Source organism: Humulus lupulus, chromosome 6 (assembly GCF_963169125.1).
Source record: "Humulus lupulus chromosome 6, drHumLupu1.1, whole genome shotgun sequence".
Lineage (NCBI taxonomy): Eukaryota > Viridiplantae > Streptophyta > Magnoliopsida > Rosales > Cannabaceae > Humulus > Humulus lupulus.
Genome location: NC_084798.1, coordinates 35,893,985 through 36,038,163, shown reverse-complemented (window position 1 = coordinate 36,038,163; position 144,179 = coordinate 35,893,985). Strand labels below are relative to the sequence as shown.

Sequence of the window (144,179 nt, the reverse complement as noted above, 5' to 3'; positions counted from 1 at the left end):
TATGTTGGTGAGCTATTACTTTTTACCTTCTTACATATTAAAAGATTTAACCATAACTCTAAATGCTAAATTATTGTCTAAAATAATTTTAGAATTTTTTTATCTCATCATAAACTATAAGGTAACAAATCATTGTGAATTTCTTTCTTAATTTGACACTAAAAATAATTATAATTTATTACTACGAAGAGTTCTTTCATATTTAAAATTCATCAAAATTAAGATTAGATATTTTTTTATGATTTTATAAGAATTAGACTATTTCCTTTCCAACATTACTATCTTCACAATATATTATTGGAGGATTTTTTTGTACACCCTTATAGATGGGCACACCAAAACACTTCCAAAAAGGGGCACGCTGAAGCACCCATTTGATATTTTTGGTTCGGGAAGTATTTTCGACGAAATTTTTTTATGATCGTATATATTATAGATATTTAGAGCACTCTGTAAATTTTTGGGAAATTACAAATAATTTATATTATAAAAAATTTTCAATACGATAAATTATTCGGAATTTTCTGAAAATTTGCACAGTCTAAATAACCACCATACACATGACTATATAAAAATTTGTGCAAAAAATACTTCCTATGCCAAGCACCAATTTGCCCCCTTTTTGAACTGCACAGAAAAACTACCCTATTTTATCACCCAAATATTTCATAGAGAAATTGGCTTTTTTTTTTAGGCATAGAAAAATGGGGCAGTAAGGTGGGGCGGGGCGGGGCCCTGACCCAACGGGGTGTCTTTGTCCCGGTAAAAACAGGGTGCAAGCGGGGCGGGGTTGCCTCGCCCCAAATTTTTTTTATTATTTTTTTATACTCTTACTCAATTCTCTCATGCTACTTATATACATGCATTGTACGTAAAATGGACATTTTATATGTGGTTTATAATATTCTTAATTCTAAATAAACTAGAAATAATTATAAATATTGAAAAATATGTTTTATATAATTCATCATTATTCTTGTGTTTATTTTTGTAAATTTTAAAATGAAAAACAAAATATAATATTTGAGGGTGTAGGTTATACGAAGTGTAAAAAATAAATATTACAATAAAAAATAATATTTAAGTTTAGGAGAAATTTTAAAATTATAACTTAATGTTTTTAAAAAAAAAAAAATTAAATAAGATGAATGGGACCGGACAAACCCGCCCTACTCCAGGAAACTAATCGAAGCGGGGTGGGGGCATATCCACCCCATTTACATACCTCCTACTTTTTTTTATTATTATTAGTAGTAGACTTATTGTCAAAGATAAACATGTCACCAAACAGACCATTTATGTTGCTATTACTGTATTAAAAAGGCTAAGATAAGCTTTACCAGTTTATTTGAGCATTTTTTTTATAAACAATAATATTATATAGTATTAATGGTGAAACACGTGCGACACGCATTAGCACGTGCGAGCGTTCGTCTTTGACCCGGTCCATTGCGAAAAGCCCGCATCTCCTCTCTTTTTTATATGTTTCTTTTTTATTCTGTTTCAGAAAAGAAACTACAGTGGCACTTCTAACGAAATAACTATCTATGCACGCATCTTATTTTCTAAAAAAAAATATATTTATTGATAATATCCATATGTAATAATTGCACTATACACTTAATTATTTCATACTTTAACGTTGTACCCTCATAATTTAATCTTATGTAATTATTATTTTTTCATAGAATTTATATAATTTTTATATTAATACAAACTTTACAAAGACTGTTTGACGAGATTGGTCTATAATTATTATTATCATATTTTATTGAATACATCGTTATGAAATAAATCATTATCATTATTTAATTTGATAGTAAAAACTAAAAGTTAAAGTTGCCATATTTGAGTTTCAACCCTTTAAATTTGACAAAATAAGACAAAACAACTTTTTTAGTTTTGTCAAAAATACAAAAAATAAAGAAAAAAAGAGAGAAGAAAATTCTAACAAAGAAGGGCTGAAACTTTGACTAAATTCTCAGACAACGCAGAGAGAGAGCGACGACTTCTTCCTCGTCTTCCTTCTCCTCGAGCAACTTTACGAAAGTTCTTCGAAGCTCAAACTTCTCTCTCTCTCTCTCTCTCTCTATGTGATTTTGATTAATCGGCATTTTCGGTTTGGAATTTCGTATCTGTGGCTCGAAACGGAAGTAGTAGTTGAAGAATTGAATTGAATCGAGGAAGGGAGATTTGTTTTTTCGGTTTACGGAATTCGATTCGGTCAACGAATTTTTGTGCCTGTAGGTGATCGGTCAACGGGATTGGTTATACGAAGGAGATGTTTATGGAAGTTTGAAGGAATGGAGATGACGGAACGAAGGCGACGACTCATCTCGGTTGTTTCGGGTTCTGCTTTTATGTGGTTGATTTTGTTATTTGGCTTGTTCAGAAAAGTATATGCTAATTCAGAAGGTATGTTTCATTATTTATTAGTTGAATTTGTTTTTTTGTGCTGAATTTTAAATAACAACTTACGAGGGGTGCTGTTTGGCTTCCTGGAAAATGAAAGAGCGCGAGTTCTTTTTTTCTTTTTTCTTTTTTAATGATTTGGTTGTAGTATGTTTTGTGTTAATGTGTTCAAAATTGGGTAATTGTGATCAAATTAGGTGATGCCCTGAATGCGTTGAAGACCAACTTACTTGATCCCAACAATGTTCTTCAGAGTTGGGATGCCACACTTGTTAATCCCTGCACATGGTTTCACGTTTCCTGCAATAACGACAACAGTGTTACTCGAGTGTAAGCTTTGTTTACTTTGTGACATGGTTTTTGTAGAATTGGTTTTGCTCGTATATTCATTACATATTGAGATGGTGATTCTATATGATTTTGTTTTTGAACTCGCCCAGTGACCTTGGAAATGCAAATTTAACTGGTACACTGGTTCCTCAGCTTGGTCAGCTAACGAATCTACAGTACTTGTAAGTCATATTTTTAGTTCAGCTAAGTTAAGGTCGGTTTAATTTTTGCATTTTTTTTTGGGGGGGGGGGGGGGGGGGTGTTAAATATAAAGGCCCAAAAACTTATTAAACACTTCAACATGAGGATTACCAAGTTTTAATGAATTTTCACACTCTGTCAGTGAATTTGCTACTTGAGGCCTGTTCAATTGACTGGTTAGGTGTGTGAATATGTATGTATGAATGATCTGGGTTCGAATCTCTGTAAATATTTATTGTTGAAAGTAAAAATGAACACTTAGTCTTGTCTGTTCATGTTGTATCATGAACCTGTTCATTGCAATAGATACAAGGAATTCATTAAAATTCTGATCCTATTTAGGGTAAACGAATTCTCATATCACATGTTTCATTAATGAACTTCTATGTCAGGAACATTAGTGTTCCTGTGGGAGGAAGCTTGAGAGGAGCTTATGTTGTATTCTTGAAGATAGGAAGATTTGATTGGGAGATAAATCAGAACATGCTGTGGGTTGTGTGCCACAACATTGTTCTCCATCTTCAGTTTAGACTAGTACCAAATACCACAACATCATGATTTATGTGTTATAGTTGGGATATTCTTTTAATATATTCTTGGTGCTTGTCAAATTTTATTGACAGGGAACTTTATAGCAATAATATAAGTGGAAAAATCCCGGAAGAGCTTGGAAATTTGACAAACTTGGTGAGCTTGGATCTTTACGTGAACAAATTAAATGGTCCGATTCCAACCACATTGGGGAAGCTTGCAAAACTACGTTTCCTGTATGAATACACATCCTTCAACTACATCTTTTGGTAGTGGTAATCTAAATAGTTTTTATTAGTCTTAGAATGATATGACAATGTGTTTTGTTTTGCGATTTATATAATGCCATATATCAACCTGAGAAAGGTAGCTTTATTGTAATCATGGATGAAAATGCCAATAATATTGTCATGATGTTGTCAAAATTGTCAATCTCTAACATAGATGAACTTGGTAATGAAAGTTTTTCCCTAGTTATCTACATTATTGCTGGAGAATACCAACAATATGGAAGGTATATAGATATCAGTGGAGATATATGAGTATTGATGGAATATTTTGTGCATATTTGAACATGTGTCTGTTGGATTTCTCTATCTTTTTATAATTTTTGCTCAATTTTCATAAGAGTCCATGATTTCTGGACCTATTTGGTGGAATAGTCAGCATTATGTCAAACCAATTTTATTTTGCTTAAATGGGCTGTGTAACTTTCCGATTGGTAAGACCTGCAAGGGTGCATCTGAGTTGTAAGAGCCTTTCTGTGCGTGGCAATACATGAATATGTATGCACTCCTTACATTCACAATAAAAGATATGTAAACAATATAAAATCTCTTTTGAACTCACTTCTCTTGTCTCAACCATACAGACACTCTCTTTTGCTATATCTTCTTTCATCCTTTTATCCTTGTATTCTTATCACTCTTTCTCATTAATTGCTAAGGTAACAATGCTATTTTGTAGTTACATTGTTGTTTGTTGTGTTTTTTTTTCCTCGAATGAATTAATTGCTATGATAATATAAGTAATGATATAATTCAACTCAGCTATTACTTTATGATTAAATGTAAGAAATAACCTATTGAAAATGATGTTAATATGTTCATGATACTATTGCTATATAATATTCTTGTTTAAATTTTGTTTCTTTCATATAAATTGTGATTAGGATGAATAAACTGTGATTGTAAAAAATAATGTTTTCTGCTCTGTTGAACAGACGTCTCAACAACAACAGTTTGTCAGGGACTATTCCTATGACTTTAACAGGTGTTGACTCACTGCAAGTCTTGTAAGTTTATTTGAAATAACATTAAAATAATCTAAAGATTTTTTTTTTCAAACACCTAATGCCGGGTATATAACAATTTTATTTGATCTTGTGAGATGCAGGGATCTTTCAAACAACAAGCTGTCAGGAGATATTCCAGTTAATGGTTCTTTTACATTATTTACTCCCATCAGGTTCATTGGAAACAATTTCTTTTGAAACAACCTTCTGTTAGTTGGTCCTTTGACATAACAAAATTCAGTTCTGACTGCTAAGTTGCTCTTTTGCAGTTTTCAAAATAATCCGCTAAAGCCGCTCCCAGTTTCACCACCTCCTCCTTTAACTCCACCAGCTGGTTCCCCAGGTGCAGCGATATGTTATTAATAGTTTCCAAGTAGTTTTTATTGTAAATGTTGCTTCCTTATTTATTTTTCATGCCTCGTGAATTTCCATGGAAATTTTCAATTTACCATAATGAATATACCCCATTTTTAGACTCATTAATACCTAGAGGTTATTCATCTTTCTTTCTATCTGATCATCTAGTTACCTACTAGAAAGAAGGGAGGGAGAGAAGAGAGTGCATTGTAACTCAAGTATTGGACTAGTGGCCTATGCACTGCATTAGCGATCAAGACTTTGAGTTTCTTTACCTTTGGGATATGGCTTCTTGAGAGAGGTTTAGTAATGCAGGATGAACTCAATGAAGGGAAAATTATATGAGAATTAAGTTATAAAAGAAGAATAGAGAGGAGCACTAGAATTTGTTAAAAAGAACAAGGATTGATAAATAATTAGAGAGAAAAGAGAACAAAGAGAGAAAAATCTCAATGATTTATAATCATCTAAGTAGTCTGACTAGCAATGAAAACAATATTATGGATGGGCAAACAACAAAATCTTAATTCAACTAGGAAACAAACTGTAGGATTTAAGGTGTACTAAAACTCTTATAAACTCAATTAGATAAAGCATATAAATTACGAAAATAATTTTCTAAGAATATCTAATCGTCCTAATAATATTAATTCTAATTATCTAATATGTATTTTGCGTCATTTAGTTTCTCAACACTTAATCTGGTGAATATTTTAGGTAGTAGTACAACTGGACCTATTGCTGGAGGAGTTGCTGCTGGTGCCGCTCTTCTTTTTGCTGTCCCTGCAATTGCTCTGGCTTGGTATCGGAGAAGGAAACCACAGGATCATTTCTTTGATGTACCTGGTTAGTGAATTACTAAAAGTTTCATTTTAATTAGTAAGAGTTTTCTGTAAATGATGCATGCCTCTCACTTACCTATAATTTTCACAGCTGAGGAGGATCCAGAGGTCCATCTGGGACAGCTTAAAAGGTTTTCTCTAAGGGAGCTTCAAGTTGCTACTGATAATTTTAGCAATAAACATATTCTAGGCCGAGGTGGATTTGGCAAGGTTTATAAAGGGCGCTTAACGGATGGCTCCCTAGTTGCAGTAAAAAGGCTTAAAGAAGAGCGTACCCAAGGTGGGGAGCTACAGTTCCAAACAGAAGTAGAAATGATCAGCATGGCTGTACACCGTAACCTACTCCGCCTCCGTGGATTTTGCATGACACCAACCGAACGGTTGCTTGTGTACCCATATATGGCTAATGGAAGTGTTGCATCTTGTTTAAGAGGTACCTTCTTAGCTATGTATATGGTGTGGATTAATTTCTGTTTTACTTGTTGAGAAAGCTTTTAGTTTCTTTCAAGCTGTTCTTAGCTATCAAGTGTTGCAAGCTGTTCTAGTTTCATGTTGCCATATGGTTTGTTTAATGATTTTATGTCGGAAATCTGTGTAAATGGTGGTCACAAAACATTCAGAAGTGCAGCATGGTCTGAGGAAATTCGTGGCATGGATGAATTGCTTCTGATTATGCCAGCATGTGTCTGATTGATGACACATATCCGTGTTAAGTGTTTCCTATTACTCAAATGCTGCAGCAAGGCTGCTCTAGGTGTTAGGGACTGCTTGGTTTAGGCAGCTGACAGAAATTTAATTTGTAGGCAACAAAATTAGGTTGTTTGAACACTATCAAAACAGAATTCATTTTACTTGAAGCTTATAGATTCTAATACCAAATTCAGTCAGGAACAGCAAAGAAAAAGAATATAGAGAAAGAGAATGAAGGCAGGAGTTATTAATTATCTGATAATTCATTAGATCCTAAAATATTTAACATTGTCAATTATACTTGTGGATAGACAATTTCATTTAGGAAACTGAAGGAGGTTAACAAGAAGTATAAGGCTATAATAACCCTAATTGATAAAATTATATCATATCCCTAATTATTTGTAGTTATATGATGTACCATGGAAACTGAAAAACGATATTTGGAATTGCTTTATTCATATGCTAGCAGAAGGTACAACTTACATGTACTGTACACTGAACTATGGTATATCATTTTTAAATAAGCTACTTTCTCTGATTGTATTTTTTGTGGATGACTGTAGATCGTCCTGATTCACAGTCCCCACTTGATTGGGAAATACGAAAACGCATTTCATTGGGATCTGCAAGGGGCCTTGCTTATTTGCACGATCATTGTGATCCTAAGATTATTCACCGTGATGTCAAAGCTGCAAACATATTGTTAGATGAGGAATTCGAGGCAGTCGTTGGAGACTTTGGGTTGGCTAAACTCATGGATTATAAAGATACTCATGTTACCACTGCTGTGCGTGGCACCATTGGGCATATAGCACCAGAGTACCTCTCAACTGGAAAGTCTTCAGAGAAAACAGATGTTTTTGGATATGGAGTTATGCTTCTTGAACTCATAACTGGACAGAGAGCTTTTGATCTAGCTCGTCTTGCAAATGATGATGATGTCATGTTGCTTGATTGGGTATGCACTCGTCATCTTTTTGAAAGCTTTAGCACACTTTTTTTATGTTTTGTTTTCATTATTTTATTACCTACAATAGGAATATTGTTCTATTTATCAGCATGTCTTGTAAATTTCATACAATATTTATAAAAGGTTTACTACAGGAAATAGTTTGAAGCTGTAGCTTTGTCTTGCTTGCCAAAGTTCCATTGATGTCATTGAAATTCACAAAATATTTATATCTCAATTTTGTGAATCGTAGGTGCCATTTTAGATAAATAGATTACTTGTTTCTTTTTTTAAAAAAACCTAATAGTGGCATAGTGGCATAGTACACCACCTTGAATGCCCGCATAAACCACCTTTATTGTATTTTTGCTTTTATTTTCTAAAAGTAATATATATATATATATATATAGTCAATGTTATAAAAATTGTGTATATTTCTTTAACTGCAGATGTATTGATAGAAAAATCTTTTTTTTTTTTCCGACGGGGAGGAATTTATACAAAAACCCCAATTTTAGCATTAAATTTATTGGCTGTTATGGGAAGGTGAATTTGGTGTTTGTGGTAGATCTCCCCCTTCTATTTTTCTCTGGTATATGAAAGTTTGTCTTCTATGAACCTTTCACATCTTTAAGATGTTCTGATCTCATGTGAAACTTTATCTTGATGCAGCATTATGTTTTCATACCACAAGTGAAAACATGTCTAAGACCAGATCATCCCAGTTTAATTTTAGCATAATGACCACTTGAATCTAAGTAGTTCATACCAATGCCTGTTTGTCTATCCTGGTTGTTAAACAACCCTTTTGTGTATCTACTTTATTGCTGTCATTTACCTTTAGTTCTGCAGTGAACTTAATGTGGCTCCTGTCTACCACATGGGGTTATGCACAGAGTTCATAATTAACTTCTCTTATACTTAAAGAAGCTGTTTTATTTATGTTTGAGTGAGCTTTATCTAATTTTCCCAAATCATCCGTGGGATTACAGGTCAAAGGACTCTTGAAAGATCGCAAGTTAGAAACATTGGTGGATGCCGATCTACAAGGAAATTATGTCGATGAGGAGGTGGAGCAGCTGATCCAAGTGGCTCTTCTCTGCACACAAGGCACAGCCGGTGAACGGCCGAAGATGTCTGAGGTGGTGAGAATGCTTGAAGGGGATGGATTAGCAGAAAGATGGGAGGAATGGCAAAAAGAGGAGATGTTCCGCCAAGACTTCCACCCGACACACCATCCAAATACTCATTGGATTGTTGACTCTACTTCACACATCCCTCCAGATGAATTGTCTGGTCCCAGATGATACCCCTTTGATGGTTGTCTATGTATACACGAGAGACCAATTCAAGGTCTGTTTTGTATTTTTGTTAATGTTGCTGTTGTTGTTGTAATAATATCATATAGGTTGTGTAAATGTTTCACTTTTTGTTATTTGATAGTTCTCATTTAATATTGTTCGATGTCCAATATGTATCACACATTGGGGTCGGTGCTCTGTTGTAATTTTCACATAGGCTTTTTTTAAGTGATAGTAAGAAATTATTGAAGTGCTACCGAACAAGGCAGGAATGGCCACCGAAGCACCCCAAAAATGTCAATTTTATGTATCTCATTATTAGAAAAAGTTGGCCTCTTAAATATTATTGTGTATCGCTGCAATAAAATCTTTTTTTATGTTGTTTTCACTGCTAATTAGATCCCATTACAATTAAAAGTAAAAAGCTCATTAGTCAAGTTTTCTAATTTGGGAACTATCCAAAGTAACTTTAAAAATTATCAAAGACCCTTAATAATTACTAGCTTTTTATATTTGGTTTAGTGTAACTTGGAATATTTCTTATTAAAAACTCATAATTTCAGTCTTATATAGTATTGTAGTACAATATTTCACTTAATTAAATCTCATTGCTGCCAAAAGTAAAAGGTTTAGTACTCTTTTCTAATTTGGGAGCTATGTAACCAAAGTAGCTTTTAATAAAGAAATTACTAGCCTATTTATTGTTGTAACTTGTATTTTCTTACTCAAAACTCTTCAATTTTCTTAAATGATATTGTAGCATAATATATCACTTATTTACAGTAGTAAAGTAATTACACGAGTAACACAGAAAAACATAAGTACATTATTGATGCAAAAATACCCCAAAACTGAAATTAAACCTTCCATTTATAATCAACCTCAATCAATTTTGTAACTTTTCATAATTATAAAAGGGATATTTGCTGCGAAAGTTTCTGAATAATTGTGTTTGTAGCACTTAAGTTCTTAATTTATTCTTTTACGGTGAAAATACATTATGTCCATGTTTTGGTATAGTTTAGTGCAACTGTCTATTTCGTCGTTAAATTCGTCTTCTTGGTGTGAAGTTTGCTTATAACTTGGGCACTTTCACTGCAAATATTTCTTAAATTTAGTACTTTCGCCGTAAACATTTTTTAAATTCGGTACTTTTATTGTAAATATTATTTATATTGGGTACTTTTGCTTACATTTTATAGACGAATTTATTGGTAAAAATAGACAGTTATACCAAATTATATCAAAACATGAACATAATGTATTCTCGTCGCCAAAAAATAATTTAGGTACTTAATAGTTACAAACGTAAGAAGTTACGTAAGAAGTTAGGTACTTCCCCTCGAATAACCTATTTTAAAATAACTAATTGATTATATTAATCAAATCCTGACATTTAATTGCCAAAAAAAAAAACTAAACATTAATTGGTATAAAACCAAACCGTTTAGCTGCCTATTCCATTTATTGACTTTTTTTTTTCTTTTAGAAAAAGACGCTGCTAGAATCTAGACAGTCATTGAAGCTAGTGACGTGATTTGTTTAAGCTCTTATATTTTTTTAATAAATTAAAATGTATATTGTAGAAAAATCTTTTTTTAATAAGTTAAATATAAACTCAAGAGTTTATGATGACAACAGTAGACAAACTACGTAAATTACACCTAGTGGTGGTAGGCACCACATAACAATATTTTTATAAAATTTATTGGTAGCATATATGAACAATGAATACAAAATTTGAATTAATAAATAGAGATTTTTTTATTAAAATATATATAAAGTTATAATTCGTTTATAAGGTACTTTAAAATGTAAATTTTTTAATACAAAAATATGATCTCCTTCTGAAAGACTTATTGAGCGAAAAATCAATTACGTTCATGTGAATTCACTGTTGATGAATACAAATCTATCTACATAAAAATCAAATAAATAAAGAAAAAACCCAAAAATTATTGGATTATATATTTAGCATAAAAAGCATATGCATTATTTAATTTTACAAGACAAAAATTATCAATGTTGTAGCAGTAAAACCACTTTTTATCTTTGAATGGTCAAAAACAATATATAATTCTTAAAAGCTATAAATGTTTCAATGCTTCTTTATTAAGATATAGACTATGTAAAATGTTATTCAATATGTGCCTAGAGTACTTGATCAAAGTATCTCATTTAAAACATCTATTATGTCAAGAGAGTCATTTTATCATTCTAAGTTATTTTTAAATGAGAGAAAACAAACATTAACTTATTAAATTTATAGGCATAGGTGCTTGTGTTAACATTTCTTCAACAAATTTTATTCAATAAATTACCATAAATAAATATCCTTCCAAAGAAATACAGTGTTATGTCGTTAAAATTATAGATTAAATGGTTTATATATATATTTTGAGTTTATACTCTCTATTTCAAATAATTACAATAGATCCCGTAAAAATGAATTAAACAAAATATATAAATTGTATATTTAAAAAAAAAACTTTTATAAAAATGAAATAGAAAAAAAAACATAAAAAATAACTGTAGATGATACAATTTCCCTAATAAATATTTCTAATGTATTTCAATGATATAGAGATTGAATTAGAATCATTATATTATATAGTCTCATAATATTCTAATATGACATGAAAAAATAAAATCCAAATACTAGAAAAATATAGAGGGTTTTTGATTCCTTAATTAAAATATTGTTTGTAAAAATAATTTTAAAAACAAACTTAGGAAAAACATAAAATTCTAAGGACAACAATAAAAATCTTTTTTTATTGTTCTCAAATTTTTTGTCCATTTTTTTCTTATTATTTTTTTAATTATTATAATCTTACATAATTTTATCTCTCATCACTTTCTATCACATCAGTTGTTCTCTTTTTTTATTTTTTTTCTCACATCACTTTTATCTTCACTTTTTTTGTCATAACTTTTACTCTCATTTTTTCTCGTATCAATTTTTATTTTCTCAATTTCTATTTCATCACTTTCTCTTTCCTCAATTTTTTTTCTTTTTTTTTATCACATTTTCTTTCATATTATTTTACCTCATTATTTATTATAAACTTTAAAAATATATATTTTTTAAATATATTTATTAATTTTTTAAATATATATATAAAAAAACTAAAAAATTGTATTTGTAAAATATTAACCAATCGCTTTTTTTTTTTTTTAAAATCAATAAAAACTATTTTCTGTTGTTATTTGTGAAAACATAATTAACTTTGAAAATAAAAAACTGAAAACAATGGATACAAACAATAATATTTTCACATATAACATTAGATTAATTTATGGACAAATTTTCAAATTTGCAATCTATACGAGAAAACTAACCATATTAAATGAGTCCCCATAAAAATGGCAGGTCCATATGTATACAATTAAATATTAATGGATGAGAGGTACGTGAGAGGGAAGGAGACATAAGAATTCTGTTTCAAATTAATTTAATTTGTTACTGTTCGAGCTGATCTGAACTGGCAGTATTTTCAGCAAAAGAACTGGACTGAAAATTAGTTGTAAAATTAATAAGTACAAGTCTGAAATTATGTAAGAGTTACCAGCTTTGTGATGGTAGAAGAAACTGACTCCTTCTACTCATTTATTGCACTTTTGGCTCTATTCTTTTCGTTTTTATTATGAATCCTGTTCAGTCTTCCAATTTTGACCATTCTTCCCTTTCTTCCCACGTGCCCTAGCTTCTTACTTTTACACTATTTTACATGTGTATAGAGGAAGGGACTATACCATAAATGTATATTATGTTTTTCTTAATTTTCCACATAAAGGGGTTATAAAGTAAACACAATATATCTCAATGTAACTACAGTTTGAATGTGGACTATTGTATTAAAAAAAAAAGCATAGAAGTTTTATGACAAACCTATCAGCTTATGCAACACTATTTTATAAGATTATCTCTAAAATTCTTGCTTACCACCTCAAAAATAATTTTACTCAAACTAGTATATATCTCCGTTCAATTAATCGGCTTTTGTGCTTGGCTGGTGGTTTGCGAAGAATTCAGTGTCGGCCTAATAGATTATGTACAGTATGAAGAAGATGCAAATGAAGAACTTAGGTTTTGTGGGGATGAAGATCGACATGTCTAAAGCCTAGCTATGACAGGATCGACTGGAGCTTCTTGAACCAAATGCTTCAATTGATGGGTTTCAACCATTATTTTGGGACGTTGAGTATGTGGGTGGGTATGTGTCTACTGTTTCCTAAAAGAGGGTTGTGACATGGAGATCTCCTTTCCCCTTATCTCTTTACATTGGGGACACGTTTAATAATCGTGTTCGTGTTTGAGTTTTTGACACATTTAATAATCGTGTCGTGTTCATGTTTACCTTAATCGTGTTGTGTCATAATTGTATTGACTCGTTTAATAATCGTGTCGTGTCATAATTGTGTCAACACGAATAATTATTACAAGTTTTATGATTTTTTCATATAGTTATGATTAATTATGTCAATTTTATGTTGTGTCATGCACATTAATCGTGTTATCATGTCATGTTCGTGTCGTGTTGACCTATTTAATAATTGTGTTGTGTTCGTTTTAGTGTTTTTGACACATTGTGTTTACCTTAATTGTGTCGTGTCGACACGAATCTGACACGTTTACACGAATTGCCAGCCCTAGTTAAAAGCCATTTCCATTCCAATAACAATAATAGTATACCCAAATTATCATTCTCTACTTTGTTTCATTAAGCTTGTAAAGCTACGTACATACTTTACCAAAAATAAACCTTCCATTACTCCTCCAAACATAACATACCTCTCAACCGTACCAAAAAAATACATACATATTTCTTCGAGATCCTACACTATTTGTATTATAATGAGCTTTTTTTTTTCAAAGATATTTTGTCCTATTTTTTTTCTTCTTCTGTATTTGTTTTTTTTTTAAAATCTTATTTTGATTTGAATAACTAAATATAATAAGATAATGTTGACTGCCTTTTTCGCTATCAACCTTAATAAGAGAAATTAAAGAAATCAACTATAAGAACACAAGTGTTGGCGTGGTTCTTCGCCAACAGGTAATTATACGAATAAATAGGATGGATTAGAGCAAATTGGTGAACCGTAATACGAAAATAATTATATTATGGATTTGAGAAACTAATAGCATGGGAAGATGGTCACTCCTTTCTTTTTAGGTGGTTCGAAGGTTAAAACCCCTCTAGTCCACCAGTCGATATTATTGATATCTCTTGACTATTTCTTACAAAGTGTTTCTTTACAAAAATATGCCAACCCCTTGCACTACCCAGGGTCTTGGTATTTATAGGAAGAAAATATCTGGGTTGGCAATGGGGTCATCCCGTGATCTCTTTATCCTTCACGTCATCTCTGTGACACTGGTTATTAATTCCTAAACCTTACAGGGAAGTGGGGTCTAATCAACAAGTAAGGATGGGTAATGGGCCGCATGGCCCAAATCAGATACGGGATGTCCGAATGTGCACGTTTATACTGCGCATCCGAGAAATCAGGAATAAAATAGACATGTGATGTCTGATATATGCACGCTTATATTGCGTAGATGACTTTACAAGGATTCGGGTGTCAGATCTGTACTGCATTACGAGCTTAATGTGGCGCCAGCTCATGATACTCATACTGCTGACACGATGCCTCCGAGTAGCAGTTAACTCTCTAATCAGCTCGGGCTGGACAGATAGAGCCCGTAACAAAACAGCTCAGAGTGGACGATTTACACGTGGCAAATCGAATTAGGCACTTTTCTAGCACGCCAATAGTGCGCGGATATTTAGGGCGTACATTTGCCCCCCAAGCCCCTGCTCGTGACCCGTGACATCATCTGTGATCTTCACAGCGAGGGCTTTTAAGTTTCCCTTTCGACTCTTCATGTTCCGCCCACTGCGTGGGTATCGGACACGTGGAGCGCCTTGGTTGGCGACTGTTTGGTTTCTGAGAATTGCATTAAATGGCCTAGCCTGCCTTCGGCCGTCGTTTCACCTCTCGAGTTATGACCCTCGTATCTCGCATTAATTTGATCGAACGGTCCTCGTTCCTTTGTCTCTACTATTTGACCCGTTTTCCTAACTCTCCTGCAGTCATCGAGCTGCCCAGCCACCCCAACGACTTCAAGGACCAGTTTTTCATGTCGACGGGGTTTCGCAACTGCGAGTACCACTACTTCAACCGTCCTCATAAGTTCTCTCTATTCTCAGCTCGCGAAATCACCATATTTTTTCATTTCTTTTCACGCGTACTGACTTGAACATCATCGTATAGCCATTTTTGCGAGGACGGCCAAATCGGTGACCTTGGGGGTCAATAAGATACCTTGGCGGGGCTCCCACCAAGTGAAAAAAACTACCGCCAGCTCGTATCTGATGAGAAGATGCTGGCGTGTAAGTTAATTTCTCCGGGCCAGACTCTGGCCTTGAGGAGGTCGCGGGCTATCCTAGTAGCTCGCGAGTTGGTGCCTATCCTCGAGGGGGATGCCGCGGACAGTGACGAGCAGGACAAGGAAGATGAGGTGCCGCTCGTGCGACAAAAGCGAGCTCTCGAGGCTGCTCAGGGCCTCGACGTGGATCGAATTCAGTTGGGGCAACAGCCGGCCCCTCTAGCCAAGGTAACCCATACCTATTTAGGGACTTAGACAGGGCTGCTGCAGACCTAAGGCTTGCTAGGTTTAACCCAAGCCAACTCGTACATCGTCATCAAGATGACCCAGAGCTTAACATAACCCTACTCTAGTATGTAGATCAACTAGTTTTGCGCCATGATATGGGCCGTCCTAGGGGCACCGTAGTAGTAGACAACACCCTGGCCTTTAGGTCGGCCTTTTTTTTAGGAGTACGGGACCAACCTTAGGTCGTGGCCCTCCCTTCTGGAGGGTGTAGTCGCTCCAGGGCTTAGGCAATATGTAGAGGAGTCCAATTCTGAGGCGGATCCGGATCTAGAGCCCCCTCTCATCCGTGAAGTAATAAATTTAGACTCCCCTATAGAAGCTCTGAGGCCGGAAGTCGTGGCAATAGATTCCTCCTCTAGCTCGGAGGGTAGGACCTTTTCAATACACCTTTAGATTTTTCTTGTAATAAAGTAACCTTACATGTATACTAATGTTCCCTTCTTTTTGTTTCAGGCGAAGAGATGGCATAGCCCGGAGAAAACGTCCTGCGATCCATCTTCCAGGGGGAGAATCCTCCCTCCGGATTGTCCGAGCCACTAGTCAAGAAACCCCGGCTGACCAAGAAGACTCCTCCTTCCGGGACCACCTCCAAGTCTCCCGCCAAGGGGAGGGGCCAGGTCCTTACAGCCACAGAGAACATGCCCCCACCTCCGCCGCGACCTCCAGCCCCTACTTGGGAACAGGAGGCACCAGCTGGAACCCCGCCAGTTCCCACTCCCACCGTGCGCATCTCGGTTAACACCCAGGCCCTGGAGAAAATCCCCGAGGCCTTCCGAGGGACGGTCTATGAGACCGCGAGCTATACGTTGGAGCATTATTACAATGCCACCCCGAGGGACTTGAGGGAGATCGAGACGAGGAGCCCCGAGAATGTCATGGAGTCTTCGCCGGGGATGACCCTCACGGTAAGTTTACTTAGTTAAATTTCTTTGCTTTCTCCCCAGCACGTGCCTTACTATCTATGTCTTTGTAGGCGGCTTTGGCTTTACACCACAGCATAGCTCGGTCCAGGGCCAGGATTGACGAGATCAGGGGCGAGTTCCAGACTGCTCAGGCCGCTCTCGCGTTTGCCCAACAGCAAGAGCAAAGTGCCAAGGCTGCTCTGACAGTTGCCAAAGAAAGCGAAAAGGCCACATAGGTCGCCTTGGCCGCTGCGAAGACCGAGCTCGAGGAGGCCAAGGCTAAGCAGTTGGAGGCCGAGGCCGCCATCGTGGCAAAGAGGGCGTCTTCCAGCTCCTCCATGGAGGCCATGCTCTACCATTGCTGGGCCTTCAACCAGGATGACGACTTCTCCTTTTTGGCGCCCGAGGTATGGGAGCCATTCCTTGAGAAGTTCAAAACCCATCTTCAACAGGAGTCGCCTTCTGAGACTGGGGAGACTTCCGCTGCTGGTGAGCAAGAGACCGAGGGGGTGACCTCGTCGGAGCGGCCTGGGGGAGCCTAGCACTTTTTGTATTTTTTTTATTTATCTGTAATAATTTATCACGAGGTTTTTCCTCCTCGAGACAATTGATTTCAGTTACCCTGAATTTCATCATTTATTTTTCTTTTTAATATGATTTGATTGATAAAAACCTAGTTCGTGTTAGTTTATTGACTTTTTCTTCGAAACTAAAAAGCATTGCCAGTCAATTTTAACCAACTTCTAAGTTTTAGGACCTGCTCGTATCCAGGATATTAAAAACTTAGTTCGCGTTAGTTTTATCGACACCTCGTGTTCTTTAGGAAAAACACTGAATCAATTTAACTAACTTCTAAGTTTAGGGACCTGGTCGTACCTAGGACATTAATTTGTTAAAAACTTAGTTCGCGTTAGTTTTATCGACACCTCGTGTTCTTTAGGAAAAACACTGGATCAATTTAACTAACTTCTAAGTTTTAGGACCTAGTTGTATCCAGGACATTTATTTAAAAACATAGTTCGTGTTAGTTTTATCGACACCTCGTGCTCTTTAGGAAAAACACTGGTTAGTCAATTTAACTAACTTCTAAGTTTTAGGACCTAGTTGTATCTAGGACATTTATTTAAAAACTTAGTTTGTGTAGTTTTATCGACACCTCGTGCTCTTTAGTAAAAACACTGGTTAGTCAATTTAACTAACTTCTAAGTTTTAGAACCTGGTTGTATCTAGGACATTTATTTAAAAACTTAGTTCGCGTTAGTTTTATCGACACCTCGTGCTCTTTAGGAAAATCACTGGTTAGTCAATTTAACTAACTTCTAAGTTTTAGGACCTAGTTGTATCCAAGACATTTATTTAAAAACTTAGTTTGTGTTAGTATTATCAAGACCTCGTGCTCTTTAGGAAAAACATTGGTTAGTCAATTTAACTAACTTCTAAGTTTTAGGACCTGGTTGTATCCAGGACATTTATTTAAAAACTTAGTTCGCGTTAATTTTATCGACACCTCGTGCTCTTTAGGAAAAACAATGGTTAGTCAATTTAACTAACTTCTAAGTTTTGGGACCTGGTTATATCCATGACATTTATTTAAAAACTTAGTTTGTGTTAGTTTTATCGACACCTCGTGCTCTTTAGGAAAAACACTGGTTAGTTAATTTAACTAACTTCTAAGTTTTAGGACCTGGTTGCATCCAGGATATATGCCCCCCAAGTAAACAGAAAGGGATCTTTCTTGGTTACTTGGAACACGCTCTTCTAACACTACCCGCACACAGGAACATACATCGATATACAAAAGTACTTCTCATTTTTTAATAAAACAAGGTGGCTTTCATAATTAAGCCTTACAAAAGTATGACTATTGATAATATTTCTTTAGGTGTATAGCGTTCCATGTCCGTGGGACTGCTTCTCCTTAGGCCGAGCTAGTTTAAAGGTTCCTTCCTTCACAACCTCTATTATCTGATTGGGTCCTTCCCAGTTTGGTCCCAAGACTCCATCCTTGGGATCCTTACCGGCTAAGAAGACTCTTCGGAGCACCAAGTCGCCTAAGTTAAAGATGCGTCTCTTGACCTCTGAGTTGAAACAACTAGTGATCTTTTGTTGATAATGCGCGAGCTGCAGCTGCGAAGCTTCTCATTTTTCGTCAATTAGGTCGAGGGACGCACTGAGCAATTTGTCATTCTGGTCTTGGTCAAACGCCCGGACTCTAAGCGAGGCTATCTTTGTTTCGACAGGATGGACGGCCTCACTCCCAAAAGTCAGGGAGAAAGGAGTGTGACCCGTCGAAGTTTGGTGCGAGGTCTGGTACGCCCACAACACCTGGGGGAGCTGTTCAGGCCAAACTCCCTTGGCTTCATCCAACCTCTTCTTAAGGCTCGCTTTCAGGGTCTTGTTCACAGCCTCGACCTGTCCATTAGCCTAGGGGTAGGCCATGGAGGAAATTTTTTTAATTATGCCATGCCTCTCGCAGAATTCGGTGAAGAGGTTGCTATCGAACTGGGTTCCGTTATCCGACACGATCTTCTTTGGCAGCCAGAATCGGCAGACAATATTCTTAACCACAAAGTCGAGGACCCTCTTTGATGTAATCTTCGCCAAGGGCTCCGCTTCTGCCCATTTCGTGAAGTAGTCAATAGCCACCACCGCATATCGAACTCCTCCTTTTCCCATGGGCAGGGCACCAACTAAATTGATTCCCCAGACCGCAAACGGCCACGAGGACGAGATCATCTTCAGCTCGACTGGAGGGGCTCGAGAGACCGTGGCAAACCGCTGGCACTTGTCGCATTTTTGGACATAAGAAATCGAGTCCTTCGATAGAGTGGGTCAATAATATCCTTGCCTTAATATCTTCAAGGCCAGGTTTTGCCCCCTAGCGTGATCTCCACAAAATCCCTCATGCATCTCCTGCAGAATAGTTTTTGCTTCGCCTGGCAGAACACACTGCGGAAGAGGTAAAGAAAGACCACGCTAGTACAACGTCCCGTCTACCATTGTATACCTCGGAGCTTGGTAACATATCCTCCTTGCGTCGTTTCGCTCTTCAAGTAACTTTCCTGTTGTGAGGTACTCGACTATGGGAGTCATCTAGGTCGGCCTGGCGTCGATCATCTCAACCTCCCTCCCGGTTTCCTCTATGCTTGGCCTTTCCAAGAATTCCACCGGTACCAAGCCCAAGGTTTCGGCCTCTCTGGACGTGGCGAGCTTTGCTAAGGTGTCAGCATTGGCATTCTGCTCTCGAGGTATCTGTTCAACTAGGCTGTGCTCAAATGCGGACAGCCCCTTTTTTACCTTGGCCAGGTAGGCCGCCATCTTGGTTCCCCGCGCTTGGTATTCTCCTGATACCTGATTTACCACGAGCTGGGAATCGCTATAGCACTGGACGGAGCTGGCCTTCAGCTCCTGGGCCACCCTTAGCCTAGCCAATAAAGCTTCGTACTCGACCTCGTTGTTTGATGCTTCGAATCCGACCCGCAACGTGGAGTGGAAACGATGTCCCTCCGGGGATATCAAAATGACTCTAGCTCTAGATCCGTTCTCGTTAGACGAGCCATCCACAAAGATTTTCCACGAGGCTCGTACCGGTTCTTCCACTGGTTCCTCTTGGAATCCCGTGCACTATGCTACAAAATCAGCCAGAGCTTGGCTTTTGATCGCAGTTCGCGGCACGTACAGTATCTTGAATTGGCTGAGCTCGATAGCCCACTTCAAAAGACGCCCTGATGCCTCAGGTTTCTGCAAAACTTGCCTTAAAGGTTGATCGGTTATGATGTGGATTGAATGGGACTGGAAGTACGACCTGAGCTTTCTAGAGGCCGTGATAAGGCAGAACGCCATCTTTTCCATCATCAGATATCTAGACTTGGCTCCGAGAAGCCTCTTGCTAATGTAGTAGACCAGCTTCTGAGACCGGTCCTCCTCATGAACCAGCACGGCGCTGGTTGCATCTTCCGTTACAGCTAGGTAAAGAAAAAGAGGCTCTCCTGCTGTTGGCTTAGATAACACGGGCAACTCAGCTAAATGTGCATTTAGGTCGAGGAAAGCACACTCACACTCATCGGTCCACTCAAATTTTTTATTTCCCCGGAGCAGGTTATAGAATGGCAAACACTTGTCAGTTGATTATGAAATTAACCGATTAAGGGCTGCCACCCTTCCTGTTAGACTTTGGACGTCTTTTCGCGACCAGGGTGATGGCATCTCGAGTAGCGACCTAATTTTATTAGGGTTCGCCTCTATTCCTCTGGTGTTGACTATGAAACCCATAAATTTTCCTAACGCAACCCTGAAGGTACACTTTTGAGGATTCAGCCTCATACCGTATTGTCTTAAAATCTTAAAACATTCCTTCAGATCGGGGACATGGTTATCGGCAGTTTTTGACTTGACCAACATGTCGTCAACATACATTTCCATGTTTCTCCCGATTTGATTAGCAAACATCCTGTTGACCAAGCTCTGATATGTAGCTCCTGCATTCTTCATCCCGAAGGGCATGACCTTGTAACAATAAACGTTAGTTGGGGTCATGAAGCTAGTGTGTTCCTGGTCCGCAGGATTCATGGCAATCTGGTTATAGCCCGAGTATGCATCCATAAAGGACATGAGTCCGTGCCCCGCAGTGGCATCTACCAGTTGGTCAATTCTCGGCAAGGGGAAGCAATCTTTGGGGCAGGCTTTATTCAGGTCGGAAAAGTCGATGCAGGTCCGCCACTTCCCGTTGGGCTTCCGGACCAAAACAAGATTGACAACCCAGATCAGGTATTTTGCCTCGCGAATAAAGGCGCACTTTAAAATTCGAGCTACTTCCTCTTCTAAGGCCTCAGCTCGGGTCATGCCCAGGCGCCTTTGTTTCTGGGACTTCACAAGCACGTTTTTATCCAAGTTGAGGGTGTGCATGATGAAGCTTGGCCTGATCCCTATCATGTCTTCATGAGACCAGGCAAAAACATCTAGATTCTCTTGCATAAATCTTAGCAGCTTCGCCTTTCTCTCATTACACAGGTTTTTCCCGAGCTTCAACACCTTCGAGGGGTCTTTCGGATCGATGTTCACTTCTTCGAGTTCTTCGATGGCCTGGAGCTCGAATCTATCTTCGCCTATCCTGGGGTCGATATCATCATTCAAGGTGATACCTTCCCCATTGGCTTCCTGAGGTTTTTCTATCTCAGGAATAGGTCCTACTTCCTGAGATTCCTCATGTCTGCTTTGAATGGTCATCGTCTGCTGCCCGGGTCGTGATTTTCCCTTCATGGAAATGCTATAGCATTCCCTGGCAGCGAGCTGATCACCTCGGACCGTACATATCCTCGTAGAGGAGGGGAATTTGACTGCGAGGTGGCAAATAGAAGTTATGGCCTCAAATGGCATCAACGTAGGTTGGCCCAGAATAGCATTGTAGGCGGTGGGACAATTGATAACCACGAACTCGAGGAGCTTAGAGACAGTTCGAAGCCCCTCTCCCAAGGTTATTACTAGCTCTATTGTTCCTATCGCTGCCGACCCTTCTCCAGAGAATCCATACAGCATCATGGAGGTGGCCTTCAGCTCGGTGACAGACAATTCCATTTTCTCCAGCGTAGACCTGAACAGCAGGTTCACCGAACTCCCATTATCGACTAGTATCCTCCTAGCTCTCCGGTTGGCGAGCTGGGTAGTTATGACTAGAGGATCGTTATGGGGGAACTGGACGTGACCAGCGTCCTCCTCAGTAAAAATGATTGGTTACCTTTCCAATTGTTGCTGTTTGGGTAGGCGCTGCTCCGGGACGAATTCCACTCCGTTATGAGCCTTCAACTCATTGACATATCTCTTCTGGGCACCTCTGCTTGTGCCGGCCAAATGGGGGCCTCCAGAGATTGTGGATATCTCTCCTCCTATTACAGGAGGAGGGGTATCCTAACTTATCCGGGGCCCGGGCTGATTTATCGGAGCTTCCGGGGCTGGTTGACTAGTAGGAACCCGGTTCCGCACATACTGAGCCAAAGGTCCGGCTCTGATGAGTGTCTTGACCTCATCCTTCAAATGCCTACAATCGTCAGTGTTGTGGCCAATTTCGTTGTGGAATCAATAGAACTTGGAAGGGTCCCTCTTAGCCTTCTGGTGCTTCAAAGGCTCCGGCTTTTTCTAGGGGAGGCGGGCAGAGTTTGCTAGGAAAATGTGCTCCCTAGTGTTTATGAGCTCGGTATAAGCCGCGTAGACTGGCTTAAACTTTTCCACGGGCTTGTTCTTCTTCGAACCGTGCTGGCCTCCCTCGCTGCTCCCTTTCCTCTTGCCTCCACCCCCTTGGTTATTCTGGGTAACGGTTTGAGTCGTTTTTACGACATCCGTTTCCACTCCAACGGGCTGATCAAGGGTTTGGCTGATTCCTGCGACTGATGCTCGCACCTCTTCCAGGTTTATCCATTCCTGGGCCTTGTTCAGGAATTCGTCCATGGTGCTGACACCTCTTCTCTGTATCTCTTTCGATAGCTCGCCTCCAACGATGATTCTTGTCCTCAAGGCCATAAGCTTGGAACTATCGTCTGCGTCCTTGGCTCGAGCTGCGACATTTGTGAACTGCTCAGGTAAGCTTTCAAAGGTTCCCCGGGCTATTGCTTCACGTTCGCGCAGGGTGTCAGCTTTGATGCGGGCAGCTTGAGAAGCTTAGAATGCCCTCTTGAAGTCGGCAGAAAAATTCTTCCACGAGCTAATGGAATGCTTTTTACACTGCTTGAACCACTGCCTAGCTGGCCCGGTCAAGGTGGAAGGGAATATTAAACACCTCAGCTCGGGGCTGATATTATGGGCCATCATCAGGGTATTGAACATACCCAAATGATTCGACGGGTCTCAGTCTCCATTCGTATCACACAGATTAGGATTTGGTTACTACTCTCCTAGCGCGTGTTGTCCTCAGGAGGTAACCTAAATTCTTAGTATGTGCTACACGACGTTTTCTAGATATGGGATATAGTGACATTGGGGGCACCTCGCTCATCAACTAGCCAAGCTTCCCTTGTCACAGATATCCTGAGGCCAAGTACAGGGTACTCGACCTTCCGTTTGCACCTCGAGACCAAGAGACTTAGCCAGAGCTCCTCAGGCCCGGTGTCCACGGGAGGTGACAATAGTCTATTCTCGTGCTACTTGGGTTATCTATCTCCTAGGTGCTAAGCTTAGTTCTATCTTGAACAAGCTGCCTTCTAAGCTAGACTTTACTAGTTTCCTAGGATTTTCTACTCTCAGGATGGCGATGCTAGGAATACTCTTGACAAATGACAAGTTTAGTTTCCTAGGTCGTTCCTTATGAGGTGTAGTGCTTCCCTAACTCTATGCCCCCCAATTGATCGAAGACTAGTTTGCGATCACTTGTCCAGGAAAGCAGGTGCTCTTACACAACATTAATGGAAAGTAAAGGAAAACAAAGAATATAAGCAGACGATAAATTTCTTACCATGTTTTACATACATGGTTTCCATTATATATGTCTGAAGGCTACAGGGGGTATTACAAAAATAGACAATATTTGCTACTCATACTATTGGTAATACCGGTGAAGATGCTTGACATTCTAGGCATGAGGAATCATCTCCCCACTTAGTCAGGCTAACTTGTATTTTCCCAGACACACAACGCTCTTGACTTGATATGGACCCTCCCAGTTGGGTCCCACCACTCCCGCACCGGGGTCCCGAGTGGCTAATAAGACTATTCGCAACACCACGTCTCTGACCCCAAATTTTATATCTTTTACTTTGGAGTTAAAATATATGGCTACCTTCTGCTGGTAGGACGCTACTCGAAGCTGAGAAGCTTCGCGTAGCTCCTCCACGAGGTCTAGGGACTCCTGAAGTAAAGCATGCTTCGTGGTCGGATCATACGTATCCCATTAGTGTATGGATATTGCTGCTTTAACTGGGAGCGTAGCCTCATACCCATAGCCCATCGAGAAGGGAGAATGGCCGATGGAGGTCTGGGCAATGGTGCAGTAGCTCCACAATGCCCTAGGCAGCTCCTTAGGCCAAACTCCTTTTACTTGTTCCAACCTTTTTTTCAAAGTGGACTTGAGTGTCTTGTTAACTGCTTCCACTTGGCCATTGCCCTGCAGATGAGCCACGGAAGAGAAGCTCTCAATGAAAGCACCAAAATGTAGACTGCATTTTTCGCTATCAACCTTAATAAGAGAGATTAAAGAAATCAACTATAAGAACACAAATATTTTTACGTGGTTCAGGTTATAAAAGAACCCTAGTCTACGAGACTCTGGTATTAAGAGGATTGTAAGCTCCAATGGTGTATTCTCAGCCATCGTTTAGATTGCTTTGAGTACAATGTCTTTTCTCTCTAAGAAACTGAATCCTTTACAATGAGACTCCCAGCCCTATTTATAGAGGTTGGGGTCATTAATACTATTCATAATTAATTAATACACATTCTTCCTATTACTGGGGGATTAATACCAATTCAACGTGTTGGGCTGCATTGAATAGAGACCATGACCCAAACGAGTTTGCAGGGCCCACTACTGAAAAACACCTACTTTATAGGGAACATGCCCCAGGCACTGTTAGGGCGTGCTGTAAGTACCTCCATGTCAAGCGGCGTAGTGGGTGTGCGAATTGTCGAGTCTTACACTCAAAAACATTGTTGATGGATCACCCATAAAGGTTGTTAGACGATCTTGTGGCTCTGCGAACCCGCATTTACTGACACATTGCACCTTATCTTAGGTCCGAGAACCAGAACCTCGGACCTGGGAGACGAGACCCATCGCCTTAATTGGCCAAGCAGGAGAACCTCCAGCTCTGAGAACGAACATCGGGGAGTAATCTACTAAGGCACCCACGACCCACTGTCAAAGGCAAGGTCTCACCTAAGAGGATCCTTGCTCCAACTAAAGACCTCGGGCAGTAACATGCCCCGAGGATGCCTATGAACGTCCAAGCCAGTCACTGGGGGTTGCCACATGTCGGAGGTGAAAATACGGACAACAGATATAAATTATAAGATGAATATATAATTATTTGATGACTTCTTGCATTTAATTAAATAAAATTTTTAAACTATGTGTGATGGTATAATATTATATTTCTCTCAACAAAATACTACTTCATAAAAAAAATTATTTATCTATTTTATAATATATAGGTAATTTGATCAAAAAATTTAGTTTAGAATAAAAACTAGTAATTTGGTATAAATTTTTTTTTTTTGCAGTATTAGTATAAAAGAAATTAATATACAAGGATAATGGTAATTAGTTAAAAAAAATACTTATTTATAAGAATAAGAGAAATTTAGTAAAAATAATATAGATTCTATTCTATTCCATAATAAACCAAACATAATAATCCTTATTCATTTATTGATTCCAATGAATCTACCAAACAAATAATGGAGAACTTATTCTATTCAATTCCATTACTATTACTATTACTATTGTAGGCCTCTATAATTGACTTTTGAGAAGAATACATAAATATGAGAAACAGTAGATGAGTTTCTATATTTACGGATAAAAAAATGCCACAAAATATGGTGAATTTTTCACAAAAAAATATATATATTAAAATATGGCGTATAAAAATAAATTACCATATTTTTACACAAAACTCTCTCATCCTCTCCTCTCTCCCTCACGATATCTCCCTTTATTTTCTCATTTCTCCTTCTCTCCTCCCCCACTTGGTTCATTCTTCTCAGCTCTCCGTCGGAGACACCAACTCCGCCCTCTGCCGGCAATGCAACCCTTACCCCCCAACGATGATGCAACTCCACCCCCTTTGGTTCTTCTTCTTCTTCTTCTTGTTTTAATGTTATTCTCTTTGTTGTTCTTGTTGTACTTCTTCTTCTTTTTTACATTTGATTTTGCACTTTAGATCTTTTTTTTTTCTTCCAGCCCTAATTTGTAATTGGTTACCATCACTATTTGTTTATATTTTTACGTTCAAATCTGATTTTTTTTTCCAGACCTATTTAAGCAACCATGTACCATGACAATTGATTCTTTTTATTCATATTTGATTTTTTTTTCCAGACCTAGCTATAACTAGTCACGATAATGATCTATTTAGATTTTTTTTAGATCTAATTTTCTTTTCACACTTAACTAAGTAACCAGGTACCATGACGACTGATTCTTTTTTTTTCTTTCAAACATAGCTGTAACCAATTACGATTATGATCAGTTTAGATTTTTTGTTAGGATTTGATTTTTTTTCAGGTCTAGATAAGTAACCGGTTACCATCGCAAATAGTTCCTTTTTGTTCAGATTTTTTTTCTTTCAAATCTAGCTGTAACCAGTTACCTTCACGATCAATTTTTTTTTTCTTCAGATTTGACCAAATAACCAGTTACAATTCAGTTGGTATTTTTATATTGTTACATTACTAAAAAAATCAAAATTAGTTTTATTGTTGTAACGAGCTACCACCACATCACTTAAAAAATAAAAAAGTATTTTGATAGTGGTAGCCGGTTACCACACATCATTAAAAAAAATTGACAATGACATACCATTAAAAAAAATCCAAAATTGTTTTGATAGTGGTAACAAGTTACTATGGAGAAAATGTTGAAGAAGATAAAAAATGGAAGCAAATAAGAAGAAGAAATGAGAATAAAAATCATGGTGAATAAGGTCTTAGTTTTTGTTGTTAAAATAATAATGTAAAAAAATTATTTTATAAAATATGAATGATAAAAAATATTACAAATAGATTAAAATTATAAAATAACATCAAAACTTCTTGAAGCTAGCTACCAAAACTATATAAAATTAGAATATGGTATACAAATAAAATATTACGAACATATGGGAAAAAACTCCCATAAATATGTAAATAAAAAAATATGCCATAAGAAACTTAAGAAAAAAAACTGCCATATTTTTTAAAGTATTAAAAAAATATCATATTTAGTGTAATTTCTTCTTGAATTTTTTGGGTCTAAGTATTTAAACATCCTCTAAAGTTTGGAGTCATTATTTGGCGGTGTTTAAGGTTGCTTTATGTTTTTAACTTAATTTAATTTTGATTTAAAAATTTTATGCTTTTTAATTTAATAAATTTTTATTTGGGATTTATAGTTATTTAATTTTTTTTTCAAAATACCTGAAATAAAAAAATGAAAATAAAGAGGGTGTTTTTGTCTTATTTCAAATTAGTGTGACCAAAATCGTGTATAAGAGAACATTTTTTACCAATTAAATAATTAGAGGGGCCTTTCATAATTTTATAAACATGGGTCCAAAGTAAAATTTATGCAAAAAAGAGGGGGCCTATTTTGTATTATCCCTTGTTAGAAAGAAGGGAATAAGATGGAGAAGTTGACGTTTTATTATTTTTATTTTTTATGCTGGTAATTTTTAATCCAATAGATAAATATATTTGAAGTTTTAAAATATTCATTGAGGTGACAAAATCGTAGTTGTGTAACATGGGGAGGGATAGAGGGTTGTGAACCAAGGATTCTTATCCGTTTAATATATATATTTATATATATATATATATATATATATATATATATTAGGCAAAAGCAAACGTGTATATTTAATTTTAAAATTCTAAATAATATCTATAATAACAATTTTTTTTAAATATATATATAATAGAATGCATTATAGTTCTATAATATACATAAATATTTATATCAATAATCTCCATATATATGACATCTAAATACAACGTTGACATAAATATATATATATTTACATGGCTACATGATATATATATATAAAAAAAATACAATAATATTTAAAAAGAAATTAATAATAGAAATAAAATAATAATAGAAAAAGTCAGAGTGTAGACAGTAGTATACATGCATAAATTATTTTTACTTTCTAATATCTCGCAATGTCCTTTAGTGAATTTAAAGAAGAAAAAAAATTTCAATCACTTGATAAAAAACAAACTATCACACAAATTTATAAGATAAAAAAAATAATATGTATGCCTTTATTATTTTTAAATAAATATGATTTAATTATTTAAATTATCATAAAATATCATATTTTAATCAATTAATTAATTAATTTTTGTTTAAGATTATGTTTGTTCTAGTTTTTGAATTTGACAGTGACAACAAAATATCATATATTATATGTCTAATATAATATTAATTTAAGTTTAATTAAGTTTTTATTTAAGTTATAAAATATATGTTTTTATTATTTTTAAATAATTATCGTTGTAAAATATCTCAAAAATATCTTATTTTAATTTGTTTAATTATTTATTTATTTAAGTTTAAGTCATATTTACAATACCTTTAAATATAAAAATATTATGTTAAAATTAACGGAAAAAAATAAAAAACCGTTAAAACAAATTTATTTTGTTATCCAATTTATATAAATTCAATGGGAATCAAAACCCTTCTCCTCCCACACAGTTACCTAATATTTAAGATAGCCACACAAGTGACACAGTATGACTCTTATCTGCTTAGAAATAACCATCTCAAATAATTGAGGGATCAACTATCTATTTGACCCTGAATTAATTGTGATATTAAAATTAGGATCAACTTTCTAATAAAGAATCAATAAATGACCAATGTATAATTGATGGTATTATGAAACCGGTTACCAATAAAGACATTTTTTATAAATTATATCATACCCTTAAACCAGTACCTATAAATATACATATATATTATGATATCAATTCAAAACAATTTTGTCGTTATAACCCTTTATTTACCCATTGGCATGATTACTTTACGTATATAGAAGATAAGTTATGTCTATACTAATCCTTGAAAGGAATATCTGAATGGAAATCTTTGTACGTTTCATGGAATTATATATACAATATATATATATATATATATGACATGCCACAAAATGACAATACTAGTTAATTGTGAACAATAAGAGAAAAAGACAGGAAGGTGAAGGCATTGAAAATGGCACGGTACAACAAATAAAAGTGGGAGTATTGCCAGCCAATTCCCTGTTAGCTGAGTCATAAAGACTGCATGTTTCTCTTATATCTACATCATATCCTCACTACTAATACTACTTCTACTACTACTACTACACTACTTCTCTATACCACATCCCCACTCATTCTATCCTCATCAACTCCCTCTTCTCTTCTCCTAACCATTTTGCCTAAATTACAAAAATCTCATCACTTTTTCTTCTTCTTCAAAAAAAAAAAATAGTGCTGTATTGTTATATCTACCCTCTCTTTCAAAACCCTACCAAATAATCATGAACATGAAAGGCATGACCAAGAAGAAAATGGGGGGTTTCATGTGCCACTCTCCCGCGGCAACCGCCGTTTGCATTACGCCTGATTCGCGCTCGGCCATCGTGCCAGGCCGAAGACTCGTACCGGCAGATCGTTATGTTACCGCCACTACTACTAGTGGTGATCGTCACATTAATGGGAGATTATTCACCACTGCCAAGTACTCGAAACTTGTTCATCATCATCATCAACACGATCATCATTCTCAAAGAAAGTTGATCAATAATACAAGTACCACAAGTACTAATTCGGCTCATAACAAATCAGTCGTTTTGCCTGCTTCCTTGATCAAGGGCCCACAAAAAGCTTCAAGGATTAATGGTGATCATGATCATTATCGTCAGCAAAGACCTCCCAAACCACCACAACTCATGATCAATTCAGTGCCTGATAATGTATTCCAGGTAATGCCATTATTATACCCTCTTCTTTTCTTTTTCATCACACAATGTATGTAAAGAGAAAACCAAAAATCTTATGTTGTTCACACACATGACACACTTGGGTTTTTTTTATTATTATATTATATATATTTATACATATAATAATTCCGATATCCGTTAAAAACATTGATGATAATATCGAATCTTCAAACTTTGTACATTTTAACTTATAAGGGTACAATTTGGTTTTGCTTTTTCACTTTATTTTGTCAAACCAATTAAATTTTCGCTATGGGCGTTACTGTATAGTTATTAATCAGCAACCTTTTATTTATTTTTAATAAATAATAATCAGCTACTTTGGCTGCATATTTTTATTGACTGTACCAATATTATTAAATAAGTTTTAAATTTAAGTAATGATCAGTTCTAATTCTCCACGTCTCTTCCCAAAACTGATGATAGTGCGCATAATAATAATAATTTGTCTACTCGATCTCTTAGCATTTTAAAAAATAGTATGTACTTATTTAATTATAGGCTAATGATTAGTCATATTAATTCGTATTATGTAAGTCTTACATTTGTAAGAGCACATTATATATATTTGGTACCATGCTAATTAATAGTATACAATAATACATACTAATATTCATAATGCATTTTTATATATATTTATATTACTATATGTTCAATAATGTGGGACCAAATGAACGTGACATGAGTACTATATATATTATATGTGACAACATGAAATAATTACTAGAAATGTGATATCTCTTTCTCTAGTCCCTTGATGCTGTTTAGGATCTTCCTTTTTTAAAATTATTTATAATCTTTTTTGTTTCACTGTGATATTTATGACACCTACAATATTAACTATAATGTATATATATACATAAAATACTTAATTAGTATCGTTTATAAATACAGAGACGACAATATGGTTCGTATAATAACAATGAAAAAGTATATATGTATGGACACACTAATATATACATTAAACGTCTACGTTTGCTCATATTAATTAATTATGAGTTAATAGTATGCCTCGATTTATTATTATTATTTTTTTGGGATAATGGCGGCAACAATTTAAGGGAAAGCAATAGGAACATAGTCATTAAATACTTATTGTTTACAGTTGAGAATGAGAAGTCTTTTTCATCGATTTAATGCTAAATTTTTTACATTATTTTTGCTGTGGAATTAATGGGTGTATCTAATTTTTAATTTTTAATAACATTGCATTTAAAAAATTGCTATTTGGTATGAGCAGTAAACATATTTATTACTGTTTATTCTTTTCTTTTATATATATTAGTATGAAGAAAAAAAATGTTGATTTGAGTTGAAAAGTATCATAACTGTATTGATGACTTCTTGCTTCCATAATATAAAACATATATGTTGTGTTTGTAGGTGGTTGTAATGAGGGTTTCTCTTCATTGTCAAGGATGCGCTGGTAAACTCAAGAAACATCTTTCTAAAATGGAAGGTATAAATTTATGTTCACTATACTAATTATGTTTATAAATATATAAATACAAACAAAGAAAATAATATTTTCCAATAATATTAATCAATTTGTTTACTTTTAAATTATTCTCAGAAAATTAAATCCAAATGAAGGTTAATATAACCTATAAAAATTTTGCTTGGATTAATTAGGTTATATAGGAATGCATCGATCTTGAAATGTAACTTACCCTCTAATTAATATCACATTCGAGATTTATTCACCTTTTTTTTCATATATTAAATCAATTATAAAATTTTAAATCAAAACATGCACCGATATATGTGCATGACTATAAAACTTAATAAAACAATCTTGTGTATCATAATGGCAACAAGGTCAATAGTAAATTTTCAATGATATATAAGGAAAAAAGAGAAAGGGCATGCAGCAGAGTAGTAAAACTTATAAGTAATTTAACGTAAAATTATCAATTGAAAAGGATAAAAGGAAAGAAAGTACAGACTATATATAGCAAACTTTTCATCCCCAAAACTGTCATGAATTCTAGCTGTGACGTATAATAAGGCAACGCACAAAACAACACTATAACGGAAACCCTAGACTTTGACCTAAACCTAATGCATGATTTTGGCACATATATAAATTATTATTATTATTATTAATATTTGGTTGGGTGGAATTTTCAGGAGTGACGTCGTTTAGCATAGAGCTGGAAACGAAAAGGGTAACTGTGATGGGACACGTGTCGCCCGTTGGAGTTTTGGAGAGCATCTCCAAGGTTAGAAGAGCAGAGTTCTGGCCCTCTGCATGTTCTGCTACCGAATAGCTATTTTAACCCTAGCTATTTATTAATTAAGGTTTTTCAACTTTACCCAAAAAATATGGAACCTATATATATATATATAATATTATCCCTATTTATTTATAGGAGAGAGAACTCGAACTTATGTTATACATATCTCATATCTCTGATTATCAGCTGACTCAGAAGGAATTTTATATGTAGTATATTTTGAAGCTTTGCATGCATGCCCCTCTCCTTTGTTTGTAGGGCAACTGTCCCATTGAGTTCAATGTTAGGCCAAATGGTCCTATCACAAAATAAAAGCTAGGTAGAAAAAATTCAAATGGGTAGGTGTGAGAGACTTTGATAATGTGATGACCAACTTGAAGTTAATTGAAGCTGTATTGATAGTGATATATATCATGGGTGAAAATGCTTGAATTTTATCTATTTTTTCACCTATATATATGGTAATGTTTAAGACATATATGTCTATTAACTTTTATTTACCAAATCATGTGATGATCAATTATATGTGATGGTTGTGTGCTATCATTATATGTATATAGCACTAAAGTGATTTTTTTTTTTATATTTTGTATACAATATGCAAATTAAAATTTGTTTTGTATTGTATGGTCCTAGGTATTATTGTCCGATTCCAATAAGTTGTTAATGTCACTATCTAATGAAATGGTATATATTGGTTAATCAATGAAGACAGAGTGATGTAAAAAAAAAGTCTATATGTTGTGAAAAAATATTGCATTGGCTCAAATATGAGAAAGTGGCTCCTCATACAGGCAGAGGTAGAGTACAAAGGAGACATGTGTCCTAATACAATTGAATGAAAAATTAACGAACCAACACATTAATTAACTATATAAAAAGAAGATTAATACACATGTATATGTGTTTTGCAAAAATTACCGACCGGATCCTGTGTTTTATTAAATGACAATTTGAACCCTACATTTTGCAAAATAAAACAAAATAATACTCTGGACCTGATTTTGGTCAATTTTTTTAAAATATAACTAAAATACCCTTGACTTTATAAATTAGTTAATTTAATAATGTTAATAAAATGTTATTGAATTAAAGTAATAAAAAAATTAAATAAAGAATAAAACTAATTTAAATATCAAATTAATAAAAATCATTATTCAGATTTAAAATAAAACATATGTTTTTAAGAAAACCCTAATCCTAAACTACTCCCCTACTCTTTCTTCTTCTTCTTCTTCTTCCATGAACAAACCCTAACCCTAAAATTTTCACACTATTCATCTTCTTCCTTTACCGATGCTTCCTCATTCTTAGATCTAGGCTTTCTATTTTTGTGGATTTGGGCTTCCTCCTTCTTGGATCTACTTCGAGCGGAGGTGGAGTTGGGTCACTGTGAATCTAGGCTATAGACGGAGGTGGAGGTATTCGTCGTTGAACGAAGGTGGAGGTGGTCATTGTGGGATTAGGCTTCAAACAGGCTGGGTCTTCGTGAGTTCGGGCTGGGTCACCGTGAGTTTGAGCTAGGTTGCTAACACTACAAGAAAAAACTCTTTCAGCGCCGATGGCCCTTTGCCGCTAACAATGGGGCTATCAGCGGCGACGAAGCTTAGTCGCCGTTGATAACTGTCACTTTTAAAATCTTGTTTTGGGAATTATCAGCGGCAACACACTACAAGAAATTCGACCTTTACCTACCAATATTAATAGTGGGTAAAGATAGCGTACTGGTAGGTAAATCCCTTTACCTACATATTTTGACCAATTTTATATTGGTAGGTAATAATTAGTCGAGAAAGGTACCATTACCTATGATTGACATATTGGTAGGTAAAACTCAGGTGGACCCACAGAACTGGCTTGGAGTTGTTTGACATGACATCTAATGTTGCAATTGACGTGGCAAGCCTTGTGGAAAACTTTTAGTGAAACACGTGGCACCCATTTATTGGACCAGTTGGAAGTAAGTGATTGGGTTACATGTCACGTTTTATTGGTTATATGGCAGTAAATGATTGGTCCACGTGCCATGTTCTTGTATACCTATTTTTACCTATACTTATTTATTTGTGAGTATATATAATATTTCTATGTAGACAATTTAATTATATATTTAAATTTAATTTAATTTAATATAAATAATAAATAAAAACAATTAATTTTAAAAATATGTAACATTGTTTCTTAAATAAAACATTAATAACAGAATAAAATATTCATTGCTAAATAAAGATGAGTGTTAAACTAATAACATTCCCTAAACATAATATCAACAAGTGTACATAATTCTCTTTTCAAGTCATTGCAAACTCAATAATGTAATTTTTTTGATATTCTTTTGTTGACCCCGATTTTGGCCAACTGACACGGAGTTAAATATGCTTGATGTGGACAAACACGTTGAAATGAATGTGATGACAAAAAATAATAAAGAACACAAGAGTTTATAGTGGTTCGGCCCTAGAATCTGGTAACAACCTACGTCCACTTGAATTGTTATTGATATAGAATTCAAATGAGTGATCAAAGAACTAGGGTTCAATGAGTTTCACCAACCTCTGAAGAACAAGACAATATATCAAATAGAATCACTCTAGTCTCAAATAATTCGAAAACCAAAAGTCCCTTCCTTGAGCTATCTTTATCTATTTATAGGCTCAAGGGGGATTACATTAATTTGTTACAGATATTCTTTCCTAAATAGTCGGATACTCAGGAAATTATGGGAGTCAATCTCGGGATTGACTAAGATCTTTATAAAATTATCATGAGACACGCGGAACTTGCGACCATACTGGTCGCAAGTAAACTTCGACCATACTGGTCGCAAGTAAACTTCGACTGCCTTTTGCTTGCAATATCTTTACTGGTTGATACCCTAGCAGAACTCCGTCAGGTGTCAGCCACGTGTCCAGAAATCACTTGCCACGACATCCATGCCTGTTTTTTGGATAACATCTTTCTATTCTTTACTCTGGGATCATTGTGCGAGAGCCTCCTTTTCTCTAACTGAACTTGTGAATGCCGATGATGTCTTTGGAAGGTGGACACCAACGATGGCTAGAGGGTGGGGTTCAAGTTGGCTGAAGGATTATATAATTAATTTCAACACAATAAATATCCTCAATTTAATCATCATAAGGATTTCAGAAAATATATGACTTATTATTATGGACATTTATGACACTTGGTATAACAACATATATTAAAAATCAATATATGAACACAACAAGTCCCATAATCACCAACATAAAATAAGTATACTTATTCTTGAACACGACTTATTATGTGACTTGATATACCAGCATACATATAAAAAAATATGAGCACAAGAAGTCATATAATCACCAACATAATAAGCATACTCTTTTTTAACATCATAGGCCAAATGAAAAATAATTTAAAGTAGGATAGAGGAAAAAGAAAAATCTTTAACAAGATAGATGAAATTCATTTCCTTGTTAAAATGACAACAAACAAGACACCAGAAACAAAAAAGGACTTGTTAAAAAAGAAAAAAGACCAGCATAAAACCAAAAATACACAAATTAAAATGAACCTAAAACAAAGTATTCAACTTGCAAACTAATGTGATAAACTTTAAATTGTGAACTTGCAGAAACCACATTAAACTTGCATCAAACTTGAAACAATAAAGCCTCAAAACAATGAAACACATCTCGAAGCCTCAAAACAATGAAACACATCTCGAAGCCTCAGAACAATGAACTAAAACTCTAGAACAATGAAACACGAATTAATACATCAGACCAATAAAGAAAATAAATCGCCAAAACAACAATGCATCAAAGCTATTAGTCTGAATCCTATAATAAATGCAGCAAACATAACAAAACAAAATACCTCAGAGCTATTAATCATCACGAACCCTTCAGATTAGTGGGGAATTAATCAACATTAATCATAAAAATATACCTCAAAGCCAACAAACCACCAAGCCAAACATATTGAAACTCTCAAAGTTGTCAAACCACAAAGCTAGTCAATCTGAAACTCTAAAACCCACGAAGCCAAGTCAATTTTTCAACTTAAACCCACCTAGCCAAGAAAATAAAAAATGACAGATCCTTCAAGCCTTGGAAAAGTTAAAAAAAATGGAATTCAAAATATGGCTGCTTTATTCATAAACCTCATTAAAAGATTATGTTGCATACTAATATATTTCAAACTTTATTTTTAAAAGAAATTTTTTTTTTCATTAATAACAAAGCCAACAACAATACAAGTAAACCAAGCTAAGAAGCCATAAAAATAATTTTTCTATTTCAATTATAACTTGAATCATCCAAATATAGCAACAAGCCAAGAAAGATTAATCATAGATTAACATAAATGAGCTGCCAAATCAAAGATTAACATAAATGAGCTGCCAAAAATTAATATATATTTTTAACAATTAAACTCAACATACCAACTAATAACATTATTTAAAATAAATCATAAATCAATTTCCAAACAGAACAAGAACTTGATTCAAATACAAATATACACAAATTAATAACGAAATGGGCTCCTAAATAATCCTAAACAAATAAAAGAACCAAAAGAATAGCTCAAGATACAAACTGCATATATCAATGGGTAGATTCAAAACATACTCAACAACTATCTATAATTAAAATCCAAATTCACAAAGCAATTTATAAAAGTTAAAAAACCTCAAAACCTCAAACATAAGAATCATAATCATTTTTTAAACATCATAGGCCAAAAAAAATCTAAAACAAGACATATTAAATATAAAACAAGAGACACGATTCATTTAAAATGCAACAGAGACAATAAAACCAAAGTCATATATAGCAAAGTTCAAAAATTCATAAAAGATAGCTTCAGAAACTTGGAATACAAAACAGGACAGATGCAGATTTTGAACGTAGCAAACAAGGCAGATAGATTTCTCATTTAATTTCTAATTTTTTTTATAAGAATGGAAAAACAAGCAAAATAAATAACAAGTACCTACAATATTGGTTACTCTATAGACAAAGATACATATCCTAAGCTTCCCATTAAAATTCAAAATTGCATTCAGAAACAATAAATCGGATTTATATACACAAAGTAATGTAAAACTAATTTCTCATTAAAACAAGAAAGCATAGGGGAAACAATATCAGATATGACAAATTCTCTGAGCATAAAAAAAACCCCAAAACAATAAATCACAATTCAAAGCCTAAGGACAATTAAACAAATGAACCAGAATATAACAATGAAAAACATAAACTAGATTACAACAATGAAACATAACTGAATAACTCTAAACAAAATCACAACTCAATAACAGTGAAACAACTCAGAGCTGAAATACAGTAATCATCAAAACAAAATTTTCTCAAAGCATAAATCTAAACCATATACTAAATATACATAGCAGATAACAATCACAAGGCCTCAGAACAATGGATCATCATTAATCATTTAGATTAGTGGGGATTTAATAAAAAAATCATAAATTTATACCTCAAAGCCACCAAGCCAATCTGTCCGAAACTCAAAGCCACCAAACCAAACTTCCAAAAGTCTTACAACCACCAATCCAAAGTATTTGAAATATCAAAGCCACCAGAAAAATCTCAAAGCCAGGCCAATCCACCCAATTTGAAATAATCAAAGCCTCTAAAGAAACCAAAATCAAACCTTAAACAAAAAATCAGAGACATTACCAATAGTAATCACAAAGGAATTACACAAATCTGAAAATGAAAAATTACCCAAACAGAACTGACCAACAATGGTGGCGGCATAGAGAACTCAACAACGATGGAGGCGGCTCAGACAACTCAACAAAGATGGAGGCAGCTCAAATAACTCAAAAACAATGGCAGCGGCTCAGGAAATTGAACAACGATGGTGGCGGCTTAGGGGTTCGAAGGACGTTGGTGGCGGCTCGGAGATTCGAAGAAAAATGGCAGTGGCTCAGGGATTGAAGCAAGCATCAATGACCATGGACATAGGTCCTGAAATGCCAGTCGACCACAGAGAGATGTCTGAAAATGAGAGAGAGTTGTTGAGAGGGAGTCCGAAAATGGGAGAGATCTGGTGAGTGTGAGTCGAAAATGGGGAAGAGGTCGTGAATAAGGGAGGCAGCAGATGAGAGATTGAGAGTTAGACAAATGTTAGGGTTAGATAGATTTTAGGTTTATATAAAAGATATATTAAATTAAAATTAATATTAATTAAATTTTAATTTATATAATTTTATAATTTATTTTTTAAAATATATTATTAGTACCACATGTCACGTAGTAATACGTCCACTTGTATTCCTCACTTGACATGTCACCATATTCATCACATGTCAGCAGCCACATCACCTTTTTTTTTAATTATGTAAAAATCGGAGGGAAAAATAAGCGAGAATCGTTAAAAAATTTCCCTCCAAACATAATCATAGGTAAATCTAATACCTACCAATACTAATGGCGGGTAATAATAAATTTTATAACCCCACACATTTTCTTAAGAAATCCCATGCCTATAGTCACTACGAAAATATAATTGTAGGTAAAAGAATTCTTTAGCTACCAATAAATATATGTAGGTAAAAAATTGGTAGGTAAATGCCGAATATCTTGTAGTGACAGCTGATAATTGTCGCTTTTAAAATCTAGTTTTGAGAATTTATCAGCGATGATAACAGCGACGACATTGTTGCCGTTGATTGAGTATAGGTGTGTCGTTGATAGTTGTGGGAAATAACATTCTTCTATTAGCGATGATTTGTCACCACTATTCCCATGCATTTTTTTTTAGGGAAAATGGGCGGTTAAGTTTTTCGATACCACCATTAGCGGCGACCCTAGTAGTCATTAATAGTCCTCTGAGTATTAATTTTCTTGGTAAAAACGATGTCGTTTTCTATTTGCGACTAATAGCAACCTTGATATATGAGACGAACAGTCGTCTTTCTCCTCATTATCTGCGAACCAGACCCAGAGCCCCCCAAAACCAAACCCCAAACAACCCAAACCCCCGGACCACCACACCCACCCCATCCACATCGTAGCCATCAGCTCCTCTCCCCAACCACCATCGTACCCCGACCACCTCCCCTCCCTAAGGCCACTGTACCCCTACCACCACCGTACCCCCACCATCGCCTAAATTCCTAAAAAATCCTCGATCGATGCCCCCTTTTGCATTTCCTCTATCCACCACCACCTCTGCCACCACCACCTCCACCATACCCCACCATCACCTAAATCCCTAAAAAAGTCCCAATCTGACGCCACCTCTCCTATCCACCATCACCTCTGCCACCACAACAACCACAACACCACCGTACTCAGGTTTATTTATTTATTTAATTTTTCAATTTTTTATTTTAGATTTATATATGTGTATTAATTTAAGATTTTTTGATTTACTAACTTTGATTTTTGTTTTTGATTTTGTTTGTGAAAGGAGAAAATAAAAGTTCTCTATTGGCAAGGTTTTCAAGTCTTTAGCTCTAATATATACCAATGTTTGTTTTTATGTCAAGTTTTTATCTTTGTGGTACATTTAAGTATGATATATGTGTGTGTGTGTGTGTGTGTGTGTGTGTGTGTGTGTGTGTGTTTGTTTGTATTTTTATGTGTATATGTATTTGTTTTTATTAGAAATTTTTAGTTTTGTACTAATTTGGGTGTAGTATTTGAATTTGATATTGGGGAATTTTAAAATATTACTTGTAGGTAGATTTAATATATATGTGCACTTGAAATATAAGTATGACTTTGGTTAGTAATATGCGTTTGATTTTAGTTAATAATAAGTGAACTTGAAATATTAGTTTTTTATTTGGTTAATGATATGTGTTTATTGTGTATGGTGAAAAGTTTAGTCTTATTAATATGTATATTGTGATATGTTCTGGGAATTTCTGAGTGTTATTTGTTGGGTTTAATATTTTGGGATATGTTAGAATACAGTGGTTATGATGCCCAAATTTTGGTAGAGTTAGGATAAATCATTATTATAGTAATTGATAAAAAAAATTATTTTAAAAAATGATACAAAAACATTGAGGGTTCAGGGGTCAGGGGTCGCGGTCAGAGGTCAATAGGGTGGGTGGTTGGAGTTGGGGTTACGGGGTCGGGGGTTGGGGTTAGGAGGTCAGGATCGGGGTCGGGGGGTCGGAATGGGGTGGGTGGTTGGGGTTGGGGTTAGGAGGTCATGATCGGGGTCGGGGATCGTGGGTCGGAGTTGGGATCAGGGTTGCGGGTCGGGATCGGGTTAGTTTCATTACAATATATAGGATAAGATAATTAAATAATAAAGTATTAATTTAATAATTAATAAGATAAGTAAATAATAAGATTATTAATTTAATAATTAAATAATAATAATCACAATATGAATTGAATAAAACTAAACTCGACCAAGTTGCACTTCATAAATACATAGGTAATTATATATTAACATTTAATATTAAAATTTTTACAATAATTTAAAAATGTGTGACATCAAAATTTGAGCTAATCATAAGACTTCATAAGACATCATAAAATGTTTTGACAAAATATTTTATTTTTGTTATTTTTTCTCTTTGGTCATAAAATTTTATTACCAAAGATGGGATAGAAGGGGTATAAATTATCACTTAGTGATAATGTTTTCTTTATTATTTTTAATCACGAAAAGCCTTAGACTCATTCGAAGAAGTCTTAAATACGCTTCTCCGAATTATCCAAGATGGTATGTGTCCGCATGGATAGTTTGGGTTTGTTGTATACCTATAATTTGATTTATTACTCATTTTATGGTTTCGTTAGTAGAGATTTTGGTATATATCTCCTTATTTGTTCTCGTAAATGGGCATACTTAATATTAGTCTGCCCACTTATGAGAACCATAAGGAGGTGCTACCGAAATTTTTACACAAACGAAACAATGAAAAGTGTATAGATTAAATTATATGTATACTACAAACCTGAATGTGATAGATTCTTTATGTTGGAAAACTTATGCAGGATCTTGTTTATTTTTATGTAAATCATATATTAAACATATTAATATAAGATACCTTAGAGCATGTTTCTAAAATTGAATTCAAACAAAAGTAATGATAAGAACACTTACATTATACGCAGCGAAATGATTAAGTCATTCCTTCAGTTTCTCTAACTCTTGTATCATTTATGTTGTAGAGTATTACCAAGAAATTGAACCGTTCTTCAATTTTCTTCACATCCTTCCAAAGTATCCTTAGAATCACTTAGACTAGGGTGGGCAATTCTCAACACATGAGACAGATACAGAGAGAAGAAGAATAGAAGAGAAAATTTGAGGCTTAGAAAAAGACTTATGCAGTAGAGAGAATCTAAAACCTACTAGATCTTCTGATCTTCTCAGAAACCAGTGTCTGTCATCTGTTTTCAACTCTCACTTAGCATTCCTTTTATAGACTCAATTATATCATTTATTTTAATTAAAAAAATTAATAAAATAAAAGCCATTTATTAGCCCTAGGTCGAAATTATCATGGGCTTTATGCTCGTGAAATTTCCCATTTAATTATAAGCCCATTGGACTTAAAATCAAAGCATGTATTATTTTCTATTGATTTAATTAATTAAATAATTATTTAAATCCTTTATGAAATTAATTATTTATAATTTGAACCTTGATGTAAACTTATTTATTAATTCAGACACCAATTTATCTTAATTAATAAATTTGCCCTAATTTGTCTTTTCTTCTCTAAATTACATAACTCTGTGAAACTATCTAAAATTGACCTGGTCAACTTTGATAATTCTAATTGATAATTAAATCAATTAATTGAGACTATCTAGATAATTTTATCCAAGGTATAGTGGGGATCATGGGCCTATGAAATAAAGCTCCAATAAGTTATCATAAATGTAACAAATAAATTTACTAACTTATTAATTCCTTGTGACTTCACTAAAGACTCAGAATTGCACTCTTGAATTCATAGAACGCTCTATAAGCAATATAGATACGTTATTAATTATCCATTGTTACAACCATAATTGTCACTCAATCTTCTATAGACAGTCTACAATGAGATGGGACTAAAATGTTGTTTTACCCCTCATTGTATTTTATCCTTAAAACACTTAGTTCCTTGTAAATGATATGTCAGTAAACTAATATTAATTACTGAAATGAGATCTCTATCATTTAGCACCTTCAACCAAACTAAAAGGAAACCATCGTTTCACTTCTTCATAAAAAGCTATAGATGTTCATATCTATGATTAACACTCCCACTCAATTATACTACCGAGTTCCCAAGATGTAAGTATGGGCTAGTCCATAGGGTAAGCTGGTAACGAACAAGTCAAAGAACTCAAATACTATAATAAGTTAGAATACTAACCACTCAGAATTAAGATTGAATGGACCTATGGTACCCTGTATGATATGACTAGAATAGATAATAACGATATGTTTACTTATCCTATCTACTGTCAATATTGGTCCAGTCCGATGTAACAAATACATCCGATCTTACCTACTTTACTAATGTTCTGGAAAGAACATAACACTACAATGTGAAAGTAGATCATATAATAGATTGATAAGTCAGTGTAAATCCTGTGCATTGACTAATGTTAGGACTAACTTATTTTTGAATATATAATCATATTCATATTCCACTGTGATTACGTCACTATAAATACTGTAATGTCCTAAATTCTCTAATGTGGCTTAGTGCTTGGATTAGGGGGCCAGGAGCTCCATAATTGATTTAATATGTGATTATGCGATTATATACATGATTATGTGAATTATATTATTATATGATGATAGTTGCATGCATGTGGGTCCATTTCTTATTACAAGGGCATTTTAATAATTTTGGCTCGTTGATGGCATATTTGTATATTCATGTGCATGTATGTGATATATGGGCGAGACCACATTGTTATGTGGATATGTTTGAGCTATTCAGCATGAGACGATCCTAGGAAGCAAGTTAGTTGTTTGGTCATAACGGGGTTAATTACCAAGCTCGAGGTAAGCCTAGGGATAATTTGATGCTTAGTACATTACCAGGAATGAGCGGGTAATGGGATATGATTTAATAATTATTTGAGGATGTCGGGAATAACGGGAATTGGAGGATGTTAATTATGATTAACGGGATAGGTAGGAAATGACAAGTATACCCTTGGGTGGCTTTGAGAGATTAGATGGCCCTAGGGGCAATTTGGTCATTTTGACCATTGGATATGTTCAGCCAAGGAAGGTTGTGGAATTAACTAAGGCAAAACATAGTTGTGCTCTCTCTCTCTCTCTCTCTTTCGGGTTGGAATTTTTGAAGCTAAGTTAGGGAATTCAAGCTTGAGGATTAAGGCTTGGAGTTTAGTGTTGTGTTTCATCAATTGAAAGGGATTTAATTCATAAATGAGGTAAGGTTATCAGGTTGAATCTCAAGGTTTTTACTCTGTTTTTAAGGTGGTTTGTAAGTTGAGAGTTTGATTGTGTAATTGGGTATTTAATGGTGTTTTAGGTGTTGAGAGGCTTAAGTTTTATAGCTAGACTGGCGATAATGTTATTTTGATATTTGGTTTTATCCACTCCTGAGTTCGGGCCCTTACTATCTATTTTCTCTTATAGGGGTCTATTTTCTCTGACTTGACTCAGCTTGACCTACTTGACTCAGCGGTTAGAGTATCGCTTTCATACGGCGAGAGTCATTGGTTCAAGAAATTCGTCGATGCTTTTAACTCCTTTTCGTTGGAGTTCTTGCCAAAGGTCACCTCCCACAAGGATTCCCGTTCTCATGGCCATGAGCTTGGAGCTATCGTCAACATCCCTAGCTCGCGCAGCAACATTGGAAAATTTGCTCAGGTATGCTTTCAGTGTTTCACCAGGTTGCTGCTTTACGTTGGCCAATGAATCGACTTCAACACAAGCAGCCTGTGAAGCTCGGAGTGCTCTTTTAAACTCGAAGGAAAATTTCTTCCACGAATGTAACGACCCAAAAATGCTAATAGAGTTTAGTGCCTTGATTAGCATGTCGGGAGGACATAATTGGATGTGTGTGATTAATTAGTTAAATGCATGATTATGTGGCATGCATGATATATGTGATGATATGAGTATATTTGTATGCATGTTTACAAGTATTAGATATGCATGTGGGCCCGTTATTGTTTATATGGGCACATCTGTAATTTTGGCCTATTAAGGGCATAAATGTGATTATATGTGCTAAATGGTTGAGACCATATTATTATGCGGATATATTTGCAGTATATGGCTTGAGATGATCCTAGTGAGCGGATTAGCGGAATAGTCACAACAGAGAATAATACCCCGCTCGGGGTGAGCTTAGGGGTATTTTGGGAAGTTCAATGTATATTTGAGGTTTATTGAGTAACAAGTAGATATTTGGTAATTAGTTGGACATGACAGGATTAATTGGGAATCGGTAGGATGACTCAAGGAATTAGCGGGAATCGAGATTAATGGTCATTTTACCCTTATGGGCAATAACAGGGCTAAATTGGTTTTAGGGGGCATTTTGGTCTTTTCTTAGCTAAGGGAGCACTCTCAGCTGATTCTAGGAATGGACAGAACTCACTAGATTTCTCTCAACTCACAGAACACACACACACACACTCTCTCTATCACTCACGTTCTCTCTCTCCATCTCTAGAACTAAGGGAAACTTTGAAGCTTAAAGGAGAAAAAGTCAGGGAATTAAGCTGGGTTTTAGCTGGGAGAAGCTGGCGGATTAAAGCTAGGACAAGCCAAATAAATCTCTGAGGATCAAGCTACAAATTGAGGTAAGAATCATGTTCTGTTCTGCTGGGAATTTAGATTGTTAGGTTGAGTTTGTTTAGGTTTTTGAGTGAAGAATTATTGCTGATTTGGATGGTAGTTTCAGTAGAATTTTTGGTGTTTTATACTTAAACCATGTAATTAAGAGTCCTAGACTCATTTCTGGATTTGGTTTGGGTTTGGGAGTATAATTGAGGTTGAATTTTGAGGACATAACTGGGAAAAAATGCTGGAAACCCAAGGAATTATGGGTTTGCAGGGCACGCCACGACCTGCGTGCTTAGAATGCCTTGGGAGGGCTTGCTAACTTGAGGGCGCGCTGCGACCCTAGGGGTAAAGTTGCGGCCTGCCTCCCTCCAGATGCAAGAGCTTGTGCCTCTGACTTGAGGCGCGCCGCGACCCTCAGGGCTAGGTCGCAGCCCACCTAGACAGTTTTTGCCTAGGGTTGTTTTTAGGCTCGGGAAGGCTCAGGGAATTAAACCTTAGCATGCATAATGAATTCTACTACCTGGTTTAGTAGAATTCGAGGTCCCAAAGGCTAGTATTGGTTTCCAAAACATTTAATTGGACTAGAATTTGATATTTATCCATTGTTGCTTATGACTAGGGTCACCACTAAGTCTCAAGACTGAGGATTATGCTCGGAACCGTTCTTTTTCCATCGCTCGGGAGTTGAGGTAAGAAAACTGCTTCCATGTGGTTGTCATTGGGACTGAGATTCCCTGTAATTGAACGTATGTGTAACGTCCCTAAGGTAGGGTACGTCTGCCACATACTCGTAATTCTAGGGTTTACGAGTATGTAAGGCACTTGACCAAAAGAATTAAATAAAATGATACGAAGAAATACAGAAAAATTTAAACTTTTATATAAACTTATTAGAAGAAATTATTACACGTATGAATACTTTAAATTTAAGGCAGCCATATGAAAACTCTAAACCATTATTGCATTGCTACTGAGTCCGTGCTCCACAAGTTGCTCAACAGCTAAAGCCACACCTGGAAAAATGTTGGAAAATAACATAATGAGCTAACGCTCAGTAAGCAAATCTCATGCATACACATACACATGAATGTCGTGAGTTTGTAGTGCACATATACTAATATGCTGACTTATATACTTATGCATTTCATTTATTGCTCATGCACTTTCAAACTTTACTTTTATGCTCTTTCTTTTAGTTTCACATTTTTATGGGCCCAATATCACTTGTGCACACTGTTTGATTCAGCCAATGCCTGCAGGGCTTGTTACACATATCATATAGAATCCCAAGGGTTCTCCTCCGGCTAGCCATCATCTCAGCTAGGCTCATCATAACACTCATTTCATCGTTGCCATAGCTGCCATACTTATTACACATATGGAGGAGAAAGACGGAAACATGGCAAACATATCTGAATGGTCAACTCTGACCTAGCCCACACTAGTGGGCAGCCACTATAAGTCTTATAGACTTCCGTCTTCTTTACTGAACTTACTTGATTGCTTCATCAAAACAGTGGCACCCTTTTTAAACATCTTATTATCACTTTGCTTAAGCCTTGTGTCATTAAAATGTTTAACTTTACATAAGACTTTTCAAGACATTTCATAACTTTTCTCATATTCATATGCATGGTCTTATATCACATAATAATGTATCACATAACTGTACATGCCATGCATACATGCTGATGCTGAAATGCCAATGTTCGTGTTCATGACTGATGTTGATGGTATTCAATCAAGGCATTGTATCACATCTCATATAACTCAAAACATCTTTAGTCATAATACATGAAGCTTTGGGTTGGTGGCGTTGTTATACCTTAACGTAGAGCTATGGCTCAGGTCTAAGGTTTCCAGCCTAAAAACTTAAACGCTTCATATATCATAACATATAACAAATCATGAACATAGAGTAATCCACATATCCATCAACATAAGAACACATACTTGCACATAATTTATATCATTCTTAACCAAGTAAGACATCTTTCACATATCACATAATTCATCAATTACATATCACACAACACCCTTATGGTGTTCATATAACCATTCTTCACATACTTATCATATGCATCATCATCATACCATACTTAACTCATCAGATGTACACAATCAATGTAGTCATGCATCTTACACTTAAGCACAAAAGGTGAGATTTACTTACCTTAGGTCCTTAGCTTATTTTAAAACGGCTCACCAAGAGTCAATCAATCAAATCCATACAAATCCTATTCAAGGCACATAATTTATTAAATTCTATCTAATCCGTAAATATACACTATTGATAGTGTATATTAATCATACCAGAAACTATATAAATGATAATAATAATTATAATCCTAACAACAATAATAATTATCGTCTATAATTAAACTTATTTCGATATTAATAACAAAATACTTCAATAGCAATACGTATATGGATGTATATATTCAAATAGTCATTTTATAAAAGAAATCATATTTGTAACATAAAGTTGTAATAATCAATATAATGATAATAATATAAATATAAATATTTATATTATTATTAATTAGTCATAATATCAATTTCAGTGATATAATAAATATACTTTCTCCAAACTTCACTGGTCTTACAAATATCAATAACTGTAGGAAACTAATATTTGATATTATTTTAATATTCAAATATTAATATACAATAATAATGGTTAGATAATAGGTTTACTATAAATCATACTTTTCATATATATATATATATGAATTTGTATTCTTGATTTACTTAACAAAATAATAACAATAATAATTAAAATTACTTAATCATAATAATTTCCATATTAATATAAAATCAATTAAATATGTATTTTTATACTTGATTTAATATCTAATATTTTCTAGAAAATTAGACAGCACAACGGCTATAAAGTGGACAATTCCACAATCAAAACCTGTATCAAAAATATATATAATCCCAGACATCCAGTAAATTACAGAAAATATTCCATATATCAATAATATATAATTATATACCATAAATACACATAATAACAATTACTCTAATCAATCACAATTAAATCACAATATATAGGTTAAAGAAATTATACCAAAATGATCGGGTTCCACAATAAGTCAAACGATGATTTTCTGAGACTCAAAACGTACTTCGGAACCTCGAACACTAAGTTTCGACCGTCGATCTACGGTGGATCGCGGTGGCTCGTGGTGGGCCCACCACCCAACTATGGTAGATGTAGGAACAAGTTATTGGGTTTTGAAGCCCACAACACGAGGAGCACGATGGTGGTGACGGATCGGCAAACGGATGCCCGAGGTGGCCGAATCGCAACTTTGAAGTCGCGGGGTGGCCGAACTTAAATCGAGTGGTTGAGGCGTTTAATCGGCGAGTGAGCTCTAGATTCCCGCGTGGGTCGATAGTTCGGAGGCCTCTGAATCCAACGGTCCGGCGCGTGGCTAAAAATGGTGGCCGGAAAGTACTCCTGTGTCGTCGGCAACAGTAACACGCAGAGAGAGAGAGAGAGAGAGAGAGAGAGAGAGAGAGAGAGAGAGAGAGAGAGAGAGAGAGAGAGTTTATGAGGAGAGAGAGAGAGGGTTTCTGAGGAGAGAGAGAGAGAGGGGCTCGGGTAAAATGAAAGGCTGAAGCCTTTTATTTTATTTTATTTTATTTATTTATTTATTTTTAAAAATTACACTTGGACCCAAAATACTAAAATTCTTTTCAAATAAGCCCTTTAGCCAAACTTTCTTAATTTTATAAAAATCCCCAATTAAAATTATATGACATTTGGGTCCAATACTTGACTACTCAAGTTTCTCTTTCTTTAATCTCATTAAAAACATAAAATCATATTTTAAACACTATTTTTCCATTACTATTTCTTAAATTTGTAAAGTTGTACATTTTATGTATTAAAACTTTGATTTATAATAAATAAATGTATTATGAAAATGTTGGATATTACAGTATGCGTACTGTAACTTATATGACTGTTATGTGTAACGTGAAAGTACGACCTAAGGGAGCTGGGGCTGGTGATTAGCGTACTGAACGCAGCTCGACCTATGCAAGCCGGGATCAGCCAAATAACTAGAGGGCTCGGCCTAAGGGCTCCGACACCTAAATATTTGTATTACTGATTGAGATATATGTTTGAAAGTATAAGTTTATCGTTGTCTAGCTTCATACATGTATTCTTTTGATTAATTGAACTGGTTGGTTTGAAGTTGATTATATGCTCGTGTTGCTATCTATGCTTGTTAATTATGGTTTTCTTGTTGTGCCTTGGCTCATGGGTGCTACATGGTGCAGGTAAAAGCAAGGGAAAGCTGGACCAATCATGAGTTGGAGAGCTTTGAGGGCGGAGTGTACATTAGCAGCTGCTCGACTGCCACGAGCGAGGGAATTGCAGGAACTGGAGTTCAAAACTGTATTTTGCCTTTTAGACTGACTTTTTGTTGTACCAACTTTTGAGGGTTATTTTTTTTCACCATGTAGATACTATTTTTGGGGCCCCATGTATCAAACACTTCTTTTAATGAAAATTAACCGTTTACGATCAAAATATTTTAACCCTAACCTGTCAGTTGACTTTAGGAAACACATTTATGTTCAAATGACCTGATTAGCAGGTCTTGCACTATTTTAAACACACAATGTAACTGTCTTTTTTATCTAGGGTGTTACAACTTGGTATTAGAGTGGTCTAGGTTTAAGGGTTCTTGAAGACTGGCTAGGCATGTACACTCGTCGCTAAGGACAAGCTCGACTCAGGGTTTGGTAACCAAATACGTGATTATATGTTTAAATGTTTAAATAAAATATAAATGATTTATATGCATGATTAATAGGAAACCTGAGATACATTGATAGGGCTTGGCCCTTGACATTTATGTGAATATGTTAAGGGGTGCTTATTAGCATTACTACTGTATGTGAATAATTGTTTAAATGCCTGTTTGCACCATGATTGGGCTTTGTGACCTGGATAATGGTGTTGGACCATGGAATGAATATGAACCTATTATCTTTGCCTGACCAGTCGAGTCATTGATTGCAGATAAACTTGGATAGTTATGCGTCCAAGGCGGTCAATACGACTAGTCGGCATAGGGGTCGAGGCTAGAGATGATGAGTAGGGCCAGAACCCTCTGCCAGTCCCTAAGAACTGGCAGCAGTTGCTTGCTGATATGCAAGATAGACTTGTAGCTTCTTAGAATTTCACTTAGTAGTAGTAGTAGTAGTATTTTGGTTTTAGTGGATATTGGTTCAAGCTAGGATTTAGTTGGAAACTCATAGAAACAATTATAGATTTTATAAGTTTAACCTATTGTTTAAAAATATTAATTTTAACATAAGGTTTGATTAATATAGAAGGACCTAGAAATATTACTTATTATAACCTAAGATTTAGATAGAATAATTAAGAGCGTGACACTTGTCACAAGCATGTTTATTTAAGGATTTAAGGATTTTAGATGAATAAGTTAATAATGGATGAGTCTAGAAGCTCTAAAACCATCCATCAGCAGTTAGGATCACATTTTACTCAGTCAAAGTTGTTTTAACAAACTTCAAGTGTGCTGAAAATGTGCAAAAACGTGTGTAAAATATCAGCATATGCCGATATATCACAGCAATATGGGCCAATATGTCGCCTACGGAAGATACGGAAAACATGTCGATTTCGTACAAACGAAAGCACGAAAGCTTGGGGCATAGGTATGGGCAATATATCGCCTAGGGTAGGCGATATATCGTCTCCTGGAGCTATTTTTGAAATTTTGTGGATTTAAATTAGAAATATCCCTCAACAACCTAGATTTGCTCTTGAACATTTTTGACCGAGTTCTAGGCATCTGTTGAAATGAAAATTCAAATCTTTTCAATTATTATTCATTTATTTATTCATTTTAAAAGGGGTTAGTTTCACTTCTTGAACTCTATAAATAGGACCTAGTACTCAGCCATTTCATTAATCATTCAAGCATTTTTCAAAGCATCCAAGCTGCTAAGATTACTCTAGAGAGAAAACACTTGGGCTTTGGGTTAAAAGCTTTTCCAATCTAAGATTTTCTAAACACTTGGGAAGCAAGATAGAGTGATATTTCAGAATCGAGGTGTAGATCAAAGTCATAGTCCATTCAAGGTATTCTTATCCTCAAGTTTAATCCATTCTAGTTCTTTTATTTCCTTCCATTTTCTTTCAGATCCTAACTTATTGTTATGGCTTTTTGGTTAGATGTTTAAGTTTCTTGAAACTTAAGGTTTTCGGTAAGTTTCTACTTTGATGGTTTAGTTCTCTTTTTTTTTTTCATCTCCTTTTCTTTAGAAACTCATGGTTTTTACTATTGGTTTTAGGAGTGTTCCAATCCTGTTCTTGTCTCCAATATCCCAATTTTTGGTAAGGAAAATAGGTTAGATTATATGTGTTATGATATGTTTATGTTATATGTTATGTTATGATGATATGTTATATATGTATATGAATTTAAGTTTTATGTTATAGTTGTTTGGGGCTTATAGTTGCTTAGATAGCAAACCCCAAGATTTTTATCATTATCGTGGATTAGAGTTATGGTTTACCCTACCTCGATTTATAGACTGAGGACCTAGATGGGTTATCATATACTATTTTGTGATCTAACCTACCTCGATTAGTAGACTAAGGACCTAGATGGTTTTATCACATGCTACGGTAATGAGTTAATGGCCATTATTATTATAGTCCTATATGATATACCTTTTTACGTCATATGTTTTATGATATAGTCTTATGATTTATGATATATGTTTTTAGTAGATTTTCCTTGCTGGGCGTTAGGCTCATTCCTTTATTTTAGATGGTGTAGGAAAATGAACTTGGCAGGAGGGATGGATTCGTGGCAGCTTGGCATGTGTATTGGGGATGGACTGATTGAATGGACCGCTGGAAGATCGAGGATGAAGTTATTTCAAGTCTTTTAATTTATGTCTTATGTATTTTCGCACTTAGTATTTAAAAGATTGTGTTGACCACGATTTTGGCCAATGACGAATAGACGTCAAAACTACAGTAAACCTTCAAGAGAAAATACGACACTGATAATTTTATAGTGGTTCAGCCCCAATTTATTGGTAATAGCCTAATCCACTTGGAGTTGTGATATATAGAACTACACTTAAGATCAGATGAACCTATGTCAACTGAGTTTCTTAAGTGTAAATGAAAAATTACAAGATTTCTCCCTAAAAAATATAGACTTTTTCTCAGAAAAATAACTCAAGAATCCCCGAGTTCCCAAAAGCTTAGGCCAAAAAATCAAAATCAGAATCCCCTCAATGATGCCATGAGCTCTTTATTTATAGGCTCATGGATCGTACAAATCAAAGTCCCTCAATAATCGGGATAATTCAGTTGTTCTAACCAATATTTAATTAATAATCAAATTTAAAATATAACCATATGCGATTTCTTCGGGATATCTTGAGAGTTTCTCGTTGTAGCTACGAAAGATCCCAACTGAAGTCATTACTGAAACTTTGAAGAGTCACTGGGTTGAGTTTCTGATTTGTCCGGTCGGCTAACTCCAACCTTGAAGTAAGACTGGTCGGCTATTTCACTTTACTGGTCGGACAAAACATATTCATAAGGTGACTGGCCGGATAAACTGATTCCCAAATGAATGGTCGGCCAAAACACTTCATTGGTCGGCCAAAATATTCTACTGGTCGGCCAACAATCTTTACTGACCGGACATAAAGTTTACTGGTCGGTCAAATTACTTTTCCAGGCCAGATTATCACAACTCCGAAGATTAATTCAACACCTTTGCCCTGCCATTCATTGCCACTTGTCACTTTTGATTGCCACATCATCATATTCAAATTTTGGGGATAACAGATTGATTAAAGTTTATATTTTTATGATTTATGTACTAAACATTGAGTACCCATATCTTATTTTGTATTTTGTACCTTATTTTGGATTTTAAATGAAGTTATGTTATTTTATGTATACCAAAATCATAGTTATGTTTAGTAGTTTTTAATGGTCCGAGGTCTAGAATTAGTCGGGGCATTACAGTTGGTATCAGAGCCCACAATTCATATGCATGAAGTTCTCCTTGATACACATGCACAAGCATAATATCTTATACTATGAGATATTATTATGGGAGACTATTGATGATGAGAATGATTTACTGGTAGCCATGAGATATTATTTTCTTATACTAAGGTTCACCTCTAAGTTTGAATTTCAATTCACAAATGAACAAAAGCATAATATCTTGATGAATATTCCTCGAGGTAGTTTTGAGGCTCAAGATAATGATGATTGTGAAGAAATAGATGATGATATGTTAGATGAAGGGTCAGATGTAGAAGATCCTGATTTTTTTAGATTTACCCTAGTTATTTTTAGTTTAGTTTATTTATTTATTTATTTTTGCATTTACGATTGTACTTAGTGAAAATATTTTCCCAAATGAATAAAGTTGTTATTTTTGAATGACATGTATGAGTTTGATTTTTTCTACAATCATAATAAATTTGGAATAAATAAATAATGACTGAGTTCGGTGAGGGAGGATACAAATCAATGGATCGGGTTCTATATTGAGAGTTTAGGGGGCCATAGTAGTGGGAACGATTTTACTGATCCCAGCCCTCCCTCAATATGGTTAACTTTGGAACAACGACGAGTTTCGAGCCTGAGAATTTAGTCATATAGGATGGTTAGAAACAGACTTAGAAAATAATAAAGATGGCTAATTTTTTCCAAGTATAGAAACACACTTTAATTATAAAGAAGGCTTACATATTTTTTTTTTCAAAAGAAATCGTAACTGATAGGTCCCAGTTATGTCTGCTTAGACTAAGTTTTTCCTTAGAGCCTATTAGGGAAAGTTCTAACATGCTTTCTCAACTATTAGAACTTTGTTGAAGATGTCGCTACGAAGTTCTGTACGCACAGCCGGCAATGCCTCCAGCATCGCCAATAAGACTAGTTGTAGCGTCCCAAATTTGCTAATAAGGCTTAGGGCCTTGATTAACGTGCCTGGAGGGCAATAAGTGATTTATTATGTTAATATGTGTATTTTATGAGTATGTGATTATAAATGCATGTTTAGGTGAATTAAATATGCATGTGGGCCCCATGTGGTTATTAGGGGCATGTTCGTAATTTTAGCTCGTTGAGGGCATAAATTCAATATTTGTGTATATTGTGATATTTACTACGTGTGAGTGGTGATATATTTTTGATGCACGATCCATGATAGTCTTAGGGAGCAGTTTAGCTAGGAAGTCACAATGGGACCCGATACCCAACTCGGGGCGAGTTAAGGGGTATTTTGGGCAATAGACATTTTATTGGGTTATTAGGTTATGAAAATAAATAATTGGAGATATATTTGAAGTCAGAGCGCTTAGGAGGGAATATCGGGGAAATTTACCATTTTGCCCTCGGGGACGTTTTTGGTACCCTGAGCCTTGGGAGTAACTTAAGTGACTTAAGTTAGATAAGATAGAATTAGAAACACTTTGTCTAAACCGACCCATGCTTCTCTCTCTCACTCTTGTTTCCTCTAGAATCTTCTCCAAGAGAAAACTTTGAAAGCTAAGTGGGAATGGTTGGTCTAGAAGTCATAAATTAGAGCTCTAGACTTGAAGATTAGCTCAGTATTAGCTTGGGGAACTCAAACCAAAATTGAGGTAAGCTTTGAATCATGATTTTAGCCATTAAATTATGTAGTTCTTGGCTGAGTTTTAGTGTTCTTGGGTCTTTGAAGTTAAAGATTGAATTGGGGATTTTATGAGGTTTCAAGCTAGTTTTTTGCTAGGTTTTGTTGCTGGGACCATTCTAGAACTACTGTGATTATTAAATTGTGTTGTTGGATTGATTTTGAGTTAATTGGATGAGTTTTGGTTGCTGAAATGATGGATTTTTATGGGTTCGAAGGGGTCTGGCCGCGGATCTGTTCTTAGTGAGTCGCGGCCCTCTAGATAAGGTGGGACGCCAGGAAAGTACGATAAAGGGTCGGGAACGGCGTTAAGCACGTGGAGTTCAAGGCCGAGTACGGCAAAGGGTCGGGAACGGTGTTAAGAACACTGAGTGTGAGCCGTTACAGTGAGACCTTTCTCAGATGCTTGAGCCATCCTCACGGTGTGGATCACGAACCCAGGGCCTGGAAAAGCACCTGGGACGGCATGACCGCTATGTGTTTAGCATGTTGGCTAATTTGTTATATGTTGATTGATAGATATGCATATGTTGATTATTTGTGATGAGTTTTCTTGTTGGGATTTGGCTCACGGGTGCTCTATGGTGCAGGTAAGGGCAAGGGATAGTTCGACCAACCATGAGCACGGAGAGCGTTAAGCGACGTGTACATGTTCAGCTTGCCTGGCTGCCACGACCAGGGGTATTTTTGGGAGATGTTATGCATTAATCTAAATTTTGTCGTTTAGTTTACTTTAATCATATTTTTTTAGTTGTAAATATTTCTAAACAGTATTTTGGGATCCAAAATGTATAACGTTTTATAATTCCAATGAATGACTACATTTTTAAATTATATGACTTTTATTACAGTTTAGCCACACTTTTTACCTAAAACCTCGATTAACGAGTTAATTGTACGTTTTAAACTCACTTAATAATGACTCTAAGGAGGTAGGGCGTTACAACTTGGTATCAGAGCGAGCCAAGGTTTATGGTTCCTGGAGATCGATCGAACATGTACGCTCCCTGCCAGTGACAAGCTCAACTCAGGGTTGGTTGGTAATGATTGAATTATATGCTTGATTATGTGCTTAAGTGCCCTGTTCGCCATATTATTTTATATAGAGCATGATGAATGTGTTAACATATGCATGATGCTAAGGCATGGCCCCCTTGAGTGTTGTATGTTATTTGTGTATTGTGGACTACTGCTTATGATTGGTTGTTATGTATTGGGAGTGGGATGTTGTTATCATGCCTGATGAGCAACATCGTTGATTACAGGCATATTGTTGAGATGCCTCGGTGATCAACCAGACTCTGTGGCAATAGGGCCAAGGATGACAACCAGGGTCAGGACCCTCCACCTGCCCCACAGAATTGGCAAAAATTGTTTTCCTAAATGGAAGCCAGACTGCACCGAACAGAAGAAGAGCTTTGATATCTGAGGCAACAGGCCCCTCCTTAGGGCATTGGGTTGTAGGTTCAGCAGGTGGTGGCGTCAGTGCCAGTTCAGTCTGTTATGGAGAATAGGTGGGAACCTTTGTATGAGAGGTTTAGGAAGTAGCATCCTCCCTCCTTCGAGGGTGGACCAGACCCACTGTGGGAAAAGCAGTGGATGAATATGATTGCTTCCATTTTGGACTTCGTGATGGTGGAAGGGAACGTGAGGGTAGCTTGTGCCAGCTATATGTTCAAAGAGGATGCCCACATCTGGTGGGATGTGGTAACTCAGAGAAGAAATGTTACAGTCATGACCTGGGAAGTATTCAGAAACATTTTCAACGAGAAGTATTAGAGTGTTGCAGTCTGAGCTGCGAAGGTTGACGAGTTTACCAACCTGACTCATAATCAAATGAAAGTTACTGAGTATGCCTTGAGATTTGATCGGTTGGCAAAGTTTGCGCTGGATTTAGTGCTGACTGATGCAGCACGAAGATATAGGTTTGTGTGGGGATTGAATGTTATGATCGCTCGTGATGTTAAGATAACCTTGGATCGAGGGACTACTACGTATGCTCAGGTTGTTGACAAGGCCCTTACAGCTGAGGGGGCCAAGGATCAGATATGGAGAGAGAGCACTATTAGGCGCAATGCTAGGAGGACGGTGCCTCCTTTTACCAAATCCAGTCGGGGTAGTGGCCGTAGTGAGCAGAAGAGAAAGGCCCCAGACTCTTTCGTTCCTCCTAGCTCGGATAGGAGGGCACGAGCTGCTTTCAGTGGCCATCAGGGCGGGGGTGACAACTGGAGGAGTTTCCCAGTGTGTCCACGGTGCAGATGATGACATCAGGGAGAGTGCAGGATCAGGGCCTGCTTTATTTGTGGGAGTATCAACCATTTGAAGAAGGACTACCCACAAGCCAGGAAAGAGGAGCTGAAGTAGAGCAATAGTCTCGCTCCTGCCAGAGTATTCACCTTGACCTAGACTGAGGCTGAGGCTAGCCCCTCGGTCGTGACAGGTCAGATTTCTAGTGCTAGTTCTTCTTTTACTGCATTGATTGAATCGGGGGGCTACTCATTCATTTGTGTCTGCTAGAGTGATAGATCAACTGTGTAGACCTAGTGATTTGTATGCTAGGGGATTTCAGACTTTATTGCCGACTGGGGAATTGGTAGTCTTTAGGAGATGGATTAGAGCATTGCCAGTAGAGAGTTTTCTTTTGATCTGATTGAGTTAGTGATGGATGACTTCGATATGATCTTGGGGATGGATTGGTTATCGAAGTATGGGGCGACAATTGACTGCAAGCGCATGATGGTGACTTTTGAACCAGAAGGGGAGGTACCCTTTGTATTTTTGGGGACAGTTAGTGGACCACGAGTACCTATGATTTCGGCACTAAAAGCTAGAGACTTGATGCAGGAAGGTTGCATAGGATTCCTTGCGAACATTGTGGATACCTCTGAGTAGTGTCAGTTGGACCGAGTGAGACCAGATTGGTATGTGAGTTTCCAAATTTATTTCCACCAAACTTGCCAAGGCTGCCACCGCAGTGGGAGATTGAGTTTCTTATAGAGTTGGTGCCAAGGGCGAAGCCAGTATCTAGGACACCTTATAGAATGGCTCCAGCAGAGTTGAAGGAATTGAAGATTTAGTTGCAGGAGTTACTGGATTTGGGGTTCATCAGACCGAGTTTCTCACCATGGGGTGCTTCAGTCTTGTTCATCAAGAAGAAGGATGGATCTTTAAGGATGTATATTGATTACAGGGAGTTGAACAAGTTGACCATTAAGAACAAGTACCCACTACCTATGATCAACGACTTGTTTGAACAGTTACAGGGGAGACAATGTTCTCTAAGATTGAGCTTCAGTCAGGCTACCATCAATTAAGTATTAAAGAAAAGGACATACCAAAGATCACTTTTCGCACGAGATATGGACACTATGAATTCCTGGTTATGTCCTTTGGAGTAACCAACGCCCTAGAAAATTTCATGGATTTGATGAATAGGGTCTTTAAGGACTACTTGGACAAGTTTGTGATTGTGTTCATTGATGACATATTGGTGTACTCGCAGTTAGAGATAGAGCATGAGCAACATTTATGCTTGGTATTACAACGGTTGAGAGAGTATAGGTTATATGCTATGTTCAGCAAGTGCGAGTTTTGGCGACCGCAAGTCACGTTTCTGGGATTGTCAGTAAGGAGGGGATTCTAGTTGACCCAAGTTAGATTGAGACAGTGAGAGATTGGCCTAGGCCAAGCACTGTACCAGAAGTTAGGAGCTTTCTGGGATTGGCAGGGTATTATCGACGGTTCGTTGAGGGGTTCTCCATGATAGCCACAATATTGACTGAATTGACGAGAAAGAAGACTAACTATGTGTGGACAGATAGGTGTGAGAACAGTTTCAAGGAATTGAAGCAACGACTGATCACCGCTCTAGTATTGAGTCTGTCGTCAGACAATGAGAAGTTTGTGGTTTATTGTGATGCTTCCAGACAGGGTTTAGGGTGTGTGCTGATGCAAGCCGGAAAGGCGATAGCTTATGCATCGAGACAACTAAAGGAGTATGAACAGAGATATCCTATGTATGATCTGGAGTTGGCAGCGGTGGTATTTGCACTTAAAGTTTGGAGACATTAACTATATGGTGAGAAGTGCAAAATATACACTGACCATAAGAGTTTGAAGTACTTCTTTACTGAGAGAGATCTGAATATGCGCTAGAGATGGTGGTTAGAACTGGTAAAGGATTATGATTGTGATATCTTATACCATCCTGGGAAGGCTAATGTAGTAGCTGATGCATTGAGTCGGAAGGGCCCAGGACAATTGTTCAGTTCAAGGCAGATATTTGATAAGTTAGCTGAGGAGATGACTAGAGCGGGTATAGAGTTGGTGGTTGGTTGGTTAGCCAACATCACTCTTCAGTCTACACTCCTTGAGAAGATCAAGGAAGCGCAGGGGAGGATCCCTAGTTGAGAGGGCACAGAGGGAGTGTCTTAGTCAGCGCGGCTAAGGACTTCTCTATTTCGGAGATGGGACTACTGAAGTACAAGGGTCGGATCTGTATTCTGAAGGATTTTGACAGCTGATGAGAGATCTTGGATGAATCTCATACCACTCCCTATTCTTTACATCCAGGTACGACGAAGATGTACCAAGATTTGAGAACCTTGAATTGGTGGTCGGGGGTGAAGAGGGACGTGGTGAACTATGTGGCCAAGTGCTTAACTTGTCAGCAGATAAAGGCTGAACATCAGAGGCCAGCAGGGTTATTGCAGCCTCTAGAGATTCTAGAATGGAAGTGGGAGGATATCACCATGGACTTCGTGGTTGGTTTGCCGAAGACCGTGGGACAGCATGATTTAGTGTGGGTGATTATGGATAGGTATACCAAGTCCACCAAAATTTTGCCTGTTAGGACGACTTATACTGTGGAGCAGTATGCTAAGTTGTATGTGAAGGAAATTGTTTGACTTCATGGGGCTCTGAGGTCAATAGTATCCGACAGGGACCCCACCTTCACCTCCAAGTTTTGGGAGAGGCTGTAGAAGGCTATGGGCACGTAGTTGCGGTTTAGTACCGCTTATCATCCTCAGAGGATGATTCAGATACTAGAGGATATGTTACAGGCCTGTGTACTGGATTTTAGGGGATCTTGGAGTAAGTATCTCCCTTTGATTGAGTTTTCATACAACAATAGTTACCAGGCGACTATCGAAGTGGCTCCGTATTAGATGTTATATTGAAGGAAGTATAGATCACCTATCCACTGGGATGAGATGGGTGAGAGGAGATATTTGGGTCCTGAGATGGTTCAGAGGACCAATGAGGCGATTGAAAAGATTACAGCTCAAATGCTCTCCTCCCAGAGTCTCCAGAAGAGTTACTCGGACTTGAAGCACGGGAGCGTAGAGTTTCAAGTCAGTGACCACGTGTTTCTCAGAGTTTCTCCCTTGAGAGGAGTGAAACGGTTTGGTGTTCGGGCAAGCTGAGCCCTAGGTTTGTTGGTCCTTTTGAGATTCTGGAATGGGTTGGAGAGGTAGCTTACAGATTGGCGATCCCTCCAGCTCTATCAGGGGTTCATGATGTTTTTCACGTATCCATGCTCCGGAAGTACGTATCAGATTCAACACATGTACTGAGTTATGAGAACTTGGAACTGGACCAGGATTTGTCTTATGAGGAGAAGCCGGTTCAGATTTTCGACCGGAAGGATAAAGTCTTAAGGAGCAAGACCATCACCTTGGCGAAAGTGCTGTGGGGGAAAAACAAGGTTGAGGAGGCGACGAGGGAACTTGAGTCAAAAATGCGGGAGCGGTATCTCGAGTTATTCAGGTAATTTCGAGGACGAAATTTCTGTAAGGAAGGGATAGTTGTAGCGTCCCAAATTTGCTAATAAGGCTTAGGGTCTTGATTAAAGTGCCTGGAGAGCAATAAGTTATTTATTATGTTAATATGTGAATTTGATGAGTATGTGAATATAAGTGCATGTTTAGGTGAATTAATTATGCATGTGTGCCCCATTTGGTTATTAGGGGCATGTTTGTAATTTTAGCCTGTTGAGGGCATAAATGAAATATTTGTGTATATTGTGATATTTACTACGTGTGAGTGGTGATATATTTGTGATGCACAATCCATGATAGTCTTAGGGAGCAGTTTAGCTAGGAAGTCACAATGGGACCCGATACCCAACTCGGGGCGAGTCAAGGGGTATTTTGGGCAATAGACATTTTATTGCGTTATCAGGTTATGAAAATAAATAATTGGAAATATATTTGAAGTATGATCGTTTAGGAGGGAATATCGGGGAAATTTACCATTTTGCCCTCGGGGACGTTTTTGGTACCCCGAGCCTTGGGAGTAACTTAAGTTAGATAAGAAAAAATCAGAAACACTTTTCCTAAACCGACCCATTCTTCTCTCTCTCACTCTTGTTTCCTCTAGACTCTTCTCCAAGAGAAAACTTTGAAAGCTAAGTGGGAATTGTTGGACTAGAAATCATAAATTGGAGCTCTAGACTTGAAGATTAGCTCAGTATTAGCTTGGGGAACTCAAAGCGAAATTGAGGTAAGCTTTGAATCATGATTTTAGCCATTAAATTCTGTAGTTCTTGGCTGAGTTTTAGTATTCTTGGGTCTTTGAAGTTAAAGATTGAATTGGGGATTTGATGAGGTTTTAAGCTAGCTTTTTGTTGGGTTTTGTTGCTGGGACCATTCTAGAACTACTGTGATAGTTAAATTGTGTTGTTGGATTGATTTTGAGTTAATTGGCTGAGTTTTGGTTGCTGAAATGAGGGATTTTTTTGGGTTCAAAGGGGTCAGGCCGCGGCTCTGTTCTTGGTGAGTCGCGGCCCTCTAGATCAGATGGGAGGCTATGAAGAAGGGTGGGCCGCGACGCCCCTTTGGTTGGGTCGCAGTGCATGTCTGAGATTTGGGGAGGCTGGGCCTCTGGTTGGGGCCGGCCGCAGCACAAGGCCATGGGGTCGTGGATCTTAGGGGGTTTTTGGACCCCAAGAAGGTTTTTGGCTCGGGAACCCAAAAGTTAAGGCTTGGGATGGATTTTATCACCCAAATTGGTGGAATCCAAGGTCCTGGAGACTAGAATTATATCCCAAAGTTATTTAATGGATTAGAGCTTGATGGATGAATGTTGTTGATATGTTGTGACTAGGTTTTCAGTGAGGCTCGGACTAGAGGATTATGCTTGGGAAGCTTGGGACACAGGTAAGAAAACTGTTGTACTCGTAGAGTAGGGCGAGGCCTTATAATTTGTATTGTAGAGCATGGCCCTATGTGATTGAATTGCAGGGCATAGCCCTATTATTTATATTCTGTATTTGTTTAAGTATTTGTTGATTGTATGCCATGTATTGCATATTTGTGAATGAACGGCGAAGGCTGGGAACGGTGAAGGCTGAGTACGGCAAGAAGCCGAGTATGGCAAAGGGCCGGGAACGGTATTAAGCACGTGGAGTGCAAGGTCGAGTACGGCAAAGGGTCGGGAATGGTGTTAAGCATGCAGAGTGCGAGCCGTTAGGGTGAGACCCTTCTCAGATGCTCGAGTCATCCTCACGGTGTGGACCGCGAACCCAGGGCTTGGAAAAACGCCTGGGATGGCATGGCCGCTATTGTAATGCCCCGAAATCCCTAATACAGTTTTAATGGCTGGATTAGTAGGCCGGGAGGGCCATAACTGCTTAATTATGCCATTAATGGATAATATGCATGTTTATGTGAATTATATTATAATATGATGTTATATGCATGCATGTGGGTCCACATTTGATTATTAGGGTGTTTTGGTAATTTGGCCCGTTCAGGGCATATATGTGTATTTTGGTGCATATTGTGAATTATGGATGAGATCCCATTATTATGGAGATATATTCGAGCTATTCAGCATGAGACGGCCTTAGATTATAAATTAGCGGTTTTGTCATAAAGGGGTCTTTTATTGGGATAATGAGTAATGAGAATGTTATTTGATGATAAATTGGGAATTATTGAGATCAGGAGGAAATTCTGGGAGTTTTGACTATAATGTTCCCAAGGATGTTTTTGGGACCCCAAGCACTAGGTTTTATTTGAGGTTACTTAAGCTTGAAGTAGCTTGTCATAGCTTGTCAGATAGAACCGCACGTTAGAAAAAAAAAACCCTTTCTCTCTTCCCGTTAGTTCATTTTACCGTTCGAGGCATTTTCGAAGAAATCTCGAGTTCTAGGAGTCGGAATCAAGCGAGGATCAAAGCATAGCGATCCTAGGAAAGATTAGAAGCTTCTTGACCGAAGGATTTGACCAGAAACAACCCAATCAAAGGTAATCTAAGTTTTAAGTTTTGAGTTTTTAGAGTTTCTAAGCTTCGAATTGGATTTTGTGAATCGTTGAGTTTTTGGTTCATTTGAGCCTCGGGTTATGATGGTTTTGGATCATTGGGGAGTTTGGGAACTTTGATTTTTGGATTTGGAAGTGTTTATGTATGTTTTTGAAGGGTTTGGGATGAAGGAGATCGAGTTTATGGCTGGTTCTGGGTTGGGGGCCACGGCCCTAGCTCGAAGAAGCAGGTGGAGGAATTTTGGCCTTGCTGGGCGCCGCGGCCCTGGATGTGGGGCGCCGCGGCCCTTGCTCCTGGTGTGACTGGGGACCGCGGCTCAAGGTGCTAGGGCCGCAGCTCTTGGGTGGTTTTGAGCCCGTTTGAGTGTTTTGACCTCGGGAACTTGGTTTTAGGCCTCGGGATGGTTCCTACTACCCGGATTAGTGGGGATTGATGTCTTGGAGGATAGATCCTTGTTTGGGAACCTATGTTATTCATTTTATTGATGGTATCCCATATTTGGTTATGACTAGGTGACCGCTAAAGGACTAAAATTCAGATCATTCTCATGGGTCGTTCTTTTATTCATTCTCGCTCGAATCAGAGGTAAGAAAACTACACCCTTTTTATATGGCATGTATGATTGTTGTTGAGGCATGTTGGTTGATAAATGTGGACATTGATTGCATATTAAATGCTTAGCAGAGCTTGCTTACTTGTGAATGGCATTGATTAGTCAGGGACGGCACTGGTCGCATATTACTGACCTGAGAGTCAAAAATGGCATAAGCATTCTGAATGCAGGGCCGATTAAAGATTAGATCTAATCGATATCAGCGTTGAATGCCTCTAGGGACATTAATGCTGGACCGATCCTAAGGTCGATGAAACTTATAAGCGCTTGGCTAGTATAAGACTAGTTACTCAGAGCCAGGGCCTAAGGCCTAGGTGACTTCTTGTCACATGGCTATAGAGCGGAATCCCATGGTTATGACTCTATGGTTATGAGGAAGGTTATGTTGGTGATTAGTCATCATGCACCTATCCTAGTTAAGCTAGTGAAGGGTTCACTTATTTGTAAAGCCCCGGTGACCCTATCGTCACATGGCTAGAGGGAACGGAACCCACCTTAGTGACCTTTCAACTGTCACTCATCTGTTTTGGACTGAAAGTCTTGAATGATTATTATGATCATTGTTGATATTATATTCATGTTATATTGTGTTTTCTTGCTGGGATTTGGCTCATGGGTGCTATGTGGTGCAGGTAAAGGGAAAGAAAAGCTCACCCAGCCTTGAGTGGAGAGCTTAGGTGGTGCTGTGTACATATGCGGCCGCTTGACCACCACGGCCAAGGAGTTCTCAGAGGAACTAGGGGGTATACCCTATTTTTTCCGCTTAGGTCGGCGAGTTTGTAAATTTGAAACAGTAATGACCATTTTGAGTTGTAAATAACTTGTAAAATTTTTTGATGGGCCCATGAATAGTTTTATGTATTAAATAAAATATATCCTTTCCTTTTGATTGGTTTTCCACCTTAGCCTATTAATAACACTAAAAGCACGTTTTTAACCAAAGGACTCGGGTAGCGAGTTAAATTTCTGGTTCATCGTAACTGTTATGGGGTAACCAGGGCGTTACAACTATGTGTTTAGCCTATTGGCTAATTTGTGCATATGTTGATTGATAGATATGCATATGTTGATTATTTGTGTTGAGTTTTCTTGCTGGGCTTCGGCTCACGAGTGCTCTATGGTGCAGGTAAGGGCAAGGGAAAGGTCGACCAACCATGAGTACGGAGAGCGTGAAGTGATGTGTACATGTTCGGCCTGCCTAGCTGCCATGGCTATGGGTATTTTTGGGAGATGTTATGTATTAATCTAAATTTTGTCGTTTAGTCGACTTTAATCATATTTTTGAGTTGTAAATATTTCTAAACAGTATTTTGGGATCCCAAATGTATAACGCTTTATAATTCTAATGAATGACTACATTTTCAAATTATATGACTTTTATTACAGTTTAGCCGCACTTTTAACCTAAAACCTTCATTAGCGAGTTAATTGCGCATTTTAAACTCACTTAGTAATGACTCTAAGGAGGTAGGGTGTTACACCAATGAAGCCCCTCCAGTCTGAAGAAGGGGAACGCGTGCTACCAATGCTGCTGCCAACAGAAATACACCGCCTCTGGTTGACAACACCTCTGAGATTGTCAGACTACATCAACAAGTGGAAGAATTGCAGAAGCAATAACGACAATAGACTCTGCCGTAACCTCAGACTCAGCCACAGCCTCAACCAGCAGCTCAAGCTCCACAGCAAGTATGTCCACATGAGGTATGGCCGATGGCGAACTATGTGCCTTATCTAGCTCAGTACATATAGCCAATTTATGAGCATTACCATAAGCACCATGCTCCAAACTTTGAAGGAACAACCGACCCCTTTGAGGCGGAAGAATGGCTCAGAAATGTAGAGCCGATTCTAGCACACATGAACCTTGGAAACGCAGATCGCATATCCTGCGTTTTGTCTCTTTTGAAGAAGGATGCCTGAATCTGGTGGGAATTAGTACAGCAAACCCATGACGTCGCCACCATGACATGGACTAGATTTGTGGAGATCTTTCACAAGAAATACTACAACTCGACAATCATCGCTACGAGGGTAGAAGAGTTCACCAATCTGAAGCAGGGCAACTTAACGGTAGTCGAGTACGCTCGACAGTTCAATTGTCTAGCCAGGTTCATGCCAGAGTTGGTCCCAACTGATTTCTTGAGGGTTACCAAGTTCACTAGGGGAATCAAACCCAAGATTGAGCTCGGAGTCAAGCTAGCAAACCCTGGAACCACTTCTTACGCAGATGCTCTAGAAATGGCTATAGAGGTGGAAAGACTCCAAGCAATTGTTAGTAAGGAGGAGGCCAACAAGTTTGAACCCAAGCAACAGAATCAGACGTAAAATGGTCGGAACCACAACAACAACCACCAGCACAACAATAATGGTCAGAAAAGGAAGCATCCTGATAGTAAGCAGACCGACAATGACAAAAGAGAATGGAAAAATGGAAGTAATAGGTCAGGTTATGTAGAATACCCGCAGTGCTCCAAGTGCCTGAAAAGACATCCGGGGGAGTGTTGTGCAAACACCAAAGGTTGTTTCAATTGTGGCCAGGAAGGTCATTGGAAGAAGGAATGTCCACAGCTCAAACAAGAAGAAAAGAGGGACAATAAGATGGTTCCAGCCAGAGTCTTTGCCTTGACCTAGGGAGAAGCCGAAGCTAGTAACAAAGTGGTTGTAGGTCAGATTCCTATCCTCGCTAATATATGTTCAGTATTATTTGATTTGGGAGCAACATACTTGTATATATCGTTAGGAATGATAGAGAAATTAGACAAACCTTGTGAAAGATTTAGAACTAGGTTTGTGACAGAATTGCCTTCGGGCAAAGTAGTTCTATCATCACGAATAGTACGAGGAGTATCGATCAAAGTCGAGGGCACAGAACTAGAAGAAGACCTGATAGAGTTAGAGATCAAGGACTTCGATGTAATACTGGGCATGGATTGGCTAGCAAGGCATGGCGCAACCATCGATTGTAGACGTAAGCAAGTGACGTTCGAAACTCATGACGGTCAAAAATTGTGTTTTATGGGAAAGGTCTTAGGACTACGGACACCACTTATCTCATCTCTTAAAGCTCAGAGGATGATAGCAAGCGTCAAGGATGTGGCACAAGAAACACCACTAAAGGTTGGAGACGTCCAAATTATAAAGGAATTTCCAGAGATATTTCCTGACAACTTACCAGGGTTACCGCCTACTCGAGAAATTGACTTCACAATCGAACTAGTACCGGGAACCGAGCCTATCTCCAAGGCACCATACCGAATGGCACCTACTGAACTCAAGGAGATAAAAATGCAATTGCACGAACTCTTAGACTTGGGTTTCATCAGACCAAGCCATTCGCCATGGGGAGCACCAGTTTCATTTGTGAAGAAGAAGGATGGAAGCATGCAAATGTGTATAGATTACCGCAAGTTGAACAAGGTGACAATTAAGAATAAGTACCTGCTACCTCGGTTCGATGACTTATTTGATCAACTCCGAGGAGCGACCGTGTTTTCGAAGATTGATCTATGGTCCGGTTATCACCAACTCAAGGTACAGGAAGAGGATATACCAAAGACAACTTTTAGAACTCGATATGGACATTCGAGTTTCTAGTTATGTCTTTTGGTCTTACCAATGCTCCAGCTGCTTTTATGGACTTAATGAATCGGGTCTTCAAGGATTACTTGGAAAAATTTGTCATAGTGTTCATTAACGATATTTTGGTGTACTCCAAGGACAAAGTTGAGCACGAGGAAAATTTAAGATTGACTATGTTGAGACTGAAGGAGCATCAACTTTACGCCAAGTTCAAGAAGTGAAAATTTGGGCTTTCGCAAGTAGCATTCTTTGACCATATAGTATCCAAGGATGGAGTTGTTGTAGACCCAGTTAAGGTAGAGGCTGTGAAGGATTGGCCAAGACCTAAGAATGCATCAAAAGTTAGAAGTTTTCTCGGGCTAGCAGGCTATTACTAGAGATTTGTAGAAGACTTTTCTAAGACAGCCACTCCGCTTACCAACCTGACCCGAAAACAGAAAAAGTTCAACTGGATGGATAGATGTGAAGAGAGCTTCTAGTTGCTCAAGGATAAGCTATGCTCAGCACCAGTACTTTGTGTATCGACACCCAACGACAAATTTGTAGTATACTGTGATGCGTCGAAGCAAGGTTTGGGTTATGTGCTGATGCAAAATGACAAAGTGATAGCATACGCCTTAAGGCAGCTAAAGGAATACAAGCAACACTATCCAACGCATGATATAGAGTTGGCAGCGGTGGTCTTCACATTGAAAATTTGGCGCCATTATCTTTATGGAGAACGGTGTGAGATTTATATGAACCACAAGAGCTTAAAGTATTTCTTCACACAGAATGAGCTCAATATGAGGCAGCGCAGGTGGTTAGAACTAGTAAAGGATTATGACTGCGAAATCCTATACCACCCAGGAAAAGAAAATGTAGTTGCAGATGCGCTAAGCCAGAAGAGTTATGGAAATCTAGCAGCATTATTCGGAATAGAAAAGTCGCTACAGCAAGAGCTGATCAATGCCGGAATAGAAGTAGTCATTGGTCAACTGGCTGACGTGTCCATCTAGTCAAATCTATTAGAAGATATATTGATCGGGCAAGGGCATGATGACACATTAGTAACACATATGGCTGCAGTCAAAGAAGGCAAGGCCACAGATTTCTCTATATCAGGACAGGGGTTCTTGAGATATAAGGGTCGGGTATGTGTGCCAAATGACCATGGAATTAAGATGACGATTAGAAGAGGCACACACTACCCCATACTCAGTTCACCCGGGGTCGACAAAGATGACTCACGACCTTAAGGCACTATATTGGTGGTCGCGAATGAAGAAAGACGTAGCAGAATATGTGTGCAAATGCCTAGTATGCCAGCAAGTAAAAGCGGAACATCAGCGACCCACAGGCTTATTGCAACTGCTTAGTGTTCCAAAATGGAAGTGGGAAGACATAGCCATGGACTTCATGACAGAATTACCATGAACAAATAAGCAGCACGACTCGGCTTGGGTAGTGGTAGATAGACTAACCAAGTTAACTCACTTCCTGCCTGTTAAGACTATGTACACTGCAGACCAGTACGCAGACATTTATTTTCGAGAAATTGTACGACTGCATAGAATCTCTAAGACCATAGTATCATATAGAGGATCGGTGTTTACATCAAGATTTGGGGAAGCTTGCAGCAGGCCATGGGTGCCAAGTTATGTCTTAGTATGGCATTTCATCCTCAGACCGACGGTCAGTCCGAGCGTACTATACAAATTTTAGAAGATATATTGCACGCTTGTGTACTAGACTTTTAAGGATCGTGGAGTAAGTATTTGCCACTGATAGAGTTCTTCTACAACAATAGCTATCAGTCAATGATCGGTATGGCACCCTATGAGTTACTTTATGGAAGGAAGGTTCGATCGCCATTACATTGGGACGAGGTAGGGGAAAGACAACTTCTTGGACCCGAAGTAGTTAGAGATGCTTGTGATGCAGTGGAGCTGATTAGAAAGTGTATGCTCGCTGCTCAAAGTCAGCAAAAGAGTTATGCAGATGCCAAGCGGCGAGATGTGGAATTCAAATTCGGAGATCAAGTCTTCTTAAAGATATCTCCTATGAAAGGAGTGAAACGGTTTGGGAAGAAAGGCAAACTTAGTCCCTGGTTTATAGGTCTTTTTGAGATATTGGACAAGGAGGGAACAGTAGCATATAGATTAGCCCTTCTGCCAACTCTAGCATATAGCCACAATGTGTTTCACATCTCGATGATGCATAGATATGTGTCAGACCAATCTCCCGTCCTCAAGTACGATTCGATAGCACTCGGGAAAGACTTGAGTTACAAGGAACGACCGATTAACATCCTAGAGAAGGGGATGAAGGAATTACGGTCTAAGAGTATTCCAATAGTCAAGGTCCTATGGAGTAATAATTCAGAACGAAAGGCAACGTGGGAGTTGGAGGAAGACATCCTAGCACGATATAGTAGTAGTAGTAGTAGCAGCATCTTGAAGTATTTTAGTTTTAGTGGATATTGGTTCAAGCCGGGATTTAGTTGGAAACTCAAAGAAACTATTATAGATTTTATAAGTTTAACCTATAGTTTAGAAATATTAATTTTAACATAAGGTTTGATTACTATAACAGGTCCTAGAAATATTATTTATTATAACATACAGTTTAGATAGAATAATTAAGAGCGTGCCACTTGTCACAAGCATGTTTATTTAAGGATTCAAGGATTTTAGATGAATAATTTAACAATGGATGAATCTAGAAGCTCTAGAACCTTCCAGCAGCTATTAGGATCACGTTTTACTCAGTCAAAGTTGTTTTTAACAAACTTCAAGTGTGTTGAAAATGTGCAAAAACGTTTTTAAAATATCAGCATATGTTGATATATCGCAGCTATAGGGGTCGATATGTCGCCTATGGAAGATACGAAAAATACGTCGATTTCGCACGTTTGAAAGCACAAAAGGTCGAGTCATAGGTAGGGGCGATATATCGCCTAGGGTAGGCAATACATTGGCTCCTGGAGCCATTTTTGAAATTTTGTGGATTTAAATTAGAAACAGCCCTCAACAACCTAGATCTGCTCCTGAACGTTTTTGACAGAGTTCTGGGCATCTGTTGAAACGAAAATTCAAATCTTTTCAATTATTATTCATTTATTTATTCATTTTAAAAGGGGTTAGTTTCAATCCTTGATCTATATATATAGGACCTAGTACTCAGCCATTTCATTCGTCATTCAAGCATTCTTCAGAGCATCCAAGCTGCTAAGATTACTCTAGAGAGAAAACACTTGGGTTTTGGGTTAAAAGCTTTTCCAATCTAAGCTTTTCTAAATACTTGGGAAGTAAGATAGAGTGTTATTTCAGTATCGAGGTGTAGATCAAAGTCATAGTTCATTCAAGGTATTCTTATCCTCAGGTTTAATCCATCCTAGTTCTTTTATTTCCTTCCATTTCCTTTCAGATCCTAACTTATTGTTATGGCTTTTTGGTTAAATGTTTAAGTTTCTTGAAACTTAAGGTTTTCGGTAAGTTTCTACTTTGATGGTTTAGTTCTCTTTTTTTTCATCTCCTTTTCTTTAGAAACTCATGGTTTTTAATGTTGGTTTTAGGAGTGTTCCAATCCCATTCTTGTCTCCAATATCTCGATTTTCGGTCAGGAAAATAGGTTAGATTATATGTGTTATGTGATATGTTATGTTATGATGATATGTTATATATGTATATGAATATATGTTTTATGTTATAGTCGCTTGGGGCTTATAGTTGCTTAGATAGAAAATGCCAAGATTTTTATCATTATTGTGGATTAGAGTTATGATTTACCCTACCTCGATTAGTAGACTGAGGACCTAGATGTGTTATCATATACTATTTTGTTATCTAACCTACCTCGATTAGTTGACTAAGGACCTAGATGGTTTTATCACATGCTACGGTAATGAGTTAATGGCCATTAATATTGTAGTCCTATATGATATACGTTTTTACGTCATATGTTTTATAGTATATGTGTTATGATATAGTCTTATGATTTATGATATGTGTTTTTAGTAGATTTTCCTTGTTGGGGATTTGGCTCATTCCTTTTTATTTTAGATGGTGCAGGAAAATGAACTTGGAAGGTAGGATGGATTCGTGGCAGCTTGGCGTGTGTATTGGGGAGACTGATTGAATGGACTGCTGGAAGATCGAGGATGAAGTTATTTCAAGTCTTTTAATTTATGTTTTATGTATTTTCGCACTTAGTATTTAAACGATTGATAAAGTCTATATTTTTATGTTTTATGTACTAAACAATGGGTACCCATACCTTATTTTATATTTCATACCTTATTTTGGATTTTAAATGAAGTTCTGTTGTTTTATGTATTCCAAAATCATAGTTATGTTGAGTAGTTTTTAATGGTCCGAGGTCTAGAATTAGTCGGGGCATTGCAAGATTTTAGAGTCAAGAAGAGCAGATCAACTGAAGGTTGAACAATGGATGAGTATGGTCACCTCTATTTTGGGTTTTATGATAGTGGAAGGCAATGATAGGGTAGCATGCGCCACCTATATGCCTAGAGAGGATGCTCGTATTTGGTTAGAGGTGGCATCCCAGACTCGAGATGTTTCTACTCTGAGTTGGGATGGGTTCAGAGATCTGTTCAGCCAGAAATACTACTATATTTCCTACAGGGCGGCGAAGGTGAATGAGTTCACAAGGTTGGTTCAGGGCAGCATGACAGTTACTGACTATGCCCTGAAGTTTGATAGGCTAGCGAAGTTTTCACCAGATTTAGTGCCTACAGATGCAGCTAGGCAGGACAGATCTGTTCGAGGGCTTAATGCTATGATAGCTCGAGATGTGAGACTCACATCAGTACCTGGGGAAACAACTTATTCCCAGGTGGCTGAGAAGGCCCTCACTGCTGAGGAGGCGGAGAAAAATATTTGGAGGGAGAACGATGTGAGATGGGATGTTTGCAGGGCAGTGCCTCCATATACAGGATCTAGTAGGGGCGAAGGCCCCAGTGATCAGAAGAGGAAGACCCCTGACACCTCGACCACTGCTGGTCCTAATAGAAGGGGCTGGGGTGTCCAGGGTGGTCACCAGGGAGGCGGTGAGATATGGAGGAGTTATCCAGAGTGCACTTAATGCATGAAGTGCCATCTGAGCGAATGCCGAGCAAAGGCCTGTTACTTGTGCGGGGTGGTTGGACATCTCAAGAAAGATTGGTTGACGTTGAAGAAAGAGGAACCAGGGAAGGTTGACATCTTGACTCCAGCTCGAGTGTTCACCTTGACACAGACAGAGGTTGAGGCTAGTCCCTCAGTATTGACAGGTCAGCTTTCTAGCGCTGGCTCTTCATATACTGTATTAATTGACTCTGGTGCTACACATTCATTTGTTTATAGTAAAGTGATTGATAGATTTTGTAGGCCTGGTAAGTATTATACTGCGGGGTTTGGGACTATACTGCCTACAAGGGAGTTGGTAGTTTCTAAGAGATGGATCAGAGAACTGCTAGTGATGATGGATAGTAGAGAACTATCAGTAGACTTGATTGAGTTGGGTATGGATGATTTTGATATGATTTTGGGGATGGATTGGCTAGAAAGATATGGGGCCACTATCGATTCCAGGAAGAAGATGGTGACTTTTGAGCCTGAGGGTTAGGACCCCTTTGTCTTTGTGGGTGCTATGCATGGACCTTACATTCCTATGATATCAGTGTTGAGGGCTAGGGACCCATTACAAGGAGTTTGTATAGGTTTTCTAGCTAGTGTGGTGGATACCACTAGAGTTACACCAGTGGGGCCTGGAGAGACTAGACTGGTATGCGAATTTTTTGATGTGTTTCTTGAGGATTTACTAGGACTACCGCTGCATGGGGAGATTCAGTTGTCATTGAGTTAGCACCGGGTACAGAGCCAGTATCGAGGGCACCATATAGGATGGCTTCAGCAGAGCTAAATGAGTTGAAGATATAGTTGCAGAAGCTTCTAGATTTGGGATTTATCAGACCTAGCTTCTCACTATAAGGTGCTCCAATTTTATTTGTGAAGAAGAAGGATGGGACTCTAAGAATGTGTATAAACTACAAGGAGTTGAACAAGTTGACCAACAAGCACAAGAATCCCCTACCAAGGATTGATGACATGTTCGATCAGCTGTAAGGTAAGACAGTATTCTCAAAGAATGATCTTCGATCTGGTTATCACCAGCTAAGGATCAATGACAAGGATATTCCGAAGACGGCCTTCCGTACGAGGTATGGACGTTATGAGTTTTTGGTCATGTCATTTGGTTTGACCAACGCCCCAGCAGTGTTTATGGATTTGATGAACAGGGTGTTCAAGGACTTCTTAGATCAGTTTGTGATTGTATTCATTGACGACATCTTAGTTTACTCTAGTTCAGAGGCAGAGAATGAGAAGCATCTCCGACTGGTATTACAGAGATTGATAGAGCATCGGTTGTATGCTAAGTTTAAGAAGTGTGAGTTCTAGCTACTAGAAGTGACATTCCTTGGACACATTGTTAGTGGAGAAGGGATAAAATTAGATCCAGCCAAGGTTGAGGCAGTTAGGGATTGTTCGAGGCCAAGGAACGCCTCAGAGGTTAAAAGCTTCCTTGGACTAGCAGGATATTACAGATGGTTCGTGGAAGGGTTTTCAAATATTTCGATACCATTGACTGAGTTGACACGAAAGAATCTGAAGTTCATCTGGTCAGACAAGTGTGAGGGTAGCTTCCAAGAACTGAAGCGACGACTGATTACTGCTCCTATGTTGAGTCTACCTTCGGAGGGAGGGAAGTTTGTGGTGTATTGTGACGCATCAAAACTGGGATTGGGATGCGTTTTGGTGCAGAATGAGAAAGTTATTGCTTATGCGTCGCGACAACTCAAGGATTATGAATAGCAGTATTGTTGACCCTGAATTTGGCCAACTGACACGGAGTCAAATATGCTTGATGCGGACAAACACGCTGGAAAGAATGTGATGACGAAATTATACAGAACGCAAGGGTTTATAATGGTTCGGCCCCAGAAATCTGGTAATAACCTACGTCCACTTGAATTGTTATTGATGTAAGACTCAGAGGAGTGATCAAAGAACTAGGGTTCAATGAGTTTCAACCACCTCTCAGGAATAATACAATGCTTCTAATCAGATAACTCTAATTTATAGTGAATTGAAAGCAAGAAAGAAGAAAAGGATCCCTTTCCCTTGAGCCCTCATTCTTTATTTATAGGCTCAAGGAGGATTTACATTAATTTGTTACAGATATGATTTCCTAAATAGTCGGATACTCAGGAAATCATGAGAGATAATTTCGGATACTATCATAACTGCATAAGATCTTTTCCGCATATATCATTCGTACGACCAGACTGGTCGTATGAAAAGATCGAATCATCGTGATACTAGATGTACTCCTGGTCGATAGTCGAACACGAATTCTGCCAGATGTCAGCCACGTGTACAAAATGTTCGCCACGTCATCCATACTTGTTTTTTGGATAACAAGTATCCTACCCATGATTTGGAGCTGGTAGCGGTGGTATTCGCAATGAAAGTATGGCGACATTATTTGTATGAGGAGAAGTGCGAGATATACATCGATCATAAAAGTTTGAAGTATTTCTTAACCCAGAAGGACTTAAACATGAGACAGAGATGTTGGCTGGAGTTGGTGAAGGACTACGACTGCGATATCCTTTACCACCCTGGAAAAGCCAATGCAGTGATAGATGCATTAAGTCGGAGAGGCCCGAGACAGTTGTTAAGTTCAAAGCAGATATCAGAGGAGTTAGCAGAAAAGATGGCTAGAGCAAGGATAGAGCTAGTTGTGGGCCAGTTGGCCAATATCACTTTACAGTCTACCCTCCTAGAGAGGATAAGAGAGGGTCAGTCGGATGATGCATAGTTACAGGAGGTTAGAGGAAATGTCCTAGCTGGAGTGGCTAAGGATTATTCTATTTCAGAGACGGGTTTACTACAGTACGAGGATCGCATATGTGTATTAGACGAGAGATACTTGATGAATCCCATACTACACCATACTCACTCCATCTAGGCACCACGAAATGTATCGGGCTCTACAGACTTTGTATTGGTGGCCTGGGATGAAGAAGGAAGTGGTTGAATACGTGGCCAAGTGTTTGACCTGTCAGAAGGTAAAGGCTGAACATCAGTGCCCAACGGGGTTGATACAACCTTTGGGTATTCCCGAGTGGAAGTGGGAAGATATTACTATGGATTTCGTGGGAGGTTTACCCAGAATGGTGGGGCAACATGACTCAGTGTGGGTGATAGTAGACAAATACACCAAGTCAACTCACTTTCTGCCAGTGAGGATGACCTGTATTGTAGATCAGTACGCGAAATTATATGTGAGGGAGATTGTACGTCTCCTACGAGTTCCTAAATCTATAATATCAGACTGGGATCCTATATTTACCTCCAAGTTTTGGGATGGTTTTGCAGAAGGCTATGGGAACTCAGCTGAAGTTTAGTATAACCTTTAATCCTCAAACAGATGAACATTCAAAGAGGATAATTCAGGTATTGGAGGACATGTGCTAGATTTCGAGGGGTCTTGGAGTAGGTACCTCCCGTTGATTGAGTTTTCATACAACAACAGTTATCAATCAACGATTGGAGTAGCTCCATATGAGATGTTATATGGAAGGAGATGTAGATTTCCCTTTCATTGGGATGAAATGGGGGAGAGGAAGTACTTGGGATTGGACATGCTTCAGAAGACTAATTAAGGTATTGAGAACATCCGAGCTCAAATGCTCGCTTCGCAGAGAAGACAGAAAAGCTACGGTGTTCCTAAGCATAGGGACATGGGGTTCTAGGTAGGGGACCACGTGTTTCTACGAGTTTCACCATTGTGAGGGGTGAGGAGGTTTGGGAAAAAGGGCAAGTTGAGCCCTAGATTCATAGGACCTTTTGAGATCCTGGAGAGGATTGGGCAGGTAGCCTATAGATTGGCTCTGCCACCATTATTATCAAGAGTTCACGACATATTCCACATCTCTATGCTGATAGGATTCATATATTGGGATATGAGGGTCTAGAGCTTCAGACTGATTTATCATATTAGGAATGACTAGTTCAGGTCCTAGAAAGGAAAGATAATGCTCTACAGAACAAAACGATTCCTTTACTCAAGGTATTATGGAGGAACAGCAAGGTTTAGGAAGCGACCTGGGAGCTTGAGTCAACTATGCGGAATCAATATCTCAAGTTATTCAAGTAAATTTCGAGGATGAAATTCTCAGTAGGAGGGGATAGTTGTAACGACCCAAAAATGCTAATAGGGTTTAGTGCCTTAATTAGTGTGTCGGGAGGGCACAATTGGATATGTGTGTGATTAATTAGTTAAATGCGTGATTATGTGGCATGCATGATATATATGATGATATGAATATATTTGTATGCATGTGGGCCCGTTATTGTTTATATGGGTGCATCTGTAATTTTGGCCTGCTAAGGGCATAAATGTGATTATATATGTTAAATGGTTGAGACCATATTATTATGTGGATATATTTGCACTATATGGCTCGAGACGATCCTAGTGAGCGGATTAGCAGATTAGTCACAGCAGAGAATAATGCCTGGCTCGAGGTGAGCTTAGGGGTATTTTGGGAAGTTTAATGTATATTAGGGGTTTATTAATTAATGAGTAGGTATTTGGTAATTAGTTGGACATGACGGGATTAATTGGGAATTGGCAGGATGACTCGAGGAATTAGCGGGAATCGGGATTAATGGTTGTTTTACCCTTATGGGAAATAACAGGGCTAAATTGGTTTTAGGGGGAATTTTGGTCTTTTCTTAGCTAAGGGAACACTCTCAACTAATTCTAGGAATGGACAGAACCCACTAGATTTTTCTCATCTCACAGAAAACTCTCTCTCTCTTCCTATCACTCACGTTCTCTCTCTCCCTCTCTAGAACTAAGGGAAACTTTGCAGCTTGAAGGAGAAAAAGCCAGGGAATTAAGCTGGGTTTTAGCTTGGATAAGCTGGGGGATTAAAGCTAGGACTAGCCAAAGAAATCTCTGAGGATCAAGCTACAAATTGAGGTAAGAATCCTGTTTTGTTCTGCTGGGAATTCAGATTGTTAGGTTGAGTTTGTCTAGGTTTTTGAGTGAAGAATTATTGCTGATTTGGATGGTAGTTTCAGTAGAATTTTTGGTGTTTTATGCTTAAACTATGTAATTAAGAGTCCTAGACTCGTTTCTGGATTAGGTTTGGGTTTGGGAGTATAATTGAGGTTGAATTTTGAGGAAGCTGGGGAAAAATGCTGAAAACCCAAGGAATTCTGGGTTCGTGAGGGCGCGCTGCGACCCAGTTCATGGGCATCGCGGCCCACGTGCCTAGAATGCCCTGGGAAGGCTTACTGAATTGAGGGCACGCCATGACCCTAAGGGCAAGTCACGGCCTGCCTCCCTCCAGATGCAAGAGGCTGCACCTCTGACTTAAGGCGCGCTGCGACCCTCAAGGCTAGGTCGCGACCTGCCTAGACTATTTTGGCCTCGGGTTGTTTTTAGGCTCGGGAAGGCTTGGGGAATTAAACCTAAGCGCACAGGATGAATTCTACTACCCAGTTTAGTAGAATTCGAGGCCCCGGAGGCTAGTATTGGTTCCCAAAAAATTTAATTGGGCTAGAATTTTATAGTTATCCATTGTTGCTTGTGACTAGGGTTACCACTAAGGCTCAGGACTGAGGATCGTGCTCGGAACCATTCTTTATCCATCGCTCGAGAGTTGAGGTAAGAAAACTGCACCCATGTGGTTGTCATTGAGACTGATATGCCTTGTAATTGAACGTATGTGTATTGTGACTCTTATGACTATTATGTGTAACATGAAAGTATGGACTAAGGGAGCCAGGGCTGGTGATTATCATACTGAACGTAGCTCGGCCTATGCGAGCCAAGATCAGCCAAATAACTGGAGGGCTTGGCCTAAGGGCGCTGACAGATATATGTTTGAAAGTATATGTTTATCTTTGTCTAGCTCAATAACTGTATTCTACTAATTAATTGAACGGGTTAGTTTGAAGTTGATTATATGCTCTTGTTGCTATCTATGCTCATTGATTATGGTTTTCTCCTTGGGCCTTGGCTCACAGGTGCTACGTGATGCAGGTAAAGGCAATGAAAAGCTGGACCAACCATGAGTTGGAGAGCTTTGGGGGCGGAGTGTACATTGGCAGCTGCTCGACCACCACGGGCGAGGGAATTGCACGAACTGGAGTTCGAAATTGTAATTTTCCATTTAAACTGGCTTTTTGTTGTACCAACTTTGAGGGTTGTTTTTTTCGCCATGTAAATACTATTTTTGGGATCCCATGTATCAAACACTTATTTTAATGAAAATTAATTGTTTACGATCAAAATCTTTTAACCTTAACCTGTCAGTTGACTTTAGGAAACACATTTATGTTCTAACGATCTAATTGACATGTCTTGCACTATTTTAAACACACAATGTAATGGTCTTGGTTATCCAGAGCGTTGCAATGACCTTATCGAATGCTTCTTGTATTGTTTAAACCACAGTCTGGCAGGTCCGACTAGAGTTGCAAGGAACAAGATACATCTTAGATCGAGCCCTACATTGTGGGCCATCATCATTGATTTAAAAATCCCGAGGTTATTGAATAGATCTACGTCTCCATCAAATGTTGGCATGTGCGGCATCCTAAAGCCAATAGGATATGCAGCCGCTGTGATGTTTGGAGCAAAAGGTTCGAGCTCCTCGTCTGAGTTGCAATCGTCCTTTCCTTTTTCCAATAGGAGTATTTTCATTTGGTCTTCCATTAAAGTCAGTCTTTCAAGGGTTTGGTCCCTGGTCCCTAGGTTAGTTGGGGGCTGTTCAACAACTCCCATCCTATTATACACGTTCGAGGACTTTGTGCTGAACTTAAGTGATTGCTAAGGTCGCTCTCGGATGTGCCTTCATGCCAGCTCTCCGTCCAGTAACTTCCATTTGCAAAACTTACAACTCGTGGTTGAGATCGAGGCCCTGGGTTCTCAGCACGCGTCCGTGGGGCATAAGAATTTACAAACGGTGGAGGATTTCTCCTAGTGTTCCCTCAAGCTAGAATATCTCATTGTGGGTGAGGTGGTGTTGGATGTCTTACCGGTGACGAAGGATTATTTATGAGGCTATCCTCGTTCCATCAGGGAGAACTAAATTAACCCATCCCGACTCCATCCCAACATCCCTAGTTCTCTGTGCCTAGGGATCTGACTGAGGCACAGGGGGATTCGCTGGAGCATTTTGCCTTCGTGAGCTTGTCCCAGCCCCTCCCCATGGATTGTTATGGACATTTCTAGGAATCTGTGAAGAAGGCATAGAGCTTAGGGTCACAGTCTTGACCGACCAACTGACATGTTGACGATGACCCCTATGATGACCAGTGGGCTGAGCACTCCGGTGGTTTCGCTGTGAAGGCACAAAACCCGGAGTGGCAGTTTTGACAAAACGATTTGGCTTAGACTGGTTATTCCTTTGGGATTTATGAGACCCACTTTGCCTTTTTCTGACATTAACGTCGGTTGCAAGAGGGGGTAACCGATCCAAGACCTCTTCGATCTGCCTATTTTCCTTAGCAAGATGGCTCCTTAACTAGGCATTTTCCATCTCCACGACAATCAAGTATCCTGGATTAGGATTTGGCGGGAGTGACGCTGAACTCTCAGTGTCGTCCTGACCCACCAGTTGTTTCCCAAGACGTTGTTAAACATCTGGGCCCCTTTCATTGGGAACAGCGGTATGATAGGCCTCTTGCCCACCAGGTTATTCCATCTCATTATCATGCATTGATCGAGTGAGCACCATGATGAATGTTGACTAAAACTTGTGAAGCACTAATTTCCTTCTCAATGAAAGCACCAAACTGTTGACGCGATTTTTGACCAATAGTGTATGAAGAAATTAAACAGGTAGATTAGTGTTGAATTATAAACCTTAATGAAATGATAAACACTCTCTCGAACACGCACAACTTTTACGTGGTTCAGTGGTTAGAATCCACCTAGTCCACGAGTTAATATTATTACTTATCTCTCTCGATTTCTGCAGAGTTTTGGTAATACGAAAATGGCCCCCCCCTCCCTGTCCATTATTCCTAGTATTTATAGGGGAATTTCACGGACAGGTTTGGGTAACCTCATGAATAAACCACATGAATAAATATGGTATCTATTTGATACAAATTATTCCCATTTACACTGGGATATGATTCGATAACAGAATAAAATATACTCCTGCTATCTCAGATAATAAATGATAGATATGTGATACAACATAGGCATTAATGAGCGTACAAAGAGCCTCTGAATCTCTTGAGATCCTTCAGTATGCGTTCTACCCAAGTTTCCACGAGCTGAATATCTCATTCGAGCTCGTGTTCAACGACTATCTGAACCCTAGCTCGCAGTAAGCTCAGAGCGCCCAAAGTTGGACCTGGTTATTATAAGTCTCGAGCTCAATTGTTATCTTGAGAGGCGGTTTGATAATAAACTGAGTATCGTTCTGTCAAACCTCCAAACTTGAGTTGTTCACATCACTGTTAGCCAGATATTCTACTTGGCTATTTTTCTACATATTCATCTACCAACTGTACCCGTGCTAATTTCAAGGTACAACAAATATCAATAAAATTGCTCAATTGTTTATAAAACTCTCTTTTGAGAATTTCCAATTAAATCCTCAACCTTTCTCTTATTTCTAATTCTCACCTAATATCAATCAACAATTCACCATTATTTATTTATGTTGACCCAGTCAACTCGTTATTACTAATTGATAATTAAATTAATTATTTGAAACTATTAGATCTAATTTTACTAGAGACGGCATGAGGACCATGTATCCATGAACTCAAGCTACAATAAGTTCCCGTGAGTTTATTTATCGTAATAAATTATCTCACAACTTATTAATTCCATGTGACTCCACTATAGACTCAGAATTGAACTCTTAAGTTCACAGAACGTATTTCCCAAACCACAAATACGTTATCCATTGTTATAACCATTACACTCAATCATCTATCGATGACTTTCTAACGAGCTGGGTGTAAAATACCACTTTACCCATCATTAGTATTTTGTCCTTAAATCCTACTAAGTTCCTTATAAATGATATTTTTGTGAACTTAATCACATAAATGAGGATCTCAATCATTTAACCTTTTGAACAAAGCAATTACGGAAATCATCTTTTCACTTTTCATACAGAAGTTACAGATTTCATATCTATGAATAATACTCCCACTTAATCACACTACTAAATCTTGAAGATGTAAGTTTGGGCTAGACCATAGGGTAAGCTGGTAATGAACAATTCAAAAGATTTAAATAATATAGTTAGCAGAATATTATCACTCAGAATTAAGATAGACTTAACCTATGGTCAACGTTGTGACATTGATTATATTCGATAACAAAGATACTTATTTATCCATCAATAATCAATATCGATCCTATTCCGATGTAACCAAATACATCTGATCTTATCTGCTTGGTCAGTGCCTTGGACAAGACATCACACCCCGAATGTGTAGGTAGATCATATTGTAGATTACCAAATCAGTGAAAATCCAATGCACTAATTTAATCTTAGGACCCATTTTTTTGAACATATAATTACAACTATAATCCATTGTGACCTAGTCACTATAATTGTAACTATCGATATGTTCGAGATTTTATGAATGTTTGTATTAATTGAATAAACATGTAATAAAATAGGTGAAAAATGCGAATGAATAAACAAAAATGATTTCTACTTCTTTTATTGATAATAAAAACGTGTTACATGAGAAATATAGTTTTATTAAGGGCATAAAACCCAACATAGATCGGTAACACCTCACACACCTCCACTTGACCATTTATTTTCCCACTGTTGCTCTTAGCACTTTTCATGGCCATGTGCTCATCCATTTCATCAACTTTCTAGGGAGAAACTCCAGCTCCCATGGAAGGCGGCACCACCTCTAAGTTCACATAGGTGAAGTTCTTATAACATCTTTGCTACCTTTAGAGATGCTTGTTGTACACAACTGAACTTTATTAAAAGCCTTAAGCTTAACCCTCTTGTCCGATAGCAACAAACATTAACCATCATTCGATGAGACTTACTATTATGTTAGTGTTGAAACTATCCACTTATCAATGACTTATTCTTACCCATTGAACTCTTGCCTTTATGTTTCCAATTTTAGAGCTTGGTTGCCGCCATTGTTGAATCTATTATTCTAGGATTTTCAATCCCATCCCTCTAGATGTATAACTTATTAACCTCTTCACAAGAGATTTTGTGAGCGGGTCAACTAAGTTCTCACTAGTTCTCTTGAATCAATTGTCTCACATACTCATGTCTTATAATTATTTATCTGGACTTCTCATTATATATGTTGTTATAGGCTCTAACTAATACGGATTAACTATCACAATGTATCGAGATTGTCGATACCTTTTCTGCAAAAATTGGGATATCCACTATGAGATCCCTAAGCCACTCAGCCTCTTTGTCAATCACCACTAGAGGTATAAACTCGGTCTCCATGGTTGAGTGTGAAATACATGTTTGCTTCTTGTAACCTCAAGAAATCGCTCCTCCTCCAAGAATAATCAGCCAACAGGTTGTGGAGAGATTATATCTCACACTTGATATCCAATTTGCATCAGAATATCCTTCAAGTATCTTTGGGAACTTTGAATATTGAAGGCTTAGCTTCTTGGTTCTCTTAAAGTTCCCTAGAACACTCTCAATTTCCTTCCAATGTTCCATACTTGGATTGCAAGCAAACCTACTTAGTTTACTAACTGCATATGCAATATCCGCTCTTGTACAATGAGCGGCGTACATTAGACTCCCTAATGCACTTGCATATTCAAGTTGAGCCACCGCTCTACCATTTTTATTTTTAAGCTTTATGCCTGAATCAAATGGTGTATTTTCCTTTTTGATTTTGAGATGGCTAAATTTGTAAAGCACTTTCTCAACTTAGTTGTAACGCCCTGGTTACCCCAGAACAGTTATGGTGAACGGTGAACCGGAAATTTGACTCGCTACCCGAGTCCTTTGGTTAAAAACGTGATCTAGGTACCATTAACAGGTCAAGGTATAAAACCAGTAAAAAGGAAAGGGCACTTTTCATTAAGTAAATACACTGCTCATGAGTCTTTTTAAAACGTTTACAAGTAGTTCATGTTACAAAAGAGTTACTACAGTTCATATATACAATCCCCGCCGGCCTAAGCGGCAAAAATAGGGTAAACCCCTAGTCCCTCTGAGAACTCCTTGACTGTGGCAGTCAAGCGGCCCTGTATGTACATTACATCGCCCAAGCTCTCCACTCAAGGCTGGCCAAGCTTCTCCTTTCCTTTACCTGCACCACAAAGCACCCATGAGCCAAGGCCCAGCAAGAAAACATAGCAAGACATGATATAATATCAACAACGTTCATAATAACCATTCAGGACTATCAGTCCAACAAGTAGGTGACAAAAGCCAGAAGTCACAATAATGAGCATCGCTCCCTCTAGCCATGTGACGATAGGGTCACCAGGGCTTAACTGATAAGAGATTTCTTTCATAAGCTTGATCAGGACAGGTGCATGGCGATTGGTCACCAACATAACCTTCCTCACGACTCTAGAGTCGAAACTATGGACAACGTCCCTTAGCCTTGTGACAAACAGTCACCGGGGTCATATACCTTGGCTATAATCATCTGGTCGTAGACCAGGCAAGCGCTTATAAGTTTCTCGACCCTAGGGTCGGTCTGGCATTAATGCTATAGAGCCATTCAATGCATGATTCTCGACTTTAGAGTCGGTCCCTGACTAGTTAGTGTCTCAAGCAGGTATTCAGCATTCACTAGCACTTAATATGCAATCCATGTCCACATATATCAACCAGCATGCCTCAAATATCAAATCATACATGCCATATACCTGTACAGGGTGCAACTATATTCATACACTGTTTTCTTACCTCTGGTTCGAGTGAGTATTATAATATGAACGACCCCTGAGAACGATCAACCTTTAAATTCCTCGACGGTCACCTGGTCATAACCAAAATATAGGATTCATCAATAAAAATGATAACCAAGGGTTCCCAAACCAAATCCCAGCCCCCCGGGACATCAAATACTACCCAACCGGGTACTAGGTCCAACCCCGAGGCCTATGGTTTGAATCCCCAAGATAAAAACCTTATTTTAGCAAAATTGGCTCTAAGGGCCGCGACCCTCCCTGCTTTTGCGCCGCGGCGCGCCTCCAGACAGAGAGGCTCCCTGCCTGCCAAACGCCAAGGGCCGCGGCGCTCCCCTGCTGCGCCGCGGCGCCCAGCCCAGAATGGCTAAGTCGGCCACACGAACCAGTTTTTCTCCCTGTGCAATTTCCTCTCAAACCAGACCTTTAAACCCTTATAAAACCTCTTCCTAACACATAATTGAACCCCCAAACAACACCCTTAACTTACTCACATCAAACCCCAAACAAACCAACACCAAAACCCCCTTTGATTCTCACTTCCCACATCAAACTTTATGAATCAAAAGCTAGAACAAAAACAGAGCTTAATTTGAATTCAATGGTCAAAGCTTACCTTAGAACCTGTTTTGAACTTCCCACACAAGCAAAACCAAGTCTCCAACCCAGCCCTAAGTTCCTTTAGCTTGAATCCACAACTAGAGCTCCAAAACCTCAAAGAAGCAATGAAGAGGGTGATGTACGGGAATGGAGGAGGCAAAACTCTGTTTTTCTCTATTTTATTCCACAGCCTTCAGCCACTAAACCTTATATATATCCTCCCCTAAAAAGACCAAAATGCCCTTGTGACATCTAAAGCCTTTCAAACTACTCTAGGGGTAAAATTGGTACTTCTAGCTTAACCCGTTAATTATAATTAACGCTTCCCATTTCCCCCTAATCTCAATATCCTCAAACTCCAATATTTCATAACCCGTTACCCTAAAATCCCCGGTAACGCGATAGCCTTTAATATCACCCCGAGACTCACCCCGAGCCCCGAGCTCAAACCTGTTATGACCAAACCGATAATCACGTTTAACGATCGTCTCATGTCAGAATACTCGAACCAATCCACATTATAATGTGGTCTCACAATATATCATTATCACACATACAAATATACAATTATACCCTCAACGGGCCAAATTACCATAATACCCCTGTAAACAAGTGTGGACTCACATGCATGCATTTAACATCATATTATAATATAATTCTCATAAACATGCATAAACACATTTAATGGCATAATTAAACAGTTATGGCCCTCCCGGCCTACTAAACCAGCCATTAACCATAATAGGGAATCCAGGGCATTACATTAGTGATCTTGAATTAAGGCATAACCCCCACTATTTTTTTTTTCTCACTTTTATACCTAAGATGGTATCGACTTGTCAAAGGTCTTTCATCTTAAAAGTAGAAGATATAATCCTCTTTGTTTCTATTATGCTTCTCATCTCATTACTCAAAAATCAACACATCATCAAAATATACATACACCAAGATGGCATAGACATCACAAGTCTTAGAGTATAAGTTCATGTCTGCATTATTGTGTCTAAAGCCATATGAAACTATTGCTTTATCAAAGTTCTAATGCCATTATTTTCGGTGCTTGTTTTAAACCATACAATGATTTAACAAGTCTACACACTTTATGATTATTTCTCCTTATAACAAATATTCATTTAGGAATACCATTTTACCATCAAAGTTGTTCCATATAGATCTTCTTATCAAGATATTCATTTAGGAATACCATTTTACCATCTATTTGATGAACATAAATGTTATATATTGATGATAAGGAAAATAAAACTATTATTGTGGTTGTCCTAGCGACCGGTGCATATGAGTGAAAATAATGGATTCCTTCCTTTTGTTTAAGCCCTTTGGCTACTAATCTAGTCTTGAAGGTTGGTAAGGTGCCATCGGTGTGATATTCTCTCTGAAATGCCCACTTCCACCTAATCAGTTTTGAACCTTGCAGAATTTCTACCAATTCTCTGTAGCACCGGTAGCATCTCAAATTTTCTAATTAGGCCTATGGCCTTGATTAGCATGCCGAGAGGACAATAATTGAATTAAATATGTTAATATGTGAATTTGATGACTATGTGATTAGAAATGCATGTTTAGGTGAATTAAATATGCATGTGGGCCCCATTTGGTTATAAGGGGCATATTTGTAACGGGCCCACATACCCCAAATGGGTCAAATTACTAAAATACCCTTCTTATAAGAAACGAGCCCACATACACATATTTAATATCTCTAACATACAAGCATGATTATATTATAATATAATTCACATAATAACTCAATTATTTCTTCCCAGTCCCCTAATCCAAGCACTAAGCCATATTAGGAAATTTTGGATGTTACAGGCTAGCCTCTTGGTTGTGACAGGTCAGATTTCTAGTACTGGTTCTTCTTTTACTGCATTGATTGATTCGGAGGCTACTCATTCATTTATCTCTACTAGAGTGATAGATTAGTTGTGTAGACCTAATGATTTGTATGCTAGGGGATTTCAGACTTTGTTTCCAACTGGAGAACTGGTAGTCTCTAGGAGATGGGTTAGAGCATTTCCAGTAGAGATAGAAAGTAGGGAGTTGTCTATTGATCTGACTGAGTTAGTGATGGATGGCTTCAATATAATCCTAGGGATGGCGCTATCAAAGTATAGGGTGACGATTGAATGCGAGTGCAGGATGGTGACTTTTGAACTGGAAGGGGAGGTACCCTTTCTATTCGTGGGGACAGTGAGTGGACTGCAGGTACCTATGATTTTGGCACTGAATGCTAGAGACCTGATGTAGAGGGGTTGCATAGGATTCCTAGCAAACATTGTGGATACCTCTAGAGTATATCAGTTGTGCCGAGTGAGACCAGAATGGTATGTGAGTTTCCAGATTTGTTCCCCATAGACTTTCCAGGGTTGCCACCACATCGGAGATTGACTTCGTCATAGAATTGGTGCCAAGGGTGGAACCAGTATCTAGGACACCTTATAGAATGGCTCCGGCAGAGTTGAAGGAATTTAAGATGCAGTTGCAAGAGTTACTGGATTTGGGATTCATCAGACCGAGTTTTTTTTTCCATGGGGTTCTCCAGTGTTGTTTGTCAAGAAAAAGGATGGATCCTTAAGAATGTGTATTAATGACAAAGAATTGAACAAGCTAACCATTAAGAACAAGTACCCACTACCTAGGATCGACGACTTGTTTGACCAGCTACATGGGAAGACAGTGTTCTCTAAGATTGAATTCAGTCAGGCTATCACCAGTTAAGAATTAAAGAGGAAGACATACCAAAGACCGCTTTTCGCACGAGGTATGGACACTATGAATTCTTGGTTATGTCCTTTGGATTAACCAACGCCCCAGCAGCCTTTATGGATTTGATGAATATGGTCTTCAAGGACTATTTGGATAAGTTTGTGATTGTATTCATTGATGATATACTGGTATACTCTCAGTCAAAGACAGAGCACGAGCAACATCTATGCTTGGTATTATAGATATTGAGGGAGCATAGATTATATGCTAAGTTCAGAAAGTGTGAGTTTTGGCTACCTCAAGTAACATTTCTGGGTCACATTGTCAGTAAGGAGAGGATTCTAGTTGACCCAAGCAAGATTGAGACAATGGGAGATTGGCCTAGGTCGAGTAGTGTACCAGAGGTTAGGAGCATTTTGGGATTGATAGGGTACTATCAGCGGTTCGTCGAGGGATTCTCCAGAATAGCCACTCCATTAACCGAATTGACACGTAAGAAGACTAAGTATGTGTGGATAGATACGTGTGAGAACAGTTTTGAGGAATTGAAGCGGCGACTGATCACCACTCCAGATTTGAGTCTGCCATCAGACAATGAGAAGTTAGTGGTTTATTATGATGCTTCCAGATAGGGTTTAGGGTGTGTACTGATGCCGGCCGGAAAGGTAATAGCCTACGCGTCGAGACAGCTGAAGGAATATGAGTAGAGATATCCCACGCATGATTTGGAATTGGCGGTGGTGGTATTTGCACTTAAGGTTTGGAGACATTATTTATATGGTGAGAAGTGCGAAATATACACCGACCATAAGAATTTGAAGTACTTCTTTAGTCAGAAGGATCTTAATATGCGCTGGAGACGTTGGCTGGAATTGGTAAAGGATTATGATTGTGATATTCAATATCATCCTAGGAAGGCCAATGTAGTGGCTGACGCACTGAGTCGGAAAGGCCCAGGATAGTTGTTCAGTTCGAGGCAGATATCAGATAAGTTAGCTGAGGAGATGACTAGAGCAGGTATATAGTTGGTGGTCGGTCGGTTAGCCAACATCACTCTTCAGTCTACGCTCCTTGAGAGGATCAAGGAGGCACAGGGGGAGGATCCCCAGTTGAGAGTTCACAAAGAGAGCGTCTTAGCCGGAGCGGCTAAGGACTTTTCTATTTCGGAGATGGGATTACTAAAGTACAAGGGCCAGATTTGCATTCCAATGGATTAAGGTATTCAGCGAGAGATACTGGATGAGTCTCATACCACTCCTTATTCTTTTCATCCGGGTACGATGAAGATGTACCAAGATTTGAGAACTCTGTATTGGTGGTCGGGAATGAAGAGGGATGTGGTAGATTATGTGGTCAAATGTTTAACTTGTCAGCAGGTAATGGTTGAACATCAGAGGCCAACAGGGTTGTTGCAGCCTCTAGGGATTCCGGAATGGAAATGGGAGGATATTACCATGGACTTTGTGGTTGGATTGTCAAAGACCATGGGACAACATGATTCAGTGTGGGTGATTGTTGATAGGTATACCAAGTCTGCCCACTTTCTACCTGTTAGGAAAACTTATACTGTGGAGTAGTATGCTGAATTTTATGTGAAGGAAATTGTGCGACTACATGGGGCTCCGAGATTGATAATATCTGACAGGGACCCCACCTTCACCTCCAAGTTTTGGGAGAGCCTGCAGAAGGCTATGGGCACACAATTGTGGTTTAGTACCACTTATCATCCTATCAGAGTGTCCTCAAACAGATGGATAGTCTAAGAGGATGATTCAGATACTTGAGGATATGTTACGAGCCTGTGTGATAGATTTTGGAAGATCTTGGAGTAAGTATCTCCCTTTGATTGAGATTTCGTACAATAACAGTTATCAGGAGACCATCGGAGTGGCTCCGAATGAGATGTTATATGGAAGGAAGTGTAGATCACCCATTCATAGGAATGAGACGGGTGAGAGGAGATATCTGGGTCCCGAGGTTGTTTAGAGGACCAATGAGGCGATTGAAAATATTAGAGCTCGAATGCTCGCATCCCAGAGTCAACATAAGAGTTACTCGGACTTGAGACGCAGGAGCGTAGAGTTTCAAGTCGGTGACCATGTGTTTCTCAGAGTTTCTCCCTTGAGAGGGGTGAAATGGTTTGGTGTGCGGGGCAAGCTGAGCCCTAGGTTTGTTGGCCACTTTGAGATTCTGGAACGGGTTGGAGAGGTAGCTTACAGATTGGTGATGCCTCCAGCTCTATCAGGGGTTCACAATGTGTTTCCTGTATCCATGCTCCGGAAGTATGTATCAGATTCTACGCACGTGCTGAGTTATGAGAACTTGGAGCTGGATCATGATTTATCGTATGAGGAGAAGTTGTTTCAAATTCTCGACCAAAAGGATAAGGTCTTGCGAAGCAAGACCATCACCTTAGTAAAAGTGTTGTGGAGGAACAGCAAAGTAGAAGAGGCGATGTGGGAACTTGAGATAGACATATGGGATCGGTATCTCGAGTTATTCAAGTAATTTTGAGGACGAAATTTCTGTAAGGAGGGGATAGTTATAGCGTCCCAAATTTTCTAATAAGGCCTAGGGCTTTGATTAGCATGTCTGGAAGGTATAATTGAATTAAATATGTTAATATGTGAATTTGATGAGTATGTGATTAGAAATGCATGTTTAGGTGAATTAAATACGCATGTGGGCCCCGTTTGGCTATTAGGGGCATATTTGTAATTTTGCTCGTTGAGGGCATAAATGTAATATTTGTGTATATTGTGATTGATACCACGTGTGAGTGGTGATATATTTGTGATGCACGATCCGAGACGGTCCTAGGGAGCAGTTTAGCTAAAAAGTCACAACAGGGTCAAATACTCGGCTCAGGAGGGGGGTATTTGGGAATGTTATGTGTGTTCGGGATTTATCGAGTAATGGGTAGTAATTTAACTATGATTTGAATATGTCGGGAATAAATGAGGATTTATAGGAATACTCGAGGAATTGGCGGGAATGTGACAAATGACGGATTTGCCCTTTGTAGTATTAAAAGGATAAGAAGTTCAGTTAGGGGAAATTTGGTCATTTTGGTGCAAAGGGGATAACTTAGGTTGTAGAAGTCTAGAACTAATCAGAAGAAACATACTCTCAGCCCTTCCCACTCTCTCTCTCTCTCTCTCGATCACATCTCTCTCTTGAGGCTTGGGAGGTTTTGGGACTTTTGAGGAGAAAGCTTTGAATTTGAGGTTGCGAATTGGGAAATCAAAGCTAGGAGCAAGATTATAGACAGTTGAGGGTCAAACCATCCTTGAGGTAAGGCTCCTATCTCTGGTTATAATGGATTTCTGCCATATTTTAAGTGTTTCCTTCTAGGTTCAAACATGAGTTTTGGTAAGGATATGGAATAGTTTATGGGTTCTAGTGCTTCTTAAAGAGTATTAGAATGGTTATGGGACTCAACTCTGATTTTGGTGTGTGTTAGAATGATTTTCAAGGGAGTTAGCTTGTAAAATTTGCATGGGATTTCGGGGTTTCGAGCTGCACCACGACCTGCTTGAGTTTATAGACCAGGGGAGTTCGGGAAAAATTTCTCAGGCGCCGTGGCCCGTGTCTCTCAGCCGAAGGGCATTTTGCCTCTGACTTGGGGCACGTCGTGGGCCAAATGTAGAATTTTGGCTGTTTGAAGGATTTTAGCTCGGGAACTCAAACGTTAAGGCTCGGGAAGGAATCTACTACCCAGTTTGGTAGATTCCAAGGTCCCAGAGGCTAGATTTATGTCTTAAAGCTATTTATTGGATTAGAACTTAATGGATGGCAATAATAAATATGTTGTGACTAGGTTTTCAATGAGGCTCGTGTCAGAGGACTATGCTCGGGATTGCGGTGCTCAGATAGCTTGGGACATAGTAAGAAAATTGTTGTACCCGTAGAGTAGGGCATGGCCCTAAGTGATTGAATTGTAGGGCATAGCCCTATTGTTTATGTTTAGTGTATGTTTAAATATTTGTTGATATTATGCTATGTAATGCATATTTGTGAATGAACGGAGAAGGTTGGGAACGGCAAAGGTCAGGAACAATGAAGGCTAGAAACAGGGAAGGCCGGGAATGGCGAAGGGCGAGAACTGCAGGAAGTCGAGTACGACACGGGGTCGGGAATGGCGTTGAGGACACGAACTGCATGTTGTAAGGGTGAGACCCTCCTAGGATGCTGGAGTCATCCTCTTAGTGAAGATTGCGAACCCAGGTCCTTGTAAAGCACCTGGGACGGCATGGTCGCTATGTGTTTAGCCCGTTGGCTATTTTGTTATATGTTGTTGATAGATATGCATATGTTATTTGTTTTGTGTTGAGTTTTCTTTTTGGGATTCGGCTCACGGGTGATCTATGGTGCAGGTAAGGGCAAAGGAAAGGTCGACCAACCATGAGTATGGAGAGCGTGGAGCGATGCGTCCATGTTCGGCCTACCTGGCTGCCACGACCAGGGTTATTTTGGGAAAATGTAATGTACTGGAATAGATTTGTCGCCTAAGTCGACTGTAAATGTATTTCGAGATGTAAAGCATTTTCTAAACAATATTTTTGGGATCCCAAATGTTTAACTCTTTATGATTTCAATGAATGACCACGTTTTTACATTAAATGACTTTTTATTCCAGTTTAGCTACACTTTTAACCTAAAACCTTGATTAGCGAGCCAATGGAACATTTTTAACTCACTTAGTAATGACTCTAAGGAAGTAGAGTATTACACCGCCCTAATTTCTCATAATATTATTGAGAACACAACATTGGATCATAAACATAAATATTGCTCCTTTATTTAAGAAAATCATAATAAGCAAAGGGATCCCATGTTTTTACAAAAATAAAATAAGGTCTTTAACAAAATGTAATGAGCAACATTTGATAAAGATAAAGATACTTAAAGAAGATTCTTTCATAAATAAAAGTTTAGGCCTTTGATCATTCCTTGACTATATTGTCCCCACGAATACATCACTAAGCTCTTAGGTCCCACTCGCCACCGGACATTCTTATCTCAATTATCTGCACAATAATATCATGAGTAAGCTTCTAAGCCCAGTAAGTAAAATACATACAACAGTCATATAAACATATAGTCATAACAATCATAAATTCATACAAAATTTCATATCAAAACGTATTTATGCTCGTCATGTAAGATCATAATATCCTAGGTTATAAACATAGTCTAAGTCATAAACATAGGTCATAATAACAAAACATGTATAAGAAAAGATAAGTGCTTATAAGGGGTGGCAATTAAGCCTCGGACATCAACTTAGGTCTGTCATACAAGTTTTGGAAACTGTGCCTACTGGACATCAACTTAGGTCCGTCATACAATTTTTGAACACCTTAGATCCATCCACACTTATCTCTTTTGAACCTGAAATGTTAGGGTCATGCAAAACACTTAAAAGGTCATAACTAAAACTACCTAATTTTCCATACCTTAAGTGTGGAAAAGAGAAGAAAAATATATTGCTTTTGCTAATAGATTTCTCCCAAAACCTTATATACAACATAAAAGATTTAAGATTAGAGACTTATAATAAACTAAACTTCCAATAACTCTAAGCCTTATAAAGTCGTACCTTCGCCCTAGAACCAAAAGATCGAAATCCTTAGCCTTCAAAATAATGCCTATCTCCAACAATGATATTAAGAGCTTTAATACTTGGGGTATTTTCGACTATATAGTGTTTTGAGAAGCTTGGTATTTCGGCTATATAGGGTCTATAATGGCTAGAGTGTTTGAGGCTAATTATGAAAATAGAAGAAGAAAGAAATTCTGAGCACTTATAAAGACTACAAGATTTAAGCTATGGTGTGTTTTATGGAGCAAAAAGATGAGGGCTTTTGGGAGCTATGGATTTCAAAAATGAGATTACTTTGCTTGCCTTTTGAGTGTGAAAAAATGATGATGGGAATAGCTCTATTTATAGGCTCTAACCCCAACCCATTTCCTTAAACTTCTCCACACTAATTCAACTAGTTTTCAAATTCAAATTCTCCATCCGCATAGGTAGTTTTGTCCAGCCTCTACTTTGCTCATTCAAATGTGCTACAAACTCTCTCAACATGACACACACACTAACAAGTAACCAAAGTGGCCAAAATTCATCACTTGTTTCCCTTAATAGTCTCCCACGCCCAAGACTATGCCATTTAAAATTCAAATATTTCAACAAGCTTCAATCTATCTCCAACTTATCAAGCTTAGTGTGACACCTATCCATGCAAGTTCAAAATGAGTAAAAAAACTAGCCTATTTTTAAGCTACACGCCCAAGACTAGGTAAATCTCCACTTGGTTCTTCAATTTAACTCTAACACTTAATTAATTAATTCATAAAAAATCCACCTATTAATTCTATAGGGAATTTCGGCCTAGCTAAATTCAAATAATTTGTGTGACTTATTTTTTAATGCCACGAGTATACTTCTTAAATCACCAAATGACATGTGCACATAATTTTTAATAAAATCTTAAGCTATACTATAATTTAATCATATACTAAAATCTTATAAATAATAACTAAAATAATTATAACTATCTAAATTATAATTATTTTCTAAGTCATAAGTGTTGGAGTTTTATGCCCTAATTAAAACACAAGTTCTTTGTAATCTCATTTTATTATCAATAAAAGAATATAAATCATTTTTTTGACTTGGTCAATCACTTTGCTCACATGTTTTATTTTCATGATTACTAGTTTAATATAAACTTCTATTAAATCCCGAGCATATAGCTACTCATATTTATAGTGACGTAATCACAGTAAAATATAAATATGATTATATGTTCAAAAATAAGTTAGTCCTAAGATTAGTCAGTACACAGGATTTACATTGACTTGCCAATTTACGATATGATCTACTTACACATTACAGTGTTATGTTCTTCCCTAAACATTAGCAAAGTAGATAAGATCAGATGTATTTGTTACATCAGACTAGACCGATATTGAGAGTAGATAGGATAAGTAAACATACCGTTGTTATCTATTCTAGTCATATCATATAGTTCACCATAGGTTAATTCAATCTCAATTATGAGTGGTTAGTATTCTAATTGATTGTATTATTTGAGTTCTTTGACTTGTTCATTACCAGCTTACCCTACGGACTAGCTCATACTTACATCTTGGGAACTCGGTAGTATAATTGAGTGGGAATGTTAATCATTGAACATCTATAGCTTCTAATGAAGAAGTGAAATGATGGTTTCATTTTAGTTTGGTTCAAGGTGCTAAATGATAGAGATCTTATTTCAGTAATTAATATTAGTTTACTGAATTATCATTTACAAGGAACTGAGTGTTTTAAGGATAAAATACAATGAGGGGTAAAAACGGTATTTTAGTCTCATCTCATTGTAGACCGTCTATAGAGGATTGAGTGATAATTATGGTTGTAACAATGGATAATTAATAACGTATCTATATTGCTTATAGAAAGTTCTATGAATTCAAGAGTGCAATTCCTAGTCTTTAGTGGAGTCACGAGGAATTAATGAGTTAGTAAATTTATTTGTTAGATTTATGATAACTTATTGGAGCTTAATTTCATAAGCCCATGGTCCCCACTGTACGTTGGATAAAATCATCTAGATAGTCTCAATTAATTGATTTAATTATCAATTAGAATTATCAAAGTTGACCAAGTCAATCTTGGAAAGTTTTACAAAGTTATGTAATTTAGAGAAAAAAAGAGAAATTAGGGCAGATTTATTAATTAGGATAAATTGGTATCTAAATTAATAAATAAGTTTAAATCAATGTTCAAATTATAAATAATTAATTGGATAAATGATTTAAATAATTATTTAATTAATTAAATCAATAGATTATAATACATGCCTTGATTTTAAGTCCAACGGGCTTATAATCAAATGAGAAATTTCACGGGCCTAAAGCTCATAATAATTTTTACCTAGGGCTGATATTATCTATTATTTTATTGATTTTTTAATTAAATAAATGACCTAATTGAGTTTATAAAAGGAGTGCTAAGTGAGAGATAAAATCAGATTTCTGAACCATAAGTTTCTGAGAAGATCAGAAGATCTATTAGGTTTTAGATTCTCTCTACTGCATAAGTTCTTTTTCTAAGCCTTATTGTTCTTTTCTCTTCTTCTCTCTGACTCTGTCTCATGTGTTGAGAATTGTCCACTCTAGTCTAGGTGATTCTAAGGATACGTTGGAAGGCTATGAAGAAAATTGAAGATCTTGGTAATGCTCTTCGACAGAAAGGATACAAGGGTTAGAAAAACTTAAAGAATGACTCATTCATTCAGCTACGTATAATGTAAATATTCTTATCCTTATTTCTCTATGAATTCAATTTTAGAAACATGTTCTAGGTTGTCTCATATAAACTTGTTTAATATTAGATCTACATGAAAATAAATAAAGATCATGTATAAGTTTTCCCAACAACTGGCCTCAGAATCTTTGGTAATCTTTATTTTCATGCATGAACATGGTAAAATTGAATTATTTGATATGTTGAGTAATTGGGTGGATTTCATGTTTTTTATGCATGCATATTGAATTTTATGTGATTATTAGCATATTTGGGTTAATTTGTTGTGTTTTATTTGCAAATAATTTTTATATAAATGCTTTATTTGATGTAAATCATGGTAAAAATTATTTAAAAAATGTTTTTGGCTTGAAAAATTTCACAAATTTTATCAAATTTTTTTTCTCGGGCAGTGGCCGCAGCCTGGGTAACAGGGGCCAGTGCCCGCAGCTAGGACGCGAAAAATGCGTAGTTTTGTCTCGTGGCCGCAACCACCAGTTTTCACTGGCCACGACCTACATTAATTTTTTTTCTTAAAATTTGATTTTTTAATATATTTTTAATAGGTCAATACAAAAATATCATATCTTTTCTATTATTTAAAAATCTCTTTTTTGAAATATGATATTTTTGTTGTTTGATCATTTAAAAATAGATATTTTCTAGAAAGATTCAAATTCAAATTTAAAAATAGGATAACTAATTAATTTTAAATATTTTAATATATTAATATATTATAATTAAGTTTCAAATATTTAAGATATTTTTTAGTACTTGATTTTTTTTAAAATCTGATATTTGAAAATAATAATATTTGATTATTCTATAGATTTTAGTATTTAAATTATATGAAATTTGAAAATTTGTTAACTAGATATTTGAATTTGTTCAACTGTTTAAGATATTTTTTTTCAAAAACAGCAAATGATATTTGTTTTAAAAATTTATAACTGGTTAAATTTTTTTAAATATCATGTTTTTCATAACAATTAATAAAATATTTTTTAATAAATGGGATTTAAATTAACTTTAGTAAATTGTTGATAAATCCTATTTAAATTAAATTAATATTTTTCAAAATGACTTAAACTAAGTTGATTGTTGATAAATGAAATTTAAATTAACTTTGATTAATTGTTGATAAATTTCATTTAAATTGACTTATTTATTTTTTGCAAAATTTAATTTATTCGAATTTTGGATAAATTCTAGAAAATTAATTGTAGTATTTTTGCAAATGAAATAAATTGTGGTATTTTTGCATAAATTCATAAAATTGCTCATATAGTAACATGATTATGCCCATCCAAATATAACATGTATGTTTGAACTATATGTGGTATTTTTGTAATTTGGCTTAGATGCATATAGTGGCCCATATGTTTGCTAGATATATGGATTTTACAAAATAAAATATTCATAAAAATGATAGATTTTATTTGGGCCCATTAGAAAATGTCAAGTTTAAATTCCTTTCTTGTAAGTGGTTCCACTTGTACTTGTGAAGACCCATTTGCTTTGCATGACTATAGTGGGTCTAATCAATTAATAACAATTAATAAAATGAAGGTTTAAATTCCTGTATTTTGGACCTTGTATGGAAGTATGGGGGAATTTGTAGTGGGAACAACATACTGGACACAGTCCTCCTCCATACAAACTCAATTGTTAAGGCCGATTTACCTGAGTTTGACTTAATTGTATAGGCTCATTATATTAGTTAAACCTAAATATTGATTAGAAAAAAATCAATTCTAAATTAATTGAATTTGTTTCAATGTGACACTTTAGAATTAATAGGAAATTATAGGACTTTAGTTTTAAAAATTTAATCTTTTCAATTTTCTGGAGAACCATAGTCATTAATTTTCGAAAATTAATAATAAAAATACTATTTTTAATTTTATAATGAGCATATTTTAAGAATTATATTCGATCTCCACCGTTGGTTTAACAAAGTCAATAGTTTAATGGGGCCTCGATACGCTTTGATTCGCCCCCCCACGGAAGGTATTCATTAGTTATTTTGACAAGGTTAAATTTCGAAAGATAGATAATTATAGGTCAAATTCTAATAGACTCACCCCTATGGTGACTACTAGGACTAAATCTATTAATTATCGAAACCATGGGTCTAAATCATAAAATAAGAGATTATGTTTTCTTATTTTGATCGAATAGTAGGTTGTTAATAATGGTGTCCATTATTAAATAAGTTTACAACTTTATTTAACTAGTGATATTTTTTACTCTCGCCAACCGGGACAAGGATATCATAGATTAGTTAAAAACCTAAAGAAATAAAGATATGATTATTTTGGTATTTTTTTCTTATATCTTACATATTTTTGGTATATGTTGTACTATTTCTTGAATTTTGTGTGAATAGAAGTTTTATTGAGCAAAAGTGATTAATTTCTATTTTATTGATAGTATGCAGTTTTAAGTATGGTTGTGTCTACTCCCATCCTTCCTCAACTTTTAATGGAGAAACTCACTGGAGAAAACTTCCTTAAATGGAAGTAGAACATCAACATTGTGCTGATTGGTGACAACTCCAAGTTCGTCATGACTTAGGAATCCCTAGAAGTTCCAGTTGAATAAGCTACCAAGTCTGTAAGGGATAAGTATGAGTGTTGGTAGGCGACTAACAACAAGGCGCGGTACTACATGTTGACTAGTATGGTCGACACTCTCAAGACAAAGATGGAGAATGTCGAGACGACCTACGAAATCATGGATCAGCTCCAAGACATGTTTGGTGCCAAGTTAGCGTAGACTCGTTTTGAGGCCACCAAGAAATATGCCAATGCTCGAATGGCACCGTCTCAACATGTTCATGATCACCTGATCAAGAAGACAAACTACTTTTAGGAAGCTGAACTGCATGGAGCAACAATAGATGAGGAAACTCAAGTTGGCTTAATCCTCAACAGTCTCTCTCCAGCTTTCCTATCGTTCCCCACCAACTATGTGTTGGATAAACTCAACTATGGTCTGACGCAGCTCATGAACGAGCTTCAGACTTTTGAGTCTATCATGGGTGGACCAAGTAAGGGAGGAGAAAATAAGACAACTACTATTGCTGCTACTGATCCAGCTAAAGCTGAAGCTAACCAAGCTTCATCTTCAAAAGCTGGAAACAAGAAGAAAGGTGGACAAAACAACAACCCCAAGCCTGCAAAGGTTACAAAGACGAGTGCACAACCAAGTGCACAAACGCCTAAGGGGAAGAACAAGAAAAACAAGAAAGGTAAAGGTAAGTGTTTTCGCTGCAAAGAGAAGGGACATTGGAAACATGATTGCCCCAAGTTTCTAGCAGCTAAAAACAAAGGTAATGATTATAGTTCATATATCTTATAAAGATGTGTTTTAGAGAATGATAAATATGTTTGGATTACTGATTTTGGATCTACTTACCATGTTTGTAACTCTTTACAGTTTCTTAAATCGTGGGAGGAAGTGGCGAAGGCGGCTTAAAGCTTAGAGTTAGGAATGGAGCGTTCATTGCGGTCCAAGCTAGAGGAAGAGCTCGTCTGAAGTTCAGAAATAAATTTTTAATTTTAAATGATGTATTTTTTATTCCGTACTTTAGAAGAAATTTAATTTCAGTTTCCATGTTCCAATTAGAAGAATTTGTTATGACTTCACAAGTTCCAATATATCTATTTCTTTCAATGGATCACAATTGTGTATTGCATGTTTGGAAAACGGGCTTTATATTCTACAACCTAACGAACCCCTCACTCTTAACAATGATTTATTCAAAGTAGCTAAACCTAAGACCAATGAACGTCAGAAGACCGAAAACGACAACTTGACGTATTTATGGCACTTGAGACTAGGTCACATTGGCTATGATAGGATTCAAAGACTTACAAAGGACAGGCCTTTGAGGGAACTCACCTTAGGTGAATTACCTGTCTGTGAATCTTGTCTAGAAGGAAAACTAACCAAGCGCCCATTCTCTGCAAGGATGATAGGGTGAAAGAACCACTTGGACTTGTGCATTAAGATGTTTGTGGACCTTTGAATGTACTAGACAGGGGTGGTTTTGAGTATTTCGTCACTTTCATTGATGATTACTCTAGATACTTATGTCTTTACCTAATGCATAGGAAATCAAAAACATTTTTAAAGTTTCAGTAATTCCTAGTAATGGCTCAAAACCAATTAGGTAAAACATTAAAGATCTTGCGATCTGATAGGGGTGGAGAATATTTGGATATGCAGTTCCAAGATCATTTAACTGAACTTGGGATTTTATCACAACTTACTGCCCTGGGTACTTCGCAACAAAATGGTGTAGTGGAACACCGAAACAGAACTTTATTGGAAATGGTTAGATGCATGCTTAGTTACTCAACTCTACCAACTTCGTTCTGGGGACATGCAATTGAAACTACGAATGACATTCTCAATGTCGTGCCGTCTAAATCAATCCCCAAAACACCTTTAGAATGCCGGAATGGTCGTGAACCTAGTTTACGCCATTATAGAATCTAGGGCTGTCCCGCCCACGTCCTGATGAAAAAGGAAGGAAAGCTAGAACCGCGAACTGAAGTTTGCATGTTTGTTGGCTATCCTAAATGTATTTGGGGTGGACTTTTCTATAGTCATTCAGAAAAGAAAGTGTTTACTTCTACGAATGCTACTCTTCTAGTAAATGACTATGTCCAAAACTTCAAACCACGCAACAAAGAAGTTTTAGAGGAGATAGTTAAAGAATTGACTCCAACCAATGTTCCATCGTCATCAACGCGAGTTGATGATGAAATTCCCACTCTTCATGTCCAACTGACGCGAGTCAATTTAAATGAAGAAAGTACCACTATTCTTGAGTAAATAGTCACTGAGCCTCGTTGTAGTGGGAGGGTTTCTAGGAACCCAGTTCTCTATGGTTTGGATGGTGAAACCAATATGGTTGTTGGTGACACTAGTGATGATGATCTGTTTTCTTTCAAACATGCAATGGCTAGCTCTGAAAAGGAACTGTGGCTCGAAGTCCTGAAACAGGAAATGGAGTCCATGTACTTAAATTTTGTTTGGGATCTTGTGGAAGCACTTAGTGACTTTAGGGTCATTGGGTGCAAGTGGATCTACAAGAAGAAACGAGGTGTTGATGGAAATATCGAAACTTATAAAGCTTGATTAGTGGCAAAGGGTTATACCCAAAGAGAAGGCGAGGAATATGAGGAAACTTTTAGTTCGGTATCCATGCTCAAGTCCATTCACATCCTCCTATCCATAGCAGCCGCTCTCGACTATGAGATATGGCAAATGTATGTCAAGACAACTTATCTTAATGGAAAGCTTGACGAAGTCATTTATATGGATTTACCAGAAGGATTTAAAGTAGTTGGACAAGAAGGAAAAGTTTTCAAGTTGAATAGGTACATTTATGGACTTAAGCAAGCTTCTCGTTCCTGGAACCTTAGGTTTGATGAAATAATAAAAACCTATGGCTTAGAAAAAAAATATTGATGAGTCTTGTGTTTACCAACTGAAGGAAAATCAAATAGTGGTATTCCTAGTTCTTTATGTAGATGATATCTTACTCATTGGAAATAATGTTAAGAAATTGTTAGATGTGAAGAATTGGTTGAACACTCAATTCTAGATTAAGGATTTGGGTGAAGCAAGTTATGTTCTAGGTATCCAGATCATTAGGGATAGAAAGAACAGATTCTTAGCTCTATCTCAAGCAGCTTACATAGATAAAGTGCTTGAACATTTCTCAATGACAAATTCCAAGAAAGGACGTTTACCGTCCCGCCATGGAATTCATCTTTCAAAGAATTAGTCCCCCCAGACTCCTAAAGAGGAAGATGCAATGAGAAAAGTTCCCTACACATCTGCAATTGGAAGTTTGATGTATGCTTTGTTGTGTACTAGACTAGATATATGCTATGCAGTGGGAGTAGTGAGCAGGTATTAGTCAAACCCAGGATCAAAACATTGGATAGCAGTTAAGCATATCTTGAAGTATTTAAGGCGGACTAGGGATTATATGTTAGTCTACAAGGGTGGTGTTCTGAACCCTGTAGGCTACACTGATTCAGATTTTCAGACTGATGTCGATGGTAGGAAGTCTACTTCTGGAATGGTGTTTACTCATTGGGGGTGGAGCTGTGATATGGAGAAGCGTAAAGCAGTCTGCAATCTCAGATTCCACCATGGAGGCTGAGTACATAGCCGCATCAGAAGCAGCTAAGGAAATAGTCTGGCTAAAGAAGTTCTATTCAAATCTTGGTGTTATTCCAGAAATGGATAAACCGCTTGTGTTGTTTTGTGACAATACAACAGTGATAGCCAACTCGAAAGATCCTCGTAGTCACAAGAGGAGTAAGCGTATAGAAAGGAAGTATCACAGTATTCGAGAATATGTGGTCAGGGGAGATGTGAAGGTTATGAAGATTGTATCTGAAGACAATCTTGCAGATCCGTTTACAAATACACTACCAGAAGCTACATTTGATAAGCATATCAAAGAAATGAGATTAGTAGAATTAAGGCATTAGTTTCAATTAGTGCAAGTGAGAGTTTGTTGGGGTTTTATGCCCTAATTAAAATCCAATTTCTTTGTAATCTCATTTTATTATCAATAAAAGAATAAAAATCATTTTTTGACTTGGTCAATCACTTTGCTCACATGTTTTATTTTCATGATTATTTGTTTAATATAAACTTCTATTAAATCCCGAGCATATAGCTAATTGTATTTATAGTGACTTAATCACAGTGGAATATAAATATGATTATATGTTCAAAAATAAGTTAGTCCTAAGATTAGTCAGTACACAGGATTTACACTGACTTGCCAATCTACGATATGATTTACTTACACATTACAGTGTTATGTTCTTTCCAGAACATTAGCAAAGTAGATAAAATCGGATGTATTTGTTACATCGGACTGGACCGATATTGACAGTAGATAAGATAAGTAAACATAACATTGTTATCTATTCTATTCATATCATATAGTTGACCATAGGTCAATTCAATCTCAATTCTGAGTGATTAGTATTCTAATTGATTGTATTATTTAAGTTATTTGACTTGTTCGTTACCAGCTTACCCTTTAGACTAGCCCATACTTACATCTTGGGAACTTGGTATATAATTAAGTGGGAGTGTTAATCATAGATATGCACATCTGTAACCTCTAAGGAAGAAGTGAAACGATGGTTTCCTTTTAGTTTGGTTCAAGGTGTTAAATAATAGAGATCTCATTTCAGTAATTAATATTAGTTTACTGAAATATCATTTACAAGGAACTAAGTGTTTTAAGGATAAAATACAATGAGGGGTAAAAACGGTATTGTAGTCCCATCTCATTGTAGACCGTCTATAGAGGAGGATTGACAATTATGGTTGTAATAATGGATAATTAATAATGTATCTATATTGCTTATAGAAAGGTCTATGAATTCAAGAGTGCAATTCCAAGTCTTTAGTGGAGTCACAAGGAATTAATAAGTTAGTAAATTTATTTGTTAGATTTATGATAACTTATAAAAGCTTGATTTCATAGGCCCATGGTCCCCGCTGTACCTTGGATAAAATCATCTAGATAGTCTCAATTAATTGATTTAATTATCAATTAGAATTATCAAAGTTGACTAGGTCAATTTTGGATAGTTTTACAGAGTTATGTAATTTAGACAAGAAAAGATAAATTAGGGCAGATTTATTAATTAGGATAAATTGATATCTAAATTAATAAATAAGTTTAAATCAAGGTTCAAATTATAAATAATTAATTTGATATATGATTTAAATAATTATTTAATTAATTAAATCAATATAAAATAAAACAGGCCTTGATTTTAAGTCCAACGGGCTTATAATCAAATGGGAAATTTCACGGGCCTAAAGCCCATGATAATTTCGACCTAGGGCTGATATTATATATTATTTTATTGATTTTTTAATTAAATAAATGACCTAATTGAGTCTAATAAAAGGAGTGCTAAGTGATAGATAAAATCAGATTTCTAAAACATAAGTTTCCCAGAAGATCAGAAGATCTATTAGGTTTTAGATTCTCTCTACTGCATAAGTCCTTTTTCTAAGCCTTATTGTTCTTTTCTCTTCTTCTCTCTGTCTCTATCTCATGTGTTGAGAATTTTCCACGCTAGTCTAGGTGATTCTAAAGATACTTTGGAAGCCTGTGAAGAAAATTGAAGATCAATTCAATTTCTTGTTAATACTCTGCGACAAAAAGGATACAAAGGTTAAAGAAACTAAAGGAATGACTCATTCATTTCATTGCGTATATTGTAAGTATTCTTATCATTATTTCTCTATGAATTCAATTTTAGAAACATATTCTAGGTTGTTTCATTTTAACTTGTTTAATATTAGATCTACATGAAAATAAATAAAGATCTTGTATAAGTTTTCCCGACAATAAGATCATACCCTAAAACAAATAATTTAAACTTAAAGCAATCTTTTTAAATTCCACCACTCAATTCATAACTATAAGCTAATAAAACTAACCTAAGGTCCTAATTAAGGCGCTTAAAAGAAAAATAATAACATTGGTTATTACAATTTTCCCACCTTAAAGAAATTTCGTCCTCGAAATTTTACTTACTGAATACCTCAGGATACCGTTCCCTCATGTCTTCCTTCATCTCCAACGTTGCATCTCTTTCAGTGATATGGCTCCATAGGATTTTAAATATAGGGATACTTTTGGACCTTAACTCCTTAGTTCCTTGTTCTAGAACGCGTACTGGTCGTTCTTCATAGCTGAAATTATGCTTTAATTCTAGAGCCTCGTAATTGAGCACATCAGATGGATCTAATACATACTTTCTTAACATAGATATATGAAAAACATCATGTGTTTCAGCTAATGATGGCGGTAAGGCCAACTGATATGCTACTTGTCCCAATTTGTCCAATATCTCAAAAGGACCTATAAACTTTGGGCTTAACTTCCATTTCTTTTCGAAACGCATAATCCCCTTCATCGGAGATACTTTGAAAAAGACTTGATTTCCTACTGCAAACAATCTTTTCTACCACTTTTGTTGATTCTCTTATGGCCTCGAGTCCTAAGTATCTTTTTTCACCAACCTCGTCCCAATGAAGTGGTATCGACACTTCCTTCCATAGAGCATTTGATAAGGTGTCATTCCTATCGTAGCTTGATAGCTGTTGTTGTAAGAGAACTCTATTAATGGTAGATACTTGCTACATGATCCTGAGAAGTCTAATGCACATGCCCTCAACATATCTTCTAATATTTGGATGATGCATTCTGACTGATCATCGGTTTGAGGGTGAAATATCATAATTAACTTTAACTTAGTGCCCATAGAACGTTGTACACTTTCCCAAAACTTTGAGGTAAAAATCGATCCTTTATCAGAGACTATTGTCTTTGGAACACCATGCAATCTTACTATCTCTGCCACGTAAAGTTTTGCATATTGCTCAGGGTTGAAAAATGTTCTTATTGGCAAGAAGTGAGTGGACTTTGTAAGTCTATCTATTATCACCCAAATAGAGTCGCGCTACTTGGTGGTCCTTGGTAACCCCGCCATGAAGTACATGGATATATCTTCCCATTTCCATTCGGAAATTTCTAATGGTTGCAATGTTTTAGCGGATCTCTGATGTTCGGTTTTAACTTGTTGACATGTAAGGCACTTAGCTATGAATTTTGCTATGTCTTTCTTCATTCATGACCACCAATATATTTCTTTGACATCGTTGTACCTCTTGGTCAACCCAGATGAAGTGAATATGGATAAGTATGCCCCTCTTGCATAATAAATTTTCTTAATTCTCCCTTGTTTGGCACACACACTCGGTTTCTATACTGTATCATGCCTTCCTTCATCATAGAAAAATCAGTATTCTTTGAGCTTTGTAGTAATGCCCTCTTTTTAAGAAGAAACTCATCCTCTTGTTGTTTCCCCTTAATTTCCTCCATGCGTGTTGACTTGATTGTGAGGTCAACTAGTTGTCTAGTTATTAACTCAATTTCGGAATTCTTTATATCATTTTGTAAGGGTTGTGATATCCCCTTAAGTGTCAATATGCTTCCGTAACTCCATCTACTAAGTGCGTCTTCCATGACATTTGCCTTTCCTGGATGATAAAAAATCTCACAGTCATAGTCCTTTACTAGCTACAATCACCTTTGTTGCCTCATATTAAGCTCATTTTGCGTAAAGAAGTACTTTAAACTCTTGTGGTCCGCATAAATTTCGCACTTCTCTCCATACAGATAGTGCCTCCAAATCTTTAGAGCAAAGACTACAGCTGCTAATTCCAAGTCATGAAAAGGTATCGCTACTCGTACTCCTTTAGCTATCTCGAGGCATATGCGACCACTTTACCGTCTTGCATCAAAACACATCCAAGACCTTGCTTTGACGCGTCGCGATATACTACAAACTTGCCTTTATCATTAGGGACCCATAGAACTGGTGTTGATATGAGCTTTTCCTTTAAAGTTTGAAAGCTTTCTTCACACTTCTCCATCCATGTGAATTTCTACTGCTTCCTTGTCAAATTTGTTAAGGGTGTAGCTATTTTTTATAACCCTTCAACAAATCATCTATAATATCCTGCTAAGCCCAGAAAAATCCTCACCTCAGTGGCTCACTTGGCCTTGGGCCAGTCCTTTATTGGTTCTATCTTTGCTAGATCTACTTCTACGCCATTTTTAGACACGATGTGTCCTAGAAATGCCACCTTCTCAAGCCAAAATTCACATTTCTTAAACTTGGCGTACAATTGGTGATTCTTGAGTCATTCTAACGTCAGTTGCAGGTGTTCTTCATGCTCGACTTTCATCTTTGAGTAGAATAATATATCGTCTATGAACATCACTACGAACTTATCCAAGTAGTCTTTAAATACTCAGTTCATAAAACCCATGAACGTGGCTGATGCATTTGTTAAGTCAAAAGACATAACCAAAAACTCATAGTGTCCATATCTGGTTTGGAAAGATGTCTTTGGGATATCTTCTTCTCGTACCCTTAGCTGGTGATACCCTGACCGCAAATCTTTCTTCGAGAATACTGTAGATCCTTGTAGTTGATCAAAAAGATCGTCTATGCGGGGCAAAGGGTATTTATTCTTGATTGTCACTTTGTTTAACTCTCGATAATCAATGCACATCCTCATACTCATGTCCTTCTTCTTGACAAAAAGCATGGGTGCACCCCAAGGCGAATAGCTAGGTCAGATAAAACCCTTGTCCAATAGATCCTGCAGTTGCACCTTTGACTCGTTTAACTCGGTAGGCGCCATTGTATATGGAGATTTCGAGATTGGTGACGTCTTTGGTGCCAACTCTATTTCAAACTCGATTTCCCTATTCAAAGGTAATCCCAGTAGATCTTCTGGAAACACCTCAAGAAATATTCACACAATATGTACGTCATTTGGTTCAAGCTGCGTCTCTCGTGACTTGTTCACCACACTGGCTAGAAACGCCTGGAAACCGCTACTAATTAACCATTGAGCTTTGAGAGCTGTGAGTAACGGTATGCGAGTTCGAGAAACTTCCCCTTTGTAGGTGAACTGCTCTCTGCCTTCTGTTTGAAAGTTGATTGTCTTACCTTACAGTCTATTGTTTCCCCATGTTTTGCTAACTAAATCATGCCTAATATTACATCATAGTCCTTAAGGTCTAACTCGATCAAATCTATTGGTAACCCTCTTCCTTCGATTCTAACTATAACAATGCACACTCCTCTGCTAGATAGCATTCTACCCCCCGAGGGTAGTTCTGTAACAAACTTATCTCTAAAAAGTTCACATGGTTTATCTAAGCTATCAGTCATATTCATAGAGACAAAGGAATGCGTAGTTCCAAAATCGAATAAAACATTGAATGGTTTTCCAAAGATGATGATCTCACCTGATACCACTGTATTACTAGTTTCTACCTCACCCATTGTAAGAGCGAAAACCTTGGCTGGTACTAGCTTATCATCTTTCTTATGGTCTCTCAACTTTGGGCAGACTTTTTTAAGGCGACCTTCTTGTCCACAGTGGAAGCAACCTTTAGTCTTGTATTTTCATTCCCTTGAATGCTTCCTCTTACAGATAGGGCATTAAGGATACTCCACGTAAGACTTCTTGTTCCTATTGCCTTTTGACGCAGTCTTTCTCCTCTTGTCGTCCTTTTGGTCTTGACCACCGTCATGTTTCTGTTTGTGGTCATACACTATTTAAGGGGTTCAAATGAGAATTTGGTGAATTGATCACTCTCCACTCTTTCTCTCTCTCTCAAAATCTCTCTAACTCATAAAGAGTACTAGTTTTCTTCAAGATCTTCGTCAAGAAAGCTTGACTTGTTTGAAGAACAAGGCTTGTATATCTTAAACCCATTGTAGTAGCTTCAAGCAATCTCTTATGGGGGGATAGGAATATAATTTTTTGGACAACAATTCTAATTGTGTCAAGTCTTATTTTCATCTCCATTGATTTATTATATAAAATTATAAACTTATGATTTTATGTAACTAGGGTTTCTCTTTTCCTCTTGATTAAAGTTGTGCTATTCTTCCATTGTTTATGTGAGTATATTTGGTTTAATTCTCTTGAATTACAATATTATTTTGTGGGCATAAGTTATACTCCCAACACAAGCATAACGAATCGACCAGTGTCTTGACATTTCTACTTCTTGATCGTTTGTTGCATCGGAACAAAATCCAACACCAACATTGTAAACTAAGTTGGTAAAACTCATCACCACATATTATTTTTGTGTTTGAATATTGGTTTTAGTTTTGATTGTATACAATGTGAGATAGCATATATAACAATGTCAACACTTATAATTAATTTTATAGGAAAGCAATTAGATATATCATATATTTATATAAATATGTTTGCATGTAACATATATAGGTCGATGATTAAGACATCAACATGTCTGATCACTCCTAATTTTTTCATAGTATTTGTTTGGAGATAGATATTACACCACTACAATAATAAGAATCTACACATAATTATCTTTAATAGAGACCAACAAAAGATTGAGATAGAGAATGCAAATCCTAGTTTTTAACAAAATACTCTTAGATTTTCTTGAAAGCTTCAAACCCTTGTTAGAACACCACTTGAACTTTCTTCTTCTATGACGGGAATCAAAACAAGGCTTATACACGAGGAGTATCACTGTCCAAATTCTCTATTTCCTAGCCCTTAATGGATGCTTGAGGCCCTTTCTAAGAGGAAATGATAATTGAGATTGAATAAGTTATTTAATTCACAAAGACACACTTTCTTTATGATTTTCTTGGAGAAAACTTGTGATCTTGAGAGCTAGAGAAAGAGAGAGATTAGAGAGAGAATTTACAGAGTGATCAAGTCTATCAAAAACTCTATGAGAATTTTTTTATAGTGTAAGCACCGTCATTAGGTCTAACCAATAGGATTAGAGCCTTAAAACACATCATTTTGAGCTCAAAACACGGACACATCGCCTGCCTGTAGGCGATGCAACGCCACTAGGATGGCAACGCAACGCCACTTCAACAGGTGAAAACTCTCAAAATTGACCTTAAACACCTCCAAATAATCCCAAATTTTTTGGGCATCTTTAGATATCTCATTGTATCACTTCGGACCCAAAAACACAACTTTTAAATGCCTACAATAGAATCTCAATTTTCAGATCTTCACTATGTGAAATTATTAAGTGTTTTTCACCTAGTTTGTGTAGTAATACTTGATTTTTGTATTTTAACTAATCCTAACTACATTAGTGTTTATATATATATATATATTGTTATTCTTATCTGAGTCAAAGTTGGATAATTTTTTCTGAGTAAACCAAAAAAAAAATTCTAGTCTATCTTATTATGTGTTGAGTACTTCTAGATAATATAAAATTAATGCTAGTTAACTTTATGTGCTCACATACGTCTTAAGTACAAAGAACATCTTGAATGACTTTGGTTTGAGTCTCAACCTACTACTCTCAAAGATTGAAAGATTGTTTTTTTATACGAGAAGTAAGTCGAGGATGTTTAATAGGACATCAAATGATTTAGTATTATAGGTTAATAAATATATATAATCACGGGATTGTTAATATATACCATAATCATATAAGATTACAAACACAACCACTAAAATGGCAGCATTGGTGCATTCATTATCTATTTTCGACACATAGAAAGTTATTTTTTTGACACAGAAAATTATAATTGTATTTTTTATATGACTTGTACATTGTAGTTGTTTTAACCCAGTATATTATTCAAAATTCTAAAAAATTTACAGTACTCTTTCAAACAACATTATTCAACTACTTTTATATATATTATTGGGTTTGAAGTTTAATGAGCAATTAATATTCCACTACTATTCTACCCGACAAAAAAAAAAAATCCAATACCATTCTGAAAATCGTGTTCCAAGTGTTATGAAATCATATTAAATCATATTCCAACAATTTGATGTTGAACTGAAATGACCCGGCAGAAGAAGCAAAGTCAACGCTATTATAAAACTGGTCACATTCTGATGATCCAGCAAAATAGATGTTATAAAACTGGTCACTACAATTTGCTAGAGACCACGTACTGAGAAGAAATTGTAGTAACTGGCCATTAAGACACTCATTTTCAACCTTTTTACCCGCTGTCACTTGTGATGTGATTTGAGTCATGCTTAGTAGAGTGTTCTAAATTGAATTTCGGCTTGAAAAGCATAATATATTTATAGACAACCACAACATCTGTTAAAATGATTAGAGCCACCCAAACAATGTAATAACCAATGGTAAAATTTATGGTATAAAACTATCTTAACATGAACAAAGATTTGAATCTCAATCTCGAAGTGAATATTGTTTATGGTGGCATCACATCAACATGGTCAAGACAAATCAAGAAGATGCCATATAAACTAACTACAAGAATGGCAAACAGCCCTTTTAAGACACTTCTGGAACAATATCTATGGTCTCAAGTCATTTAATGCAATTAGGAGTAACCAAGGGCAGGCCGGGAAGTTCAGCTGCTTACAGGTTTTACTAGGACTGTTTGTGCCATTAACAAAATCTACTACAAAAAACAATCAGTAGGATATATCATACCATGTTATCTCACTTGGGATTTCTAAGCACTATGATAACAGAATCTCCGCGCAAAAACATTTTACTGATGAATCTGTCTTTGTTTACTGGCTGTGCCTTTTTCTTGCCTTTCCCAGTCTTTGGTACCTGAACATTAAATTAAAGACATGTATGTATTAAATGATGAATGAATTAAAGCATAATGAGATGATATAGAACAATGAAGAAACAAGAATTACCTCGGTCCACATTTCTTTAACATTTTCGAGAACCATGTTGCAGTGCCTATCAAAAGCTCTCACTCGACCAAGAAGCTTTTTGTTGTTTCGACAATTAATGAGCACCTACTTGACAAAATATAATTCTGAATTTAAAAAACTAAATGAATAAAACTAAAGATGCAAAGAGCACAAATGAAACACAAAATTTTGGAATCATAAGAGAGCATTACTTGGGTGTTGTTTTTGACACTCATCATCAGAACAGAAAGTGGTCCTGTATTAAATTCCTCATCCTCAGTCTTGACAACCTGCAGCGACCAACGTTCATTTAAGTAATGAAAACTGATGAAGATACTTTTAAATAATACTTAATAAGCAACAGAGTAGTATAAACTTACATCTTCTTCCATTGGCCGACTGGAGAAGTAAAACCACAAATCCAATCCAAGAAAAGACACATCAGTATCTACAGAAGGAGTTGAAGATAATGAAAAAATAAATGCAAAAGCACATATGAACAAAGCAGTACCTCATTGTGAATTATTAATGTCTTTTAAATCCAAACTTTGCTCTGGCCTGAAAATCACAAACAAACGATATACAGTTAAACAACTTGACAATATGAAATATAAATGTTTTCAGAAAGAAAAAAAATGCAACGCTTGCTGGAACGAGGAAGAATACCAAATAGTCTATAACATATATCCAAAAAAAAAACTTGAACAGGAACAATAATCCTTGTTACAGGAGAAAAAAAAAGATCAACACAATCCCCCTGCAACAAATGTATGGTTCTATAAATCACCTAGCTTAGCCTCTTCAGTTCAGGTCTCCAATAGTTTTCAACATGGGATTTCTCAGAAGAACGAAAGTTACCAGTCTGATCATCCTCAGAGGCAATACAAAAAAATTACAAAATGTCTGAAAGCGGTAACAACATTTAGGAACAAAAAATAAGTAAATGGAGATCATTCACTCTAGCAATGGAAACATCTTCAGAACTAAATGACCAAAAATTAAATGAAGATTTGCTTCACTATCATTTCAGAACAAAAAATGGCAACACAACCACCCCAGATGTCTAGTCGGCAACACCCTAATTTTCTAAGTATGGTTCTACAAATCACCTAGTTTAGCCTCTTCAGTTCAGGTCTCCAATAATTTTCCGCATGGGGTATCTCGGAAGAACGAAAGTTATTCACTGCTCATCCTCAGAGGCAATAAAAAAATTCTATCCAAAAGCATTACCATTTTTCAAAAATTCAGTAACTTCCAAGGTAAATGGGCATTATGTACTCAGTAAATTGAAGCACCTTCAGTACTTAATGCCAAAAAACAAGAGGTACATATATTATTTATTTTATAAAATAAAATTATCCGGCAAAGTAATCATTTATTCATCAATATCTAGCATTTTAAGCTCAAAATTATGAGAAACATGACACATGATGAAGATAATCATACCACAAATAAACAAGCTAGAGTATAATACAGAAGGCCAAAATTTAAGGGTCCTTAATACATGGTTCTCTTCTTCCCATAACTCTTCTATGAAAAAAAAAAACTCCACACGCAACAGATAAATTAAAGTACAAATTAAACTCAAGGTGATAACAATGCGCACACAACGGACCAACTTGCAGATGTCCGAAGAGAAGTCCGAGAAAGAAGAGTCAATTTTAGCTTGAACAGCCCAAGAAAATAGAAAGCCCTAAAATCAAGATCGCATACATGAAGATACAAAATTCCAAGAGAGAGCTAAAGATTTGCATACCTTCAAGTGCTTCCTAGTGTCCGAGCGAGATCTACAATTTGAAAATAGACGAGAACGAAGACTACTTGGCTGTATGGTGTTGGAACGACAAAACCCTAATCCAGCGCTGCTGCAGAGGTTTTATGCCGACTACTGTAAATTAGTGTTTAGGCCATGAGAATCAGCCCATTAGTAAAAGGGTAAAGTCCAAATAATAGGCCCAGCCCATGAAGGTGAGGCCCAATTAGAGATGAAGAGACGAGACGAGACAAACCTACACTTCTTTACATCATTCGCCTTCCTCCAACTGGTTGAGACTGGTGGACTGCTTCCGAGGTAAGAAAGTAAGACGCCATCCCTCTTTAATCATCCACTTTTAGTTTCGATTGATCTCATTTGAATCTGATTTGACTTCCCTGCGATCTGTTTCTGGTTTTTTGTATCTTAATTTTGAATTGAAGTTTTGAAAATGGGGGACTCTAGGGCTGTGTTTGTTAGCCGAGAAAATGGTGGAAAAGAAATTAGGGATCTATGCACTGCAGTTAGTTTCGTTGGAAATTGAAATCGAATATGATTTTTTTTTTCTCAAAAGTTAATATTATAAAGTTTTTTTTAATTATCATAATTATAAGAAAATTGTATAATTATTTTGTACATTGTTCCTTAAAATTTATATAATGTTTTTGATGTGTTCAGGTAATGTTTTCTTTTTTATATCACAAAATGCGTTGGATCCCTGTATGGGCTGTCTGTATTAGCTGTATTGTGACATGACATTTATACTAAGTTTTTTATTTGTATATTTTTAGGGCAACGCAGAGACTTTGAGAGTGATAACAGAGATAAGTGTGATCGGAGGAGAGAAAAGCAAATGGCGTCGAACGCAGCGGTACCGTTCTGGAGATCGGCGGGTATGACTTACATAACATACTCCAACATATGCGCCAATCTCGTTAGGAATTGTCTCAAAGAGCCCTTCAAGACGGAAACCCTTCAACGCGAGAAGGTTCACTTCGCCGTCTCCAAATGGTCCAACGGCATTCCCGAAAAGCCCAGTTAGTCCTCGCTCTCTCTCTCTCTCTCTCTCTCTCTCTCTCTCTCTCATTTTCCACTTTATTGATGGATGTACATCATTATAATTTTCTGCCATTATCCATATGGGTATTTCTTCTTTGAATGGGTTAGGGTTTATTCTTCAGTATTGCAATTATGTTTCGATTGTTTAGGCTATGAATTTATATGGGTCTGCATTCAAATGCCTGTTTTGATTTTTTGTATGGTTTAAATGAACCAAATGCGATTTACTCCGATGGGACTGAATTGATGCGGCAAACTAATATAAATTAGGGTTCTTGTGTGTGCCATGAGTACGAAAGAGGAATTTTCCAAATGACAACGTGAGAAATTGAATTTACCCAAGAGGGCTAATGGTCAGGCATGTGGGACGGTTTGCTCCCACAAGGTATAAGGTTCGAATCCCTCTTGGCTCTATGGTTTCTTAGTCTAGGTTAAGCGGGAAGCCTAGGTTTTTTTATTAAAAAAAAGAGTAAAAATTAGTATGCCTTTCGAAATGGTGAATATTGGATGAGTCTTAGGCTACACATTGTTTTGTAATTGAAGATATTATTGATTTTTACTCTTTTTCCAGTTAAATATAATCCCCACTCAATCAATAATAAAGTTAAGCAACATATCACAACATCCACCATTAATGAAGGCACCAATTTCATTTTCTAAACCCCCATAATCGTGAAGCAGAAGGCCTTTTTTTTTAATGTTCTGCTTATAGATAAGTTGAAGGGGGTTGAAGGGGATCTATCTAGCTTCTCAATTTAATATGTCGAGGCTTTATTTGCTAAGATCCAAAGTTTTTAGCTTGAACTGTTTTGTTTGAACTATATTTTTAGTTTATTTTTTACCTCCACCTTTGAATAGAGTGACTCATTTGTTTTTAGTAAAGGAAGTTCGTTGGATTAAATTTTTGTGGCTTGTTCACGTTAAAGGGTTTTCCACATTCAAGTTTTAAAATATAATGGCTAATTTTTTTACAACTTTCTTATTAATCCGGTTTAGCAGCCACTTGAGGTTACCTCAAGTGGTTGGTGTGTGGGAGGGGGAGGGGTTTTAATCGTGTTTGTATAATGAATCGGGTTTAGCATGTTTGCTGTTTCAACTTTATAATTGCATAAAGAAAGAAGGATACCAATTGGTTACTAAAATGCTATTTGTTATGAGATTGAATATAGTGTAAAATTTTGTGAATTTTTCTGACTTATGCTTGTTATGATCATTCTTGTTTCACAAACATTGCACCCATGCATCTCTCTGTTTGCAACTCAATTAGATGAAAGAAGAAATATGGAAGTTTGTTCAAGTAGTTATTAAATCAAGGCCTCATGTTGCCCTCCTCTTTCTTTCTCTTCATTGCATTACATTTTAGGATCTTCTCAGTCCATTGTTTTGTTGCTAGAAAAGTTCTCACATGCTTCTGTTTTTTGGTTAGAATAATAATGAATTTTTCTCTCTAATATTAGATTGAACTTAGTTCTTGGAAAGCATTTATGTCAGCCTAATGCTCAAGTTTTTCTTTTGGAAAGGGCATAGTACTCGAGTTTATTTTGAGATATTTATTTGTGCTTGTTATTATTATTATTATTATTATTTGTATATATAAATCTTCTGCTGAACCCAACAATCTTTGGGAGCTAGGAAACTCAAGCAAATTTTATTGAGTCGGTCTCTATGAGAGGAATTGAATCTGAAACCTAATGGGAGCAAACCATGGGTGGGTGTGGGTCCTATATCTGTGTTATTGAATGATGTTAAAAGGCAAAATCAGCTGTATAAATTGTGTTGACTCGCTGTGAAATGATTTATGGAAATTTTCATGACTTTAACCATTGTTTCTACGTGTAATTTAGTATTTTTGACAACTTATACAAATGAATGCAATACTTGGCGATTTGCTCAAGTATGGCTCACATTTTCAATGAATCACCTTCCTAACGGTATAATTGCATCTTTTAATTTCAGCTATCCGTTCAGATTCTGGGGAAGAATGAGCAGAGGTATTTTATGATCCTCGGATTATGCACTTTCTGATTCAAGTTTTTTTTGTTGTTGTTGAGATATTTGACTTCCGAAGGTTGACGTTGTATTGAATCTGTCATGGTTAAACCTTTCACAGATTAATAATGTAATTACTCTGTTTTGAGTTCAGAGCATAAATTTATGAATAATGCTTGTGTTTTTGCAAGTTTGTGGATTTCATAACACATTTATTTAATGATCACCCTTCTTTGACATAAAATATCATTCAATTGGTCACCCACATCAACCCTTTCAACTTTTCCAACAACATGACCAGTCGTTTAACTCACAGTAACAAATATGAATGGATAACTATTACCATCACAATTTAAACATCTGATAACTAGTGCAAATTCTTCAATTATTGAAAACCTATATACTTTCCCACCCAATATAAACCACATCTCCGCATCCTCTCTCTCTCTCGATGCACATCTTCTTAAAAATAGTTCTATGTTTCTTCTTCAATCTTTTGTTCAAGTCTGTTATTACAAACTTATCATGAAAAAATGAATTTTGCTCTCAATTTCTTTAAAATACCTTCAGAATCAGCAAACATACATGTAACAACGAAAAACTACTAATTCTTGACACAAAAGTTTTAATCCTTGTGGTACTGGACTTAAATTGTTGTACTTTTACTCTTCGTAAGTGCGTTAGGACTCTTCTCATCAACATCCATAATATCCTTCGAACTACTAACTTCTTCTTCACTTGAATTTTTCATAACTTCCCTGAAAAAAAACGTGACTTTTCTTAAACAAAAAAGTAAACACACAAGAACGTGAAATGAAACCCCTCATTTCCACACATGAAAAAAAAAAGATGAAAAATAAATAAAGAAACGGAGTACTACGCAACAATGAAGAAGTCGAAGATGAATCAAAGTAAACAAAGAACACTAAGAACGAAAATCAAACTGCTCATTTACACAAAGTCAAACATGAAACAAAAAAATAAATTACAAAATGCTAAACTGGATAACTTACCAGCCAAAAAAGGTGATGGAGAATCAAGGAACAATGAACAACACGAAGATGAATCAGACTAAACGAGGAAGACTTTGAACCAAAATGCAAATAAATCGAGAAGAATACCGAAATCCAAATAGCAAAGTAATGAAAATGGATTGTGAAAAGCTTAACCATGCTCAAGAAGTAAGACCATCCTAGATTGAATATGGTACTCGAGTAAGTACATCTGGAGCTTATGTTCCCAATTAAATCACGTAAATCCAAAGGTTAATTGTTTTTTTTTTAATATTGCAGCAAATAAAATAAATTTAACTTAAAAAAACATTAATTTAATATAAATAAAATAAAAATAAACTTTTTTATAACATATAAAATTATAAAAATACCTTTATAAATAATTTTAAAAACATAAATATAATTTTTTCCAAAAAATATGGAGTATTTTTATTAAGTTTAAATAATTATCATTATAAAATATCTCAAAAATATCATATTTTAATTTATTTAATTATTTATTTATTTAATTTTATTTAAGTTTAAATCAGGTTTACAATCTACCGTTAAATATAAGAATATTCTATTAAATATAAGAATATTATGTTAAAATTAATGGAAAAAAATAAAAAATATTCTACATATTTTTTATATAGAAGATATATAAATATAAAAGCTTATTTGCTAATGAGTTTATCAATCTAAACGATAATAATTTTATAAAAAAATAACTTACACGTACATTTAGGTTTTTTCAACGTTTAATAGTACATAACTATATATATATATAGGGAATTTTTCAAAAATATGGCTTTTATGTCACCACTGTGCAAAAATATGGGGATTATATTTTTGCTAATTTGTATGAGAAAATTTATTAAAGAAAAAAACAAACTATGGGAAACACAATTACAAGCTAACTAAATATGGAAGCTCAATTTAAAATCAAAACACATCAACCAAACAGGGGTACTATTGTAACATTAGCATTTCACTATTCTCTCTCTCAAACCCCAGTCACACAAACAATTTCTCTATCCAAACCCAATCTCTCTCCAAAACCCAACCGCACCATCCCCTCAAACTTCGGCGCAACCGCGACCCCATCCAGCACCGTCGATCCTCCATTCGAGAGCCCCAATCATTTGAGACCCCAGTTCTGCTCGAGCCCCACCATCCGAATCCAGGTGTGAATTCGCACCTCCTCTACGGCCTAACTCCAAGCCCATCCCCACGACAACCCACACCTAGGCGTGAACCACCCTCCCCATCTCCATCTCAATCGTCAATCTTGAGATCCATCACCACCCCCTCTGCAACCCGAACCCAACACTCTAAGCAAAGAACCAAGAACCCGAAAGCTCCACCCTAGCCTCGTCACACCCAGGCAAGTCCCAGCCCCGATTGCGAGCCATTTTCAAATCTTTTTTTTTTTCAGATTTGAATATTTTTTCTATAATCGAGGTGATGCAAGAAGGTGGTCGGAGTGGAGGGTCGACAATGAGAGGCAGACGGCTACTAGGGTTCTTGATGAGGGAAATCTTTAAAACCAAATTGTAATGTCCCAAAATTCCTAATGTGGTTTAATGGCTGGTTTAGTAGGCCGGGATGACCATAACTGTTTAATTATGTCATTAAATGAATATGTGCATGTTTATGTGAATTATATTATAATATGATGTTATATGCATGCATGTGAGTCAACATTTGATTATTATGGTGTTTTGGTAATTTGGCTCGTTGATGGCATATTTGTGTATTTCGGTGCATATTGTAAATTATGGATGAGATCCCATTATTATGGAGATATACTCAAGATATTCGGCATGAGACAGTCTTATATTGTGAATTAGCGGTTTTGTCATAACGGGGTCATTTATTGAGATATTGAGTTATGAGGATGTTATTTGATGATAAATTGGGAGTTATTGAGAACGAGAGGAAATTCTGGGAGTTTTGACTATAATGCCCTCGGGAGTGTTTTTGGGACCCCAAGCACTAGGTTTTATTTGAGATTACTTAAGCTTGAAGTAGCTTGTCAGATAGAACCGTACATTAGAAAACCTCTTTTTCTTTCCCATTAGTTCATTTTACCATTCAAGGCATTATCGAAGAAATCTTGAGTTCTAGGAGTCTGAATCAAGCGAGGATCGAAGCATAGTGATCCTATGAAATATTGGAAGCTTCTTGACCGAAGGATTTGAAGAGAAACAACCCAATCAAAGGTAATCTAAGTTTTGAGTTTTGAGTTTTTAGAATTTCTAGGCTTCGAATTGGATTTTGTTCGTTTGAGCCTTGGGATTTGATGGTTTTGGATCATTGGGAAGTTTGGGAACTTTGATTTTTGGATTTGGAAGTATTTAGGTATGTTTTTGGAGGGATTTAAAAGAGGGAAAACGAGGTTTTTGGCTGGGCTCGTGGTAGGGCCGCAGCTCTGTTCTAGGGCACCGCGGCCTAGGCTCGATGAAGGAGGTGGCTTGCTGTCTGAGCAGTTAGGGCCGCGGCGCAAGGAGGAGTGCTGCGGCGCTAGGCATAGGCAGAGGTGGGTTTGGCTTCTGTTTGGGGGCAGGCCGCGATGCAAGTCTGGTGTAGGGCTGCGACGCTTAAGGGCATTTTTGGCCAAAATTGTGTTTTAATTATGGGAACTTAAACCTTAGGCCTCAGGATCGTTCCTACTACCCGGTTTAATAGGATTCGATGTCACGGAGGCTAGGTCTTGATCTGGGAACCTTTTATTATTCATTTTGTTGATGGTGTCCCATATTTGGTTATGACTAGGTGACCACTAAAGGGTTAAAAGTCAAATCGTTCTCAAGGGTCGTTCTTTTATTCATTCTCGCTCGAATCAGAGGTAAGAAAATTGCACCATGTGTATATGACATGCATGATTGTTGTTGAGGCATGTTGGTTGATAAATGTGGACATTGATTGCATATTAAATGCTTAGCAGAGCTTGCTTACTTGTGTATTGCACTAATTAGTCATGGACGACACTGGTCGCATATTACTGACCTGTGAGTCAGAAATGGTATAAGCGTCCTGAATGCAGGGCCGATAAAAGATTAGATCTAATCGATATCAGCGTTGAATGACTCTAAAGCATTAATGCTGGATCGACCCTAAGGTCGATGAAACTTATAAGCGCTTGGCTAGTCTAAGACTAGTTACTCAGAGCCAGGGCCAAAGGCCTAGGTGACCGCTTGTCACATGGCTAGGGAGCAGAATCCCATGGTTGTGACTCTATGGTCACGAGGTAGGTTATGTTGGTGACTAGTCATCAAGCACCTATCCTGTTTAAGCTAGTGAAAGGATCACTTATTTGTAAAGCCTCGGTAACCCTATCGTCACATGGCTAAAGGGAACTGAACCCACCTTAGTGACTTTTGTGACTGTCACTCATCTGTTTTGGACTGAGAGTCCTGAATAATGATTATGATCATTGTTGATACTGTATTCATGATATATTGTGTTTTCTTGCTGGGCCTTGGCTCATGGGTGCTATGTGGTGCAGGTAAAGGGAAAGAAAAGCTCACCCAACCTTGAGTGGAGAGCTTAGATGGTGTTGTGTACATATGCGGCCGCTTGACCACCACGACCAAGGAGTTCTCAGAGGAACAAGGGGGTTTACCCTATTTTTTCTGCTTAGGTCGGTGGGTTTGTAAATTTGAAACTATAATCACCATTTTGAGCTGTAAATAACTTGTAAACATTTTTTATGGGCCCATGAATAGTTTTATGTTTTAAATAAAATATATCATTTCCTTTTGATTGGTTTTCCACCTTAGCCTGTTAATAACACCTAGAAGCACGTTTTTAACTAAAGAACTCGGGTAGCGAGTTAAATTTCTAGTTCACCGTAACTGTTCTAGGGTAACCAGGGCGTCACACAAATCCCCTAGTTAATTTCTATCTTATTTTGAATAATAATTAGAATCATAGTCCTTGTGGGTTCAACCCTTATTTACCGCTATACTGAAGTAGCTGGTATAAGTAATTAAAACAAATAATTAAATTTGACATAGCATACGACACTCGTCAACATGAAATAAAGTAACTCTATAGTAAATATTGATTTGTTAGAAGTAACCTAAATCTTTAAGCATTTAACATTATGTGTTAACCCATTTACACTGAAATAAATATCCTATGAAGATGTTAAAATGTATATTGCAAGGTTAAATAGTGAAATAGATTAAAAAGAATTATAGACATTCAATATGTAAATGATTTCTACATACCCTAATAGAATAAGACACAAAAAGTATGACATTCATAACATATCAATCATGCATCAGTTCATTATAAATGACAAAATAAGACACAATAATATAATAGAAGTCCTTTAAGTTCTAAAATACTAAAGTTATGCAGCACGATGATGACATATTATTGACGAAACTCCTTTTGTTCTTCTTAAAAATTTGATTGGAAGGTGTCTTGAGTGGAATTTCCCATATAATGAAATTTGAAAATGTTGTTGTAGTTCGAGCCCATTGGTGTCGGGACGTATGACACATCATTGGTCGAAGAGGATGGGACTCCGCGATACTTTTTTGGACACGTTCCTCTGTTATGATCGACGCTTGAACAAATGGTACATTTCTTCATCTTTCTCACCCATCCTTCAGATTGATTTGGGCTGGTGGGATTTCTTGAATCACAAGGGAAATTTGAACCCTTTTTCCTAACCACAGTTGGATCTCTTATAATGTTAAGGTTGTTGTGATGTGTTCTTGGAGTTGATGAGGTAGCACCTTCATTCACTATACTCTACTCATACATGCCTTTGAAAAGTGCAGTGAGTCTTATCATCTCTGTCTTGGCCAGTTCAAATGAGCTATCATCATGTGACGCATAGTAGTTCATTGTGTTTGCATACGAGTTGAGGCATACCTGTGTTAAATCTCAACATGATTATGATTTTTTTTATTTATTATATATATTTGAAATCCATTAATCATGCGTACCTTGACATTTGAACCATCATATGATGATCAGAATCTTGTTGGAAAGTTGGTCTGAAAGAAGTTTTGACATCCTTACGCCATCGTGGTAAGAAAAGGGATTGTGGAATAACTCTTATGTCAAGACTTTTCATTGCACACCATATATGCTTGCATGGTATCCCATTTGTTTCAAACAACAAACATGTACACTTGAACTCATTGCTCCTTTTCATGTAGTCCACTTTGTATCGTATGTCACCATGTTGGAGTCTGATGAGAGAGAATAGATAGTAATCTCCATAATCAGGTCTACTAGATATTGAGTATGAATGCTCCTTATTAATTTGCTCTGCTGCTTTGAAGTATATGTTTCTCGTGAAGACTTCAGCAACTTGTTTATAAAATGGAAACAAATGATCATTTTTGGGAGGTAATTGTGGAGTTGTGTGGATGCTTATGTAGTCATTCCCATCTTCATTGTGTCGCATCGTTGAGATCGTTAAATTGATTTGGGAGATGAAGTCTCTCAATGAGTATTTGGTAAGTAAATATCTTTTAAGTGTTGAATTCATTGACTCGCATCTTTGAGTTGTACGCATCAATATACAAAACACCCCTCTTAAGAAAGTCTCCGCCCATTGGTGGCGCTGATTATATTTTTCTTGGCACCGAGAATTCTCATGTAGATTATAGTCGTCCAATAGAGCCAACCATTGCTGTTTGCATTCGTCGACAGTGTAGTATTTGTATAGTAAGTTAAAAAATAATGTTTTGAACCCTGGATCCTTCACTTTCTTCATAGCATTGTTTCCCAAATTCTAATAACATAGTCTATGAGAAGCGTCAGGCAATAAAAAGTCACAAGCAGCGCCCATTGCTCCATCATCATCTATCAGGACCACTTTTGGTCTTTTATTGTCCATGCAGTCCAAAAACACTCTCAACAGCCAAAAATATGTGTCAATTATCTCACCACCTAGCAACAGCAATTTGAAAATACAAGTCTCAAAGTGGTGATTGACTTCGAAAAGTATAATCAATGGTTTGTTGTACTTGTTAGTTTTGTAGGTTGCATCAAAAGCTATAACCTCACCAAAAAGCTGGTAATCATGCCTACTATTTCTCGTCTGCAAAAAAAATATATGTTCCAATCGATTCTGATCACTGATCTTGTACTCGACATATAAATCTTCATCTTTTCAAGACAGACAATCCAAGTACCCTAACGCTCCCTCTGAGTCAGATTCGGCATCTATAGTTTTCTTATACTAGCCACTTTGTTGTAAACATCCCTTAGTTGAAAATGAAGTTGATTGTATCTGCCCAATTGTAATGCATTATGTGAATTATAGAACAAGAGGAACCTCGAAGAGTTAAAGAACAAAAAGGAAAGGAAAGTAAATCTAATTTGCTGGACAGTGAGGTTTGTTTAATGGAAAATAATTGTTATACCTAGATAGTTGATTCAGGAGTCACTAATCATGTTTGTTCTGATTTGCAAATGCTTAGCTCTTGGAAAGATCTCCAAGAAGGGGAGTTCACACTGAGAGTGGGGACATGGGCTTTTGTTTCAGTCAGAGCAGTGGGAGAAGCGAAAAATTTATTTGACTGGAAATAATTTTTTATCTCTAAAAGACATCTATTTTATTCTTAATTTCAAAAGGAATTTAATTTCTCTTTCAAATTTTTTTGAACAATGTTATTCTATTTCTTTTAATAATAATTATGTTATTATTTCAAGAAATTGTTCGCATGTTTGTAATGAAAATCTAGAGGAAGGTCTATATGTGATAAGATCTAAAATGTCTTCACTATTCAATACTGAAATGTTCAAATCTGAACAACCAAAGCCAAAACGATAAAAATTATCTCAAGACGATACGTATCTTTGGCACCTAAGACTAGGTCATATTAACTTAGATAGGATTCAAAGACTAGTTAAGGACATGCCTCTAAGTGAGTTAAAGGTCGGAACTCTACCAGTTTGTGAATCTTGTTTAGAAGGAAAAATTACCAAAATACCTTTCTCCTCTAAAGGTGTTAGAGACAATGAACCTCTCATGTTAATTCACATAGACATGTGTGGTCCAGTGAATGTACAAGGTCAAGGTGGTTATGAGTACTATATCACATTCATTGATGACTACTCAAGATACGGTTATGTATACCTAATGCAAAGGAAATCAGAAACCTTTGAAAAGTTCAAAGAATTCAAGCTGAAGCTGAAAATCAGTTAGGAAAAACCCTTAAAATGCTACGATCAGACCGAGGCGGGGAGTACCTTGACAAGGAATTCAAAAATTTCTTGATAGAGCAAGAAATTGTTTCACAACTCACTGCACCAGGTACTCCCCAAAAAAACGGTGTTGCAGAAAGGAGAAAAAGGATTTTACTGGACATGATGAGAACAATGTTTAGTTACTCATCGTTGCCCATGTCATTTTGGGGATATGATTTACAAACAGCTGCATACATCTTAAACCTAGTTCCATCTAATTTGTAGCTAAGACACCCTTAGAACAAACCTAGTATGAGGCATGTGTGTATATGGGGATGTACATCACTTGTGCTAAAAGCTAAGACTGGGAACTTGGAACCTAGATCTAAAGTATTTTTATTTGTTGGACACCCTAAAGGAACTAAAGGAGATTACTTCTATAGTTCAACATAAAAGAAAATATTTATATCGACAAATGCTACTTTTCTGGAAGAAGACTATATGAGGGACTTCAAACCTCGAAGTAAGGTTGTACTCGAGGAGTTACTTGGTGATAAGACCACACCACAACAGAATTTAGAAGTTGGAACAGAACATACCACAATTCCAAACCAGGATACTACAGTAGTCTGTCGTAGTAGGAGGGTTGTATGACAACTCGTTCGTTACACTAGATTCAGAGAAGCATAAGTTGCAATATCTGATGATAAAGTTGATGACCCGTTGACTTTTTGTCAAGAGATGAATGATCTTTACAAGGAACAATGGCTTGAAGCTATGAAACTCGAGATGGAGTTGATGTACTCCAACTCAGTCTAGGATCTTGTGGATTCGCCTCAAGATGTAAAACTCATTGGGTGCAAATGGATATACAAGAGAAAGAGAGGATTTGATGGGAAAGTAGAGACTTTCAAAGCGAGGCTAGTAGCTAAAGGCTACACACAGAAAGAAGGAGTGGATTATGAAGAAACATTTTCTCCGGAGGCCATGCTAAAATCCATCTGATTTTTCTTATCCATTGCCTGTCATTTTGACTATGAGATTTGGCAAATGGACATCAAGACGAATTTTTTGAATGGCCACCTTGATGAAAGTATTGTTATGGTACAACCAGAAGGTTTCATAAAACAAGGCAAAGAGCAAAAGGTTTGCAAACTAAAAAGGTCCATTTATGGACTTAATCAAGCGTCCAGATCATGGAACATAAGATTTGACCAAGTTGTTAAATCTTATAGTTTTGATAAAAATGTTGATGAACATTATGTATATAAGCAAATCAACAAAGAAAAAGTGGTATTTCTAGTTTTGTATGTAGATGATATATTACTCATTGAGAATGATGTGAATAAATTATTTGATGTAAAATTATGGCTAGCCAACCAATTCCAAATGAAAGATTTGGGAGAGGCAAGCTACGTTCTTGGGATACAACTAATTCGTGACTGTGAGAAGAAGTTGTTGGCATTGTCTCAAGCATCTTATATAGATAAAATACTTGCAAAGTATGCGATGCAAAACTCCAAGAATGGAAACCTCCCATCTTGTCATGGTGTTCACCTCTCCAAGAACCAATGTCCTAAGACACCCCAAGAGGAAGAGGAAATTAGATGAATACCCTATGTCTCCACAGTAGGAAGCTTAAAGTATGCAATGTTATGTACCAGACCTAACATATGCTATGTTGTGGGTATAATCAGTAGGTACCAGTCAAATCCAGGATTTTGTAATGCCTCGACTAATTCTAGACCTTGGACCATTAAAAACTACTAAACATAACTACTATTTTGGAAGACATGCATAAAGTAATAGAACTTATTAAAAATCCAAAATACGGTACAAGATCCCATTGTTTAATACATAAAAACATAAACAAAACATAATCTTTAACTAATTGTCAAAAACTATATGCAGAAAATAAATACATAAATTAAAGACTTAAAATAACTTCATCCTCGATCTTCCAGCAGTCCATTCAATCACTCCTCCCTAAAACACATGCCAAGCTGCCACAAATTCGACCCGCCTTCCATGCTCATTTCCCTGCTCCATCTAAAATAAAAGGAATGAGTCTAATGCCCAACAAGGAAAATCTACTAAAAACATATATCGTAAATCATAAGACTATATCATAAAACATATACTATATAACATATGGCGTAAAAGCATATATCATATAGGACTACAATATTAATGGCCATTAACTCATTACTGTAGCATGTGATAAAACCATCTAGGTCCTCAGTCTACTAATTGAGATAGGATAGATCAAAAAATAGTATATGATAACCCATCTAAGTCCTCAGTCTACTAATCGAGGTAGGGTAAATCATAACTCTACTCCACGATAATGATAAAAAAATCTTGGGATTTGCTATCTAAGCAACTATAAGTCCCAAGTGACTACAAAACATATTTATACATATATACATAGCACATAACATATCATAGCATATAAACATATCATAACACATAAAATTTAACATATTTTCCTTTCCAAAAACCGAGATATTGGAGACAAGAACAGGATTGGAAAACTCCTAAAATCAACAATAAGAATCATGAGTTTCTAAAGAAATGGAGATGAAAAAGGAGATCTAAACAATCAAGATAGAAACTTACCGAAATCTCTTAAGTTTCAAGAAACTTAAATACCTAACCAAGAAGCCATAAAATCAAGTTAGGATCTGAAAGAAAATAAAAAAACTATAATGAACTAAATCTGAGGATACAAATACATTGGATAGTCTAGGACTTTGATCTACACCTCAATACTGAAATGTCACTCTATCTTACTTCCCAAGTGTTTAGAAAAGCTTAGATTGGAAAGCTTTTAAATCCCAAAACCCTAGTGTTATCTCTCTAGAATAAACTTAGCAGCTTGGAGGCTCTGAAGAATGCTTGAATGATGAATGAAATGACTGAGTACTAGGTCCCATTTATAGAGTTCAAGGAGTAAAACTAACCCCTTTTAAAAAGAATAAATAAATGACTATAAATTGAATAAATTTGAATTTTCGGTTCAACAGATGCCCAGAATTCGGTCAAAAACGTTCAAGAACAAGTCCAAGTTGTTGAGGGCTGTTTTTAATTCGGTTCCACGAAATTTCAAAAACATCACAAAGGGCCGATATATCGCCCCCTATAGGCGATATATCGCCCACCCCTATGCCCCGAGCCTTCGTGGTTTTGTTCATGCAAAGTTGACGTGTTTTTCGTATCAACCTTAGGCGACATATCGACCCCTATAACTGCAATATATTGACATACGCTGATATTTTAAACACTTTTTTGCACACTTTCAGCATATTTTGAATTTGGCAAAACAACTTTTACTGAGTAAAACGTGATCCTAACAGTTGCTGGAAGGTTCTAGAGCTTCTAGATCTATCTTTTATTAATTTATTCATCTAAAATCCTTAAATTCTTAATAAACATGCTTGTGACAAGTGTCATGTTCTTAATAATTCTATCTAAACCTTAGGTTATATAAGTAATAATTCTAAGACCAGCTATATTAATCAAACCTTATGTTAAAATTAATATTTCTAAACTATAGGTTAAACTTATAAAATCCAAAACTATTTCTACGAGTTTCCAACTAAATCCTAGCTTAAACCAATAACCAAGAAAACTAAAATACTATAAGCTACTACTATCTAGCTAAGTAAAATTTCGAGATGCTACAATTCTCCCCTACTTAAAAGAATTTCGTCCCTGAAATTTACTTACCAAACAATTTCGGATACCGTGCTCGAATGTCTTCCTCCAACTCCCATGTTGCCTCGCGTTCTGAAGTATTACTCTATAGGACCTTGACTATCAGAATATTCTTAGATCGTAATTCCTTCATCCCCTTCTCTAGGATGTTAACCGGTCGTTCCTCGCAACTCAAGTCTTTTTGGAGTGCTAACGTATCGTACTTGAGGACGTGAGATGGGTCTGACACATATCTACGCAACATCGAGATGTGAAGCACATTGTGGCTATCTGCTAGAGCTGGCGGTAGGGCTAATCTATATGCTACTATTCCCACCTTGTCCAATATCTCAAAAGAACATATAAACCGGGGACTAAGTTTTCCTTTCTTCCCAAACCGCTTCACTCCCTTCATAGGAGATATCTTTAAGAAGACTTGATCTCTGACTTTGAATTCTACATCTCTCCGCTTGGTATCCGCATAACTTTTCTGCTGGCTTTGAGCAGCGAGCAAACGCTTTCTAATCAGCGCCACTCATCCTGAGCCTCTCTCACAGCTTCGAGTCCAATAAGTTGTCTTTCTCCTACCTCACCCCATTGTAACGGTGATCGAAACTTCCTTCCTTAAAGTAACTCATAGGGTGCCATATCGATCATTGCCTAGTAGCTATTATTGTAGGAGAATTCTATAAGTGGCAAATACTTACTCCACGATCCTCTAAAGTCTAGTACACAAGCACGCAACATATCTTCTAAAATATGTATGGTACGATCGGACTAACCGTCAGTCTAAGGATGAAATGTTGTACTGAGACTTAGCTTGGTACCCATGGCTTGCTGCAAGCTTCCCCAAAATCTTGATGTAAACACCGATCCTCTATCGGATACTATGGTCTTAGGGATTCCATGCAATCATACTATTTCTCAAACATAAATGTCTACGTACTGATCTGCAATATACATAGTCTTGATAGGCAAGAAGTGAGCTGACTTGGTGAGTCTATCTATCACAACCCAAGCCTAGTCGTGTTGCTTATTTGTTCGTGGTAATCCTGTCACGAAGTCCATGGATATGTCTTCTCACTTCCATTCTAGAATACTAAGCGGTTGCAATAAGCCTATGGGTCGATGATGTTCCGCCTTTACTTGCTGGCATATTAGGCATTTGGACACATACTTTGCTACGTATTTTTTCATTCTCGGCCACCAATATAGTGCCTTAAGGTCATGAGTCTTCTTGGTCGACCCTGAGTGAACTGAGTATGGAGTAGTGTGTGCCTCTTCTAAAATCTTCATCTTAATCCCATAGTCATTCGACACGCACACCCGTCCTTTATATCTCAAGAACCCCTGTCCTAATATGGAGAAATTTGTAGTCTTGCCTTCTTTGACTGCAGCCATATTTGATACTAATGTGTCATCATGCCATTGTCTGATCTGTTATCTTCAAGTAAACTCGACTTGATGGAAAAATTAGCCAGTTGACCCCCGACTAGTTCTATTATGGAATTAATCAATTCTTGTTGAAGCGACTTTTCTATTCTGGAAAATGCTGCTAGATTTCCGTAACTCTTCCGGCTTAACTCATCTGCAACATTATCTGGAATAGAAAAGCTGCTTTAGGAAGAGTTGATTGATGCGGTTGGAGCATTGGTAAGACCAAAAGACATAACTAGAAACTTGTAATGTCCATATCGAGTTCTAAAAGCTGTCTTTGGTATATCCTCTTCCCGTACCTTGAGCTGGTGATAACTGGACCGTAGATTAATCTTTGAAAATACAGTCGCTCCTCGGAGTTGATCAAATAAGTCGTTGATCCGGGGTAGTGGGTACTTGTTCTTAATTGTCACCTTGTTCAACTTGCGGTAATCTATACACACCTGCATGCTTCCATCCTTCTTCTTCACAAATAGAATCGGTGCTCCCCATGAAGAATGGCTTGGTCTGATGAAACCCAAGTCTAAGAGTTCTTGTAACTGCGTTTTCAACTCCTTGAGTTCCGTAGGTGCCATCTGGTATGGTTCCTTTGAGAGAGTCTTGGTTCCCGGTACTAGTTCGATAGTGAAGTCAATTTCCCGAGTAGGTAGTAATCCTGATAAGTCGTCAGGAAATATCTCTGGAAATTCCTTTATAATACGGACATCTCCAACCTTTAATGGGGTTTCTTTTGCCACATCAGTGATACTTGCTAAGAATGTGTGACATCCTTTCTCTATCATCTTTTGAGCTTTGAGAGATTAGATAAGTGGTGTCTGTAGTCCTAAAACCTTTCCCATAAAGCATAGTTTCTGACCGTCAGGAGTTTTGAATGTCACTTGCTTACGTCTACAGTCGATGGTTGCACCTGTTGGGTTTTTATGCCCTAATTAAAACCCAATTTATTTGTAATCTCATTTATTATCAATAAAATAATATAAATCATTTTTTGACTTGGTCAATCACTTTGCTCACATGTTTTATTTTCATGATTATTTATTTAATATAAACTTCTATTAAATCCCGAGCATATAGCTAATCATATTTATAGTGACGTAATCATAGTGGAATATAAATATTATTATATGTTCAAAATAAGCTAGTCCTAAAATTAGTTAGTGCACAGGATTTACACTGAATTGCCAATCTACGATATGATCTACTTACACATTGTAGTGTTATGTTCTTTCCAGAACATTAGCAAAGTAGATAAGATCGGATGTATTTGTTACATCGGACTGGACCGATATTGACATTTGATAGGATAAGTAAACATACCGCTATTATCTATTCTAGTCATATCATATAGCTGACCATAGGTCAATTCAATCTCAATTTTGAGTGGTTAATATTCTAACTGATTGTATTATTTGAGTTCTTTGACTTGTTCGTTACCAGCTTACCCTACGGACTAGCCCATACTTACAACTTGGGAACTCGGTAGTATAATTGAGTGAGAGTGTTAATCATAGATATGCACATCTATCGCTTCTGATGAAGAAGTGAAATGAAGGCTTTCTTTTAGTTTGGTTCAAGCTGCTAAATGATATAGATCTCATTTCAGCAATTAATATTAGTTTACTGAAATATCATTTACAAGGAACTAAGTGTTTTAAGGATAAAATACAATGAGGGGTAAAACGGTATTTTAGTCCCATCTCATTGTAGACCGTCTATAGAGGATTGAGTGATAATTATGGTTGTAACAATGGATAATTAATAGCGTATCTATATTTGTTATAGAGCGTTCTATGAATTCAAGAGTGCAATTCCGAGTCTTTAGTGGATTCATGAGGAATTAATGAGTTAGTAAATTTATTTATTAGATTTATGATAAATTATTGGAGCTTGATTTCATAGGCCCATGGTCCCCGCTGTACCTTGGATAAAATCATCTAGATAGTCTCAATTAATTGATTTAATTATCAATTTATAATTATCAAAGTTGAGAAGGTTAATTTTGGATAGTTTCACAGAGTTATGTAATTTTGAGACGAAAAGAGAAATTATGGCAAATTTATTAATTAAGATAAATTGGTATCTAAATTAATAAATAAGTTTAAATCAAGGTTCAAATTATAAATAATTAATTTGACAAAGGATTTAATTAATTAAATCAATAGAAAATAATATAGGCCTTGATTTTAAGTCCAATGGGCTTATAATCAAATGGGAAATTTCACGGGCCTAAAGCCCATGATAATTTTGACCTAGGGCTGTTAATTGGCTATTATTTTATTGATTTTTAATTAAATAAATGACCTAAATGAGTCTATAAAAGGAATGCTAAGTGTGAGTTGAAATCATATGACAGACACTGGTTTTTTGATAGGTTTTAGATTCTCTCTAAACATAAGTCTTATTGTTCTTTTCTCTTCTTCTCTTTGTATCTATCTCATGTGTTGAGAATTGCCCGCTCTAGTCTAGGTGATTCTAAGGATACTTTGGAAGATTGTGAAGAAAATTGAAGATCGCTTCAGTTTCTTGGTAATACTCTGCGACAGAAAGGATACAAGGGTTAGAGAAACTGATGGAACGACTCTAGTATTCCGCTACGTATAATGTAAGTATTCTTATCATTATTTCTCTTTGAATTAAATTTTAGAAACATGTTCTAGGTTGTCTCATATTAACTAGTTTAATATTAGATCTACATGAAAATAAATAAAGATCCTGTATAAGTTTCCCAACAGCGCCATGCCTTGCTAGCCAATCCATACCTAGTATTATGATGAAGTCCTTGATCTCTAGCTCTATCAGGTCTCCTTCTAGTTCCGTCTCCTCGATTTTGATCGGTACTCCTCGTATTATTCATGATGATAGAACTACTTCGCATGAAGGCAATTTCGTAACAAACCTAGTTCTAAATCTTTCACAAGGTTTGTCTAATTTTTCTATCATTCCTAATGAGATATACGAATGTGTTGCTCTCGAATCAAACAATACTAAACATATACTAATGCGGATAAGAAGCTGACCTGTGACCACTTTGTTACTAGCTTCGGCTTCTCCCTTGGTCAAGGCAAAGACTCTGGCTGGAACCATCATGTTGTCCCTCTTTTATTCTTGGTTGAGCTGTGGACACTCCTTTTTCCGATGATTTTCTTGGCTACAATTGAAACAACCTTTGGTGTTTGCACGACACTTCCTAGGATGTCTTTTCTGACACTTGGAGCACTGCGGGTATTCTACATAACCCGACCTATTACTTCCATTATTTGTCCGTGCTCTTTTGTCATTGTCGGCCTGCTTACTATCAGGATGCTTCCTTTTCTGGCCATTATTGTTGTGCTAGTGGTTGTAGTTGTGGTTTCTACCATTTTGAGTCTGACTCTGCTGCTTGGGTTCAGACTTGCTGGCCTGTTCCTTACTAACATTGGATTGGAGCCTTTCCACCTCTATAGTCGTTTCTAGAGCATTGGCATAAGAAGTGATTCCAGGGTTTTCCAGCTTGACTCCTAACTCAATCTTGGGTCTGAGTCCCCTGGTGAACTTGGTAACCCTCAAGAAATCGGTTGGAACTAACTCTAGTGCAAACTTGCCTGGACGATAAAATTGTCGAGCGTACTCGACTACCGTCAAATTTCCCTGCTTCAGACTGGCAAACTCTTCCACCCTCGTAGCGATAACAGCTGAGTTGTAGTACTTTTTGTGAAACAGCTCCACAAATCTAGCCCAAGTCATGGTGGCGAAGTTATGAGTTTGCTGTACTAAATCCCACCATATTCTAGCATCCTTTTTCAGAAGAGAAGAAACGCAGGATATGTGATCTGCGTTGCCGAGTTTCATGTGTGCTAGGATCGGCTCTACATTCCTAAGCCATTCTTCTGCCTCAAAGGGGTCGGTTGTCCCTTCAAAGTTTGGAGCGTTCTGCTTACAGAAACGCTCGTAGATTAGCTCTATGTACTGAGCTGAATAAGGCACATAATTTTCCACTTGTCATCCCCCATACTAATATCCTACTTGCTGGGGTGCTTGAGCTGCTGGCTAAGGCTGTTGCTATTGTCATTATGCTGCAACAGTTCTTCCACTTGTTGACATAGCTAGATAATCTCAGCGGTGTTGTCAACTGGTGGCGGTGCATTTCTATTGGCAGCAGCATTGGTAGCACAAGTTCCCCTTCTTCGGATTGCAGGGGCGTCCTGAGTCTCGTTGGCGGTGCTGGAGGCATTGCCGTTCGTGCGTGCAGACCTTCGTAGCGACATCTTCAGCAAAGTTCTAACAGTTGAGAAAACACGTTAGAACTTACCCTAATAGGTTGCAAGGAAAACAATTAGTCTAAGAAAACATAACTCGGACATATCAGTTATGATTTCTTATGAAAAATTATATAAGCCTTCTTTATAATTAAGGTGTGCTTCTATACTTAGAAAATTAGCCATCTTTATTATTTTCTAAGTTTGTTTCTAACCATCCTATATGACTTAATTCTCAGGCTCGAAACTCATCGTTGTTCCAAAGTTAACCATATTGAGGGAAGGTTGGGATTAGTAAAATCGTTCCCACTACTATGGCCCCCTAAACTCTCAATACAGAACCCGGTCCATTGATTTGTATCCACCCTCACTGAATTCAATCATTATTTATTAAATTTATTCTAAGTTTATTATGATTGTAAAAAAAAATCAAACTCATACATGTCATTCAAAAATAACAATTATATTTATTTGGAAAAAGATTTTCACTAATTACAATCATAAATTCAAAATAAATAAAGAAACTATACTAATAATAACTAGGGTAAATCTCTAAAAATCAGGATCTTCTACATTTGACCCTTCATCTAACATATCATCATCTATTTCTTCATAATCATCATTACTATGAGCCTCGAAACTACCTCGGGGAATATTCGTTATGATATTATGCTTTTGTTCATTAGTGAATTGAAACTAAAACTTAGATGTAAACCTAAGTATAAGAAAATAATATCTCATGGCTACTGGTAAATCATCTTCATCATCCATAGTCTCCCATAATTCTTCTAATTTTGAAACTACAAAAGGAAAATCCTTAAAAAGCCTAATTACTAAGACATATTGTTCCATGGCTCTCATCATAATTTTCTTAGTAGTTTGAAGGTGAACTATCTCGTGAAATAGGATCAATCTTTGAGTGATTCTTTCTAGCAATACTATTGTATCCCTTGGTTCTCTAATCCTTTTCAATGCCCTAATGGCTCAGATATCATGATAAGTCAAAGCTCCATTCATTTTAACTGAAAAAATAATGACTAAAAAGTTAGCTATTAACATAAACACTTACATTGGCAGTTACATTCAAAGCTTTTGCGTGTGTATTAAGGAGAACTTCATGCATATGAACTATGGTCTCTTATACCAACTGTAATGCCCCGACTAATTCTAGACCTCGGACCATGAAAAACTACTAAACATAACTACTATTTTTGAAGACATGCATACAGTAATAGAACTTTATTAAAAATCCAAAATACGGTACGAGATCCCATTGTTTAATACATAAGAACATAAAGAAAACATAATCTTTAACTAATTGTCCAAAACTATATACGGAAAATAAATACATAAATTAAAGACATAAAATGACTTCATCCTTGATCTTCTAGCAGTCCATTCAATCAGTCCATCCCTAATACACATGCCAAGCTGCCACGAATCTGACTTGCCTTCCATGTTCATTTTCCTGCATCATCTAAAATAAAAGGAATGAGCCTAATGCCCAGCAAGGAAAATTTACTAAAAACATATATCATAAATCATAAGACTATATAATAAAACATATACTATAAAACATATGACGTAAAAATGTATATCATATAGGACTAAAATATTAATGGCCATTAACTCATTACCGTAGCATGTGATAAAACCATCTAGGTCCTCAATCTACTAATCAAGGTAGGTTAGATCACAAAATAATAATGATAACCCATCTAGGTCCTTAGTCTACTAATCGAGGTAGGGTAAATCATAACTCTACTCCACGATAATGATAAAAAAAATCTTAGGATTTGCCATTTAAGCAACTATAAGTCCTAAGTGAGTACAAAGCACATAACATATCAAAGCATATAAACATATCATAACACATATAATCTAACCTATTTTCCTTACAAAAAACCAGGATATTGGAGACAAGAATGGGATTGGAAAACTCCTAAAATCAATAATAAGAATCATGAATTTCTAAAAAAAATGGAGATGAAAAAGGAGATCTAAACCATCAAGATAGAAACTTACCGAAAAACCTTAAGTTTTGAGAAACTTAAATATCTAACCAAGAAGCCATAAAATCAAGTTAGGATCTGAAAGAAAATAAAAAAATAAAATAAAAGAACTATAATGAACTAAATCTGAGGATAAGAATACCTTAGATAGTCTAAAACTTAGATCTACACCTCAATACCAAATTGTCACTCTATCTTACTTCCCAAGTGTTTAGAAAAGCTTAGATTGGAAAGCTTTTAAATCCCAAAACCATGGTGTTTTCTCTCTAGAATAAACTTAGCAGCTTGGAGGCTCTGAAGAATGCTTGAATGATGAATGAAATGACTGAGTACTAGGTCCTATTTATAGAGTTCAAGGAGTAAAACTAACCCCTTTTAAAAAGAATAAATAAATGACTATAAATTGAATAAATTTGAATTTTCAGTTCAACAAATGCCCAGAACTCGGTCAAAAACGTTCAAGAGCAAGTCCAAGTTGTTGAGGGCAGTTTTTAATTCGGCTCCACGATATTTCAAAAACATCACAAAGGGTCGATATATCGCCCCCTATAGGCGATATATCGCCCACCCCTATGCCCCGAGCCTTCGTGGTTTTGTTCGTGCGAAGTCTATGTATTTTCTGTATCAACCTTAGGCGACATATCGATCCCTATAGCTACGATATATCGACATACGCTGATATTTTAAACATGTTTTTTGCACACTTTCAACATATTTTGAATTTGGTAAAACAACTTTGACTGAGCAAAACGTGATCCGAACAGCTGCTGGAAGGCTCTAGAGCTTCTAAATCTATCTTTTATTAATTTATTCATCTAAAATCCTTAAATTCTTAATAAACATGCATGTGACAAGTGTCGTGTTCTTAATAATTCTATCTAAACCTTAGGTTATATAAATAATAATTCTAGGACCAGCTATATTAATCAAACCTTATGTTAAAATTAATATTTCTAAACTATAGGTTAAACTTATAAAATCCAAAACTATTTCTACGAAAACTAAAATATTATCTAGCTAAGTAAAATTCTGAGACGCTACAGATTCAATCATTGAACAACAATCAAACACATTCTCAAGTATCTTAGGAGAACGAGAGACTATATGCTAGTATATTCCAGAGAGAATTTCATTCCAATCGGATATACAGATTCTGACTTCCAATCTAACAAAGATTCTAGGAAAACTTCGTCTAGATCTGTTTTCACACTAGGGGGTGGAGCACTTATATGGACGAGTATAAAACAAGCTTGCATTGCTGACTCTACCATGGAAGCAGAATACGTAGCTACAAGCGAAGCAGCTAAGGATGTTGTGACAACAACAGAGTAGTTGCCAACTCAAGAGAATAGAGAAGCCATAAGAGAGACAAGCATATGGAGCGTAAGTACCACCTCATAAGAGAGATAGTACACAGAGGGAATGTAGTCATTCAAAAGATTGAATCAGAAAACAATCATGCTGATCCCTTTATGAAGAGGCTGTCTGCTGTGAGTTTTGATAGTCATTTCTTAGATTTAGAATAACGCGGCATGTTTCATCTGCTTTAGGGCAAGTGAGAGATTGTTGGGATTTGTGCCCTTAAAGCGTATTTCTATATGAAAGATTACTATTAATTAAATAAAGTTAATATTTTGCACTCATATTTGTATATAACTATACATGCCATTTATCATGAAGATCCAATATTATTGATGTGGTCTTGAATTAAGTATATGTATAAATATATATACAGGAGGATTTCATTCAAGATAATAATATAAAAATTGTCCGTAATCGCTAAATAAAATGGGAGCTTTATTTAATAAAGATTATGAGTACGGTCTATCTTCTATTTAAGACAGCGCAATTTATCCAGACTGTTAAGTGTAGCGACACAAAAATATAGAGGTACCGTATTTAATATAGATTGTATTGGACTGGGACACGATGAAATAAAGAACTTCTAATAAGCTCCGTTAAAATATAAAAGTTCAAAATTCATCAATTGATGGTCATTTGAGACTTGAACTCAATCTTGAAGTGAATAATGAACTCATATTTGTGCTTTTATGACTTTAGACTTATCGGGTAAGGGTCAATATTCCTACGACCGAATTCCCGATATCTTGGAGTCATAGAACTACAAGTGGCTGGGAACATACTTCACAGAAATAGAATCTACTCCTTACTTAAATGAAAGCAGATTAGTTGTTCCTTCTAGTGTTGATTCGAGGCTTGAACATAAAGCGCTCAATTTCTCTTAGAGAACAGAAATTTCATTCTGTAATTAATTTTTTTAGAATAATGTTCATTAGAGAATCAATGGAACTAATTGATACAGACATAATTAGAGAGGCTAATGGACATTAAGACCTAGCTTTAATTATGAACAACTATCGGAGGGTCATAACTATTGCAAATGACTAAATAAATGGAAAACTTTATAGTTATAGCTTCTAATAATATAAGACTGTAGTTTTGAGAGTACAACTATGAATTTCTAGTGGAATAATTCATAGTTAATAAATTAATTAATGGAACTAAGAGTTAATTACATTAATTAAATTATTTGAGCTTAGAACTACGGGTCCATATTGTCCATGTACTAGCTCGATAACACAGAGGTAGGATTTTGGTATTAAAAGGAAATAATTAAAAATAATAAAGTATTATTTTTAATCTCAAAAATTAATATTATTTATGAAATAATATTTAATGGCAAATAAAATTATATTAATACTTTTGTGAAATTAATTTTTTATTGAAAATTAATTTATTCATATTTAATTTTGTGGTATAATTGTATACTGCAAAAAATAATATGATAAAGGCCCAATAAATAGCATTTTATAGAGATAAAATACCACAGGGCCCATATGCCTATAGTTGGCGCCAACCACAATCCAAATGGACTGTGGGCGACGCATAGGCCCAATGAGATTAGGGCTAGGTCTTATTTCTATCAAGGATATTAGTGGCAGTAATACCCAAAAAATTTCAAAAGTTGCACTTTAATACCCAAATCTTTTTTTTTTGCGGTAATAATACATAAATCCACAATTTTGGTGCAACCGTTAATACTCACCTTTAACTGTCCGTTAAGTATCCACGTGGAACATTTTGATACTCGTAAATTTAGGTATTAAAGTGTGACTTTATAAATGATTTGGGTATTATCGCCGCCAATATTCCTAAATTATTTAAATATTAAAAAATCTAAAAGATTATTAGAAACTAATTAATAAAACTAAAATTTACAAATTCGAAACAAACCAAATTAAAATTGAAACTCAAAATCAACCCAAAATCCATATTATCAATTAGTTTTTAATAATCTTTTAGATTTTTAAAATTTTAAAATGATTTTTATAATATTTAAAGAATTTAAATAATTTAGTCTAAAATCATCCCAAAATCCATATGTGTTACGTGAATACTTAACAGACAGTTAACGGTGAGTACTAACAGTTGCACCACAATTGTAGATTTAGGTATTACCGCAAAAAAATAAAAATTGGGTATTAAAGTGTAACTTTTGAAATATTTGGGTATTATCGTCGCCAATTAGACTAATAAAAATGTGTCACGTGGATACTTAATGGACAGTTAACGGTGAGTACTAATGCATGCACCAAAATTATAGATTTATGTGTTATTATTGCCAAAAAAAAGATTTGGGTATTAAAGTGCAACTTTTGAAAAAATTTGGGTATTATCGCCTCCAATATCCCTTTCTATTGCTATAATAATAGAATATAACATCAAACAAAAAAGAAGACATCAGATGCATTTTCACGTTATTTGCCAAGAGAGAAAAATAAAGAACTTTGTTCTCTCTGAATTGTGAAAAGAATGCTCTCTTATGCATTAAGATCAAAAAGTGTGTTATTGTGTATTCTACCAAATAGCATAGACATCCACCTGTCTCCGTCTCTTTGTGCGAGCCATAGTATGGAAGATGGTGGGTTAGGAGGCTAAGACGCTATTTAATCTACATGTGTTCTACATCTATAAAAAGGTATTTGTATTTTTCTTTTTATTCAGATTCATGTTGCATAAGAAAGATCTCATTCTAGTTATGGTTCCTAGAGTGATTCGTTCTTATGCTTTAATAATTGTTATTATTTCATTTTAATGTGATCCCATGCTTCCGCTGCACTATCAGTCACATGATAAAAAACAAACACGTCATCCCTAAACAGAACTAGCATAACCAAAATAAATAAAATTTTAACGATTACCTTGCAATAAGCCAAAAAGTCAATAAAAACATTTCTTCTAAAAAAATCTACATAAAGTATTTTGTTACACCCAAATTTTGAGATTAAATAGATAGCTTCTAAATGTAGGCTCCTAAAGAGTAAGCTCGTGATTAACAAGTGTTAGCAGTACACTAGTACAAATTGTCAAACGGTTCCACATCTGCTATTAGCGCTCGAGCATGAGTTACAAGCTCAAAGATACCAACCTTCTCCGTGGGATGAGTTAGATCGACTTAGCAAGTCAGAAGGAGGCAACAACTAGAATGATGAGCTCGAAGTTTGACTGGTCTCAAAAGCACGTTAAAGCAACATTTGAGCTCGATGACGCGTTTACCAAACGGAAAAGTTGTTAGGAAATCCCTATTTCTTTGGGATTCGTTAACACCGTGTGTTGAATCCCTAGTTTTATGGGATCATTATTTAAATAGCGCATTTAATTTGTATTATTATGATGATTCAGATACTTATTTGAATTTAAATATTTGATCATAACTTCCTTGAATTGGGGGGGGGGGGGGGGGATGGGGGGGATATTCTCTCAACCAGGTCTATAAATAGCCTAGACTTGATCATTTGTGGACACAGACAATTTTGTACTAAGAAGAGACTGCCAAATTGCTTTCACTTGAAGCTTTTGCACAAATTTCATAATAACAGTGACTTGTGGACATAGGCAGATTATAATTGTTGAACCACATTAAAAATCTCTTGTTCTTTCCTTACTTCCTAGTCAATAGTTTATTGCTCTACATAATTAAGTTGACGAAAAACGGTGTCAACAGTTTGGTTCTTTCCACTACTACAAAAAGGGTTTTTAGGTCTTGCATTGAGATTCCTAAAAAAGTTTTTAGGGCACGCCCCCTACGAGTCCTCTAATTAAGAGCCTTAAAAAGTCAGGTTTTTAGGACTTGCGTTGCGAGGCCTAAAATAATGGCCGACGTCGCGGTGGAGCCACCACTCCATGGTGGTGGTTCGAGAGGACAATGACTAGGCTTCGAAGCCCAAGTCTTGGGGAGCGTCATGGTAGTGGTGGCTCTTCTTGGAACAACCTAGAATGGTCAGATTTGCCCTATGATTCTAGGACCTCCATGGATCCGGTGAATGTTGGCTTCCAATTTCGATGGTTATTGAGTCCGATCCTTTAGTGGGTTTTGACGCCTAGAGCACAAGGAATGCAGTGGTGGTGGTCGTTTGGGTTTGGGTGGCTCGAGGCAGTCGAAAAACACTCGAAAGTGTTTGGAAAACCTAGCACCACCGCAACTTCGAACGGCTCTAGGCGGCGGAGGAGGGCGCGTGTGGGGCTGGGCTCATGGGGTCCGAAGGTCGGTGACCTTCTATGTCGCCTGGTCCAGCACGTGTCAATGGTGGATGGCGGTAAGGTGGCGGTCAGGCCTCTCATTGACGCAGGCGGGAGAGAGATAGAGAGAGAGAGAGGGAAATAGTCGACTACCTTTTTCTTCTTCTTTGTGTGCTAATGAGAAAAATATGATGCCCTAATATAGCCAATTCGAAAATGATAAGAAATTTTTGTGATTTTTTACTTAAAAGTTTTTAGGACATGCTTTGGGAGCCCTTAATACTCTTTTAGGACACTCAAAGTGAGATGTTAAAAGTCACCACTCATATTATACACTTAAATTTTCTATTCAGGTTTTTTAGGACACTCATTGTGAGTCATAAAATATATTTTTTAAGGACTCTCAATGAGAGTCCTAAAAACTCTAGAGACATTTTTTAGGATTTACATTTAGGTGCATGTCCTAAAAGGTGACCCATAAATGGTATTTTGTAGTAGTGTTCATTGAGAACATTAAGCAATTCTTTTTATTGTTTAGTGTAAAACCTCATGCACAACAACAATGGTTGCCTTGAATATCCCTGGGACTAGTGGGTGACCATTGCCTCAAATCCCTGAGGAGTGTACCCCCACGAACTGAGGACCCTCCCCAAAGGCCTGGAAAATAGCCTATCGTTGACTAGAGTCCTGATGAGGGGAGTGTATCAACATCTTCTAGACAATGACCTGGTCAGAATCTTATGCTTGATGAGGATTTATACTATAATCATGAAAGATATGTGCCAATAGTGGAACTAGAAAATCGCAGGTTGTGTGAATAGTTGGTCGAGGCTACGCGGCTAAATGAGGAGCTAGCAAGGCAAGCTACTAAGGTTCAGTGTAACGCCCCACATCACTATGGCTGCTTCCTGGAATGACAACTGGCCCTACAGACCAACACGAGTCTTTCCAGCATGCTTTGTCCTCACTTGCATGCTTCCTGGGAAAACTTCCTAGGAGGTCACCCATCATGAGACTACTCCAGGTCAAGCACGCTTAACTTTGGAGTTCTCAAGTGATGGGTTACCAAAAAGAAGATGCATCTTGTTGGCATAGGTAGTACCCATCAATCCATTTAAAGCCATCTTCAACTGTGTAGTCCCATACCTACACAGTCTTAGAATCATCACACTTGACCTTTCCCAGGTGGTGTGGGATTGCACAACTTTTACCTGGTCTTTCCCCCTGCGGATCACGAGATTCTGACTGTCACAATCACCCCCTTAAGGGTCCAACGTCCCTGTTGGCCACACTTCCGACTAGGTCAAGGCTCTAACACCATTAGTAACGCCCACGTCACTATGGCTGCTTCCTGGAATGACGGCTGGCCCTGCAAACCAACACGAGATTTTCCAACGTGTTTTTTCCTCACTTGCACTCTTCTTGCAAAATTTTCCTAGGAAGCGTGCGAGTGAGGACAAAGCACGGTGGAAAGACTCGTGTTGGTTTGCAGGGTCAGTAGTCATTCTAGGAAGTAGCCATAGTGATGTGGGGTGTTACATTCAAGCACCACCTCGTAGGGTTAGAGGACAATCTAGGGGGAGTACGGTTGTCAGGATTGCCGAACAAAGGGACCAACAGGCTCAACCGAGACCCAGGGCAAGCACTAGAAGTAGTCGACCTGAAGAAATTGCTCGGAACCTTGTTAGGAAAAACCCTATAGGAAGCATTGCTGTGAGAACTTGGAATAAATGAGCTCTCTTGATAGCTCGAGATGATAACCCAAGGCTTTTCAAGATCAACCCGGAGCCTGCCCAGGCTAAATGTGAGCCTTCCAGTCTAAATGGCGGGAGGCCACCATCCTCGCCAATTAGGCATCCTCCTTCTCCAATAAGGCATCCCTCTCCAGCACGGGATGTACCCCAACTAGCTCTCAGTGGGAACTAGGTAGGAAATCGAGCACCTCAGAGGCCTTTTCGAAGTGCCCAAAGTGGGAGCCGAGATAGGAGCCTTCGGACTTGACCTGAGCACATGGGTGAACGTGAGGCCCCACGAGAGGCTCATCAGGGACATAGGCAAGCTCAGCCATCTGGAAGTCATATGTCGAGGTCATGAATGACCAGAGTAAGGGTGAAAGTAGAGAACCCACCTTGTAACAATCGAGCCCCACAACAATAACAGCCAGAAAGGAATGTCAGCTTCCTTAGCAGAAGTCAGGATTATAGCAGGTCAGTGAGTGTGTATAACACCAAGCCTAGAAATTGCGATAACTATTAGAATGATCATTGATCTTTGAGATCATCTAAATCAAAACTGAGGTCAGTCTAATCAAATAAACCCCAACCTAGGAACACACCTAAATACTCGAAGAGAGCCTCTACAACCAGTATATGGGAATCAGTATAACCTTGTAATGTGAAAAGGAGCTGGAGTTCTTACGAACAATAACCAACTGCGAGTAGTCTAAGCTCCCCCTTCGATAGATCTGGTCCAAGAGAGAATCAACCAGCTGGAGGAGGCATTTAGGCTCCTTCAAGAGAGGAAAAGTAAAGAAAAGGCTTACAATTCTGATAAGGAGCTCGAGCATTTTGCTCCTCATATCTCAAATACCCCATTTCCTCATGACTTAAAATACCCCATGTGGCACCCTATGATGGGACTGTTGATCCAGATAGCCACATGAGTATGTTCAATACGGTAATGTGAGCCAGTAACATCATATACGAGCTCAGATGTATACTCTTCCTAACCACACTCATTGGACCAACAGAAAATTGGTTTGACAAATTCCGAGGACACTCGATCTCGTCATGGGAACAACTGTCCTGGGAATTCAAGAAGCAGTTCCATGCTGTGAAGAGTATCAAACTTGAGGCATCAACATTAACAAATGTCAGGCAGCAACCAAATGAGTCACTAAAAAGTTACATGGCAAGGTTCAATATAGAAGTAGCACAAGCTCACAATGTCGATGACATCGATCATCTCATGGCAGTACGAGCTGGAGTATTGCCAGAGAGTCCCCTTTGAGATTACATGTAGAGGAAACTGGTAAG

The 144,179-nt window shown here is 37.0% G+C and overlaps 5 protein-coding genes and 2 non-coding genes across 9 annotated transcripts; 3 read left to right on the top strand and 4 right to left on the bottom strand.

Moving 5' to 3' along the window:
* Nucleotides 1-1,941: 1,941 nt before the first annotated feature.
* On the top strand, nt 1,942-9,251 carry LOC133782058 (BRASSINOSTEROID INSENSITIVE 1-associated receptor kinase 1-like). The gene is made up of 11 exons (XM_062221213.1): nt 1,942-2,415; nt 2,610-2,742; nt 2,853-2,924; nt 3,567-3,710; nt 4,697-4,768; nt 4,870-4,941; nt 5,038-5,111; nt 5,843-5,971; nt 6,059-6,400; nt 7,224-7,618; nt 8,602-9,251. Exons 1-11 carry the CDS (start codon nt 2,304-2,306, stop codon nt 8,914-8,916), a joined length of 1,860 nt encoding a protein of 619 aa, XP_062077197.1. The 5' UTR covers nt 1,942-2,303; the 3' UTR covers nt 8,917-9,251.
* A 20,266-nt stretch (nt 9,252-29,517) lies between these two features.
* On the top strand, nt 29,518-32,841 carry LOC133782057 (uncharacterized). The gene is made up of 3 exons (XM_062221212.1): nt 29,518-30,149; nt 31,551-31,626; nt 32,298-32,841. Exons 1-3 carry the CDS (start codon nt 29,706-29,708, stop codon nt 32,435-32,437), a joined length of 660 nt encoding a protein of 219 aa, XP_062077196.1. The 5' UTR covers nt 29,518-29,705; the 3' UTR covers nt 32,438-32,841.
* A 32,489-nt stretch (nt 32,842-65,330) lies between these two features.
* Nucleotides 65,331-104,938, bottom strand: LOC133784972 (uncharacterized). The gene is made up of 2 exons (XM_062224234.1): nt 104,557-104,938; nt 65,331-65,485 (listed from the first exon to the last, which is right to left on the bottom strand). Exons 1-2 carry the CDS (start codon nt 104,936-104,938, stop codon nt 65,331-65,333), a joined length of 537 nt encoding a protein of 178 aa, XP_062080218.1.
* Nucleotides 104,939-110,720: 5,782 nt separating this feature from the next.
* Nucleotides 110,721-113,149, bottom strand: LOC133782055 (uncharacterized). Of its 2 annotated transcripts, none has more exons than XM_062221207.1 (6): nt 113,023-113,149; nt 111,778-111,824; nt 111,647-111,665; nt 111,479-111,556; nt 111,267-111,371; nt 110,721-111,174 (listed from the first exon to the last, which is right to left on the bottom strand). In XM_062221207.1, exons 2-6 carry the CDS (start codon nt 111,780-111,782, stop codon nt 111,058-111,060), a joined length of 324 nt encoding a protein of 107 aa, XP_062077191.1. In that variant the 5' UTR covers nt 111,783-111,824; nt 113,023-113,149; the 3' UTR covers nt 110,721-111,057. The 2 variants fall into 2 exon arrangements, with proteins under 2 accessions (XP_062077191.1, XP_062077192.1); XM_062221208.1 differs by lacking the exon at nt 113,023-113,149 and adding an exon at nt 112,054-112,075.
* Nucleotides 112,062-112,146, bottom strand: LOC133787792 (small nucleolar RNA Z159/U59). Its single transcript, XR_009872792.1, has one exon. It is a non-coding gene; the product is annotated as a small nucleolar RNA Z159/U59 (small nucleolar RNA).
* LOC133787793 (small nucleolar RNA Z159/U59) lies at nt 112,384-112,467 on the bottom strand. The gene has a single exon (XR_009872793.1). It is a non-coding gene; the product is annotated as a small nucleolar RNA Z159/U59 (small nucleolar RNA).
* Nucleotides 113,150-113,195: 46 nt separating the features above from the next.
* LOC133782056 (ATP synthase subunit epsilon, mitochondrial) lies at nt 113,196-116,257 on the top strand. 2 transcript variants are annotated; one of them, XM_062221209.1, is made up of 3 exons: nt 113,196-113,345; nt 113,811-114,056; nt 116,035-116,257. In XM_062221209.1, exons 2-3 carry the CDS (start codon nt 113,873-113,875, stop codon nt 116,061-116,063), a joined length of 213 nt encoding a protein of 70 aa, XP_062077193.1. In that variant the 5' UTR covers nt 113,196-113,345; nt 113,811-113,872; the 3' UTR covers nt 116,064-116,257. The 2 variants fall into 2 exon arrangements, with proteins under 2 accessions (XP_062077193.1, XP_062077195.1); XM_062221211.1 differs by having other exon boundaries at nt 113,221-113,337.
* Nucleotides 116,258-144,179: the final 27,922 nt, after the last annotated feature.

Coding starts and splice junctions, on each gene's coding strand:
- LOC133782058 (XM_062221213.1), top strand. CDS start 2,304: ATGGAGATGACGGAACGAAGGCGACGACTCATCTCGGTTGTTTCGGGT. Junction 2,925..3,566: donor CTAACGAATCTACAGTACTT/GTAAGTCATATT, acceptor TTTTATTGACAG/GGAACTTTATAGCAATAATA. Junction 6,401..7,223: donor TGTTGCATCTTGTTTAAGAG/GTACCTTCTTAG, acceptor GGATGACTGTAG/ATCGTCCTGATTCACAGTCC.
- LOC133782057 (XM_062221212.1), top strand. CDS start 29,706: ATGAACATGAAAGGCATGACCAAGAAGAAAATGGGGGGTTTCATGTGC. Junction 30,150..31,550: donor TGCCTGATAATGTATTCCAG/GTAATGCCATTA, acceptor TTGTGTTTGTAG/GTGGTTGTAATGAGGGTTTC. Junction 31,627..32,297: donor ACATCTTTCTAAAATGGAAG/GTATAAATTTAT, acceptor TGGAATTTTCAG/GAGTGACGTCGTTTAGCATA.
- LOC133784972 (XM_062224234.1), bottom strand. CDS start 104,938: ATGAAGGGGATTATGCGTTTCGAAAAGAAATGGAAGTTAAGCCCAAAG. Junction 65,486..104,556: donor ACGGTATCCTGAGGTATTCA/GTAAGTAAAATT, acceptor GTACTGAGCTAG/ATAAGGCACATAGTTCGCCA.
- LOC133782055 (XM_062221207.1), bottom strand. Junction 111,372..111,478: donor GTGTCAAAAACAACACCCAA/GTAATGCTCTCT, acceptor TTTGTCAAGTAG/GTGCTCATTAATTGTCGAAA. Junction 111,175..111,266: donor TTAAAGAAATGTGGACCGAG/GTAATTCTTGTT, acceptor TTTAATGTTCAG/GTACCAAAGACTGGGAAAGG.
- LOC133782056 (XM_062221209.1), top strand. CDS start 113,873: ATGGCGTCGAACGCAGCGGTACCGTTCTGGAGATCGGCGGGTATGACT. Junction 114,057..116,034: donor CGGCATTCCCGAAAAGCCCA/GTTAGTCCTCGC, acceptor TTTTAATTTCAG/CTATCCGTTCAGATTCTGGG.